Genomic DNA, 143,231 nt, shown 5'->3' with positions numbered 1-143,231 from the left:
GCTCATCTATGATGAAGTTGTTAGACAGATGAGCTATTAAAGCCACAACAGTCAGCCCGTCCGCCCTTCCAGCACGAATAATTTACTAACATTTTTTCCTTTTCCCCTACTCCTCTGACGCGACTCAACAGACAGATTTGAAACTTGGCAGGACGATTCATGACGTCAATGTGCAAAAACGAACGGGGTTCTTTTTAAAATTTCCATGCATGTGGTGAGAAATTAGCTAGCTAATTAAAAAATGTAATCTATGTTGGTACAGTCACGTGAAAAAGTAAGTACACCCCATGTAAAGTTTTGACTTTTTCAACATATTTCAACATACTCTATTTGATCTTCATTTCAACAATATTGATAGACAAAGGTGATATAATATAACAAATATAATGAAACATTTACATTTTGTAGTCCATTGTATAATTTAAATAAACATAAATGCAAATTTCGCATGTGGAAAAAGTAAGTACACCCCTACATTTATCACTACTTTAAATACCTAAAATTAGAATCAGTTGCACCAGCTCAGGTGCAAATGATTAGAACATTGTTAGAGAGGATCTTGGAGGAACCTGTCTTATTTAAACCTCAGACATTTAGTTTGGTTTGATCTTTGTTGTTGAAGTGTGTGGCGTCACCATGCCTAGATCAAAAGCGCTCTCCGAGGCCTTCAGAAAGAAGGTTATAGTTGCCTACGCGTCTGGGAAGGGATTTAAAAAGATCTCCAAACAATTTGAAATCAATCATTCTACTGTCCGGAAGATCATCTACAAGTGGAGAAGATTCCAAAAAACTGCCCAACTTGTTCAGGCCAGGCCACCCCAGCAAGTTCAGCCCGAGAGCAGACCGCAAGATGCTGAAAGAAGTCTCTAAGAACCCCAGAATGTCATCACGGGACCTACAGGTAGCTCTTGCCACTGTTGATGTCAAAGTGCACGAGTCTACCATTAGAAAGAGGCTGCACAAATTTGATCTACATGGGAGGTGTGCCAGGAGGAAACCTTTGCTGTCCAGAAAGAACATCAGGGCAAGACTAAAGTTTGTCAATGAACACCTAGGCAAAGACCAGCACTTCTGGACCAGCACAGATGAGTCAAAGGTAGGGCTATTTGGCCACAGTACCAGAAGACATGTTTGGCGAAAACCAAAGACAGCATTTGACCACAAGAACCTGATACCAACTGTAAAGCACGGTGGTGGAAATATTATGGTTTGGGGCAGCTTTGCTGCATTAGGGCCTGGGCAGCTCACCATCATAGAATCCACTATGAATTCTTCATTGTACCAGAGGGTGCTTGAGGATAATGTGAGGACATCTGTCAGAAAGTTGAAGCTCAACCGAAGGTGGACCTTGCAACATGACAATGACCCTAAACATACCAGTACATCCACCAAGGAATGGCTGAAAAGAAAGAAATGGAGGGTTCTGGAATGGCCAAGTCAAAGCCCAGATCTAAATCCCATCGAGATGTTGTGGGGGGATTTGAAACGAGCTGTGCATGCAAGAAACCCCTCAAACATCACACAGCTGAAAGAATTCTGCATTGAGGAGTGGTAAAAATTTCTCCCAGTCGATGTCATAGACTGGTAGACAGTTATAAGAAACGCCTACTTGAGGTTGTTTCTGCCAGAGGGGGCAATACCACCTATTAGAGCCAAGGGTGTACTTACTTTTTCCACATGCGAAATTTGCATTTATGTTTATTTAAATTACTAGGACGTGCCCGTACGTGGGTGCCCGTTCCTTGCCAAAAAAAAAAAAAAAAAAAAATTTGTGTAGGGGTGTGTGTGTGTAAACATCCTAGGGCGTGCCCGTACGTGGGTGCAAAAAAACATGCGTGCAAACAACAACAAAAAAAAACTTTGAAACCACGTGGCAGTAACGACCACAGAACCCCCCCCTCTATTTACATGAATGGTTTGGTCCATTCGCAACGACCACAGAACCCCCCCCTCTATTTACATGCAATGGTTTGGTCCATTCGCAACGCCAAAGCGAACGGCGAACGGCTAAATCGCCATAGCTCGGTAAGTACTTGTCCGATTAATTTCAAACCTTGAAAAGGCACATCCTCGGGTCCCCAGCAATATACCTGGCAAGTTTAAAGTATATCGGACCCGTGGTTGTCGAGAAACAGCGGTCACAGACAAACACACAGACACACAGACACACAGACACACAGACATTACTGGAATTATAGATAGATACAATGGACTACAAAATGTAAATGTTTCATGATATTTGTTATATTATATCACCTTTATCTATCAATATTGTTGAAATGAAGATCAAATAGCTGTATGTTGAAAAAGTCAAAAATTACATGGGGTGGGTGTACTTACGTTTTCAGGTGACTGTATGTCCATCACATATCGCGAGATTTCGTCATCTCACAAGATGTTTCCTCGTTGCGAGAGATGTTTGCGAGAGAATTAAATTTGATGTTGATCGTAATTTAAATTAACCTCTTAATGTCAGTAACACACTCTTGCTTTGAAGAACAGGAAACAAAGGTGGAGGGGAGGACAGAGAGCTGGGGTGAGGAGTGGAGGGGGTGGCAGAAAAGGGACAGAAGGGGAAAACTGAAAATCAACTTTATCACCGAACGACGCCAACTACGACCGCCCTCCATCAGGAGACGAGCGTTGGTCCCAATTGGGACTATTCATTTGATTTCTACTGTCACAAGTTAAAGTTAGTGCCAGTGCGGTCCCAGAGGTCTAATTGACTTTCTCCAAGGAATAATGTGCCTGAGCCCCAATGGTCGAAATATCTTCTCCCTGTGAACCAATCAAAAGGAAGAGTTAGGTGTGATACAAGCCAGGTTGCAATTATGAACATTAATTTTCCTTATACAAGTTTAAACTCGCACGATGGACGCTCAGCTGAGAAAACAAACAAAGCCAGCACGTTTTTTTGGTTTTTTATTTAATATGAAGTCGAGCTCAGAGGAGGAAGAACATAGAATGGATCAGGACTTGTAGTGGGGCCCCATGGTCGAACTATTCACAACAATTGTGCATTTTGTGATAAAAGCCCCAAGTTTGGCACAGAGATAGTGTAATATATTAATGAACAAATCTGGATATTGGGGCATCGCAAATTTGGCCTCTGACAGCTGTGGCAACCATCTTACAAAATGGCTGCCTAGTGGTAGCACAGACCAGCCTGGTGTAAACCAAGAAAGACGATGGTGTGCTCCAGCATGATCCAATGTGGCCGAGACTTGCTACAAGCTTGTGTCCTGAAAATGCAAGGAGAGTTGTTGTTGTTGTTGTAGTTGTTGTTGTATAGCCCCGGACAGTTCTCTCGAACAAGCTCGCGGCATGGAGATACCCGATTGATCTCGCAGGAGCAACCCAGAGATCCCCCACCTCCAAGATGGTGTACTGCCGCCTTCCTAAAGTCAGGGACACAACAGAGTGGCGAGAGAAAGAGGACGACAGAGGGAGAGAGAGAGAAAGAGAGAGAGAGAGATAGACAGATTGATTTTGACCGTGACCATGCTGTCCTCACAAATCTGGGCAGCAGGGAAGAATGGGGAAGATTTGGTCACCGACTGGCGTTGGGGTGTACAACCACCCTGAAGAGGCATCACCGATAGTTGTTGTTAGGAGGCTTGTGTGAAACGCTGCAAGTGCAGAAAGGCCGCATTTGAATGCACAGCCGTGTGTGTGTGTGTGTGTGTGTGTGTGTGTGTGTGTGTGTGTGTGTGTGTGTGTGTGTGTGTGTGTGTGTGTGTGTGTGTGTGTGTGTGTGTGTGTTCACAGAATTGACACCCTGGCCTCCAGTGACGCATGATTAGAACCATATGACTGTGACAATGGTGAGGCCTGAGGGACTGAACAGAGTTCATTGCGATATCTGATGATGACTGCACTCGATATTCAATGCCATAGTGACATTGTTGGACATGTGTGACTGATATAACAAATATTTTCAAGGACTTTCTATACCAATCATGCCACAGCAAAAAAAAAAATCTGGCAGATGAACATGATGGCTACAGCTCAACCGATCAATACAGCGACTTAGAATTTCCGCTCATGATTTGGGCCTACATTGAAACATGGGTTAATAGAAATGCAAGTCAAATAGTTTCATTTTTCTTTGCTTTGATCATTTTCATACACCTCATTTGATTATGCTCTTCATAGTAATCAGGACAGGTCAGCTGACCGACTTGCTGGTCTTATTAGTATGTCGTATTAATAAAACAAAGTTGCTTAATCACAGAAAATGACATTTTTGCACCACTGTCACCAAAATATCAATTTAATAACCCCATATAGTGCAATGGCTGATTAGGAATGAAAAACTAGAAAGCATCTGAAAATGTAAAGCCCGTCCGCGTCTGTTTGTATTCAGAGGTCTTCTTCTTCTTCCATCTACTAAAAATAACGAAAACAGTTTAAATTTAAAAAAATACAAAACGAAAATTGATTTTATGCAGCCTTGACCTTTGACCTTTAAATCTTAAAAAAATAATCAGCTTCTAGCTTTTGATTGGTGAACCAATTCTGTGACTCAATATGCAAATTCTTAAAATTTCAGGTCAATTGGACGAAAATTGACGATTTTATGCAACCTTAACCTTTGACCTTTTGATATTAAAAACACAATCGACTCCTACCTTTTGATTAGTGAACCAATTCAGTGACCCAATATGCAAATTATATAACTTTCAGGTCAATTGGGTGAAAATTGGTGATTTTTCGCAACCTTGACCTTTGACCTTTTGATATAAAAAAAATCATCTCGCTTTTGATTGGTGAACCAATTCAGTGACCCAATATACAAATTCTTAAAATTTCAGGTGATTGAAAATTGACGATTTTATGTGACGCTTGACCTTTGACCTTTTGTCCTTTTGACAAAAGTATTAATTTGACTTCTCCGTATTATCATAATAAAGCTTTGGTGATAGTTTGATGCCAAAACTCAAATCGTAAATTGAAATTTCAGGTCTATTGGATGAAAATGGATGATTTTATGAGAAGCTGACCTTTGACCTTTTGACAAAATTATTAATTTGCCTTTTCTGTATTATCACAATAAAGCTTTGGTGACAATTTGAAGACAATAGCTCAAATGTTAAAAAGTTATGGCCTGGACAGACACACAGAAAGACAGACAGACTGGTGAACAGACAGACAGACAGAAGTGATTACAAAACTCTGTCTCCTGCTGTGCACGAAACAGGCGAATTATAATCTCCTAGGATCTGTCATTGTCCAACTACTCCACTGAAACAATCTACTATTTCTGAACAAGAAAAAGAGCAATCAGAGATTGCAAACCCTCGCTAGGATGTATTTTCAGTGGTTTTTAAGCCTTTTGTGTTAAAACAAATATGGCGGCCGAACCACGTGATTGTTGCCATCGGCATTATTTTTTTTCTCCACTAATTTATTCCTAGATCATGCTCAACAAATTTCATCTTGATCAGATGAAGTTTTATACTTGTCGAATTATGACATCACAATGGAGGCACCTATGACATCATAAACATATTTTATTCCCCATGGAGAGTTCTTTACAATGAGCCATGTCTCAATTTTTTCTATTCAGCACTTTCGGAGATATAGAGGTGCAAAGTTTTTCGGTTTTTCCAAGATGGCGGCCGAACCACGTGACCGATGACATCATCATTATTTTCTTTCTCCACCAATTTATGCCTACATGACGCTCAAGAAATTTCATCTTGATAGGATGAAGTTTTGTACTTGTCGAATTATGACGTCATAATGGAGGCACCTATGACATCATTCACACATTCTATTCCCCATGGAGAGTTCTTTACAATGAGCTATGTCTCAATTTTTTCTATTCAGCGCTTTCGGAGATACAGAGGTGCAATTTTTTTGTTTTTTTCCAAGATGGCGGCCAAACCACGTGACCTATGACGTCATAATTATTTTAAAATCCACAGGTTGAGTTGCACCAATGGTGAAAATTTCCTGCCGATCGCACCAACGGTTGCAGAGAAAATCATATTTATTCTGTGCGGACAAACAAACAAACAGACAAACAAACAGACAGACAAACGGACTCAAATGAAATACCCTCTCCTCAGGTGAGGGTAATACAGCACTTCCTCATTGTTGCCGTAATCGCTTGACAGCCATTTTGTAAGATGGCTGCCAGAGTCGTCAGGGGCCAAATCTGCAATGCCCCAATATCCAGATTTGATCCGTGTATATTAGTCTATCTCTGCCAAATGTTGTGCTTTTATCACAAAATGCACAATGGGTTCGCTATGGCGCCCCGCTATTAACGGAACAAAAGGAACATGAGAAAGATAGGGGGCAACACACCAATAGGGTGGAGGGACAAAGTAGAGGGAGACTTCGAGAAATATGGGATGTAAGAAAGAATGGGGACTGGAGGAGAACACAAGGGGTGGACGACATTGATATATAAAAGCAAACATTCAGGAAGGAAAAACTGTAAACTTGGGGAAAGACGTGGGCATGGAGAGGGTCAATGAGGGTAGAAAAGATCATGGGTTTGGATTGGGGACGATCTGAGATTGTGGTGAACAGCTACCTGGGGGACGGATGACGGAAACAGCAGAGGGTGCAACACCAGAAAGGAGGATGCTGAAGACAGTGAGACCACCGACCTGTCTGCGATGTGAAAGTTATAGGCTACCGGTACTATACCTTGTGGATCAGCAGGAGTCCAGCAAGTAAAAGTCTCGTGAAAAATTGTTACAAGTAAAGTTTCTTCCTGACTTTTCCATTTTCTTGACAAGGTCCATCACCACCCTTTCCACTTTGTTTTACTTCACCTCACCTGGCCCACCTCGTCTACAGTATGCACTTCCATCTTGTACACATAACTGTTATCACGGTCACATGTAGCTCAGATTTTGAATCCATACCTGCCGGGCTGAATTGGTTTATAGCAGCAAATTCAGTTCTGGACTTAGAAAATACTAAGCTGCTCATTAATGGTCAAGCACCCTCCAAGAATATATGTGTCCTTGAAGAAGCTATTCTACATCTCAAAGCAACCCGTGTCGGGGACACCTCTTCCTTCGTGGTTGTACCCCCAACGCAAGTCGGGGGCCAAATCTTCCCCATTCTGCCCGGATTCGTCAGGGCAGCACGGCCAATCGGTCCCTATGGACCAGCCCTTTCCCTGTTGTCTCTCTCTCTGTCATGGCCCCAACTTCGTGAAGGCGAAGGTACACCATGCTAGATATGGGGGATCTCTGAGTCACTTCCGGACATCAATCAGCTGTCTCCATGCCACTGGCTTGTTCAAAAGAGTTTTCCTCACACCTAGCTCGGCTTCACGCTGTTGAAACCAAAGTTTTCAGAATCATTGGAATCTCCCGTGATGAAGCTAACTCCAAGGGCCTTTCACTCACTCACCGCAGGCAGGTTGGTGGTCTTTCTGTCTTCTACCGACTCTTCTCCGGCCTAGCCCCCCCTGCTCTGTCTGTGCTCTGTCCCCCAAATATTTCTACAGGTCGCACAAGATCTGCCAGCAACCCTCTTATGGTTAAACTGCCAAAATCAAGACTCTCTGCTCACCTTCACTCCTTCATTCCTCTTTTCTCCCTCACTCTCTTCAATCCCACTCCTCCCTCCAGGTCTTGTAAACAGCTATTCACCACCATCTCTTATCTTCCCCCATACAAAACCTTGATCTTTTCTACCCCCGTTAATGCACCCCAGATCCGCTTTTCTGAAATACAGACTTCTTTCCTGGAAGTCCCAGCAATGTCCATGTGTCTTTTTACCTCTCTCACCCCCCCCCCTTCCCATGCCTCCTCCCCCCCCAAGCCCTCTCCCTCCCACAGATCTCCCAATGTCCCTGCTCCCCATCTTGTTCTCGGCTCCTGCTCCCTTTGTCATGTTTTTGTTGGGTTTTTTTCGTGTCAGTTTGTCTTTTTGTGATCAATGTTAGCTCTTACAAGAGCCTCAATCTTGTATACAAAAAAAGAAAAGAAAAAAAAGGAACTGTCTGGGGCTATACAACAACAACACCATCGACCCTTATTGGATGAAATTTGTCTTGTGACCTTTGTTGTCATCTCGTAGCAGCAGTATCATCCAAGCGAAGGACCTTCTGGATATTTTGAAGACATTTCGGACTCGTAATCTTGGTGAAAAGTGGTCAAACGTCTTCACGACTACAACTGAACAATTTCCTCATTCTTTGACCTGCACACCTTCTGGGCTTATCAATATCCTGACGAATGTCTTCAATTGCGTCCATCATGCCAAGTTCACTCCCATGCTTCTGATAGACATTATATCTTTCTTTGTTTGTAAATCCTTTGGCAGACATATCCAGAAGAACAGCAGATAATGATGAAGGGATGGAACTGCACTCTCCATTGACGAAGTGCGTTGGCGCAAGGTTCTGCCGGAAAATGGTGAACCCTCTTATGGTCTTTTTTTTTTTTTTTAAATTCCAACTTCTTTCCTGGAAGTCCTTGCAGTGTTCATGTTTTATACCTCTCCCACCTCCCCCAAAGCCCTCCCCCTCCCACATTTCTCCCGTTGTCCCTGCTCTCAAATGTTGTGTTTGTGTCCTTCCCCCTCTCCTCTCTCCCCTCTCTCCCTCTCTTGTCTGCCGCTCCCCTTATTTTTTTGTGTTTTGTGTGCCGGTTTGACTTTTTGTGTGATTAATGTTAGCTCTTTCACGAGCCTCGATCTTGTATACAACAAAACAAAAAAAAACTGCTTTGCCCTTCCTTGTGTGCCTGATGGTGATACAGATAACCAGACTTCCTGTTTGTTCTTCGAGATATACGTTTTCCCACCATTATCACTAGGGCAATCAGTTCATTGAACACTGCCATAATCTTCAATATGATCAATTCAGCATTTTCAGTGAACCCTTCAAAGGGCAAGGAAACAGTTTCTAACAGTAAAAAGGAAATGGCAAGCAGATGGAAGGACAGACAAAGGAAGAGTAGAACAGCTTTGAAATAAAAAATAAGATTTGTAAGTTGATGATAAACGACTGAGCAGAAGCCAGATTATGGTTTCACAGATGAGAGAAAAGGCCAACAAAGGATTGGAGGTGACGGATCAGTTGGCTTTAGGTCACTAAAGGGTCACCAACATGGAGTCGCTTGTACTCCTTATACCGACATTTTTCCATCCTGCTTTCCATGATAGTAAAGCGCGGCGTTACGCGCGCTGCTTGTGAGCAAGGAGGAAGCGGACAAGCGGTAACATATAAACGTCTTTATTGTAAGAGCACACTGTAACACTGAACTGCTCCGGGCTGGTCGCCCGGTGTATATCATGAGGCCACGCCTACCCCTCGGGCGTGGCCACCGCCCACTTGGTGCGTGGAATGATGTCACCACGCCAGTGGGCTTTTGTGTCCGCCACACGCGCCCCCCCAGAATTCCCGCGCACCTGGAGGGCCAGTTTGCGGGGCAGACGAATGACCCGGCCGAAGCGCCCCCTGGCGATCGGCGGCGTCCGGGGTGCAGGGATGCCAGGTGGGATGCCCCTGGCTGCCCCTGGGATGGGTGCAGGACCGGGGGGCGGCGTGGCGGCGGGGCTGGGCGGTGCCGGGGGTCCGCCCGCAGGAGGGCGGCCCCGACGTGGGGGTCGGGCCACTGGCGGTGGATGGTCCACATCGAGGTGGGCCGGCTTGAGGCGGTCTACCGAAACGCGGTCAGGAGTACCGCCGATGTCCAGGGTGAAGTGCTTCGCCCCGGTCTCCAGCACGCGGAAAGGCCCGTCGTACGGGGGCCGCAGTGGTGTCCGATGGGCATCGTGGCGGACGAAGACGTACTCCGCCGTGCGAAGCTCCGGGGCGACGTGCGTCGGTGGGTGCCCGTGGCATGCCGTTGGCACCGGGGCGAACCTCTGGGCGGTCTCTTGCAGAGCGGAGCGCTGCTGTGCCGCGGACCATGGTGCCGTGGAGTCGGGGAGGAACTCGCCCGGCACCCGCAGCGGTTGCCCGAAGACCAACTCCGCCGCGGATGCGCGCAGGTCCTCCTTGGGCGCCGTCCGGAGGCCCAGCAGGACCCAGGGGAGCCTGTCGACCCAGCCGCCGTCGCGGAGGGTGGCCCGGAGCGCGGCCTTCAATGAGCGGTGAAATCGCTCACACAGGCCGTTAGCCTGGGGGTGGTAGGCCGTGGTTCGGTGCAGCCGGACCCCGAGCCCCTGCGCAACCGCCCCCCAGAGCTCCGAGGTGAACTGGGGGCCGCGGTCGGATGAGATGTCTGAGGGGGCGCCGAACCGGGCGACCCAGGTGGCGATGAAAGCCTGCGCGACATCGGCCGCCGTTGTCGACGCCAAGGGCACGGCCTCCGGCCACCGGGTGGTGCGGTCCACCATGGTGAGGACGTAGGTGAAACCCCGCGAGGGGGGCAGAGGTCCCACCAGGTCCATGTGGACGTGGTCAAACCGGCGTTCCGGCACCGTGAACGGGGCCAACGGGGCCTGGGTGTGCCGGTGCACCTTGGCGCGCTGGCACGCGAGGCACGTCCTGGCCCAGCCGCGGACGGCCTTCCGGAGGCCATGCCAGACGAACTTGTCGGCGATCAGCCTTTGGGAGGCCCTCGCGCCCGGGTGGGACAGGCCGTGGATGGCGTCAAACACCTGGCGCTGCCAGCCCGCGGGCACGATGGGGCGAGGACGCCCGAGGGAGACGTCGCACAAGAGGGCCGCGCCCGCGCCGTCGAACTGCACCTCGGTGACGCGGAGGCCCGTGACGGCGGTCCGCAAGGCCTGGACGTCGGGGTCAGCGGCCTGGTCCGCTGCCATCCGGGCATAGTCGATGCCGAGGTGGACTGCGTGGGCGACGGCCCGGGAAAGGCAATCCGCCACCGGGTTGTCCTTCCCCGCGACGTGCTGGATGTCCGTCGTGTACTCGGACACGGCCGAGAGGTGACGCTGCTGCCGGGCCGACCACGGCTCGGTGACCTTGCCCATCGCAAAGATCAGCGGCTTGTGGTCGACGAAGGCAGTGAACGCCCGGCCCTCGAGCAGATGGCGGAAGTGCCTGACCGCCAAGTGAAGTCCGAGCAACTCGCGGTCGAAGGTACTGTAACGGCGTTCGGGCGGGCGAAGCTGCCGGCTAAAGAACGCCAGCGGTTGCCAAGCTCCATGCACCCATTGCTCGTGCACCGCGCCCACCGCGTAGTCCGAGGCATCGGTGGTGAGGGCGATCGGTGCATCGGGCGCCGGGTGCGCGAGCATGGTGGCGTTAGCCAAGGCGAGCTTCGCGCCCGTGAACGCCGTGTCCATCTGCTCGGTCCAGGTAACGTCGCCTTTGCCCGGCTTACCTCGGAGAGCTTCGTGCAGGGGGCGCAGGAGCTGGGCGATATGGGGCAGGAACCGATGGTAAAAGTTCACCATGCCCAGGAACTCCTGCAGCCCTCTGATCGTGCGGGGGCGCGGAAACCCCTTCACCGCCTCCACCTTGGCCGACAGGGGGACGGCTCCGTGCCTGGTGACACGGTGCCCCAGAAAATCGATTGTGGCGGCACCGAACCGGCACTTTGCGGGGTTCACAATCAGGCCATGCTGGCCCAGGCGTTCGAAGAGCGTGCGGAGGTGGCGTAGGTGCTCTTCGCGGGACGCGCTGGCGACGAGGATATCGTCCAGGTAGACGTAGACAAAATCCAAGTCGCGCAGGACGCTGTCCATCAGTCGCTGGAACGCCTGAGCCGCATTCTTCAGACCGAAGGGCATGCGCAGGAACTCGAAGAGTCCGAATGGCGTGATGACCGCCGTCTTCGGGACGTCCTCCGGCTTGACGGGGACCTGATGGTAGCCGCGTATGAGGTCCACCTTCGAGAAGAAGGACCTGCCCGCCAAACGGACGAAAAGTCCTGAATGTGGGGGACGGGGTAGCGGTCGGGAGTCGTGGCGTCATTGAGACGGCGATAGTCCCCGCACGGTCGCCATCCCCCGCCGGGCTTCGGCACGATGTGCAGCGGCGACGCCCAAGCGCTCTCTGAGCGCCGAACGATGCCGAGTCGCTCCAGGGTAGCGAACGCCGCTTTTGCCACCGCCAGCTTCGTCGGCTCGAGGCGGCGTGCCCGGGCGTAGACCGGTGGCCCGACGGTGGGGATGTGATGGGCCACCCCGTGCTTGACGGCCCCCGCCGAGAAGGTGGGCCGCGTGAGGGCCGGGAAGCCGGCGAGGAGGCGGGTGAATGCGTCCGCTGCCGGAAGCGTACAGACCAACGTGGCCGGAACCGAATCGTTCGGCAAGCCGCTTGGCAAGCCGCTCGTTGAGCTGGGCAACGCACAAGCGAGCGAGCTGAACGTCTCGGCCTGGACAAGCCGTCTGCGCTTGACGTCGACCAGGAGCCCATTAGCGCACAGGAAGTCCGCGCCAAGCAGTGCCATGGGCACGTCGGCGGTGACGAACGTCCATCGGAAAACCTGCCCTCCAAACCGCAGAGAGAGGCAGCGTTTTCCGTACGTACGGATGGGCGTCCCGTTCGCGGCAAGCAGCGCGGGGCCCCCACCCGCGGCGTGCTTGTCTGACGTGCCGGCGGGAATGACACTCACCTGCGCTCCCGTGTCGCACAGGTAACGGCGCCCGGAGAAGGTGTCCGTTATGAACAGCAGGCTGCTCGAACGGCCGGCGCTCATCGCCACTATTGAGCGCCGGCCCGGGCGTTTCCCGACCCGTTGAAGGAGCACGGCGGATGACACCGCCGAGCTTCGTGGCCGAACTTGGCGTGGAACCAGCACCAGGTGGTGGAGCTGGAGGAGCGCGGCTGGCTCCGCCAGGCCGGTGGAGTTGGCGGGTTTCCCCGCGGTGGCGGTTTTCGCCGCGGCGGTGGGCGGGGCGTGGCGGCGTTCACGAGGTGCGTATCAGCATGCTGCTGAACATCAGCGTGCTGTAGAAGCTGATGCTGTGGAACATGCTGCTGAACATCAGCGTCGAGGGCCGTGACGGCCACGCCGACGCTCGCCCGCGTGTCCGAAGCGGCGAAGTACCTGTCCGCCTCGGCTACCAATGCTCGGGGTTCCGTTAGCTCGGTCCCGGCCAACGCGAGGCGAACCTGCGCTGGAAGTTGGCGCCGGAAAAGCGCCCGGAATAGCGAACCGGGGGCTTCGTCGCCCAACAGTGACAGCATATGGTCCATTCGGACCGACGGGCGCGTCTCACCGAGCTCGGGGAGATCCAGGAGGCGGTCGGCCCGTGCGTCGTCCATGAGGCCGAACGTGGCTAGGAGTAGCCGCTTGAGTGCCTCGTACTTGTGGCCATCCGGTGGGTGGTGAAGGACGGACACAACTCGAGCGGCCGTGCCGGGCCCGAGGGAGGCGACGACATGGCAGTAGCGCAGGTCGTCGTTGGTGAGGCGCCGAAGCTGAAATTGGGCTTCGGCTTGAACGAACCAGACTTCGGCCTGGGCCTCCCAAAATTCGGGAAGTTTAATCGCCATTGCCTTGTCGTTGGCCATTGCAATGGCGTCGTGTTCGGAAGGATCGCTACGGCAGATCCAACGTCGAGGGTCACCAGTAAAGCGCGGCGTTACGCGCGCTGCTTGTGAGCAAGGAGGAAGCGGACAAGCGGTAACATATAAACGTCTTTATTGTAAGAGCACACTGTAACACTGAACTGCTCCGGGCTGGTCGCCCGGTGTATATCATGAGGCCACGCCTACCCCTCGGGCGTGGCCACCGCCCACTTGGTGCGTGGAATGATGTCACCACGCCAGTGGGCTTTTGTGTCCGCCACAATAGTCTACTTGCCAAGCCTATAGAGCCCTCTTGTGAACCCGGAAATGTTGAGTACCCCAACGTTTTAAGTTAGAAATGTACAGTATGGGTCCCCAGCACTTAGAAACTGCCAGATGCTAACTTGCATATGTTGGGCAATTAGCAAAATTAGCATTAATAGCATTAACCCTATCAAACATAGGCCTGGGACACTGAAATTTCTCTTTCACTCTATTGCTCCGTTTGAATGCTTCGTGTGAGCAAACTATTTGAAGGATCTGTATGAAATTTGGACATAATACACTTAGACAGATATGCTTTCCGTGAGTGTTCTTATAAAAATTTAGTCCTGCTACTGCCAAGGATGACCTTTACGCTGGAAGCCATGTGTGCCGCCACTGATGGTGCAGCTGCAGTGAGTGGAGACATGTTTGGGGAGCAGACATGGATCAAGCAAGGGAAGGGAGTAGGAGGCATGAAGGGCATCTCCACCAACCCTGAGCAGGTCGCCGTGTGGATCCAATCTTTCGGCATCTGCTCCTATCTCTCCAAGTCATTGGATGAGATTTACGACGATGCTGAAGCACCGGATAAGACAATGAACCCCAACAGACACAAAGAAGAGGGTAAAGGATGGCGGGAATTGGACGCGGAGGACCGGGCTAAAATCCTGAGAGTGCTACAGGAAAACTCCCATCCACTCACCATAGAGACCGCGACCCTCCACCATATCATAAATGGCCAGGTGGCAGATGAAAAGGTGAATGTGCAAGATGCATTGAAGATCGGACAGGACATGAGCACACTGTTCTCTTCATCACTTCCTGAGAGATTTCATGCGCCCATCTCAAATAAGGTGGTGACAATGACATTCACCAAAAAAAGAGTGAAGGTCAATGCGAAGATCATATGTGACCTTGAGGCGTTGTTTGCTCGGCTGCTGGTGGTGGGGAGCAAGAGAAGAATGGAGCTCTCTGCCCTCTTTGACTACGAGCTCGGCCCGGTCCCTGCATCCATCATCGATGAGTATGGATGCCTCAGGAAGGGTAACAAGTCTGTGATCGTCCAGCGTCTTGGAATCCTTGCCCCCAATCCCCACCCACCACATGTTGTACTCGTTGATGCATCGCAGCTCATCTACCACGTGGTGTGGCCATCGTCAGGCACTGTGGCTGACCTCGCAGCCAGCATGGGGCGCCGGCTTAATCGCTACATCACCGAAACATTTGTCATCTTTGACCAGTATGAGCAAGTCTCTGCCAAAGACCACGAGAGGCAGAGAAGAGCTGGGGAGAGCTCAACAGAGTACCGACTCTCACTGACAACCCCTCTACCTAGCCGCAACAAAGTGATGAAGAACAAGACAAACAAACGGAGACTGGGTGAGCTCCTGTGCACACACAGCATAGGAGATCACATCAAGATGGTCAGCAAAGCAGACAGTATTGTCACTCATGACGAGGCTGACGTCTCCCTCATCTCATACATGTTGGATGCAGCCAGTCGCGGAGCTGAAACTGTCCGCATTCTCAGCGACGACACTGATGTTTTCGTACTCGTGGTCTATTGGTGCTGGAAGGTGGGTATCACATGTAACCTGCAGATGGAGAGATGGGATGGCACTATTCTCAACATCAATTCGACAGTAGAGAATCTCGGTGAGCAGTGTCGCTCCATCCTGGCTATGCATACTCTCTCTGGATGTGACACCACCTCCTATCCCGCGGGGAAAGGGAAGGTGTCCGCACTCAAGGCCATGAGAGTAGTACCTGGTGACCTGCTTCACTTCATCGGGGAGGAGGGAGCTACTGATTTACAGATTACAGAGGCAGAGAGTGGTTTCTTCCTGGCTCTGTACAACGAGAGGGAGTCGGCATCTCTGAACGTCGCCAGATATGACATCTACCGAAAGCACAAAACCCCCCCAGCACTGAAGACACTGCCTCCTACAGAGCGCAACGCTCTCCTCCATGGACGGCGTGCCCATCTACAGGTGCTGCTTTGGAAAGCAGCAGACTGCCCTGACCCACCAGCTGTGGACATAACAGAGTTTGGATGGAATAAGAAGGAAGGCGAGAAGGGAGAGGAAGTCATCATGCCCATCCTGGATGCAAGCCCCGTTGCTCCTCCTGCCGTGTTGGAAATGATCAGCTGTAGCTGCAAAGCTGGGTTAAAGCCCTGTTTAACAGCAAAGTGCAGCTGCATAGCTGCAGGCATGGCCTGTACCAGCTACTGCTTCTGCAAAGGCTCTGATAGTACATGTTGCAACACACTCACAGCAAGGAGAGCAATATGACAAGAATGTAGAGTCAGGAGAAGAAGATGAAGACGATGAGGATGAGTTTGATGATGAGGATATGCTTTATAACAGTGCAGAGTAGTAGAAGTGCAAGACGCTCTTTCTTGATGGAAGTTTTATGTTGTGTAACTAGTGCACATATTTTTCAGCTCTGATAATTTAGTGTATACTTGTGTTTTAATTTTGAGGATATTATTTACCCATAGTCATATTATTCTAGTTTGGTATGGTACTTGCCTTTGTTACCTCTAATACCTGTGAATAAAAGTGGAGCAATAGAGCGAAATAGAAATCTCAGTGTCCCAGGCCTATGTTTGATAGGGTTAATGCTATTAATGCTAATGTTGCTAATTGCCCAACATATGCAAGTTAGCATCCGGCAGTTTCTAAGTGCTGGGGACCCATACTGTACATTTCTAACTTAAAACTTTGGGGTACTCAACATTTCCGGGTTCACATTGCTGGCAAGTAGACTATGAATCCATATCTGTCGAAAAGCCAAAGCTTCACGCTCACACCAGGACTAACATTCACGTTCTTTGGTAATTTTCTTTTCTTCTTATTATTACCTACGCCAGAGAAGGTAGACGGGAGTTTTGTTTTCACCCGTGTCTGTTTGTCTGTCTGTGAGCAGAATATCTCAAAAGTTGTGCACGGATTCGGACAAAATTTGGTGGACAAGCTGTGTGTGTGACAAGGAAGAATTGATTCGATTTTGGTGAAGATCTGAATTCTATAATTTTAAAGTGATTTTTCACTGTTGAGTGATTGATCGGGCTAAAAACAACATCGTAGCACGATATCTCAAAAAGTTGTGGACAGATTCGGTCGAAACTTGGTGGACAGGTTCAATGTGTGACAGGGATGAATCGATTAGATTTTGGTGAAGATCCGAATCTGGATATACATATATATATGTTGTCCTGTCAGCACGGCGGTTAACACCGCTGGATGACGAATAGTCGCAACGGTCCTTAACTCCGAGGCGCGTAGCCTTTGTTGATCCAATTTTGTCCTCCAACTTTTCCCCCATTCGAACAGCCTAGGTTTTACCCTCTTATATTTTCAATGCCATTTTTTCCCGTTTTAAGTCAAATTCAAAACTTGTAAGTTTATTTTATTTTTATTTTTTTCAATTTTTAAATTTTTTAAGTCAAAATTTAAAAACAACTCTGTCTTCTACCGACTCCTCTCTGGCCTTGCACCCCCACCTCTCTCTGTGCTCTGTCCCCCAAATATTCCTACAGGTCGCACAAGATCTGCCAGCAACCCTCTTATGGTTAAACTGCCAAAATCAAGACTCTCTGCTCACCTTCACTCTTTCATTCCTCTTTTCTCCCACCTCTGGAACAAACTCCCTCACTCTCTTCAATCCCTCTCCTCCCTCCAGCTCTTTAAAACAGCTGTTCACCACCATCTCTTATCTTCCCCCATCCAAAACCTTGATCTCTTCTACCCCCGCTAATTCACCCCAGATACACTTTTCTGAAATACCGACTTCTTTCCTGGAAGTCCGAGCTGTGTCCATGTGGTTTTTACCTCTCCCACACCCCACCCCCCTTCCCACGCCTCCTCCCCCCAAGCGCCCTCCCTCCCACAGATCTCCCGATGTCCCTGCTCTCAAATGTTGTTGTACTTGTGTGCTTCCCCCCTCTCCCCATCTTGTCTCCCACTCCCTTTATTTCGTCTTATGTGTCCGTTTTTTTTTTTTTTTTTGTCATTAATGTTAGCTCTTGCACGAGCCTTGATCTTGTATACAAAAAAAATAAATAATAATTCCAAAGCCAAATCTTTCTCCATTTTCCCAAATTGAGTCTCAAATTTTGTCTCGAATTCTCCCAGTCTGTCCTTCATTTGGCATTCCATTCTTCCCTCTATTCTATCAATTCGTTCCCTCTTTAATTTCGTTCATTTGATCAGTGATATATTTTTCCCTCAATTTTTCCCTCCATTCCATCTATTTTGTTCCCTCTTTAAGTTTGTTCATTTGATCAGTGATGTCTTTAATTTTCCTTCAATTTTTTTCTCCAATCGATCATTCATTCCCTCAATTTTTCCCTCCATTCCATCTATTTTGTTTTCCATCCCATTAATTTGTCCATTCAATTCATTCGCTTGGGTATTCATTTGTTCTTTCATATCCCTCATTTCATTCCTTTGTTCATTCCTATTAGCCTTCATTCATTCATTCATACCATTAATAATTGATACAAGACCTGGTTAGACATCGCACCTGTTCCATGCGTCTCGTTTTCAGCTATTGTGGAGAAGGGGGTCATGACACTCAGGACGGGGGAGGCTCCAATCCTATCATAAAAATCTCCCCCCGACTCGCTTCCTTCTACCTCGGTCTCTTATAGCCGCTCCACTATTTCGTGCACTACACGTCTGTCATTACGTCTTTAAATTTGAGTGGTGTCGCAAAATTTGCAAAAAATGTCGCAAAAAAGAAGAAGAAAAGAGTCCAAAGCTGAGTGCAATTTCCACTCTGCGGGTGTCGCACTTGCACCCGAAAATTAACCGAGTGTCTCCCAGGGTTCCGAACAACAACCCCAACAACTCGTTTAATGGGAGGTTGTTGTTATTGTTGTTGTTGTAACGAGGGTTTTATGGCGGCCTTGTTGTAGTTGTAAAAAAAAAAACGTAGGGAAAAGCCACAGGAGGCAATCACAAACTGGGGGAAAACTAACCTTAATCCCTATCTAGTTAACACATCTTCACCCCCCCCCCCCACCCCCCCGTGTGAAGGACACATAAACAATGTTAAGCTCCAGTTTCCCTACTTAATACATCAAGACGTCACGTACGTGTCTATGGGCCATGCTACACCAATACAATCCTACCTTCACTATGGTATTCCATCCTTTACCCCCCCACGAACGTTGCCTTAATGAACACTCAGCCATGCAAAGCCTCCATTAAACAACAATAACCGTCACCTGCATGCCGACAGAACCCAGAACATAGCCGATCTGACTAAGCCCCGCCTCCAAAAGAGCAAGCCGGCAGGCCACGCCCCCAAAGTTCGTCATTGGTCAAGAGGACATGGGGTGATGCAACAGAGCTCAGCGATTGGTTGGGGTGACATCAGAGCAAGGAGCTTCGAGAAGGAGCAGAGAGAAATGGACGTTGGTGGAGGAGCTGCTTTCTCTTTTGTGTGTGCGCCTGGGAGGAACGCTGTTGCTGAGTCGGCCGGGTTTTGAGGGGGTTTCAGACTCCGCTGGGCTCTTGGTGAGCTGGGGGCCACGTTGTGCTTGCTAGCTAGGAATTGAGAGGAGGACGTTTCTGGCTGCCACTTCACGGCTCGGTGCGCTCGCGTGATTGACCGGCGCCATTTTGGGGCGCTTCGATGCGCGGTCCTTTCGTCGACCGACCTCACCAGTTTCAACAGTCGCCAAGCTCCTCAAAGTCCTCGTTGAGGCCAAAGCTGAGTACAGGCGTGACGAGGACTCGGCTGTGGTGCTTCTGGGAGGCGAGGAGGTCGCGAGTGAGGAAAATGGGGGCTGTCTTCACTGCTTGCCCCATGGCTCTGGGTATCTTTGCTTTCGTCGGTCGGGGGGGAATCTTGTCTCTTCAGAGGCGTGGGACGCTCTGGGCTTCGCCACCACCGCTGGCCTTACAAAAAGACCATTTGGGACCAGATAAATGCACTTTAAAAAAAAGAACATTTAAAAAAAATCTTTCCCCTTGTCCGTATTTGAGTCTGCATGTGAGGTACCTCAGTTAGAATTTTAGTTTTTACTTCAACTTTTATTTTGACACTTTCGTATTACATTTATTTTCATTAAATCATTATTGTTGAATTTCCTTGTCGTGTCTGTTCGTTGTGGGTTCCGGATTAAACCCGTGTGCTTTCATCAGGCAAGCGCTTCGCATCCTTCACCTCGTGTGTGACAAAATAACCGCCATTTTTGGGGCAGCCGCCTCGGGAGTAAAGACCGTCCGGGTATTCATCCAAGGCTGGTCTTCAATATCTACGGATAGTACAACTGGTGTCAGGAGCGGTATTCGAACCCTGTGGGACACTGGGTGTCCGGTGTACGAGTACGACACCCGTGGAGCACAGATGGCACTCAGCGATTGGAATCAAATTTTTTAACGATTGTTTCTCCCATCGAGGGGGAGGTGATCGTAGTACCGAGGTGTCTAAATTGATAGTAAATTGGTGTCAGGAGGACGCACGGCGTCGGAAAAATTAAAAGAAATATACTTTTTTTTTCTGAGGTAAATAGAAGCGTGCGTGGGGAAACATCGCTGAACAAACAAAATGGTGGAGCGGCTAGAAGGAAGCGAAGTAGAAGGAAGCGAGTCGCGGGTAGATTTCTTTTGAGGATAGGGTAGGAACTTGCCCCGTCCCTAGTGTTCGAACCACTTCCCCTGTAATGGCGGAGTCGGAGATGCAGGGAACAGGTGCAATGACTCTCCAGGCCATGCTAAAGCAATTGATGGAACAAATGAATGCTCAGAATGAGCGTGGTGAACGAATGGAGGGTAATATGAGGGAAATTAATGAACAACTGAATGAACAAATGAATGAAATGAGGGGAATGAATGAACAAAGGAAGTAAATGAGGGAAATAAAAGGGGGAATGAATGAACAAAGGAATGAAATGAGGGAAAAGAATGAACGATGGGAGGGAAAAAATAAAAGATCACTGATTAAATGAACGAAACTAAGGAGGGAGTAACACAGGAGCTGGGGGTACGAATTGATAGAATAGAGGAAAGAATGGAACACCAAATTAAGGACAGACTGGGAGAATTTGAGACGAAATTGGAGACTCAATTTGGGGAAATGGAGAAAGGCATGGCATTGGATTTTGAACTAAGTGGCCTTCAATGCTGAGTGCTGACCATAGACCTCCTCAGCTCACCTCAATGGGCTGGTACTCCCACTTCAGACTTCCCCTGTATGCAATGCCATCTCCTACAAAGATGGGCCTCAAGCTCTCATCACGGACACCAAGGTGACCTCTTTTTGTCCTCTTCTAATAATGCCTCTTTTGCTCTTTTTATCTCTGCTCCTCCGCAGTTACTTCAGGTTGCACACATTCTTCCAGTAACCTTTTCCTTGATAACCTTCCAAAATCCACCCTTGTTGCTCACGTGCACTCCTTTATTTCCATCTTCTCTTGCCTGTGGAATCACCTCCCCGAGTTGGTCCAATCCCACTATACCTTTCAGGGTTTCAAATGGTATATCACCACCACCTTTTTTTGTCTCCCACCCCTTTGACAATGTCGTTTCTTGAACTCCGTCTGACCAATTATTTTGAGGACATTAAATCGAGCTCCCTCCGATCGATCGACCATCCGACCGACTGAGCAATTGTACTTTTGTGTACGCGATAGTTCAAAAACAATTCGAAAATCAACATTTAGATTTCATATTGCAGATATCTATCTATTCCTCATGATAGTATCTCAACAAGATTAGATCTCGGCAGTGTTTTGTCTGAATTATGTTGCCATGGTAACCATCTCGCTAAACTTGGCTTGTGTACCTGATATTTTAAAAACCGTTGAATATTCAGCTTTCATATTAAACAGATCTATTCCACATACCACCCAAAAGGCGGGGATCTAGAGTATCAGCTCCTTGTTTCATCTTCCATCACTTCCCAAGTTATATTGTTAATCCTACCCGTAGTCATCACTTTTACATCCAGGTTTCACGATACTTTTAAATCCTCTGTCACCTTGCTCTTACAAGCCAGGATATTGAGTACATTGACATGGTGAGTTGCAATGGGTGAAGGTGTCCAGAAATATGTCACCAACCAATAAATTAATAATTTGCCATTTTTAGATGGCTTTATTTTTTTATAATTACAAACTAAATGCCATACTCCTGTGGTCCTACTTTCTTGCACATCAAACATAAGACTTCTATTTATAAACACTCAGATACAATTTAACAAATTTGAAAATACAAAGTACAAACAATTATCGATTGTGAGCGTACAATGTTCATTTAATATTCCCTGCTGCTTATCCATGCGTGACAATTAAAAATAAGTTTTCAAGTGATCAAAAACAGCCAAATGAAATAAAGTTTTACCCAATTTTATTGATCTGATTGGCAGTTTCATTTTGAGCTGTCAGTTTGAATTCCTAACAGAGAACACCTAATTTGACTATAAGAAAAAAGTGTTGATGAGGCTGTGTAATTCTAGTGCTTTATACGCTACTCTCCTTTTCCAAATCGCCATTAGATTCCCGCAGCATGCCCTCACCACTGCCCAATGCATTGCTGGACGGGACGTTATTTAACACCTGTACCCCATCCGGTTCTGGTCCAGAGAGAAGGTTCCTGATCATCCCTCCATCCGTTCCATTGTCTGCCAGTACCACGGCCGACGCTTGCATTTGATCCTCCTGTCCATTTTGCATCACCACCTGTTCAGCCTCAGACTTCTGCCGACGATGAACAAATGTAGCCATGATGAAGTAAAAGATGAGGCCAAAAAACCTCAGAGAGGATGTGAGTGAAAGCAAAGTTACCCTGGAAATAGAAAGTAATTGAGGTTGGGGTGAGACATACATAAAAAGGTGTGCAAAAAAAAATCAAATTAATCAGACGATTAACAGGTACAGTCACGTGAAAAAGTAAGTACACTCCATGTAAAGTTTTGACTTTTTCAACATATTTCAACATAAAACTATTTGATCTTCATTTCAACAATATTGATAGATAAAGATGATATAATATAACAAATATCATGAAACATTTACATTTTGTAGTCCATTGTATAATTTAAATAAACATAAATGCAAATTTCGCATGTGGAAAAAGTAAGTACACCCTTGGCTCGAATAGGTGGTATTGCCCCCATTTGGCAGAAACAACCTCAAGTAGGCGTTTCTTATAACTGTCTACCAGTCTCTGACATCGACTGGGAGAAATTTTTGCCCATTCCTCCATGCAGAATTCTTTCAGCTGTGCGATGTCTGAGGGGTTTCTTGCATGCACAGCTCGTTTCAAATCCCCCCACAATATCCCGATAGCATTTAGATCCGGGCTTTGACTTGGCCATTCCAGAACCCTCCATTTCTTTCTTTTCAGCCATTCCTTGGTGGATTTACTGGTATGTTTAGGGTCATTGTCATGTTGCAAGGTCCACCTTCGGTTGAGCTTCAACTTTCCGACAGATGGCCTCACATTATCCTCAAGCACCCTCTGGTACCATGAAGAATTCATCGTGGATTATATGATGGTGAGCTGCCCAGGCCCTGATGCAGCAAAGCTGCCCCAAACCATAATATTTCCACCACCATGCTTTACAGTTGGTATCAGGTTCTTGTGGTCAAATGCTGTCTTTGGTTTTCGCCAAACATGTCTTCTGGTACTTTGGCCAAATAGCTCTACCTTTGACTCATCTGTCCAGAGCACATTGTTCCAGAAGTGCTGGTCTTTGCCTAGGTGTTCATTGGCAAACTTTAGTCTTGCCCTGATGTTCTTTCTGGACAGCAAAGGTTTCCTCCTGGCACACCTCCCATGTAGATCAAATTTGTGCAGCCTCTTTCTAATGGCAGACTCGTGCACTTTGACATCAACAGTGGCAAGAGCTACCTGTAGGTCCCGTGATGACATTCTGGGGTTCTTAGAGACTTCTTTCAGCATCTTGCGGTCTGCTCTCGGGCTGAACCTGCTGGGGTGGCCTGGCCTGAACAAGTTGGCAGTTGTTTGGAATCTTCTCCACTTGTAGATGATCTTCCAGACAGTCGAATGAGTGATTTCAAATTGTTTGGAGATCTTTTTAAATCCCTTCTCAGACTCGTAGGCATCTCCAACCTTCTTTCTGAAGGCCACAGAGAGCTCTTTTGATCTAGGCATGGTGACGCCACACACTTCAACAACAAAGAGCAAACCAAACTAAATGTCTGGGGTTTAAATAAGACAGGTTCGTCAAGATCCTCTCTAATGATGTTCTAATCATTTTCACCTGAGCTGGTGCACCTGATTCTAATTTTAGGTATTTGAAGTAGTGATAAATGTAGGGGTGTACTTACTTTTTTCACATGCGAAACTTGCATTTATGTTTATTTAAATTATACAATGAACTACAAAATGTAAATGTTTCATGATATTTGTTATATTATATCACCTTAACCTTTCAATATTGTTGAAATGAAGATCAAATAGCTGTATGTTGAAATATGTTGAAAAAGTCAAAACTTTACATGGGGTGTACTTACTTTTTCACGTGACTGTATTTATGAATCCAGAACATAATTTCATACCTTTGATGGAAACCTCTGATAAAGATAATCGTCGAGCAGCCAATGTGGCTTTTCCAACACACATAGCTAACCAAAAATTTAGGTCTACACATTTATTTATTTTTAATGATTTTTACCTCTGCCACCAATGGTGGAAGTGGTGGAATGGTGGAAAACCAATGGTGGAAGTTTTCACCCCTGTCTGTTTGTTTGTTTGTGAACAAGGTATCTCAAAAAGTTGTGAACGGATTCGGATTAAATTTTGTGGAGAGGTTGGATGTGCGATACAGACCAATTGATTAGATTTTGGTGAAAATCCGGATCTGAATCCGGACACTAGAATTTTTACGGCATAGCCCATAGGCGAATGCTGTCCGTATGCCCCCACAACCGTTCACCAATCAGAGCTGAAGATCTGGTCACATGACAGGGGGATGCGTTTAGTAACTATTACAGTTGCATATTTTACTAAAAGGAAATATAATAACCTTCTGTGGAATGTTTTGTGGTCCCAGCAGGTGTTGTAAGGTAGGTATGAGGTTTCAGAAATTCCTCAATAAAATTATTTTGGGATCAGAATCCTGAGTATTAATGCAACGGTGGACGAGGGTGGACATGTAGTCAAATCTTCCACCTAGACGGTCACCAATTTAACGACAGATGGTCCTCGGAAGTCGTACAACATCAGCCAAGAAAGCCGAACATATCTTTTCTTCGGTTTCCAACGTAAAGAAACTCCAACGAGATCCGTCACCTACAGTAGTTCCCCCATTCGTAAAGGATGATTCTTAAAGGTCAAGTTCCCCCATTCGTAAAGGTCAAGTATGAACCCCAGGGGAATGCACCGCAAATTTTACCCTCCGAGCAAGGTTTGTTGCCAATTTCTAATCACCATGGGGTTTGACTCACTCTGTGGTTATGATCTCCCAAATCCGAACCGTGCACCAGGCCGACTCGCCAATGGTGAGAAAACAGGGTTTATTACAAGGAATAGGGGTGAGAAAGACAAGGAAGCAACACACTGAGGGTTATTTATAAAGTTATGAACCCCCACACACACATGAGACTGTGACAGCTTAAAGTGGTACCTAAACCATTCACACTGCAGACAGTAGGACAGGGTTAGAGGTCACAAGACTGAAAAACCTGGTCCAACACAATTAATGTGTGGGGTAGCGACGTCTGGCCGTTATGAGAGAGAGAGAGAGAGAGAGAGAGAGAGAGAGAGAGAGAGATAGAGATAGAGATAGAGATAGAGATAGAGATAGAGATATATAGAGATATATATAGAGATATATATAGAGATAGAGATAGAGAGATATAGAGATATATACGTATAGAGATATATAATGGTCTTATAATTCAGTCGTTGGAATTCAGTCGCTACAACCCCCATCGTGTGACGCTTTGTCCTCCTGTCAAGTTGGGTTGAAATTGGTATTGGATAAATATTAGGGGTCAAAAAGACAGAGAGCCAGACATCAAATTGCATATTCCAGTATGATTGCCTGAATTGTTTTCAATTCATTGAGACATAATTATTTATTGTATAGCATTTATTACTTCAAGGATATTTTCTGTTTGGAGTTGGAAAGGGAAGTCCACCTTTCTTACCTTCTAGTAAATTATGAGATAGTCTTGAAATAGAAGGGTGGATTTATAATGTTCTAATTTCCAACACCTCCTCTAGTGTCTAGTTCAACACCCCCCTCTTTAGCCTGGTGTTGGCTTAGCGGTTAGGGTGCCGGCTTGGGATCCTAGGATCCTGGGTTCGCAATCCTGATTGATCGCTGAATTAATGCCAGGGGGGTTGGCTCAGCCTGTCATCCTTCTGAGGTCGGCAAATTGAGTACCAATGCACTGGTGTGTCGCAAGAGGCGACTAACAGGATTAGCAGTAGGAAGGGCATCCGGCTGTAAAACATTGCTTCAAAAAGGGGACCATGGTGCCCGAAAAAGGGCAACCCCTGCTCTGCAGGGGAAAATGGCCTCTGAAGGTGGTTTTTTTCTGCATGTTTAATATACATAAAAGACCAGTTATGAGGAAGTGACTAATTCCACTTTTGAAACTTCCTTATAATTGTTCCCTTCAGGCCCTCTGTTGTTCATACCTGAACTTGTCCACATTGTAAAGGCGACAAGCACCTTGATCCGAGCAGGCCTTTTCCGACCAACGTATGCACGTCTTGTCAAGTGCAGCACCAAAATACATGGGAGCCGGGATTCCACCTACGGGCAAGATTAGTCAGCAAACCATTTTTTTTCATTTGAATATCAAAGTATGAAAAGAAGTTCATAGACTCTGCAAGTTGCTTCCTCATTGCCACGTCTCCATTAGAATGCAGGTACACCGCGATGCCCAATCCCTCATCGGGGCGTTCAGGAGCAACTGTTAATAACTTGGCTGATTTTTCAGGGGAGTATCGAGAGTGCGGTCATTTGCAAAATAATTTCCAAACATGAACAAGGAGTATTCATTATATACAGTACATAACACGGCTGTACGCTGACGACTCATCATTACATTCCTCTGCATCTTTCACATCCGTTCCACATTCTCTTACTCGATCTATGTCTCGTTTCGTCACAACTAACTCTACAAATTCGGATTTTGACAGGATTTCTCAGAAGGGCAAATGTAATTAAGTTAAGGTTGTTAATTAAGTTAATTAAGTTAATTTAATTAAATTAAGTTAATTTAATTAACTAATTTAATTTAAGTTTTAATTAACTAATTTAATTTAATTTAACTAAATTTAAGTTTAATTTAATTAACTAATTTAATTTAATTAACTAATTAAGTTAAATTAAATTAACTACTTAACTGTAAATTTAAGTTAACTTAATTAACCATGTTAATTAAGTTAATTTTAATTAATTAGGTTAATTAAAAATAATTTCCAAACATGAACAAGGAGTATTCATTATATACAGTACACAACACGGCTGTACGCTGACGACTCATCATTACATTCCTCTGCATCTTTCACATCCGTTCCACATTCTCTTACTCGATCTATGTCTCGTTTCGTCACAACTAACTCTACAAATTCGGATTTCGACAGGATTTCTCAGAAGCGCAAATGTAATTAAGTTAAGGTTGTTAATTAAGTTAATTAAGTTAATTTAATTAAATTAAGTTAATTTAATTAACTAATTTAATTTAAGTTTTAATTAACTAATTTAATTTAATTTAACTAAATTTAAGTTTAATTTAATTAACTAATTTAATTTAATTAACTAATTAAGTTAAATTAAATTAACTACTTAACTGTAAATTTAAGTTAACTTAATTAACCATGTTAATTAAGTTAATTTTAATTAATTAAGTTAATTAAAAATAATTTCCAAACATGAACAAGGAGTATTCATTATATACAGTACACAACACGGCTGTACGCTGACGACTCATCATTACATTCCTCTGCATCTTTCACATCCGTTCCACATTCTCTTACTCGATCTACGTCTCGTTTCGTCACAACTAACTCTACAAATTCGGATTTCGACAGGATTTCTCAGAAGGGCAAATGTAATTAAGTTAAGGTTAAAACTCCTCTCAACTCCCCCAATCTCCTTTGAAAGCTCCACAATTACATCATGGGATTCAATAAACTTACTAGGTATTACCCTAACATCAAATTTATCCTAGAATTCACACATTCCAAAAATAGCTGCGTCTGTCTCTAATAAACTGGGAGTCCTGTTCAGATGTCGAAGATTCTTCCCCTTTGAACAGTTGATCAGATTACATAAAGGATTAATTCGTCCTTGTATAGAGTACATCTCTCAGATCTAGGGAGGTTCTAACTCTACTTTTTTTTTTTGTATACAAGATCGAGGCTCATGTAAGAGGTAACATTGATCACAAAAAAAACAAACTGACACATAAAACATAAGATAAAGGGAGCGGGAGACAAGATGAGGAGAGAGAGGGAAGCACACAAGTACAACATTTGAGAGCAGGGACATCGGGAGATCTGTGGGAGGGAGAGGGCTTGGGGGGGATGAGGCACGGGAAGGGGGGCGGGGGGTGGGAGAGGTATAAAACACATGGACACTGCTAGGACTTCCAGGAAAGAAGTCAGAATTTCAAAAAAGTGGATCTGGGGTGAATTAACGGGGGTAGAAATGATCAAGGTTTTGGATTGGGGAAGATAAGAGATGGTGGTGAACAGCTGTTTTAAAGGATTTGTAGAGTCGAGTCTAAAGCAATCCGACATATCAACTCTCCCAATCTGACCTCAAAACTCAACCCGCGTGAATTATGCCGCAATGTTGGCTCTCTCTCCCTTTTCTATAGATATTGGTTCGGTTTCAGCCATTGGACCACAAAATACTTGGCAAGCGACTACGTCACATGATCATTGTGTGGACGTTGGCAACTCGAGGGTGGGCTGTTTTATTTGTTTCCTTCCCTTCACTGCTAAGCTCTGGATTTGTTTACCTTCTCATGTCCTTCACAACAGTTAGTTATATCCTGTCTCATTTCAAGAGGCAGGTTTTCCAGTTCCTCAAAAATTCTTAGATTCTTTTTTTCCTTTTCTTCACTTCTCTAACTCTTCAGTTCTTTTGTTGTTTCATTTAAGACCTGGCCTCGATGAGGACTATACAGTCAGTGATTGGAACCTTTAACATAAAAAAATAATTAAATAGTTACGCACAAACACCTCATGGATTACATTTTCATTGCCATTTTTATTCAGAGCCCTTTTTTTGACCCCACCCATCCGCCAAGTTTGAATATGGAGGACATTAAAATGAGCTCCGTTTGATTGGTCGACCAACCGACCAATCACCGACCGATCATCAATGGGGTCTTACCATTCAACACAGTATATGGAAATTGAATCTGAATCTGAGGTCACAGAATCGTCAGACGATATTTTGGGTTGTAATTATAACCAACAGGACAAAGTTTTACTTTTAAAGCAAAGAAATTCCAGCAACATTCTCCTCCAATGAAGCCGAGTCTATGGGCCTATCACTTTGCCAGCACAGACAGGTTGGTGGTCTCTGTTTGCGACCATCTCCTTTCTGGTCTTTCATCCTCTGCTATCTCCGTGCTTTGTCCTCCCCTCCCCACCCCACCCCACCCCACCCCACCCCACCCTCCCAGGTCTTTGCAAGGCACATGTCATCCACCAGCAAACCTCTCCTGGTGAAACTCCCAAAAATCCATAATCACTGCTCACATCCACTCATTCGTTCCTCATTCGAAACAACTTCCACAGCCTCTTGAATCCCATTCTTCCCACCAGGTCTTCAAGGCAGTTGTTCACCACCAATCTGAGATCATCCTCCATCCAAAACCATGATCCTTTCTAATCCCATTAAACCACTTTCCCTCCCCTCTCCCAAATTTCCAGTTTTTCCTTCTTGAGAGTTTGCTTCTGTATCCATCTTATCCACCCCCTGCATCCTCCCCTATTCTTCATTCCAACACGCATCCCTTGTGTGTCTGTCTCGGCCTACTTTGGCCTGAGGCAGAGAGTGGGAATTTCCCCACTCTCTGCTGGTCCTTTGTTCTGTTGCTTCCAGATCCTCTTCCATAAACCTTTACTTTACATACAAAAAAAAACTAAATTCATGAAAAGAATGAGGACAGGTGTCTTACCAAGTGTTCGTGCCATTACGATGTACATGCCCAATGCGAAGGACTTCAGGTCTTTCGGGATACCTCTGCTCTCCACAATAACACAAATAATAATAATAACAAAATTATTAATCAATTCATCTACTATATAAGAGAGATGTCTGTCTGTGTGTGTGTCTGTCTGTATCGCCATTTTTCTCAGAGATGGATAAACGGATCTTCGTCAAACTTTCAGAGGTTCATCAGTGTGTGCCTGGGAGTGTTTTTTTTAGGAAAAAACCCAAAACAATTTGAAAAAAAGAAGAAGTTTTTTTGGAGTAAAAAAAAAAAAAATCGCTCGATAGTGCTGAAGCCTTTTAAAATTAATGACAGTTATATACAAGTACACATTCGCATAAATAAATACAAAACAATCACCAGACATTTGAACACAAATAAATCAAACAATTCTGGAATTGTACGAAGTTGGTAATACGGCTTCTTCTTCTTCTTGATCGGCATCACACTTAACTCAGAAATGTGATGAATGCCACATTCACCCACCAGCATATATATGAACCCCCTTCCTCTCCTGCCTCCCTCCCCTCCCCTTCCCCCTCTCCTGCCTCCCCCCTCCCCTTCCCCCTCTCGTGCCTCCCCCCCTCCCCTTCCCCCTCTCCCCCCACTTCCCCCCCTCCACCTCCCCCCTCCCTTACCTCCTCACTTCCCCTTTCCCGCCTCTCCCCCCTGTCCTCCCCTTCCCCCTCCTCCCCTTCCCCCCTCTCCACTCCCCTTCGCCCCCTTCCTTCCCCTTCTCCTCCTTCCTCCCCCCCCCTCCCCCTCCTGCCCTCCCCCCTCGTGGCTTTTTAAGTACTCAGTAAGGGTTTTCCTGATCATCACTGTTACTCCGACTATCATTGGTACAATTGCAGTTTTCTTCAATTTTCAAGTCCTCTTGAGCTCATTTTTCAGATCCTGGTATTTGGTCATTTTCCTGGTTTCTGCAGCATTTTATCCAAAGTCCATTGGGAACCGAAACCTCAATCAACAATGCCATCTTTTCCTTTTTGTGTTTGAGCGCTACGTCCTGACGCACTGCTTTGTTTGCAATGTCCACACTTGATGTCATGTCTCATCTTGTTATGCATGAGCACCATGTGTTTATTTTCAAGGATCAGATTTGGTTTGTGTTTCCATGATTGTTCTGGAACCAGAATGTTGAAATATTTACACATGTGCCGGTGGATTACTCTACAGTCGCTGTCATGTCTTTCTGTGTACAACTGTTCTGACATGACGTTTTTGTACATCCCGAAAGGAGGAGACTGGTACTTTCTGTTTCTACTCCACAAAACCTGCATTTGTCCGATTTGTCCGATTTGGCTCAATCCCACCATTTTCTTTCCATCAGTGTCGTGTCCCTGAGCCTGGTGTTGGCTTAGCGGTTAGGGTGCAGGCTTGGGATCCTAGGATCCTGGGTTCGAATCCCGGTCGATCACTGAATTAACGCCAGGGGGGTTGACTCAGCCCGCTATCCTTCCGGGGTCGGCAAATTGAGTACCAGTTCACTGGTAATTCCCTGTGTGTCTCAAGAGGTGACTAACAGGGTTGGCGGCAGGAAGGGCATCCGGCCATAAAACATTGCTTCAAAAAGGGGACCACGGTGCCTGAAAAAGGCGAACCCCTGCTCTGTGGGGAAAAATGGCCTCTAAAGGTGGTTCATTGTAGTGTCCCTGGTCTTGGGCATTGATGATGACTCGTTCTCCGTCCCAATTTGTCCTCGTCTTAGCCATTCCAATGAGCCTTCCTTGTCGATCCATGTTCTGCCAAGCTCTCTTTTTAATCTTCCTGCTCTTTCGTCATTCTCCCATTTGTACATCTATTGATATTTCTTTTTGTAGTTTTCCTTTTTGTCCCTCGTCGCACTGCGGAGCGAAAGGGGAACGATGGTTTTCCCCTCCGTCCGTGTGTGCGTCCGTCCGTGCGTGCATGCGTCCGTGCGGGCGTGCGTGCGTGCGTGCTTAAGTGAAGGACCGAATGCTAATTTGGTGTGTGGGTGCAACCCACGTCAAAATCCAAGATGGCCACCGCCATGTATGTCTGACGCCATGTATATGTGAACCTTGTGAGCGGATTTTTCTTGAAAAATAAGCGAAGTACCAACTTCTAATCTGGTGTGTGGGTGTATCTCTGCATAAGGAAGAACGCTATTGAAAATTGGGTCGCCACGTTAAAATCCAAGATGGCCGCCGCCATGTATGTGAACATTGTGTGCAGAATATCTTGAAAAATAAGCGAAGTACCAACTTCTAATCCGGTGTGTGGGTGTATCGGGGCATAAGGAAGAAGGCTGTTGAAAATTGGGTCGCCACGTCAAAATCCAAGATGGCCACCGCCATGTATGTCTGAACCTTGTGAGCGGAATATCTTGAAGAATAAGCGAAGTACCAACTTCTAATCTGGTGTGTGGGTGTATCTCGGCATAAGGAAGAACGCTATTGAAAATTTGGTCGCCACGTCAAAATCCAAGATGGCCGCCGCTATGTATGTCCGAACTTTGTGAGCGGAATATCTTGGAAACATAAGCGAAGTACCAACTTCTAATCTGGTGTGTGCGTGTATCTAGGCATAAGGAAGAACGCCATTGAAAATTGGAGCACCACATCAAAATGCAAGATGGCCGCCACCATATATATGTCTGAACCTTGTGAGCGAAATATCTTGAAAAATAAACGAACTACTAACGTCTAATCTGGTGTGCGGGTGTATCTACGCATAAGGAAGAACGCTATTGAAAATTGGGTCGATGGCCGCCATGCGTCTTGAAACATTCCAAGATGGCCGCCATGCGTCTTCCACTTTGTCAACTCGCATCACTTCACCGACGGGGGACCTAGGCGTAACGCTTGTTCTTCTTTGCGATCATTGGGCCTCTATGTGTTTGTTTCGTTTTCCTCTGTAGTATCCTGCACTTGCACCTGTTTTTGGAAGTTTGTTGCTGAATGTATTTAGGATACCTTTTCTGATTTGTTGTTTTCTTGCTCGTGCACAAATCTCATTTGATGATCATGTTCTCATCAGTGTGTGTGTGGTGTGTGTGTGTGTGTGTGTGTGTGTGTGTGTGTGTGTGTCAGCTCCATTACGAGCCATAGCCCATGTATAACCCCCCTCCAAACCCCGCCAAAAACCATGAATGTTCGTTGACTTACCTACCAGCAATATTGATTCCGACAACCACTCCACTCTTTTCCTTCAGTGTGATGAGTATACAATGCAACTTCTAGAACCTCCTCCAACATCCTGACTACCCACTCCCAATTTTCAAACATTGTATAGAAATTTGTATAGAAATTGCAGTTGCAAATTTGTAAATTGTATAGAAATTGTGAGGCAGTTGCAGGAGAAGTACATGGAGAAGAGGAAGAAGTTGTTTCTTGGGTTTGCTGATCTGGAGAAAGCATTCGATAGGGTTCCACGCAAAGTATTGACATGGGCATTGAGGAAGTTAGGAGTGGAGGAATGGTTGATCAGAGTAGTGATGGCAATGTACAAAAGAGCACGCACAGCTGTAAGGACGAAGGACGGGAACAGTGGTGAGTTTGAGGTGAAGGTGGGAGTGCATCAGGGGTCGGTACTAAGTCCACTACTATTTGTAGCTGTGATGGAGGTGCTGGCTCAGAACGTAAAGGAGGGTTTACCATGGGAGTTGTTGTATGCAGATGATCTGGTGTTGATTGCGGAAAGTATGGATGGACTGAAGGAAAAGATGAACAAGTGGAAGGAATGTATGGAGACAAAAGGTCTGAAGGTGAATATTGGAAAGACGAAGGTGATGGCAAGTGGTAAAGCATGTGGTGAGGTGGAAAGAACTGGGAAGTGGCCCTGTGCTGTGTGTAGGAAGGGTGTCGGAGTGAACTCCATTCAATGTACAATGTGCGCTGAGTGGGTTCATCAAAAATGTAGTGGTCTGAGAGGGTTATTAACCAGTGTGGCAGCTACATTCAAATGTAAGGTGTGCACAGAGGGAGCTGCAGATGGAGGAAATGTTGAGTTGGATCTTGGAGACGGCGTGAAGCTGGAAGGTGTGAAAACATTTTGCTACCTCGGAGACATGCTGAATGGAGAAGGTGGATCAGACTCGGCAACGGTTGCTGGAGTGAGATGTGCATGGAAGAAATTTCGGGAACTGAGTGGCGTGCTGATGAGGAGGGGAGTGTTGTTGAAGCTGAAGGGAAAGGTGTATGCTGCATATGTGAGAAGTGTTATGATTTATGGGAGCAAGACATGGGTAATGAACGTAGAGCAGCAACGAAGGTTGGAAAGGGTGGAAATGCGAATGGTTCGGTGGATGTGCGGAGTATCGTTGAGAGAGAGGAAGACGAATGATGAATTGCGAAAAATGATGGGAATAGAGCCTGTGATTGATGCTGTGAAGAGGAACAGGTTGAGATGGTTTGGTCATGTGTTGAGGAAGGATGAAAGTGACTGGTTGAGAAGAGTGATGGAAATGAATGTAGAAGGAAGTAGAGGACGGAGAAGACCGAGAAAGACTTGACTAAAGATGGTGGAAGAAGAAATGCGGGCAAGGGGGTTAACAAGGAGAGATGCAGAAAATAGGGCAAAATGGAGAAGATTGTCATGGGGACCGCAAGGCTAACCCCCGCTCTAGTAGGGAAAATGGCCTTTAAAATGCATGTTGTTGTTGTTGTTGTATAGAAATGTCTCCACGGTTGTTTTATGAGATGATTATAAAACAAACTTGTTTTTTAGCACAGTGGTGCGTACCTAATGAAGATTAGGTAACTTGCAGTGTAGCCGAGGCAGCTTATGAATGGAGCAAGAACTTCCAGACAGATGTATAATATGAAAGAAGCGGAGCAGTCCTGACGTGGGCAATGCCCCAGCATTGCACTAGAATTACCCAGCATGCTCTCTGCCACACACTGGCAATCTAAGAAAATCTGCACACACACACACACACACACACACACACACGCACATGTTTTTGATAAATGTCGTCCTCACAAAAAATTATATTCCCTTACTGAAAAGAAACAGATATTCCAAAAGCATTACATTGACATGTAAAGGGTCACATGTTGTAAGTGATACGAGTTCTTCAACGACCTAAACCTAACTTTATCCTTTTGCAAACTTCAAAATAGTGGTTATATAGTGATTTGTAAGCAACGTATGAATTGTCATCTGCCTCGATCAACAGTTGGTCTCCGTTATTTAGAGGTTTCGACCCCTTTAGTTGAGGACCTCTCCAGCCTGTGTGATGGATCTACATCTGTATATCTGTGACCTCAGCTGTGCCAAGTCAAGCACGCAATACAACACACACACACACACACACACACACACACACACACACACACACACACACACACACACACACACACACACACACACACACACACACACACACACCCCGTTGGTGGCGGTTAGAAGGAGGTGGGATATTGTGCCGCTTCCCTCTCACCTGGGAAGGAAAGGACCGAGGGCCACATAAAATAAATCAGTTTCGAAGGCAGTGAAGACCGAGGCGAAAACGGCAGCTTTGATGGGACGAGATGTGCACGAGGCTCCCAGTATCATGATGTTTGGTGATGCGTTTGTGACACGGCTTTGCCCTGCAGTTTGGTGCGACTTGTTGACCCCATTCTGCTGGGATACGAGGCCTGAGCTTTTGCAAATCCCGTCTTGCAAAGTTCCACGTGTTGAGGACGACAGAGACTGAGTTTTGTGGGATCGAGGACCACCCCGAATACAATGACTTTGATGTGCGTGAGAACCGAGCCGGGGGCATCAGCTTTGATGGGGCAAGTTAACCACCGCTCACGTGGCACTGATCGACATGCATTTAGGACGCGGTCTGGTGCCCTGGCCTTGCCTTTCGGCATGTTCGGTTTTGCCAATTCTGTCCCATCAAGGAGTTGTGAGACTGGGGAAGGATGGGACCAAGAGGGAAGAGAACGAGTCTGGGCCTACCCAGGTTTACATCAGAGGCCAAACAGGAGGTCGTGTAGATCTATATTGTTGCCATTTCGGGGATGGAGGGTGGGGGCATGCGGAACATGGATAAGGAGACAGCTTGGTCCATGAGTCGTGGTAACTTGCTGTGATGAAGCTGGTTGCTTCAGTACTGAGGAGGGCTCCGTTGGGTGCAGCATTGATAAGGAGACAGCTTGGTCCATGAGTCGTGGTAACTTGCTGCGGTGAAGCTGGTTGCCTCAGTACCGGGGATGACTCCGTTGGGTGCAGCATGGATAAGGAGACAGCTTGTTCATAAGTCGTGTTTCTTTGCTGTAATAATAATTGCCAGTAATAAAACGAATAATGTGATCCCCCCGACCACTCCGGTATATATTGTTGCGGTTTTGCAATAAAGGCAAACCCCCTATAGTTAATTGCACGACAACATGTAGCCTGCAGTAGTTAGTTATTTCTTATTAAATGTAAAGATGAGCTCTCCTCCCAATGTTTAGTAATCCACACCAATATGCGTTGAGTTAGGCAGGATTTCAAACCCCCGTGTGGTTGAGGGAAGACGTTTTCATGTGCAGAAAGGCATGGTTAAAAGAACAGGCCATGTAACCAGCGGGCGACCAATCAGGTTGAGCCTACGTCACCAGCGAGCGACCAATGAGGGGTCGTGGACACGTCACCGGCAGGTGACCAATGGTGGGTTGTAAAACCTCCCCGAATGAAAGAGGGAAGGAGGAATGAAACCTTCCTAGAGGGAGGCAGGGCTGAATGACCGCACGTGACCAACCTCGGCCAATGGGAGGCCATAGAACCTACTAGAAGAACTTCCACCCGATAAAGGTCCGTGCCCATCGTCATTCGAGCTCTCTTGGCATTCATCTTGAAGCTGGCTGTCCGACATGCTGGTTCATCTTTCCTGCGCTGCAATTCTTCCGAGCTGGGTCGTTGTTCGTGCGGACCTTCAAGTTGCGTGTCCTGAATGGCCGTGAGCTGCGCACGGGAACTGACAGACCAAGTCATCGTCTGCACGTTTCCCGGTACAAGAATAACCGGTGTGCTTCATTCCCTGTGTGTGTGTGAAGGCGCCTGTTGGGATTAGGTGAGGTAAGGATTGTTAAGACTGCCTCTCGTCTCTTTTTCTGTGCCTTGTAAATAAAAGGCTGTACATTGTGTTCTTTTCAAACCTGTTTGTAACGTCTTTTCCTTCATTGGCCGAGCATCATCCGAAACCGAATTTGACTAGTCAATAAGGCCCATCAATCACGGAAGATAACGCCGCGACCCACATCGTGCGATCCGCTCGGCACACCATAAGGTGTGGGAACGAGAGGGTTCAACACCCGGACTTTCTGGCGGTGCGTCTCAAAGGTAATTGGGTTTAGTGACCAGCAACCCTTCGGCGTGTGGCTGGGAGACTGGCGATTGAAGCTGCTTCGCAACCTGTCGACCACGAGTTTAGTGGTGGCCTGTGGACTCGGAGTCTGAGGGGGAAACTGGGTCATAAACCCCCCCTTAGTATGTCGACAGACCCCGGATCCGCAACAATATATATATGTTTCTTTGCTTCAGTACCTTCAACTATATATATTATTTAATTATTTTATGTGATTAGAATAACGGTAACCCCCAAATATCACCCGGCACTGCCAGCCGTGAATACAAACTCGCGCAAAGAGCTTATCCTGGGGTGTTCCATAACAAACAGATTGCTATCGCTTACCAAGCCAGCCGTCCGTTATCAACCATTTCAATGGAATGTTTGCTTGAGTGCTTGAGCCACGAGGTGAGTGCTCTACAAGCTGCATGGTAATGGAACACAACCCTAACTTGGGCAAAGGCAAATGTAAAAAAAAAAAACAATTACCATCGATTTTCCCTCTCCGGTCTTCTTCTGGCATCCCCCCAAACAGGGAGACAGGTAAGTGTGGCCATCTTGCCCACACACTGGATCCCACGCCTGGGAATCGCACGCACAGTCGGCATTGCAGCTTGATATCATGCCGTTCGAAGAATTGCCGAGTGTTCTGATGTAGATGTCAAGCAAAATGAGAGATGATCAACAAAGATCTGCTTGAAGCTACATTTTTGTACAAATAAATACATAATTCATAGAATTACTACTGATGGTCACATTCACACAGATATAAAATGATAAAGACAGGAACAAGTCAGGAGACGACGATGGTTCACGAGCGATCGGTATTCAATGACAAAGGACGGACTATAACCGAAACAGGCCCGGACAGGCCAGGCCTAGAAATGTCAAAACGAAGGTTACTGACCTTGAAATGAGATAGAAAAATAATGTATAATCAGTTATGAGACTAGTTAGCTACACAATACCGAAAATTCGGTTCGATTCCGACAACTTTGAAAATTTGACCTTTGTGACCTTCAAAGGTCAAAGGTCGAAGATTCTGAAATTTGTTGGAAAACTTGTATTTCATGATGTATGTGATAATATAAGATCATGTACGACATTTCACCCTATCAGGAAGCGAACAATGTAATAAAACCATCAGAAATCGACTTTTCTAAATTTCGTGACCTTGTGACCTTGACGTGGAAATGAAAAATCGAGCTCCCTGGGGCTAGACACATGACATTGGCCTAACCAAATACCGAAACCCCTGTCAAATTCCACCAACTCCCTCGGAGAAGATGTAGCCTGACCTCGATTACCCTCTAAAAAGACATCTTTTTCGGGCGTCGCTCCGCCCACTCTAGGCAGGACACAACTAGATCATGATATCAACCTCCCACCCAAGTTTCATCAAGATCGGATAATATCATCGGGTAGTTATGCTGCGGACAGACAGACAGACACACAGACAGACACACACCCATGACGAATATAGTGGTCACTCTGTTTGATAACTCGTGAACCAACAACCTATTTGAGTAGCGTATTTCCTGTGCCACTACAGCCTACATCCTCTACTCTTCCCTTTATAAGTCCAAACCAACCTTCTGCCCTACCTTGACTACAATACTCCTCCACTCCCCTCTGTCCAGAGCCAACTCGATCCACCCTCCATCCACCCACACCTTACTGATATCCCTTTACACACAATACTCCCATCTCAACTGTGGTCCACCTCTTTTCCTCCTACCTTGTTCCCTCTCTCTTCCAAGTGTCCAGCCCATCTCAGCCCGGAATTTCACAAATCTCTCTGTCAAGTTGTGTCCCTGTTTTTCGACAGGGTTGGCAGAATAGCCTAGCTCTGTGTAGGCTCGTCTCTAAACTGTCTAGACTTGGCTCAAGTCTAGGCCTAGCTATCAACTGTCATCCTGATGTTTCACATGCATGGCGGGACATATCAATGTGCGTGCCCTCCTTTGGATGGAAATTCTACATGGAGTCCCATATGCCAACACTAGTTGGTAGACAGTGAAGATCCCATGGCCTCTATCCCAAGGAAATGCTTTGGCAGAAACGATGCTCTGTACTTTATTTTAGGGTTAGGGTTAGGGTTCATGGCGCACAAGAGTGTTCTTCAACCTGTCCAGCACAAGAGCAGAACATATAGGTGCAAGAGTACCACCAGAATCCAGGAAATCAAATTCACATGAGAGAAAAACAACATCTTGCATTTTTATAAACAAGTCTGGGCTCGTGGAGGTACAGCGGTACAGCGGGGTTGATAGACTGACTTAAGGTCTAAATTGGGGGACAGACAGACAAAATGAAAAATCACTGATAGAGCGACACTTGGCAAAAGAGAACAAAGCAGAATGGCACTCAGTAGCGCATCCTTTTGACCTCACAAATAATTGGTAGTTGAATTCAGTTAGCTGATATGAAAATCCAATTCAAATTTCAAGTCAATCGGATGAAAATTGAGGATTTTAGAAAATTTAAATTGTTGTTGACCTTTGACCCATGTTGCTCTTTTGGCCAATGGTGATCTCAAAAATAGTCGTTGGTTGAATTCAGTTTGCTGATACGTAAATCCCATTTAAATTTCAAGTGAATCGGATGAAAATTGAGGATTATAGAAATTCGAAATTGTTGTTGACCTTTGGCCGATGTTGACCCTTTGGCCTATGCTGATCTCAAAAATAGTTGGTGGTTGAATTGAGTTAGCTGATATGTAAATCCCATTCAAATTTCAAGTGAGAATCGGATGAATATTAAGGATTTTAGAAATTTGAAATTATTGTTGACCTTTGGCCTATGTTGACCTTTTGGCCTATGCTGATCTGAAAATAGTTGGTGGTTGAATTAATTTAGTCGATATGTAAATCCTATTCAAATTTCAAGTCAATCGGATGAAAATTGAGGATTGTAGAAGTTTTTTTAAAAAGTGGTTGACCTTTGGCCTGTTGACCTTTTGACCTCAAAAATATATACGATTTTGTCGGACCACGAACTCTACCATTTGGTGAAGTTTCGTGAAGATCGGTTTAAAATTGTGACCTGCAGGCAAGTATAAGTGAGCGGGCAGACAAACAAACACACACAAACACACAAATCGGAGTGATCAACATACTTGCAAAAAAATGTTTGTTTTTTTTGGCCAAGTAATGAAAGCATGGACAGATCACAAATGATTCCTTGAATGGAGAAAGGGAGTTAAGAAAAAACATTTTGAAAAAGTTGCCCTTTAACCACAACCCCAGTGTCCTAACCGCAGGGGTCACAATTATATTTGAATTTTATGAAGTTCATTGTTTCCTTGCTCACCCATTGTAGGCCGTGGTTAGGCCAGGGACCCGGATGTTTTCACAGAAAATGAAGAACTGACACAAGTCGAGCAGCCAGCCGATCAGGCATGTGATGAAGAGTAATCTTGCACAAGCAGGAAGAGAGAGTTTAAGGCATTTCACCAGTAGTCCACCGAGGAATATGCCCAGCGCTATGGCAGGTATACTCGTAGCACCTGTGGATGAAACAAGTACGGTTCAGCGTTGGGGAGAACAGCAATGTCAGGATTGACAAATATCTGGAAAGACAAAGACGTGACAAAAACTAAGAGGAGGTCGGTGAATGTTCTGATATTCCCATTATGGATGTGAGTCATGGACAGTGAAGAAGAAAGAAATGATGAAGATTGACACTTTTGAAATGTGGTTTCGGAGACTAATGTTAAAAATCCCATGGAATTCAAGAAGAAGAAACATCAGTTGGTTAAATAAATTGGATCACCATGTACATTAGAAGCGTTGATGCTCAGACAGAAACCGTCATACTTTGGACACATCAAGCGTGCAGAAAACGAATCGTTTGGAGAAATCAGCCATGCTGGGAATTGTTGTTGTTGTTTTAGGATATCCCCATACAGTTCTCTCGAACTGTATGGGGATATCCTAAAAGCGACCCCACATGGAGCGACCCAGAGATCCCCCACATGTAGGATGGTGTACCCCCACCTTCACAAAGTCAGGGCCACGGCAGAGTTAGAGAGTTAGAGAGTTAGAGAGTTAGAGAGTTAGTTAGAGAGAGAGAGAGAGAGAGAGAGAGAGAGAGAGAGAGAGAGAGAGAGAGAGAGAGTGAGAAAGAGAGAGAAAGAGAGAAAGAGAGAGAGAGAGCGAGAGAGAGAGAGAGAGAGAGAGAGAAAGAGAGAGAGTGAGAAAGAGAGAGAGAGAGAGAGAGAGAGACAGAGAGACAAGAGGGAAAGGGCCGGTCCATGGGGACCAATCGGCACTCCGACAGTGACCACGCCGCCCTGACAAATCCGGCCAGAAGGGAAGAATGGGGAAGATTTGGCCACCGACTTGCATTGGGAGGTACAGCCACCAAGAAGAGGCGTCCCCGATAGGTGTGCTGGGAATGGTTGAGTGAAGAGGAAGAAGCAGAACTAGTGTGGTGGATTTCGGTTGAATCCCAGTGTCGGGGATTTCATACATTTGGCTCTGTTGCCGGTGCAGCCCTTGAGCATTCTGGGAATTGAACAGAGCTCGCAGAAACGACCCCTCACCTGTAATAACATGGCCTGTTGTTGCAGGTTTTCAGGCTCCGACCTTGGGCAAAAGCTGCGTGGACGAGAAGGTAGCTTTTCCCTTTACTAAACAGCCCCAATTGTTATGCTTTCCATCTCGTCTTTGAAGTTTCCTTTCATTATTTCCTGTGCAGTATAAAACCCTGGCCTGATGTGCTTTGATTGAGAAGCTGGTCCGTTCCTGGCTTATACGGCAGCTCTCCCATGTACATGTGTATCCCCTGGTACCTTTAATAAATTATCCTGTAACTGTATGAGTTTGGTCAAATTATCATCCCTGGGAGGGTGCTGGGGGGTAAATCCCTGACACTAGTATGTGCTGGATGTATGGGGTAAAGGAAGCAATCAAGGTGTCTGCTAGAGCTTCAGGAAGCAATGCAGGATTTGGATGTTTGGAAAAATCTGATCAGGAATGTCACCGGAAGTCGGACATGACTTGACGGAACGAGGTAACTAGATATAAGATCTGTTTGCTACGATCCCTTTGCTTATCCGACATATTACATTCTCTTCAATCAGCTAATATCTGCAGCATATGCTTCCCTGTTACAAAACTTTGTCAGCATCTGTCTTCCTGTGATAGATTCAGTAACCTGGGCACTATTTGCTCGTCAGCTGTCCAATATATTTGGCCATTTTTGCCCACTGCTGGTGGGTATTGTGTGGAGTTAGTTTCTTTGTTGGTTTTGAAATAGGTCGGCTTGTTTTGCGTCCCGTTTTAGCCTGTCTTCTGATGATGCGGGGAACCCAGCCTCAAAACCCAAATCCTATATATGTTTGTACATTGCCTACTAATATCCTGGTGATGTAAAATGTAAAAAACAATGTTGCTTTGCAGTTTTAATTTGATCATCATGTCTGAGTTGCACCATTTTTGGTGCCGTTTGCTTATGTCAGGCCACAGCCATTTTCATTGTATCATCTGGGGCACAGGAAGTGACGGCACCTCCCCAAAGCTCAGTGGCTGCAGTGTTTGTCTCGCCTAACAGCCCTATGATGTGTCCCATGTATTAGTGTGTGTGTGTGTGTGTGTGTGTGTGTGTGTGTGCGTGACAGCTCCAGTACTAGCCTTAGAACTTGTAAAACAAGAAGAATTCGTTTTTGAAGCATAGAAAGTCCTTCCCAAATTTAAAATTTTTCAAATAACCATAACTGTAGAATAGACTCCCAAAGATGCTCGACATGTCTGAAATTACAAGTAATTCTTGATCAGTGGTTTTTATTGACTTTTGCTGAAAAAGATGGATTCCCTTTAAAGCTGATTGTTTGAAGCTTACTGATGTCACCCACAAACTCAACTGTTGACCTCCATTGACAAATGGCAAATCAAAGCGAGATATAATCAGGGACATTTGGCAATTCAGCCAACAATAAAAAATAAAAAAAACTTTAAAAAAAAAATGTTTACGCTCACCAAATTGAAGCTCCACTCATTGATAGAGAAATTAACTTATGACAGAATGCTTCTTCTTCTTCTTCTTCTTCTTTTGTATGCAGGACATAGGCTGCGAGTAGCATCGTAATTGGCTGAGGGTGCACCTACGCCGCTCATGCAACGCCATCTGCTGGTTCGGGCAGGAATTTGAATTTGTTCAGGGTGCCGGCGATAGTTCGCCTACTCTTCGGGAAGGACACCGCGGTTATTTAACGTCCACCAACTAATGCTGGTAAACAATATGGCACACATATCGACGAACCACCCTGCCTGCGAGACACCAAGATGACTGTTTGTACCTGGGCCGAGACTCAAACCCAGGCAGGACACCTCAGAGGTGAGTATGTGTACCTGTGTGAGTACAAGGCTATTTTATTCAACAAGGTTACTTTTTAGTTCATAGAGTGTCACATTATTGAGAAACATCCCACCCCCCACCCCCTTCCCATGCCTCCTCCCCCCAAGCCCTCTCCCTCCTACAGATCTCCCGATGTCCTTGTTCTCTGCTGTTGTACTTGTGTGCTTCCCTCTCTCTCTCCATCTTGTCTCCCGCTCCCTTTATTGTATGTTTTGTGTGGCGGTTTATTTTTTTGTGTGATTGGTGTTAGCTATTACACGAGCCTCGACCCTGTATACAAAAATAAAAAAAAATAAAAAATACCCAAAAGGAAGTTTGCCTTCGAAGCACTCTCCCCAAACTGCTGCTCGACGAACTTTGCTCGGAAGGTGTAGGAACCAACGTTGCCGTTAACCATGAACACGGTTCCCGTCAGCATTGCCACGTACACAGGGTTGGTGAACAGTGTGCGCAGAGATTGCAGGAATTCTGTGCAATACGGCAAAGAGCACACACAAAATAATGGTATGAATGTGGGCAAGAGAAAACTAGAAAATATAATTTGATGCAAATATGTCGATGGATATGCCTCGACCCACATTAGATGCTTTCATCTCAATTAAATGTCAGGCGAAAAATTAAAGGTCATATGAGAGATGAAGCACAAGAGAGAAAAGAGAGAAAAGTACATAAGAGACAACATCAAGATACTTGTAACTTGAGTTATGGTCAGAAAAATGATTCACAAAGTGCGCACAAGACCATTGTCGTTTGAGTGACCAAAAATGAATCGGTTAATCTTTGTGTTGCTCAGAATTCTTTTCAGAGTTTCAGAGTTGTTCATCAGAAAAATTTTTGTAGGCTTCCCCAGATCTGTGCCTCGACACAATCCTGTCTCTGAGCTCTGCAGACAGTTCCTTCGACCTAATGGCTTGGTTTTTGCTCTGATATGCATTGTCAGCTGTGAGACCTTATATAGACAGGTGTGTGCCTTTCCAAATCATGTCCAATCAATTGAATTTACCACAGGTGGACTCAAATCAAGGTGTAGAATCATCTCAAAGATGATCAAGAGAAATGGGAGGCACCTGAGCTAAATTTCAAGTGGCATAGCAAAGGGTCTGAATACTTATGTCAATGTGATATTTCAGTTTTTTCTTTTTAATAAATTTGCAAAACTTTCTAAAATCCTGTTTTCTCTTTGTCATTATGGGGTATTGAGTGTGGATTGATGAGGGAAAAAATGAATTTAAACGATTTCAGCATAAGGCTGCAACATAACAAAATGTGAAAATAGTGAAGGGGTCTGAATACTTCCTGAATGCACTGTACATCTCCAAGATATTGTTGAGGACGGATGGACGGATCGATGGCGAGACCAAAGCCATAATCCCCTGTTTCGGACCAAGTCCAACGGGGGCTAATAACTATGCACATGAAAGAATGACACTTATTCATGAGAGTGAACACATACATATAACTAGATTTTATTCATAGAATACTTAACCTGCGCAGTCAACTTGGTGCGAGCCAATTCTTGTTTTTGAACGTTTTTTTTTTCTTTGATCCAATATGGTTGCCAGATCACGTGAGCGATGACATCATGAATTTATATTCTCTAATATAATTGTTGCATATATCATGCTAAATAAATTTAAAACTGATCAGACTAAGCGTTGGCCCTGTCGAATTATGACGTCATAATTTTGGCACCAATGAGTCATCATTAACAACACTTATTCCCCATATGGAGTTCTTTACAATGAGCCATGTTTCAATTTTTTCCATAGAGCGGTTTTGGAGATAGAGGAGCAACTTTTTGGGGGGTTTCCAAGATGGCGATGTAACACATGACTTATGACGTCATGATTATCATTAAAATATTCTACAGGAGGAGGTGCTCCTATGGTGTAAATTTCGTGTCAATCGGACCAGGAATTGCAGAGAAAAAAATATTCATAATGATCAAATCAAGCGTTGTACTTATCGAATTATGAAGTCATCGGTACCTTCATTATGACATCATCATAAACATATCTTATTCCGCAAGGGGAGTACTTGGCAATGAGCCATGTTTCAATTTTTTCCATGGAGCAGTTTCGGAGATACAGCGGTGCAACGTTTTTCGATTTTTCCAAGATGGCACCTGCACCGCATGACCTATGACATCATAATTATCATGAAAAAAATTCCACAGGAGGAGCCGCTCATATTCTGAAAATTTAGTGTTCATAAGATTAACAGTTGCAGAGGAATTATTTTTCCATACGGATCAGATCAAGCGTTGTACTTGTCGAATTATGACGTCATAATGAAGGCACGGATGACTTCATCATCAACATGTCTTATTCCCCATTGGAAGTACTTAACAATGAGCCATGTTTCAATTTTTTCCATTGAGCGGTTTGGGAGATAGAGGTGTGACGTCCATATCACGTGACCTATGACGTCATAATTATGAATAAAAAAAATTATACATGAGGACGTGCTCCTATGGCAAAATTTCGTGTCAAAGGGACCAACGTTTGCAGAGAAAATGAATTTTAAGAAATGCAGACACGTACACACGTCAGCCACACGTACGCAACCGAATGACCAACCCTGCTTATCGCTTCGCGAGCGCAGGGTAACGAACAATGCACACACATGGAGAAAGAATAACAATTTAAACACAGAACAAGAAGAGCATCACGATGAACCTTTGGCAAGGTCAGAAAGGTTTCGGCTCATTGGTTCAGTTTCGTCCTCCATGTTCTTCATGTTGGTCTCCACATGATCATCCATCTTTGTGGATTCTTCAACCTCACCAGAGATGGAGCGTGGGAAGAACCAGAAGGGAAGAGCAAGTAGGAGAGAGGTGACGCCAGTAATCAGGAAACCCAACCACCAGGCACCAACCCAACGGTTATCTTTTGGTGTAATGGTCACATCATCTGTCAAGGGGGAGTAAAAGCACAATAAAACGGGGGTGTTCGAGAAGAGAACGTTGCAGAAACTCAATAATCCTAGGTTTTGCAACTTGTCTATCAATATCTTGCTAATATTATATTCATTGTTGGGTGTTATGGCCTATCTACATCTTCTTTTTCATGGTGCGGAGAGGGAGACCACAGAATTAGAAAATATGATTTTATTAGCACCAGCGGTCATAGTGTTGCGGTTTTAGAACCCACACTTGTAAATATGACATCACTTGTAAATATGACATTAAAGGTTAAAGGTAGCACCACTAGTTAGTCCACAAGCAACACGTAGGCCACCATAGGAACTCAGTTATTTCATTAGTATGTGTTTTAGATAAGGTCGTGTTTCCAATAGTTGAATCTGCGTTGCGTCGATCAAATAAGAGTAGGCCCCGTTCCGTCCATTTTGCGACCCCCCTCTCCAAGCGACGCCATTACGCGCCCCTACAGTCGGTGCCGCATGACCCCTCCCAATTCTGTTACGCGCCTTTGTTAGCGCTCGCTCAATGCCGCCATAAGACACGTGGTAAGGCCCGGAAAAAGGAGGCGGAGCGCCAAGAAGAAGGTGTGGCATGTCAACCAGTCATCAAAGGCGTGGCTGGTAAGCCTTCACCAGCCAACCAGGGCTGAGGTAACATCGCTGGCAGGCGTGGCTTTGCGTTACGGATCTCAAACGTCGGCCTTCTCCCCTTACCAAGAGGGGGTTAATCCCCTTGTCTGTGACTGACCGACGTGATCCTGAAGTTACCCCGTTCCTTCCGATCGGTATTAGTTAGGGTTGCTGGTCAATTTGGTCCTGTTACCTAATTACCAACACCGACCGTGAAGCAAGGAGATAACCTCCTACCCGAGCCGCAGTGTTAGTGGATACGCCGAGCGAAGCGAGCCGCGACTCGGGCCGTTAACAATGACTCTAAACCCGGTTCTAGCGGTTGCGATCGTGCCACATTTACCCAATGGAAGAAAAGACGGATGCGATCGGATGGAGAGGAAACCAGGAAAGAACAAGGTAATTTATTCACAAATATACAGAAAGAAAGAGGAAACGAAAGGGATGTACAAGAGAGGAAGCGGAAGAAGCAGCACACAGGGCAGTCTTAACAACAGTCTTAACTTATTACCCCAGGACAAACATACACACTAACACGGGGATTGTAGCTGGTGGATGGTCAGGTAGAGGGTCCGGTGATGGGGTCCAGGCTGCAGGTGAGGCTCCAGTCCAGCGGCGAAACCCGGCAGGCAGCTCCGCGTATCTTGGAACGTGACCGGACCTTATACATAGTGGGGGGGGAAGCTGGTGTCCTTTGTACGTGATATTTGCACGTTCGCGCTACACGCCCCCTCTCCCAAGTTCTCTTGCCAGCGCCAGCGAGTCAGTCCTCTCCCAAATGTGCGCTCCGTATCAGTCTTTTGAAGCAACCAGCGCTCCCGACAAGTAGTCCCTTTGCAATGCACTCTCCCGACCAAGTCCTTTTGCAATGCACTCTCCCGACCAAGTCCGTCAAAGGGCTTTGCGTTCGCGCTTATATAACGTGCCACGCGATCACTCCGCGCTCCACAAAGCCACGCCTGCCAGCGATGTTACCTCAGCCCTGGTTGGCTGGTGAGGGCTTACCGGCCACGCCTCTGACGGCTGGTTGACAGGCCACACCTTCTTCTTGGCGCTCCGCCCATTTTTTCCTCGGGCCTAACCGCATGGCTTATGGCATCGTTTGAGCGAGCTATGAGGCACCGACTGTAGGGGCGCGTAATGGCGTCGCAAGGAGAGGGAGGTCGCAAAATGGACGGAATTGGGACCTACTCTTATTTAATTGATGCAACGCAGATTCAACTTTTGGAAACACGGCCTTATCTAAAACACATAATAATGAAATAACTGGTGGCCTACGTGTTGCTTGTGGCCTATCTAGGGGTGCTACCTTTAACCTTTAATGATGAGAATTTATATACAAGAGTTATTTACAAGTGAGGGTTATAAAACCACAACAATATTCATTGTTGGGTGTTATGGCCTATCTACATCTTTCTTTTCATGGTGCGGAGAGGGAGCATTTTCATATGGTTTCCGCTTTGTTTTGGATTTGAGCTCCCACCCGTGCATCTGGATACGAAATTGCTCCCGATCCAGATGTAAACACAATCATGGGTTCAGCATTCACAGTTTCGCTATTTACTGCATGTGGAAGCATTCACCGATTCGACTATTTTTTCTTTTTTCTTTTTTCTTTTTTTGTATACTGAATCGAGGCTCGTGAAAGAGCTCGATAATAGCTAAATACAATTATGATGTTGAGTTTTCACCCGAACGACGCCGCTTTTCTCCATCCTAAGGTGAGTGGGAGGTTTCATAAATTTCTAAATTCAATTGTGATTTTGACTTTGTACCCGTACGGAGTGTTACATATCCGCCATTGTTCGCCGGTAGATTAGACTGTATTGATTATCACGTTAGAATGGCATTTACATTTGCTTACCTCACGAGTGTTTGTAACATTGTATTTTGTTATATAAATGGTATCTTACTATAATTCACCAAATGTCTGTCTGTCTGTTCCCAGGTACTGCAAAAACGGCTGAACCGATCGCAACGAAATTTTGGGTGCGTAATCCTGGGACCCCTTGGAGTAAAATAGGCTATATTGTTTTTCCAATTTTTTTTCCAATTTCCAAATTTTCCAGTTTTTCCAAACATGATGGAATAATATTTACCGATATGAACAGTGATGTGGCTTTTATTGAAATTCTACAAATACTGTTTAGATTTTGATGATTTGCGTGTGATTTGATTTAACGGATGTATATATGAATCGTTTAAAATAAAAAAGCCTTCAATTTCTGATATTTTGCCTTTTCATTTGGACCTCCCAATTGAAGCCCCGCCCATAGGGTGGTTATCATTGCTATTGGTATTAATTTGTGATGAGAATGATGCTGTTTGGAATGAAAATCTAGAGACATTGAGTTTGGAAGAATCGGAAAATGACGTGAAGGTTTCCACCTGTGACATTTGCGGATTCGTCATTTGCAGTTCCGCCATTGAACTCGTATAGAAACATTACCCACATTTATTGGTGCATAGTTTGGCATTCGCCATTATATATGTATATATATATATATATATATATATATATATATATATATATATATATATATATATATATATATATATATATACATATATATACATATATATATACATATATATATATATATATATATATATATATATATATATATATATATATATATATATATATGTCCACAGAGATTCGCATGTGAGAGACGTGGGTGGGTCTTTGTTTTTCATTTGTAGGTTGACTGCTCCACGCATGCAGGTGGTACATACTTGGGAGCCTTGATGGTACGTGTTTCTGTCTACGCTGTCGCTGATGATTCACCAATAAGCGATAAAACTGGTCCGGCGACTGAGGGTGTGTGTAGCATTTGGTTTCTCTTGTGTGTACTGTGTGTAAATGTCATTACAGCTGTGGAGGGACTCTGGGAGAGTTTGAAACAGCAAAGGGCTTACCTTGGGTAGCCTTTCATGGTTAAAAACCACCTTTAGAGGCCATTTTTGGTTGCATGGTTGGTTGGTTTTCATGGTTGCTTTATGTTAAATCTCTTTGACTGGAAGAGAATGCGAGGAGTCGATTTATCTTTATTTATTTAATCCTAGCCACCTGGGGTAATTGATTAGGTGAGAGCTGATTGGTTATTCCCTCCATTCACATGAGAGATGTGAGTGGTTCCTTGTTTTTCATATATACACATATACAGTGTATGTATATATATATATATATATATATGTGTGTCAATGAAATTGAAGACTTACTCTGTGATACAAATCCGATGTCTACAAAGAGTTTGGTAGTGAAGGAACCCAAGAGGAAACCGAAGATTGGTCCAATGATGGAGATGGTGAAAACGTAACCTGAGCATAAATAGATGATAGAAATGGTTATGTACAACTATAAACAGTATATAACATCAACATTTTGTCAGCTATAGGATATAATAACCCTGTTACAAATAATAATGGTGAACAGTTTTTTTTAGATGTGATCAACCAAAGGAAGCATACGCGCACCTGCAAACAAAGTCCTAAAAGCTTCTCACATGCAAGCTCTCGTTTATATTCAAGCTTCCATGCTCAGGCCATCTTGCAGAGAGTTAAACTACAGCATCACTAGGTTAGAGTCTAGTAGGGCTCGACATTGTGTATGTTACAGTCAGGAGTGGGGATCGGACCCTCCACCAAGTTTCACTTTGTTACACTCGTGTCAGGAGTTTGGCATTGGAAGTCTGTAGGATTGGAATCCAACACCAGTGGGACTTCATTTCAGTATTTTGGGACTTCTGCAGCCCCAAAACAGGTATATACAAAATCTGCACCATTGGTGTTTCTACTCACAGGTGAATACTCGTTCAAACCTGTGCACGTGATTGCTCTGAATTTATTTGCACTGGTAAAATGGAGGGCATTGCATCAGTGGCACATCACCAAATTCCCAATTCCTGCTCCCCTCACATACTTGTGTTGATATACAAGGAAAAATCGTAATAAACTCACCCACATACAGCGCACTGTTTTCAGGTCGAGAAAAGTCATCCAAGTACGAGAGACCCAATGGTACGATTGGGGTCTCTCCAATTCCTCGCAGAATGTTCCCAAGTAAAACTAGGAGCCACATCTTGGAGCGAACCTCATGTTGGCAGTTAAATAGGTCTGCACGCCATGGATGGAGGAACATTGAGACACATCAGTGTTTGGAGTGCATCATGAGAGTTACACTTTTAAAATGGTACGTGCTACTTCCTTACGTGAGGAAATTACACACACACACACACACACACACACACACACACACACACACACACACACACACACACACACACACACACACACACACACACACACACACACACACACACACACACACACACTTTCAATTCTGATCCCAGTCCGAGTTAAAAGTCGTTGTAGGATTTGAAACAACCCAAAAAGTATTCAGTTTTCCCCCTTAATGGTTTCCATACCATCTTTGTGGGATGTGTTGGGCAGTAGTTCTCTGTTCCTTTCACATAAAGTACTGCTTGCGTTGTCCACACTAAGTGCGATTGATTGGTACGAGTACCTACACAACACAACAAAGTACAATATGGGTAGATGGGAATAAATGGACACGTTCAAACAACTTGTATTTTGTTATTTGTATAAATTATATCATTTTATCCGAATAATTACATTATTAGGCACTCAGGCCTTAATGGCCTAGAAAACACCATTATCAGCAGCTGTTGTATCCAAAATCTACTTCATATAGACTCCTCACATAATAAGATGGATCTGATTCTAATGAAGCTCCGAGATGTACCTTTAGAATTAGATTAACTACGTTTCACCCTTGGGCGCAGTGATTGGGCATCGGAGGCCCACAAGGTTTTTTTGTTGTTGCAAAAACTATGCTGTACAATTTTTTTGGGCAATGAGCCTTATTTTCACCGACTTTCATGTTGTTACACAAAATTCAGTGACATTAAAAAAAAAATCATTCAGGCGAGTGGGAAAATCTTCATTCTTCACTTATAACCCGAAAATCTGACACGAATGCAGGCCTGGGGCCTTCGAGGCCCCGCATAAATGTTGTTGTACTACTATGTTATAGCATTATTTTCTTGATATGAGCCTCATTATATGCTCCTATAACTTGGTTACGAATAATTCAGTGACAAAAATATGAAAATTAAAAAACTTTACACGAATACATTCGTGGGGCCTCCGAGGCCAAATAGCTGCATAGGTGTAGGATTTTTGACAGTTGTGGACATATACATTCTAAATAAAAGGATCAGCGAATCATATTTTTTGAGCAAATACTCCTCCATGAGCCTCAACTTTTTAGAGAAAAAAAAGTTGAAAAACCAAGAACAAAAAAACTTTTTTGCAAAAAAAAAAAAGGATTCATTACTTGTATGGGATTCTTACAACTAATAGGATCAATGATTCATATTTTCTGAGCAAATACACATCCATGAACATCAACTTGGATTGAAAAAGGATATGAAAGAAAAAAATATATGAAAAAACAAACAAAAAAACATACACGAATACATCCGTTGGGCCTCCGAGGACAAATGGCTGCGTTTATGTAGGATTTTTGATGCCTGCATCTAAGGGTTAAAGGACATTCAAGATGTCTACCCCTGTCAAAAATTATGCCAGTTTTGGCCCACACTGACAAGCAGGCACAGAAATGTCACCCTATCCTGTCCTGCACAAAAGGATGCAATAGATCGTTGTCAGAGACTCATCTTTTATCTAATTATCTGATGGCTGACCGTCAGTTTGGCTTCTGTCCAGGTTATTCCACCTCGGGGCTGCTGCTTCTACTACGTCAGCAATGGATGAATGTCCTGGATCTCAACCAAGAGGTCAGGGCCATATCATCGACATATCGCAAACTTTTAATTCTGTCTGGCAGCCCACACTGATTTCCAAACTGTCTGCTAATGTTATTCATTGTTCCCTCGTCGAGTGGCCATCAGATGTGTGTTTGCTTCTGGCACCAATCCTGTTCTTGATATGGTGGTGGTTCGTGTGCAGCTTGTGGCTGCTTGGCTGCATCATCTTCTGGGGGTGCAGCAATGTCCCCCATCACCAGTAAGCTGGTATTCATTATTCTGTCTACAGAAGAATGACAGGCTGAGTCAACCCACCTGCTGTTAATTCAACGCCATGACAGGGGCTCAAACTCAAGACCTAAACATCTCAAAGCAAGCCTTGTTCTTCATATAGTTCATGACATTACCTCATCATGGGAAATCCACTGCATCACTTTGGAGATGACTCTACACTGTGTCAGATAGTTCCAAATACAATGCCCTTAGAAAGTATTCACACCCCTTGATTGAGCTCAGATGCATCCAAATTTCCTTTGATCATCCTTGAGATGAGATGTCTGTACAACTTGATTGGAGTCCACCTGTGGCCAATTCAACAGATTGGACATGATTTAGAAAGAAACTCACCTTTCTATTCAAGGCCCCACAGACAAAAATATGTCAAATGTCACACACATGTCACATGTAAATGAAATGTCAAATGCCACATTCAATTGTCAAAATATGTCTATTTCTATTAACAAAAAAATAATAGAAAGTTCAAATCCAATTCTTGTGAATTGTGCAATGTCCTCATCACACTCAACATGCGCTGTCTCGCCTGGGTTTGAATCCCGATCCAGCTATAAACTCTCATCCTGGTGTTTCACAGGCTGGGTGATTCATCAATGTGTGTGCCGTCCCTGGGATGGAGGTTAACCTGGTATCACTTACTCTTAAATGCAGTTATCACTTACTGCACTTTCCGTGGCATATTTTAGAACGATTTGTACAACTATCATTTTCAACCTCAGATATTGTTATGGTAAGATTAATTAATTATTATGGCATTGCAATGGGAAATTAAATCCCATTATTCTTAACCCATTATTCACCATATATATGTATGCAACCTAGGATAATTGAGGTAATCATTAATAATTAATTAATTCATCATAATTAATTAAATAATTCGATATTTTAATATCATTAAAAATAATTGACAATCTGTGAAATTCTTAACCAGTCCTTAATACTACCTGTCCATGAGGAAGTGAGGCAGAGGGATCAGCAATGTCCCGATGGACATGATGGTGGCTCCGATGGCAATAACCCGGGGTCGATGGAATTTTGCGCCAATGTAGCTCACAAAGGCCATTACCAAAAGATTACCTCGAGGAGTAGGATGAGGAAGAGGAAAGGGGAAAAACAAACACAAAATAATTTTGCATCATGAAACAGTTCAGAATCGATGTCCAAATACAGGAAACATTTTCAGCTTTGATTCAGACAAAAGTGTTCACCCGAGGCTGAGAAAGTGTTGATATTGTGAGAGGTTCCCAAGTATTTAAAATCATGCTTCTACATAGAACAACCATTATTACTTGGTACAAATCATGCTTTTTGTTAGACCTATCTTCCTCATGGAACCATATCAGAGCAACGAAGATGAGTCGTGAATGATCCTACAGCTGAGAACCAATTCTGAAGAGGTCTCCACTATGTTGCAGGGTGCTGTCAGTGCATAGAAAGAAATAATTCGAGTTGGAATGTAGGTAGCATAAAGTTAAAAGGGATATAAATAAATGAATAATTCAAGTTGAATGTGGGTAGCAGAAAGTTAAAATGTATATAAATAAATAAATAATTCAAGTTGGAATGTAGGTAGTGGAGATGGTAAAGTGTGGCTAAATAAATAAATAATTGGAAGTGGAAATGGTAAGTGCATATAAATAAATAAATAACTAACTGGTAGTGGAGATGGTAAAGTGTAGATAAGTAAATAAATAATTGGAAGTGTAAATGGTAAAGTGCAGATAAACAAATAAATAAATGGAAGTGGAAATGGTAAATTGTAGATAAACAAATAAATAATTGGTAGTGGAGATGGTAAAGTGTAGATAAGTAAATAAATAACTGGTAGTGGAGATGGTAAAGTGTAGATAAGTAAATAAATAATTGGAAGTGGAAATGGTAAATTGTAGATAAATAAATAAATAATTGGTAGTGGAGATGACTGTTTCCGAAAGCTTTACAATCCTGTACTATTCTCTCCTATAAATGTGCCGAATAATGTGAATATGATAGAAATACATTCAGTCGTTTTTGAGTAGAGGCGGATGGACGGAAGGACGGACAGACGGGTCGATGGAACCCAAATACAATCTGAGGCTGGTTGGGCCTTAAAAAGCTGTCTGCTCATCTGTACATCCTCTGTACTTCTGCTATTGACCCAATATTCGCTTTTCCAGGCAGACACAGTCTCATATTAATTAATGATCATTTCTACCTCCTGTAGGTTGTTCAATGTGGGTGTGCGGGTAACAAAGAACACACCAATTTCAAAGCTGCCATCAACAATGCCCACAACGGCGCTCGGCAAGTCAAAGCGACGTTCAATGGACGTGATGGTGCTCTTCATGTAGCTACCGGCAAATGACTTCCCAAAGAACAACAGTGACAACATCACCAGAAATACCTGGAACGACAGGCAGAGGAAATAGGTGAGAAACCTCTCGTGTAACGATAATATCAATATTCCGTGCCATGTGCTTCTCCAAGTCATAACCTACTTCCCATGAAGGATGTTGCAGCATTGAAATAGGCTTTAAAGTAATTGTGGTAAACAGGCCTGTGGTAGCATGAACACTGTATGGGGTAAGGGGTCCAAGTATTCATTTATTTAATTTAAGAGGAAGTGACCACAATGATCTTCTTCAATGAGCAATGTTGAGCTGGATTCAAATAAAATAAACAGTCTCGACGTTTTACTCTTCCCCAAACAAATGCGCGTCCACCATGTAAATACGCAGATCAGAACACGTCACTAAACCGCGACTAAGATCTCGACCCCACAAAGGGGGTTCTCAATACGAGGTATGACCGATACTCATACTGATACAACTCTCATTTTATTTAATTTGATTAATGATTTGTCATGGATTGTTTATGTAAATGTAAAGTCCGAAACTGGGCAGGAACTGGATCGAAACTGGACGGGGCAGGCCCCTAAGACTCCCGCCAAAATGCCGGGCCAGGTTTTTATTTATTTATTTCAATCAGTGGCATCCGACAATTCAACTGAAAGTAAGGTCCTTACAAATTGCCACCACCTGTCGTGGTGAAGGGAAATCCAAGATGGCTGCCCCCATGAAGATAAAGATGGTGCCACGTGGCTGTGGCCCTGACACCCTCCTCCCCCAATTGCTACACTGTGACGCTCCAGGAAATGCCCCCTGTGCTGCTCAAGCAGTACCAAGTTTTTAATACGTGCTTGAGAATCATCTGATGAGCGGGTTGTGATTGGAACCACTTGAAATAAAGAGGTATGCACTTGCCTCTGGCCTCGTTTCTTGTTACTCGTATTGTCGGTGAATACCGTAGTTGGCAACAAGGATGGCCAACAATAGAGTCGGTATTCTCGGTAAAGCGTCCGCATTCAGTGGCGATAATTTTGAGCTTTTCGCTAAACAATTAGAGATCTATTTCATCAAAGATGGCGGCATGGACAAATCATTCACAAAGAATGCCATTCTTCTTTCTTCGCTGTCAGAGGACAACTATCGACGTTTGTGTGACCTGGTCACCCCCAACAAGTAGAAAGACGACGTTTTGACATTACAATCTTTTATCCAGAACATAATGGAACATAAGCCTGAAAAATCACCGCAACTAGGGAGGTAGAATTCAATAATTTGACGAGGAACTCAGAAGAAGTAGCTGATTTCATGGCAAGACGGAAGCCTCCGTCTACTTCCTGCAAATTCACACCAGATGAGTATCAAGCCAGGCTCAATGATATATTTATTATTGCCAGTCTACAAAAACAGGAGATGGTTTCTGCGATACTTTGCATCAAGTTTGAGGACATTTTTGATTCGGCAAAGCAGTTGAAACTGCATTGGCTGTCGGACAGTCCCTCAAAAATGTGCGGGCCATCACCGGTCAGTCCATGGAAATCGACACGGGAATTAACAAGGTATTTGGTTCACCTCAGACTCCGAAAACAACCTTCGCTAAGAAACAACATGCTAGGGAATACCACGGAGTGCAGCCACAACACTTCCAGTCAGGTGATGAGGTGCCTGCTCAGGCCTGTGGGGGGTGCGGAGGTCGACACTTCCATCGTGCTTGTTCCCATAAGGATGGTGTGTGTTTGAATTGTTGGAAGGTGGGAAATCTGAAATGCGTCTGTCGAGCGACATCACCCACCATACGTCATGAATGACGACCGAGGTCAAGACGTTCAACCAATGTTGGGTCTTTATTCAGTTGGAACTCCAAAACCTCAACCTAAACAGTAAATGTGGAGGTTTACAATACTCCTATCAAATTCCAAGTCATCACTGGTGCAGCTGTCTCTATCACAAGCAAATAGACCGCTCATAAGGTCAACGGTCTGAACCTGGTCAGTTTGGACCTCACACTGTTTACTTACACCAGCGAGAAAATAAAGCCAATTGGGGTCGCTGATTGTCTTCCTGTTCTTCCCCCTTCCCATTTTAAATACACATTATTGAACTCACTGGGTCTCCCTAAAGTATTCAGACCAATACGATCACTCAGTCACACAGCCGGGTTTGTTTTGGATCATTTTAGAGAATATTCTGGTTTTATGTGCTTAACTCTAGTTGATAAAGTTCACCACCTTGCCGGTGAAAGCACCACTCAGAACTCCATTTGGTCTAGATCCAATCATCCCAGCAAGGAGAGGTGCCAGGCGCACTGCACGAATGGATGTGCACGTTCCAAATTGGGCTCGGTATAGGAGCGAATAGGCCCTTTATCCGGCCTGAATCGTTTCGGCTGTTTAGCCAACGTGACCGCCTTAACATTGGTTTGTCAGGATTTGAATCAGGAAACTGGTCCAAATCTGGCAACTGTAACAACATAGTCATCGATGAGCATTGAAATACAGCATTAACGTTGATCTTCAAAACACATTTCAAAATAATGGTTTATAGGAATTTCTCCAAAAAAAACAAGTCATTTGCAATAAACATTCGATTAGACAAATCAGAACAGTTTTTGGGGTTGTGTCTTTTAAATGCAAAGGACGTTTGGCGAAGAGGGGGCAAGTAGGAAGTGGCAGGGGGAGTGAATCATGGTTGTCCATATCAAGTAGCATTTTGTGTTTGGTGCTGACAGCAACTTTTTCCCATATTTTTTAGATGTGGGACAAGCATCTCCGAACACGCAGGCATGACAACTGGTGTCTCGGACTGAGATTTAAGAACCCGATTTAAAAAAACATTCAACACCAACTGGTGTCAGCAGCTTGAGATTGGCCAGATAGCCCTGGGTATTTTTTTTATTTTAGATTTTTTGGTTGCGGGAGAACATAGAGAGAGAGAGAGACTTGTATGGATAAGGGACATGGGGAAAAAGAAGGAGAACAAGGGGAGGACACAGGCGATAAACAGGGTGGATAGAGCCGCAAACTCCCACTCGAGGAAATGTAAGGGGAAACTGAAAACCCCGAGAGAGGTGGAATTGGGAAGAGTTTCATGAGGGTGGAAAAGATCATGGTTGAAGGACTATTAAGTTAGCGATCATGTTTTCTATTCACACACATATGGACGTACAGGCGAATACACGAGACGAGATAAACACAGCCACTGAGCTTGGGGGAAGTGACGTCACTTCCCAAAGCACTATGGGTACTGGCAACGTCACAACAATGGTGCCGCCTTTCTCACTACACTCAGTAGGGCATTTCATAAGGGATTTCCTCTTCCCCATTGATGCTAACAGATTGTCCAAGCTCTATATCCTTTAAAATGAAGCAGCAGGTACCATTTTTAAAGTATTTGGTATGCCGCGGTTCAAACCACCAACTAGGCCTCCCACGCTCAAGAGCGGACGCTCTAACTCGAACCATTACACCACTCACTAAATCTGGTACAAATGATTAATTGAGTATTATTAGTATATCATCGTTGAATCAAGTTCTTACCTTGAGTTTAGCAAAGCATGGTTGCTTGCTCTTGAGTGAAGCTTCTTTCTTCATGTTGAAACAATCCGTCTCGCTGGAAAAGAATAAAAAATACAAATGTACACAAGGTGAAGGCGATACCAGAGAGAACAGAGTAACGAAGCCTACACACAGTCTTGGGATTTTCTCTTGTACTTTGTGAGACTTTCTTCTCGATTACAGACTCCTATAATTAACAGCAAACATGAAGTTAATCGGCGTTATTGAAGGATAAAAATTCCAGCGTAGTCGCCTGATCCAGCATTATTTGCTGTTCTTGTCTGCGTAGTGGCTTTTGTTTTCCAAAGAATGCCTCCCGGGTCATTAATCATCTACACCCTGTTTGTTGACCCCACATGCTGATATAGATACCCATCGTTTCGCAGAGATGTCAACAAATCACTTGTACCAAGTCTCAATTATTTGAGGGCAAGTCTTAATTATTTGAGGGCAAGTCTCAATTATTTGAGGGCAAGTCTCAATTCTTTGAGGGCAAGTCTCAATTATTTGAGGGCAAGTCTCAATTCATTGAGGGCAAGTCTCAATTCTTTGAGGGCAAGTCTCAATTCTTTGAGGGCAAGTCTCAATTCTTTGAGGGCAAGTCTCAATTATTTGAGGGCAAGTCTCAATTCTTTGAAGCCAAGTCAAGTCTCAATTCTTTGAGTGCAAGTCTCAAACAAGGTCTCAATTATTTGAGGGTAAGTCTCAATTATTTGAGGGCAAGTCTCAATTATTTGAGGGTAAGTCTCAATTATTTGAGGGTAAGTCTCAATTATTTGAGGGCAAGTCTCAATTATTTGAGGGCAAGTCTCAATTATTTGAGGGCAAGTCTCAATTATTTGAGGGCAAGTCTCAATTATTTGAGGGCAAGTCTCAATTATTTGAGGGCAAGTCTCAATTATTTGAGGGCAAGTCTCAATTCTTGAGGGCAAGTCTCAATTCTTTGAGGGCAAGTCTCAATTCTTTGAAGCCAAGTCAAGTCTCAATTCTTTGAGTGCAAGTCTCAAACAAGGTCTCAATTATTTGAGGGCAAGTCTCAATTATTTGAGGGCAAGTCTCAATTATTTGAGGGCAAGTCTCAATTATTTGAGGGCAAGTCTCAATTCTTGAGGGCAAGTCTCAATTCTTTGAGGGCAAGTCTAAATTCTTTGAGGGCAAATCTCAATTCTTTGAAGCCAAGTCAAGTCTCAATTCTTTGAGTGCAAGTCTCAAACAAGGTCTCAATTATTTGAGGGCAAGTCTCAATTATTTGAGGGCAAGTCTCAATTATTTGAGAAAGTCTAAATTATTTGAGGGCAAGTCTCAATTATTTGAGGGCAAGTCTCAATTATTTGAGGGCAAGTCTCAATTATTTGAGGGCAAGTCTCAATTCTTGAGGGCAAGTCTCAATTCTTTGAGGGCAAGTCTCAATTCTTTGAGGGCAAGTCTCAATTCTTTGAGGGCAAGTCTCAATTCTTTGAGGGCAAGTCTCAATTCTTTGAGGGCAAGTCTCAATTCTTTGAGGGCAAGTCTCAATTCTTTGAGGGCAAGTCTCAATTCTTTGAGGGCAAGTCTCAATTCTTTGAGGCCAAGTCTCAATTCTTTGAGGGCAAGTCTCAATTCTTTCAGGGCAAGTCTCAATTATTTGAGGGCAAGTCTCAATTCTTGAGGGCAAGTCTCAATTCTTTGAGGGCAAGTCTCAATTCTTTGAGGGCAAGTCTCAATTCTTTGAGGGCAAGTCTCAATTCTTTGAGGGCAAGTCTCAATTCTTTGAGGCCAAGTCTCAATTATTTGAGGGCAAGTCTCAATTCTTTCAGGGCAAGTCTCAATTATTTGAGGGCAAGTCTCAAATATTTGAGTGCAAGTCTCAATTCCTTGAGGTCAAGTCTCAATTCTTTGAAGCCAAGTCAAGTCTCAAGTCTTTCAGGCCAAGTCTCATTCCTCTGAGGGCAAGTCTAAATTATTTGAGGGCAAGTCTCAATTCTTTGAAGCCAATTCAAGTCTCAATTCTTTGAGTGCATGTCTCAAACAAGGTATCAATTCTTTGAGGGCAAGTCTCAATTCTTTGAGGGCAAGTCTCAATTCTTTGAGGGTAAGTCTCAATTCTTTGAGGGCAAGTCTAAATTCTTTCAGGGCAAGTCTCAATTATTTGAGGGCAAGTCTCAATTATTTGAGGGCAAGTCTCAATTCTTTGAGGGCAAGTCTAAATTCTTTGAGGGCAAGTCTCAATTCTTTGAGGGCAAGTCTCAATTATTTGAGGACAAGTCTCAATTATTTGAGGACAAGTCTCAATTATTTGAGGACAAGTCTCAATTCTTTGAAGCCAAGTCAAGTCTCAATTCTTTGAGGGAAAGTCTATAGGTCTCGCTGGAAAAGAATCAGTCGAAGACATCAGTTGTCATGCCTACGTGTTCTCAATCTTTGAGTGCAAGTCTCAAGTAAGGTCTCAATTCTCTGAGGGCATCTCAATTCTTTGAGGGCAAGACTAAATTATTTGAGGGCAAGTCTCAATTCTTTGAAGCCAGGTCAAGTCTCAATTCTTTGAAGCCAAGTCAAGTCTCAATTCTTTGAGTGCAAGTCTCAAGTAAGGTCTCAATTCTTTGAGTGCAAGTCTCAAGTAAGGTCTCAATTCTTTGAGGGCAAGTCTCAATTATTTGAGGGCAAGTCTCAATTATTTGAGGGCAAGACTAAATTCTTTGAGGGCAAGTCTCAATTATTTGAGGGCAAGACTCAATTCTTTGAGGGCAAGTCTAAATTCTTTGAGTGCAAGTCTCAATTCCTTGAGGTCAAGTCTCAATTCTTTGAAGCCAAGTCAAGTCTCAAGTCTTTCAGGCCAAGTCTCATTCCTCTGAGGGCAAGTCTAAATTATTTGAGGGCAAGTCTAAATTCTTTGAAGCCAATTCAAGTCTCAATTCTTTGAGTGCATGTCTCAAACAAGGTATCAATTCTTTGAGGGCGAGTCTCAATTCTTTGAGGGTAAGTCTCAATTCTTTCAGGGCAAGTCTCAATTCTTTCAGGGCAAGTCTCAATTCTTTCAGGGCAAGTCTCAATTATTTGAGGGCAAGTCTCAATTATTTGAGGGCAAGTCTCAATTATTTGAGGGCAAGTCTCAATTATTTGAGGGCAAGTCTCAATTCTTTGAGGGCAAGTCTCAATTCTTTGAGGACAAGTCTCAATTATTTGAGGACAAGTCTCAATTCTTTGAGGACAAGTCTCAATTATTTGAGGGCAAGTCTCAATTCTTTGAAGCCAAGTCAAGTCTCAATTCTTTGAGGGAAAGTCTACACGTCTCGCTGGAAAAGAATCAGTCCGAGACATCAGTTGTCATGCCTACGTGTTCTCAATCTTTGAGTGCAAGTCTCAAGTGAGGTCTCAATTCTCTGAGGGCGTCTCAATTCTTTGAGGGCAAGTCTAAATTATTTGAGGGCAAGTCTCAATTCTTTGAAGCCAAGTCAAGTCTCAATTCTTTGAAGCCAAGTCAAGTCTCAATTCTTTGAGTGCAAGTCTCAAGTAAGGTCTCAATTCTTTGAGGGCAAGTCTCAATTATTTGAGGGCAAGTCTCAATTATTTGAGGGCAAGACTCAATTCTTTGAGGGCAAGTCTCAATTCTTTGAGGGCAAGTCTCAATTCTTTGAGGGCAAGTCTCAATTATTTGAGGGCAAGTCTCAATTCTTTGAGGGCAAGTTTCAATTCTTTGAGGGCAAGTCTCAATTCTTTGAGGGCAAGTCTCAAGTAAGGTCTCAATTCTTTGAGGGCAAGTCTCAATTCTTTGAGGGCCAGTCTCAATTCTTTGAGGGCAAGTCTCAAGAAAAGTCTCAATTCTTTGAGGGCAAGTCTCAAGAAAAGTCTCAATTATTTGAGGGCAAGTCTCAAGTAAAGTCTCAATTCTTTGATGGCAAGTCTCAAGTAAAGTATCAAGTCACCGTAGTATTACTTCAACTTGTGTCAAGTCCCACATTTACCTGTAAACCTTAGTTGGAGTACAAGCTATGAAGGAATTAAGACACAGAACTTCATTTATTGCAATGTATGTTCTGAAAAGCTGTTGAACTGAAGTTTCTATTTGTCAATTTCATACAGTGAACATATTTTGCTTTGTTCCCAACAAAAATGTTAAATTCCCTTCATATACTACTTGACCAAACGTATGCAGACACCCATTCTTATTAGTGGATTTGGCTATTTCAGCCACACCCATTGCTGACAGGTATATATAATCAAACACAGCCATGCAATCTCCATAGACAAACATTGGCAGTAGAATGGGCCGTACTGAAGAGCTCAGTGACTTTCAACGTGGCACCTTCATCAGATGCCACCTTTCCAACAAGTCAGTTCGTCAAATTTCTGCCCTGCTCGAGCTGCCCCGGTCAACTGTAAGTACTGTTATTGTGAAGTGGAAACGTCTAGGAGCAACAACAGCTCAGCCGCAAATTGGTAGGCCACACAAGCTCACAGAACGGGACCGCCGAGTGCTGAAGCATGTAAAAATCGTCAGTGCTCGGTTGCAACACTCACTGCCAAGCTCCAAACTGCCTCTGGAAGCAACATCAGTACAAGAACTGGTCATCGGGAGCTTCATAAAATGGGTTTCCATGGCTGAGCAGCCGCACTCAAGACTAAGAACACCATGCGCAATGCCAAGCGTCGGCTGGAGTGATGTAAAGTGGACCAACTCCATATTAATGCCCATGATTTTGGAATGAGATGTGTGATGTTCGGGTGTCCACATACTTTTGGTCATGTAGTGTATATAAATATATATATATATATATATATATATATATATATATATATATATATACACAGTCATGGCCAAAAATATTGGCACCCTTGCCCTTTTTTGAAATAATGCACCATTTCTTCCAGAAAATTGTTGAAATAAAAAAATATTTTGGGATCCACATATGTATTTCTTTGGTTTGCAGTGGAACAAAACAAAAAAAGCTGAAAAATAACTAAATCGTAGCTTATTCCACTCAGAAATCCTAAAATGGCCTGGACAATATTATTGGCACCTTTTGGAAGTTGTTAGAAATAATTAATTTCAAGCAGGTGATTCTCCTTTACTCTGGAATTGAACTCACCTGTGGTGAGTTGCAAGTGCCTGCAATATAAAAATCACTCATTCAACCAGTTTGAATAGAGAAAAGGAGTCATTCTGCTGTTTTGTGTCACTGTGTGCACCAAAATGAGCATGGAGAAAAGAAAGAAAACCAGAGAATTGTCTGAGGAGGTCAGACACAAGATTTCAGCCAAGTATGGACAATCTCAAGGCTACAAGTCCATCTCCAGAGACCTTGATGTTCCTGTGTCCACCGTACGCAATGTTATCAGGAAGTTTAAGGTCAATGGCACTGCAGCCAACCTCCCAGGACGTGGCCGCAAGAGAAACCTTGATCGAAGATTGCAGCGAAGGATTCTTCGAATAGTGGAGAAAGCACCTCGATCAATTGCCAAACAGATTCAAGACCTTCAGACACAAGGTATGACAGCTTCAACTTGTACCATCTGTCGCCAACTCAATGAAAGGGGGTTCTATGGTAGTTGACCCAGGAGGATCCCACTGCTGAGAAAGCCCTACTGGAGTTTGTCAAAACACACCTGAACAAGCTAAAAACCCTTCTGGGAGAATGTCCTGTGGACAGATGAGACCAAATTAGAGCTTCTTGGTAAAGCACATCATCTCTATGTTTACAGAAAACAAAATGAAGCCTTAAAAGAAAAGAACACCTTCCCTACATTCAAACTTGGAGGGGGTTCAGCGATGTTTTGGGGTTGCTGTGCTGCCTCTGGCACTGAGTGTCTTGAATGTGCGCATGACAACATTAAATCAGGAGCTAACCAAGGCATTTTGGAGCACAATGTTCAACCCAGTGTCAGAATGCTGGGTCTCCGTCAAAGGTCATGGGTCTTGCAGCAGGACAATGACCCCAAACTCACATCAAAAAGCACCCAGGAATGGTTCAAGACAAAACGCTGGACTGTTCTGAAATGGCCAGCAATGAGTCCAGACCTAAATCCCATTGAACCCCTGTGGGGAGATCTGAAAACAGCAGTTGGGAGAAGGCACCCTTCAAATCTGGGAGAACTGGAGCAGTTTGCACAAGAAGAGTGGGCCAAAAAACTGAGGCAACTGGGTCGATAACGAATAGCTAGTAGGTTGTAGACAGCAACAGCCCAGGGTAGTACTACCGTCCTGACTTAGGAACGTTAAACTGATGCCCGGAACCATCTTACACTCTCCGTGTCAGGATTGCTGGTCTTACTTTCTGTCTCACTCAAACTTTCCAGGCTAGCTTCAATCTCTCTTTCTCACAAACAAACACCATACACTTTTCATCATACACTTTTCTTCTCTTTTATTTAAGGCCTGGCCTCGATGAGGGCTCTATAGTCCGTGCCTGGAACCTCCAACATAAAAATAAAAAAATAAAAAAAGATTAGAAGTTGGTACTTCGCTTATTTTTCAAGATATTCCGCTCACAAGGTTTTTTTTTTTTTGGTTTTTTTTTTTTTTTGTATACAAGATCGAGGCTCGTGAAAGAGCGAACATTAATCACACAGAAAGACAAACAGACACACAAAACAAATAACATCGGGAGCGGTAGACAAGATGGGGAGAGAGGGGGAAGGACACAAACACAACATTTGAGAGCAGGGACCGAGAGACATGGAGACATCGAGAGAACTGTGGGAGGGAGAGGGCTTTGGGGGGAAGGCATGGGAAGGGGGGGGGGGGGGGGGTGGGAGAGGTATAAAACATATGGACACTGCCAAGACTTCCAGGAAAGAAGTTGGAATTTCAAACAAGGTGGATCTGGGGTGAATTAGTGGGGGTAGAAAAGATCAAGGTTTTGGATGGGGGAAGATAAGAGATGGTGGTGAACAGCTGTTTTGAAGACCTGGAGGGAGGAGTGTGATTGAAGTGAGTGTGGGAGTTTGTTCCAGAGGCGGGAGAAAAGAGGAATGAAAGAGTGAAGGTGAGCAGTGAAGGTTCAGACATACATGGCGGCGGCCATCTTGGATTTTGACGTGGCGACCCAATTTTCAATAGCGTTCTTCCTTGTGCCTAGATACACCCAAACACCAGATTAGAAGTTGGTACTTTGCTTATTTTCCAAGATATTTCACTCACAAGGTTGAGACATATATATGGTGGCGGCCATCTTGGAGTTTGACGTGGCGACCCAATTTACAATAGCGGTCTTCCTTATGCCGAGATACACCGACACACCAAATTAGAAGTTGGTACTTCGCTTATTTTTCAAGATATTCATCTCACAAGGTTCAGACATCCATGGCGGCGGCCATCTTGGAATTTGACGTGGCGACCCAATTTTAAACAGCCTTCTTGCTTGTGCCTCGATACACCCACACACCAGATTAGAAGTTGGTACTTCGCTTATTTTTCAAGATATTTCGCTCACAAGGTTCAGACATATATATGGTGGCTGCCATCTTGGATTTTGACGTGGCGACCCAATTTTCAATGGCGTTCTTCCTTATGTCGAGATACACCCACACACCAAATTAGAAGTTGGTACTTCGCTTATTTTTCAAGATATTCATCTCACAAGGTTCAGACATCCATGGCGGCGGCCATATTGGATTTTGACGTGGCGACCCAATTTTCAATAGCGTTCTTCCTTATGCCGAGATACACCCACACACCAGATTAGAAGTTGGTACTTCACTTATTTTTCAAGATATTCATCTCACAAGTTTCAGACATACATGGCATCAGACAGACATGGCGGCGGCCATCTTGGATTTTGACGTGGGTTGCACCCGCACACCAAATTCGAATGCGGTCCTTCGCTTATGCACGCATGCACGCACGCAACCACGCACGCCCGCACGCACGGACGGATGGACGGACGGACACACGGACGGAGGGGAAAGCCATAGTCCCCCTTTCGCTCCGCTGTGCGACGGGGGACAAAAAGAAAGAACTGCCAGTCGAGAGGTGTAGGAAGCTTATTCATGGTTATAGGAAGCGCTTGACTGAAGTTATTTTGGCCAACGTCTGTGCTACCAATATGAAATCGAGGGTGTCAATAATTTTGTCAAAGCCATTTCTCTTTATTTTCTGATTTAAAAGGATATATTAAGTTCTGAATCAAAAACAAAGGTTCTGTAATATTAACAGTGAAATAAAGAATTGTGGAGGCCAAATACTTTTGTCAATTTCAGCTTCTTTTTAGAGAAAATTGTGAGTTATTTGAAAAAGGTGCCAGGGTGCCAATATTTTTGGCCATGACTGTATGTTTGTACATATTTGAACATATTGTGATTGACCTCGCTGCTCTCAAATAACTCTGAGAATGCAAGATATCTAGAAAAAGACCACAGACGCCATCTACAGCACTCAAACCTGATTGGATATTTGCGCCCAGGGTCAGTTTACCGTACCTGTGAGAGGACTGAAGCAGATAAGGAACCGTACCGGCGGCTCCACAACGGATGTTATTTGGCTGAGCGAACAAACATTTCAAGCTGCACCCTATCATCTATCAGAGGCTGATCAACTCTGGGTCAATGGCTCGCAGGCATGTTGTGTCGTGATCAAAGCACGACAGGACAAGCCAAGACATTTTCAACCTTGTATTGGCAATGGCAGGCATGCAAGTATTTACAGGCAAGTATTTTCAACAGGTATAACATTCCCACCTGTCCCTTAAGTGAACAATCCCGTCCTCGGATACCTTAAAACAATGACTTGGCATCTTTATACTGATGGATCCAGACACCTAAAGAAATGAGAGAAAGTGTGGGTTGAGAAGAAGTACGAAGTACCTGGGGTTGTGGTGACCCAGTCACACCTGAGTTTCTGCCCTTTGGTCTGGTCCGATGGTCCTGGGAATCACTTCCTCACACTCCCTCCTCCACTCCGCTTATTCTCCCTCAAAACCCCTGATGGTGCGGGTGACTGCACGCAAAGGCGCTCCATTTGAGCTCCTCCAGGCACCTCCAGGTATGTGATGGGAGAATGGTGGCTGGCAGTGAGTCGAGGAGCCGCAATATGGCCGGGCAATGAGGTGAGGCAACCGGGTCGAAGCGAGTATGTGTGAGGTGAAGAGATGTGTGTGCGTACGGAGGACATTTGAATTATTTTCTTTAATTGGTGGACGATAGATTAGACCCTTTCCTCGTTCTTATTCTTGCTGTCCCGACGGGATTAGGAATGAAAGGAGGACCAAGTTGATGAAGTGAATGTGATGAGGTGCAGAAGCCAAAATGTATTAGTGAACATAAGATTGAGTGAATGGTGCGAAGAGGATGTGTATGAAGAGGAGGAAGCACACACCCTGTGGAGAGAATTCCCACTCAGGTTAGAGTTAGGTAGATAGAGGGAGTTCAGGTGTTTCAGAAAGGGTTGCCATTCCGGTGTTGGTGCTGGTGGAACTAAAGTTTAATTTTGAGGGTGCAAGAGTTATTTGATGGACTGGGATGTGGCTCTGAGTGTTGGTATTTGTAGAAGGTAGCCAGCCAGTTTTGACAATTTATTTTTTGCCATATGCCACCTGCTGAGCCAGTCTGTCTGCTGGCCATGCTGTTTACCTGCTGTGTTTTTGCTCTTGGGCCATTAAGGCTGAATACCTTTGTTTCATGGCTACATGGGCCAAATAGCATTTACTTGTTGGACCAAAGGAGCCATTTGCATTCATATAGGGCCACATGAGCCAGAGACTCACCTGTTTGAGAGGCCACATGGACCCTTTTTGAGAACTCCATTTGTGGAGAGGCCAATTGGGCCAGGGGAGCACCGGTTGCTTAAAGGCCCTGCGGGTCACCGAAGACACTTGTTGTTCCACGACCCAGGGCCCTGATAGACAGTGTTGGATATGGGATGGATACATAAGCTACATGAGGAGTCAACTATTGAGACATTCAGTCTAGCGAAATTCTTGGCCTCATCATCAGCCACAGCCTCTACTGGGAACAACTATCGGGGACACCTCTTTGTGGTGGTTGTATCCCCCTAATGCAAGTCAGGGGGCAAATCTTGCCCATTCTTCCCTGCTGCCCGGATTTGTCAGGGCAGCGAGATCACAGTCAGAGTGCCAATCAGTCCCCATTGACCGGCCCTTTCCATCTTGTGTTGTCTTTTCCCTTTCCATCTTTATTTCTCTGTTTCTCTCTCTCTCTAACACAAACTCTGTTGTGGCCCTGACTTTGTGAAGGATGTGGGGAATCTCTGAGTCTCACCAACGTGGATGTGGGGGATCTCTGGGTCGCTCCTGCGAGATCGATCGGCTGTCTCCGTGCCACTAGTTTGTTCAAGAGAACTGTCCAGGGCTATACAACAACAACAACCTCTCCTGGGTCGAACCGAAAGGACCGAATTTACAAAAGGCGTTTAGAGAGCGTCTTGCTAACTCACGCTTAACCCTTAAGCGGTGACAAAAACATTGTTGTACGCACACAGCCAAATGCACGTCAAGATAGCAATTTACTAATGGAGATAAACTGCCGATTATAATCGCTTAACCTCACTTTTCACTTCACGAATGAATGATAATCATTCATTCATGAAGCGAAAAGTGAGGTTAAGTGATTTGTCGCATATGTATGTGTCTGCATTTTTAAAATTTCTTTTCTCAGGAACCATTTGTGAAGGATGTGGGGGATCTCTGAGTCTCACCAACGTGGATGTGGATCCCAAGTCTCACCAACGTGGATGTGGATGATGTGGATTGTTGCGGATCTCAGCGCCGGCCTTTCCCCTTACCAAGGGGGGATTAGTCCCCTTGTCTTTTACTAGCCGACGGGACCCGGGACCTATGACGTCCTTCCCGGAATTGACATAAAAGTTTCACCATAATATGGGTCTACTCATGTAGAAGGTTTTAGTGATATTTATGACATCATAGGACACATGGTAGGGGCTGCCATCTTGTTTAAATTCATTTTCTCATCAACTGTTGGTCAGATTTTCACCATAGTATGCATCTACTCGTGTAGAAATTGTGATTATTATGACATCATAGGTCATGTGGTTTGGGCACCATCTTGGAAAAACCGAAAACCGGGACCTCTCCATGTCTGAAACCACTTCATGGAAAAAAATTTGAAACATTAGTCAGGTTCACTATGTTTTTTCGTTCAAAATTTTGGTAGATTAGCAAAACTATACATTTTTGGAATATTCAGAGCATGAGGAATCCAAAAATTAATGTTTACATTTGCGTAGACACCTTTGCGAAAATGACACTCAGGACAGTGATGAAGATCTGTAAAAGCATATTCCTGAACGGTATAGACCTCGTAGATCCTGTGTATAGGACTTATAGTTCAATCTGATACTACCTATAACTTCCTATAACAACCTATAACTTCAAAGGACTTGCAATATCATGTATTATGTAATACAGTTATATCACAAATATAAAGACAATGGTTTTCAATTACCTTTGTTTGTTGCTTTTCTATAATCCTGAGCACTATTTTGAGGCCTTTATTGGATTCCTTGACCCAGAAAACATAGGATTAGCATATTTAATTAAGTCTCTCGGTTGACTGGAAGCCGAGATCGCGCAAAATATGTATTTTATGGCGGCCATTTTCAAAATCCAAAATGGCAGCCATGCAGGTGCCTGTGCAAATGCCAACATTGCTTTTCAGATTCTCCATGCTCTGAAGATTCCAAAAATGTACAGGTTTGCTAATCCCAAAATTTTGAACGAAATTATATTTGTTAACATAGTGAACCTGACTACATGGCTCATTGTAAATAGTCCGTGGGCTGAGTAGGGTTTACATGCACCCCCCTCACAACTTAACTTCCCGGGTATGTCCATGTACCCCCCACCCCAGGGGTTAGGAAAAACCATGTTAACAGAAAAAAAACTCATTCCCAAGGTACCTCCCACGCATATTTTGATGTTACCCCCCCTGTGTCAGTGATTTCCGAAAATTAGGGGTAGGCGAAATTCAAATGGCCATAACTTTTTACCTAGTCATCCTATGGTTGCATATGACCCCTCAAAATGTTTGTCCTGGGACACTCTTTACAATGATATGTGTTATATGCAAATGAGGTCACTAATGAGGTCACCAGAGGTCAAACTATGAGGGAATGAGTTTTTTTTCTGTTAACATGGTTTTTCCTAACCCCTAGGGTGGGGGGTACATGGACATACCCGGGAAGTTAAGTTGTGGGGGGGGGGGGGGGGGGGGGGTGCATGTAAACCCTACTTAGCCCACGGACTAAAAGAACTCCGCATAGAGAATAAGTGTTAACGATGATGTCCTTCTTCGTTAGGTGTCCTTCGAAATAGCACAGCCATTTGAGCCTTCATTATGACGTCATAATTGCACAAGTAAAATGCTTAGTGCAATCAGTTTGAAATTTATTGAGCGTGATCTACGTAACAATTATATTGCAGAACGTAAATGTATGACGTCATCAGTCACGTGATCTGGCAGCCATATTGGGAAAAGAAAACCTTTTTTTTAAACCAGAAGAAAAGCCTAAAGGCTCGCAACAAGAGGACTGCGCTGGGTAAGTATTTGATGAATACCAACGAGTTCGTTTGTGCGTTCCAACGATGCAACATGTCGGGAAGGAAAAGAAGGGACAATTTTTCATTTGAGCAATGAACGAATGGAGCACATAAAATCCTTCTGTTACAGCTTTCCTTTCATCTGGAGGATCCACAATTAATGTATAAAGTGTATTTTCTCAGCACAAATGGCTGGAGTGACACACTCAATCACTTTGCAACATGTTACCTGTGAAACACCGGCCATATCTCCAACAATTGAAATGATGCATTCTTTTTTGTATACAAGATCGAGGCTCGTTTAAGAGCTAGAAGATCTAAAGATTTTGATATCGATTTTTCCAGATTTTTCGATATTTATGATTTTCTAGATCTAGAGCATTTGCATAGAATCAAAGTGCCACGGACAATTGTTGAAGGGGATTCAGCACATTGCTCCTCATCTTAGGTTGATCCACGTCATATTGCAGATTCAGCAGGCAACAAAATGATTCCTTCGAGAGATCCATCCCTCCTTCCCCTCATACATCCCTCCTTCCACTCATCCATCCATTCCTCCAACCATTGATCACTGAAAAGACAATCTGTGAATGTGTACAATCTTGTAATCCTAAGTCTTAATGATCTTGGGGGGGGGGGGGGGGGGGGGGTCTTCATGATATTGGGGGTCTTAAGGGTCTTGGGCATCTTAGGGGGTCTTGAGGATCTTTGGGCTCTTGGGAGTCTTTCAGTGTTTAAGGTTTTAGAGGCTCTTAGGGGTATATAGGGTCTCAAGGGGTCTAAAGGAATTGAGAGGTCTAAAAGGATGTAAATGTCTAACAGCGTCTAAAGGGTCTTCTAAGGTCTAAGGGGTCTTCACAGTCTAAAGGGTCAAGAGGTTTAAAAGGTGCATACAAATAGTACGTAATTAATAGATGTACGTGTAATCAGGGTGCAACTGACGTTTAAATAGTACGTAATTAATTGAACAATTACCGAGGCTTCATGGACGGATGGGAACATGTTTTTTGTTTATATACAGTACATATATATACAGACTTGGCATTTAATATGGAATTTTTTTTTTGTGGGGGTGAACTTACTTTTCAAGATGACTTAGAACCAAAAGTTCATTGGAATTATGTTGAAATTATTCTAGATTTTGTTAATGTGACCTTTAAAAGAAACAAAAACCACGTGACATTTCGAAACAAATAAATTGATCCTTGAAAGTGATGTCAACTGATATCGAACTCAATTCACGGACAGTACTGTGTTAAACTTCTGTGCGTTTTCCAGAAGTATCTCTTTATTTCGCACATTAGCCCAAATTTTTTTTAACAAAAACAAAAGTTAAATTACGACTGGGACTACGGACAGTAAAATTACAGTTCAGTACTTCGTGTAACCCCCACAAGCATTCAGGAGAGCACGTACACGTTGAGGCATGCTGTTCACGAGATTTGCCAAGGTTTGGACAGGAATCGCTTGCCATGCAGTGACAATAGTCTGCTGCAATTCACGCACAGAGGTCGGCTGCTGGTCCAAGTTGTCGATTTGACGCGTTAATTCTGCCCACAAGTTCTCTATCGGATTCATATCCGGGGACATGGCAGGCCACTCCATATGCTCCACACCACGGTCAGCAAGAAAGTGTTGGATCATGCGAGCACGATGAGGCCGTGCATTGTCATCTTGGAAGACAAAGTTTCCTCGAAAGGCTGCACGAGCAAATGGAAGCAATGTTTCTTCCAGAATGACCCTGTACTTGAACTGGTTCAGGTTTCCATTCAGAACAATCAGGTCAGTTTTGCCCCCTGCATGAAAAGCAGCCCAAACGGTCACCCCACCACCTCCAGCTTGGACTCTTGGCACTATACAATCTTCGTTGTGGGCTTCATGCACTTGTCTGCGCACTCGGACGCGGCCATCTTGACGATAGACCAGAAATCTAGACTCGTCACTGAAGGTCACGTGATTCCAGTGTCCTGGCTGCCATTGACGGTGCTCTCTGGCCCACTGCAATCGGCGCTGGCTGTGTTGTCTGGTCAGGCGTGGCTTTCTCAGGGGACGCCTGGCACAATAGCCTGCTTGAACCAGTCGTTGGTTGACTGGCCTTCTGGATACAGGCACATTTGTCAGTTGATGCCACTCAGCCCTACGCCGATTAGCTGACTTGGTACGGCCATTGCAGACTAACCGGTGCAGCTGGCGATCATCTCTCCTTGTGGTTCTGCGTGGACGTTTATGTCTTAATGTATTGGAGGTGTGATGAGGGGTGTCCCTACTAGTATTGGAGTAGGGACACCCCTCTGAGCATTTCGTTTCAGGATCTTTGACACCTGACCTTGAGTGATGCCATACTGCCGAGCAATAGCACGCTGTTTCATGCCAGAATTTCGTAAAGCCACCACTCCATGACAAACAGCATTGTCAAGTTGACGGACCATCTCCAGAGGAAGCGGCAATAACTTTTGTAGACGTGCAGCAGTTGTTTTCCACTAATACAGAACGCAACAACCCTTGTATACCCGATTGTGAAGCCATTCGTCAAATGTACCTGTCCTTACATTTTGTCACGCCACCTGTGATATAATCCTGTTATTGACTTCTTGCTGCGAAAGACATTCAGTGACATTGTTATTTCAACAAAGACATCACCGAAGGGTAAAGAAAAACTCACCAGATTGATATACTGAGTTCAGAAAATAAACCCAAGTCAAGAAAAAAAAAAAATTCCATATTAAATGCCAAGTCTGTGTGTGTGTATATATATATATATATATATATATATATATATATATATATATATATACACAGTGGAAGTACAGCTGTCCCCAACTCGCACCGCGAAGCAGATGAACCGACGGCAGCGGCCAGGAGCTCTCCACGTGTCGTTGGTGCGCACGGGATTATTATGGAGCGAATCGGTAGGGCAGGCTTTTGCGTCTACACTCGGGGCTCAGCTGCGTATAATAAGCGAATAGTTCGTACTGGTTCAATACACGCGAGCAATGCACTTCTCCCTTCTCAACTCCGTGTCCTTTTCCAACCAGTCCTCTTGATACCAGCGCTTGGCTCCCGTCCTCATCAAGTCCTTTGTAAGCGCCTCTCCCTTCTCCTCTCTCAACTTCAACACCACGCATCCCTTTCTCATCCGAGGTGGGGGAGCTCACGCCAAGGGTTTTATTGCCACGCCCTTGGAACCCTCTGGAACTCACCAGACGTTTCTTGCCATGCCCTATCAAGCCATGCCCACCGAGCTCTGGTTGGTTGTTGCCCTTACCGTCACCACCTTCTGACGTGCTGCTTGATGCGGCCACACCTCGACCCTCGCGCTCCTCCCCCTTTTCAGGCCTACCTCGTGGTTACCCGACTAGTTTCGAGCGAAACTAAGGGCAGCGAACGCTGCTGGCGGCCAAAGCGTAACAAACTTGAGGGATGCCAAATGGGGCGCGGGGTCGAGTATGCCCATGATGGAAATTGGAGGCTGGCCGCAAAATGAAAAGTACCTTAGCTTATTATTTCTTTACACAACGCAGATGTCACTAGGGAAATGGCCAACTCTTACACATACTATGACATAACTAATTCTAATGGGCCTACGTGTTGCTTGTGGACTAACTATGGGGGGCAAACCTTTAACCTTTAATGATGTTATATGTACAATTCTCAAAACCTTAACAATATATATATATATATACAGGGGCGCCGCCAGGGATTTTGGGCCCCATGAAAAGATATCACAATGGGCCCCCTCTGAAGCACGCACGCACATTTTTTCCCCAACATTTTTGCCAGGAGGTTGAAACAATGCTTGTATTTCTGCATACAGTATGGAATTCATTATTTGATGCAAGACTGACACCCACACAAGAAAGGTGCTAAAGGCCATCTTTTACAGTCTAAATGTAATTTTAATGGTAAGAATTACAACATACATTAACCTCTTCAATTAAAATAAATTAACATTATCATCTATAGAATGATATAACAAACAAAATAATAAAATCAGCAGCAGAGTATACATACAAGTATACATACCAAGTGTAGTGATCCAATATCCATAGCCATGCCATTTAGTTATCACTGGTCCTTGCTCAGCCTCACACACCAAGAGCCCAGCGCCGAGCCTTGTTGCTGGCAAAGTCACTGATAAAGTCTTTGAAGTCCAGCTTTCCAGCCAACTGACTTTCAATGGACAGCATGGCAAGACTGCAAAGCCTGTCCTGGGACATAGTGGACCTCAAATAGTTTTTTTTTAAAATCAGTTTTAGCTTACTGAAAGATCTCTCGCCACCAGCAACAGTCACAGGCAGTGTGCAAAATATACGTAAAGCAGTGCACACTTCTCCAAAAATGCTTTGCAGCTACATCTTACAAATTGCGTTCAGGAGATCAACAGGGGACAAGTTAGGGGGGAAAGTGGCAGCATATACTGTGTTCAGGTGTCTTATTTCATTTTGAAACTCAGGTGTAAGATCTCTGGAATACTTAATGATCAGTGGTTGGCACACAGAAGGGACTTTATCCTCACTAATCTGCGCAACTTTCAGAACAGCAGAAAATTCTTTGTACAATTTTTGCAGTGGTGTGGAACCTAGTGTCCAAGTCACTTATGATGTTGTCCATAGCTGTAAAAAAACACTGTGTTCCGAAACACCGTTGCTGCACTGTCCTGAGCTGTCTCCTCTTCAGAGGTCTCATCATGGAATCTCTTCCTTTTCCTCTGGCGGCTGCGTTCCTTGCTAAATTGAGGTTCAACATCCATTTGTGTAGCAATCAGTGTTGCCTCAGACAGGAGAGACTCCCATCTGTCTCTAAGAGCCAGCATCTCTTCCTTTAAGGCTCTGATATTGGCTGCCTCTGTGTCAAGTGAGATTTTTCCTGACTGGAGAATCACATTCCTGTCCTCAATGCATTGTAGTACTTTCAGCCAGACAGTGAGGAGGACAATATTGGTCGTGGAATTAACACCAGGGGGTTGACTCAGCCTGTCATCCTTCCGAGGTCGGCAAATTGAGTACCACTTCACTGGTAATTCCCTGTGTGTCGCAAGAGGCGACTAACAGGGTTGGCGGCAGGAAGGGCATCCGGCCATAAAACATTGCTTCAAAAAGGGGACCAAGGTGCCCGAAAAAAAGGCCAACCCCTGCTCTGCAGGGAAAAATGGCCTCTAAAGGTGGTTCAGTGAGGAGGACAATAGCGTTGAATGACATGAAGTAGTTCTTCAAACCACTAGCTTAAGATCTGGCCTCACTGGTGAGACTGCATGTCATGAGTATGCTATCAAGGGCCTTGACGACACAAGGTAGGTGTTTTGCTACAGGTTTAACAGCTTCAATCCTTGCACTCCAGCGTGTATCAGAGAGGCGATGCAAAGAGCAACCTGTTTTCTCTTTGTAGATGGCCCATCGCTCCGGGCTGGCACTGATAAGTGCGTAAAGGCGATTGAGGCAGCCAAAAAATGCTGATACATCTGGGCTTGACTCTGCAGCATGCACACCTACAAGATTTAAGGTGTGGGAGGCACAAGGTGAAAATGTAGCCAGATGATTTTTCTCTAATATTTGGGCTTGGACTCCCTCGACTTTCCCCGACATGTTTGCCCCATTATCATATCCCTGCCCTCTGCAATCTCCGATGTCTATCCCTTGGTCATGAAACATATTTTCAATCATCTCTGCTATCTCACTTCCTGTCTTTTTGTTAAAGTCCTTGAATTCAAGAAACTGTTCAGTGATCTCTCAGTCATATGTTTCTTTGTTATAATTCACATATCTTATAAGCACAACATTCTGTTCAGTATGGGAAATATCTGGTGTAGCATCACAGATGACTGAATAATAAATAGCATCCTCCCTTTCCTTTAGCATGTTTAGTTTATTGTTGTTATTATTGTTATATTGTTGTTAGTTTATTGTTGTATTGTTTATTATTGTCATGTTTAGTAAAGCATGTGGTGAGGTGGAAAGAACTGGGAAGTGGCCATGTGCTGTGTGCAGGAAGGGTGTCGGAGTGAACTCCATTCAATGTACAATGTGCGCTGAGTGGGTTCACCAAAAATGTAGTGGTCTGAGAGGGTCATTAACCAGTGTGGCAGCTACATTCAAATGTAAGGTGTGCACAGAGGGAGCTGCAGATGGAGGAAATGTTGAGTTGGATCTTGGAGACGGCGTGAAGCTGGAAGGTGTGAAAACATTTTGCTGCCTCGGAGACATGCTGAATGGAGAAGGTGGATCAGACTCGGCAACGGTTGCTAGAGTGAGATGTGCATGGAAGAAGTTTCGGGAACTGAGTGGCGTGCTGATGAGGAGGAGAGTGTCGTTGAAGCTGAAGGGAAAGGTGTATGCTGCATGTGTGAGAAGCGTTATGATTTATGGGAGCGAGACATGGGTCATGAATGTAGAGCAGCAACGAAGGCTGGAAAGGGTGGAAATGCGAATGGTTCGGTGGATGTGTGGAGTATCGTTGAGAGAGAGGAAGACAAATGATGAATTGCGAAAGATGATGGGAATAGAGCCTGTGATTGATGCTGTGAAGAGGAACAGGTTGAGATGGTTTGGTCATGTGTTGAGGAAGGATGAAAGTGACTGGTTGAGAAGAGTGATGTAAATGAATGTAGAAGGAAGTAGAGGACGGGGGAAGACCGAGAAAGACTTGGCTAAAGATGGTGGAAGAAGAAATGCGGGCAAGGGGGTTAAACAAGGGGAGATGCAGAAAATAGGGCAAAATGGAGAAGATTGTCATGGGGACCGCAAGGGTAACCCCCGCTCTAGCAGGGAAAATGGCCTTAAAATGCATGTTGTTGTTGTTGTTGTTGTTTGTATCTTCCATTTCCTTTAGAATTCTTTTCAAAACTCTTTTGCCACATAATTCAATGAACTCATTTTGAATGTCAGAGCTCAGATAATGTGTCAGCCTGGTTCCTTTTTTTTTGTGCCTGATTTTTTGTAAGTGCTCATTCAGCAGTGGATCGTAATGAGACAAGAGCTCTAGTGTGCGTAGGAAATTACCATTGTGGATGTCATCTAGGTCTTTGGTTTTACCCCTGAAAGGTAAATTCCTTGATGCCAAGTGCAGTGTTACATCTAGGATTCTCTGCAAGAGAGCTCTATTTTTCGCTGTTTTTGCTTGTATCTGCTTCTGCAACTGACAGTCAATGCCACTAACTGCCATTACAGATTGTTGCAAATTCTTCCACTTCAAGTAGCAGTCTCTGTGCGCCTTATTGCTCTCATGGCTTGGGAATTTATCATACATACGACGCCACTTCACATCGGACATTTTATATCCATGTTGACTGTTCAGTGCACTAAGGGAAGGTCTTTTTTGTTCATGGGAGAAAAGCACACATGGGATGCAATACAGTGCATTAGTACTTTTGCTATGAATTACCCAGTCTCTCTTCACCTTTTCTCTTCCATTGGCTGCCTTAGTATACTGCGAGGATTCTGGGAATGGCTTTCCCTCTGAATCCTGTGGCATTCCTTGGTCTTCATCTCTTGTGGCCAATTTCCGAACAATAGTCTCCCGGTCCATAGCAGTTATTTTTGCTGGCCACAAACCTGGATCATCTGATAGAAGATTCTCCTCCTCTCTTTCTGTGCACCTTCTCTCATTTGCTCCATCCTCATCATCTGCATTGGTACTGTTGTGGAAAACCAATCAGGTCCACACAACTTTAGTCCAACTTGTGGTTTAATTCCATTTAGATCATGACATCATCCTGTAATGCAGGAAATGCAATAAGTATACGATGTGGCATCACATGGGACCATTCATCTATCTATAATTCCAGCAATCTCTGTGTGTGTGTGTGTCTGTCTGTGTGTTTGTTTGTCTGTGACCGCTGTTTCTCGACAACCACGGGTCCGATATACTTTTAACTTGCCAGGTATATTGCTGGGGACCCGAGGATGTGCCTTTTCAAGGTTTCATATTAATCGGACAATTACTTACCGAGCGATGTCCAAAAAACGATTCAACCAATCAGAGAGCAGCGAACTAGCGCGTGTGCCGAACGTGGCGGACACACTCTGCCTCGGATGGCACATTTGAGAGCGTATTCATTTATTTCACGTTTGCAAACTATGTTGGCGCTATGTTGGCGTTAAACGATGTTTTAAAACTAATAAAAACGAATTTGCGATTCATTCGCTTTCCTGCGCGTTTGTGTACGCGATGGCGATTTCTTTACCAAACTCCGGAAGCCGTTCGCTTTGGACCGAACCATTTCATGTAAATAGAGGGGGGGGTTCTGTGGTCGTTGCGAATGGACCAAACCATTCATGTAAATAGAGGGGGGGGATTGTCACTGTACTCGCAAGCCGTTCGCCGTTCGCTTTGGCGTTGCGAATGGACCAAACCATTTCATGTAAATAGAGGGGGGGGATATAATTTTCGATAGATATATAGTACGGGCATATATATAGTACGGGCATGCCCTAGTAACATTCAATGCAAGCAAGCTGAATATTCTATGCTGGCGTACCGTTAGCGAGTCTACCAGATGTAACGTGTCACAGGAGAAGTTTCGGAGCACCGTCCGCAGCAGCGGGTCTTATAGTCACGCCCCTAGCGGTGTCAACGAGCAGCGAGCATCACCCCGGGTTCAGTACGAATACGATTTCACTACATTCTCCCCCCCGTCAGAATTATACGGCGGTGCGGCTAGAAGCGAGCGAGCGTCAGCACGAACAGGGTGCGGAACATCAGTCGACCCAACCGTATCGGGCCGGGCAGCGAATTTCTCTGCCAGCACGCGTCCGAAATTCCCCGGGTACGGCATCACGTATCCCTGTGTCCCCGGCGTCAGAGGCGCCATCAGGGTCGGGTGACGAAGGGGGTAACTCCAAGTCGTCGGGCCCAGGTAGACCCGGCGAGGGGAGAGTCGGTAGACTTTCGGCGATGAGAGCGTCGGGAGAGGCCATAGTCTCATAGATGGGTTCGGTCGGTCCGTCCGATTCCCTACTCAGGTCGGCGACCCCGCAAGGGGCAAGGTGACGGACGGAGACAGTAGTCTCACGGCCATCAGTCGTCATCACACGAGCATGCTCAGGATTAGCCTGGAGAATCTGCACTTTGTCCACTAGGGGGTCGTACTTGCTCGCGCGAACCGCCCGTTTAAGGTAGGCCGGCCCGGGCCCAGCGAGCCAACTGGGCAAAGACCGTATACACCCCGTGCTCCTGGGGTGGTGGAAAGGTCGCTCTTGGGGAGTTTGGTTGGTTGCCGTACACAGGAGAGCCCTGATCGAGTTCAACGCCGCAGGTAGCGACCAACCCATTTATCGAGGCCCCGGCCGAGGGTCCGGAGGTTGAGCATGACGGCCCTCCAGATAATCCCGTTGAAGCGTTCGATCTGCCCATTAGCCTGGGGTCTGTACGGCGTGGTGTAACTAGAAGCAATGTTATTTTGGAGCAGATAGCCGCGCACCTCCTGAGACAAGAAGACCGCACCCCGGTCGGTATGGACATAGGCCGGGTACCCGAACATTGAGAACAAGTTCTGTAAGCATCGCATCACTGTGGCAGCAGTCATGTCCGCGCACGTATAAGCAAAGGGGAATCGCGAGTACTCATCGACGATAGTGAGCAGATAGCGAGAGCCGCTCGACACCGGCAATGGGCCCTTGAAATCCATCGCCAAGCGTTCCCACGGTCGCGTAGCCTTAACCAGAGTCCCCATGGGAGGGTTATAGAAACGCGGTTTGATTTCCGCGCAGATAGCGCAGTCGCGACAGATACGGCGGATATCGTCAATCGAGTATGGGAGATTGCCACGCCGCACAAAATGAGCGAAACGCGTTACGCCGGGATGGCCCGCAGTGGCATGCAGCACACGTAGGCCCTCCAAAGAGGTGATACCCGCGCATGTAGCCGGTCGTGATAAGGCATCGGCGGCCCGGTTATCCTTCCCCGGGCGATATTTGATGGTGTAACAGAAGTCGGCGAGTTCGATACGCCAGCGAGTGATTTTCTCATTCTTAATGCGCTGGGCGTGTAAGGTGTCATACATGAACGCAACGCTTTGCTGGTCCGTGATGATTTGGAAGCACCGCCCGAGTAAGTACGGGCGCCATCGCCGAATAGACTCGACGATCGCATACGCTTCCTTTTCGACGGACGAGTGTCTCCGCTCAGCGGTGGTAAGAGTCCGTGAAAAGAAAGCCACGGGACGCCCCCCTTGGGAGAGGGTCGCCGCGATGGCCTGATCCGAGGCGTCACTTTCGAGGACGAAAGATCCGCTCTCGTCGATTGTCGCCACGGCGGCTCGGGCGATGTCGGCCTTAAGGCCTTCAAAGGCCGCCAATGCGGCCGGACTCAGTGGGAAGGTGTCGCAGGCCACGAGGGGGCGAAGTTTCGCGTTGAAATTTTGCACCCATTTGGAGTAATGGGCGAATAGCCCGAGGGCGCGCTTCAGGGACGCCCGATCACAGGGAGGGGCCATGTCGAGCAAAGGTCGCAGACGCTCCTTATCCGGAGCGACAGAGCCATGGGTCACGGTGTACCCCAGAAGATCTATCGTGCGTAGGGAGTATTGGCACTTATCCTCGTTCATAGTTAAGTGATACCTCTGCGCGACCTCAAGGAAGCGCTTCAGATTAGCATCATGGTGCCCTTGGTCATATCCACAAACCGTAAGATTATCGAGGTAGACGAAAACATCGGTTAAGTGCTCCCGCGCAATGAGGTCATCCAAGGCCCTCTGGAAACAAGCGACCCCGTTCGTTACCCCAAAAGGCAATCACGTAAATTGGTACAACCGCTGCCCCGACTCAAAAGCGGTATAGATACGATCCGCCCTAGAGATAGGGATCTGGTGGTACGCACTACGGAGATCGAGAGTGCTATAGACCGAATACTGGGACACGTTTTGCACCAGCGCGTCCATCCCCGGAAGGGGGTAGGCATCCAGCTGTGTAAAGCGGTTAATCGTTTGGGAATAGTCGATTACCATGCGTCTGCGGTGGGCCTCGCTGCGCACCACCAAGACCTGGGCGCGCCATGGCGACCTGCTAGGTTCTATGATGCCGTCGTTCAAGAGCTGAGCCGTTTCGTCCGCAATGAATTGCATGTCTGCGCGAGAGTAGCGCCGTGATTTCACCGCGACAGGGGTACAGTCGGAGGTTAGATTGGGGAACAGCGAAAGCGGCTGGATGTCCATTTTCGCTAGGGCGCACACCGCAAGCGCGTCGTCCGCCCCCACAACAAGCGTGTCAGGCCCACCAAACTCCATTACCAGACGTCCATGCAGCTTAAGAAAATCGTGTCCTAACAGAATATCAGCACATAAAGCGGGTAAAACCAAAAGGTGTACATCAGGAAAAACCCGTCCCTTTAGCACGAGTTTCAATCGGCATTCCCCCTTCGTGCTGAGTCGAAGCCCCTGGGAAGCCATGAAGATCCGTCTCGTAGACCTCCAGATCCGCCATCCATGCCTGAGCACAAGTCGCTGGTCGATAAAACTATCCGTAGACCCTGTATCCACCAAGGCCCGAACACAATGGCCTTCGACCATGAGGGGAATAAGGGCTTGAGCCAGGCCAGACGAGGCTGCTGGGAGTGGGACTGAACCCCCCCGAATGGGTCGGACAAGCCTCGCGGGTGGATCCTATGCCAGCAGCAGTTTTGCGGTTGTGGCCGGAGTATGCGTTGTCCATGGGGAATCCATTAATGCCATCAGAGGGCTTTCCCAAGCATTCTGGTGTTTCGCGATTCAAAATCTGACAATTCTGACGGGAAAAGGCCTCTGTAGTATTTGAAAACGCCTTTTGACACTTTTGGCAGGAAAAGGCCTCCGTAGTATTTGAAATCACCTTTTCCGGGGTGAGGGCCACCGTTAACTCGTGGACGACACGAGGAGAACATTCCACTGGGGCTTGGCGAGGCTTCAAAGCCCCTTGCGTGGCCCGGAGTTTGGTCAAGGACACGTACTTCGTGCCCGATTGACGATGAGACTGTGGTGGCTGTCCGGTGATGCCACCCAAGGACGTCTGAGTGCCCAGGGGCCCGCAGAGAGGGGCCCTCCCCTTCGAAGACGGGTAAGGCGCCGGGTTTCGGGCTCGGCTCGCAGGCTCCGCAATGAGCCCATTCAAGGTCGCCGCGACCGCGCGACCGCGACCGCGCAATTCAATGATCCGCGAGCCGCGTGCCGTTTTCCTGCACACTTTCGCGTAATGTCCCTTTTGCGAGCACAAATGGCATATAGCGTCTCGTGCCGGACACACGGGCCGGGCATGGCGTGGCCCCCCACAGAAAAAGCATGCGGCCCCGCGTAAGGCCTTGGGTCTGGCCGTACGCGGCAGCCGTCAGGACTGGGTCTTCCTCCGGAGCATCCCGGAGTTCCGCGAGCAGGTCCGCGTCCTCGGCGGTAGCACTCTCCGGCCGGGCGTGTAGTGTAGTGCCCGCCAAGAGGCGCGTGCGATCATAGGTGTTCGATTGCATCCGCGCTTCGGTGTATACTTTCCCTTGCTCGAGTGCCGTAGCGAAGGTCAGGTCGGTCTTCTCTAGGAGCTTGAGCCTTAGTTCCTGGGAGGAGACCCCTGCAATAAAGGCATCTAAAAGAAGATCATCCTGAGACTGCGCGGGAGTCCGTGGCTCCTTGATGCTGTCCAGCAAGAGCTGCCGGAGCTCCTGGGCGTAGTGGTCCATCGCCTCGTTGGGTTGCTGACGTCGCGTTAGCAGCAAATATCGTGCATACACCGGGCTTTTTCCCTTTATGTACAGCCGTTTGAGCTCCGCGATCGAGAGGTCATACGTCGCGAATTGAGCGATGGAATTGTACACCATGTAGTCGATTTTTGAATGAAGCGTTGCTAGCTTCGCGGCAGCCGTCGGCGCGGTCTCAGGCTCCTCGAAATGATTCTCCAATGTTCTGAGCCAGTGCTTCAGTTGCAAGCCACCATCCGGGGCTTGCGGGTCGGCGCAGAATACGGCAACCGCCAGCGTCTTGTTGCCAGCCATGTCGGTAGATATAAATGGAATTAAGTGTTGTGGAAAACCAATCAGGTCCACACAACTTTAGTCCAACTTGTGGTTTAATTCCATTTAGATCATGACATCATCCTGTAATGCAGGAAATGCAATAAGTATACGATGTGGCATCACATGGGACCATTCATAACATTCAATGCAAGCAAGCTGAATATTCTATGCTGGCGTACCGTTAGCGAGTCTACCAGATGTAACGTGTCACAGGAGAAGTCTCGGAGCACCGTCCGCAGCAGCGGGTCTTATAGTCACGCCCCTAGCGGTGTCAACGAGCAGCGAGCATCACCCCAGGTTCAGTACGAATACGATTTCACTACAGGTACTGCCAGCACTCTCCATCACCTCTTCTTCCACTTCCACACTCCTCCCTGACAAAACTGTATCACTTGAAGAGGGCCCTGGCTCTGTCGAGTGTACATGACGCATATGATAATATAGCCTATTCTATAATATAATACAATTTGTAATAACATCATAACCAAAATTTCAGTTCCTACCATTTTGTTGACTTAAATTAACTGTTGACAATAATGTCAACACATTGAACACAATGCTGCTCACCTTCTTCAGTTGGGAGTAGGGCTGGTTCATTATGGGGAGACAGGGCTGCTGAGCCTGTAGCTGCATCTGTTGGGCCTCACACCAGGCAGGGGCAGTGACAACTGATTTAGTATGAATAGCTTGCTAAAAGTTTGCCTGCATTGATTAAATGTTAGCTAAAAGAGGAGCAAACACTCAGAATTTTCTGTGAAGATATTAACTAGCTCTGCATTTTGCGCCTCTCTTAGCCGACATTGCTAGCTAGGGGAGCAAATTGTAACTTTAGCTAGCATATGGACTAGCTAAGCAAACAGGTTAATTTCCACCACTCACGGACTATACCCACCTTCCTTTGTGAAAAATTGGGTCACATACTGTTGTCCTTTCTTTTCTTTTTTGACACCCAGATTTGTTTTTTAGCTGAGACATGACGCTCCTGAACCGGCACTTCTCACGCTCAATTCACTGTCTGCTAGCAAGCCGTTCGCGTCTGGTTTGGGGGCAGGACCAAACCATTTCATGTAAATAGAAGGGGGGATTTGGCAATACAGAGGCTCTCCGGATGTTTACTTTTTGGCAAAAACAAGAAAAGAAAAAGACCCGTTAGTTTTATTGGTCTATTATTCTATTAAAGATGATAGGTTAATAATTTAATATTGAGAATTTTTACCTCATGTTCTAATAATTTTTAGGGCCCCTGTCAGTGCAGGGCCCTTGGAATCATCCGAACTTTTCCCCCCCTCACAGCGGCCCTGTTCGTGGGGGTAGAAAAGATCAAGGTTTTGGATGGGGGAAGATAAGACATGGTGGTGAACAGCTGTTTTAAAGACCTGGAGGGAGGAGTGGGATTGAAGGGAGTGGGGAAGTTTGTTCCAGAGGCAGGAGAAAAGAGGAATGAAAGAGTGAAGGTGAGCAGAGAATCTTGATTTTGGCAGTTTAACCATAAGAGGGTTGCTGGCAGATCTTGTGCGTCCTGTAGGAATATTTGGGGGACAGAGCACAGAGAGAGCTGGGGGAGCAAGGCTGGAGAGGAGTCTGTAGAAGACGGAAAGACCACCAACCTGCCTGCGGTGAGTGAGTGGAAGGCCCTCGGAGTTAGCTTCATGGCGGGAGATTCCAATGATTCTGAAAGCTTTGGTTTCAACAGCGTGAAACCGAGCTAGGTGTGAGGCAGGAGCACCGGCCCAGAGGGAAGGACAGTATTCCATTGAGCTGCGGATGAAAGCCTTGTATGTGGGGTGAGGAGCTCAGGTGTGCCAAGGAAGGACTTTGCACGATGGAGGATGCCCAGTCGGCGACTGGCTTTGGAGGCCAGCTTGGAAGAACTTGTATGGAGGACTGAAGGGAGAACTTATATGGAGAGCATGGTGATTGGGAATACGATAGGTCCGAAGATGTCTTTGACTTCGCATAGCAGCAAGCACAAACATGGCAGATGTAATATTGAAATTGAAGGCGGAGTCATTCTAAATGTCCAACCAATGGGTGGAGCTCAGACACCCGCCTCCTTTTCACATGGGACTACCCTCAACGAGGGTTCACCGTACACCCATTTTTCTCGGTATATATATATATATATATATATATATATATATATATATAGTGTTATGGTTTTGCAATAAAAGACACCCCATCTAGTTAATTACACGACAATATGTAGCCTGCAGTAGTCAGTTATTTCTTATTAAATGTAAAGATTAGCTCCCTTCCCATTGTGTAGTAATTAAAGCAGATATGCGTTGAGTTAGGCAGGATTCCAACCCCTCGTATGGTTGAACGAAGACATTGGTTCGTGGGCGGGGAGAAACAGTCCACGTGATCAACCGCGACAGTGGTAGGCGGGGAATGAAACCTTCCAAAAGGAGGCGGGAATGAAACCTTCCAAAAGGAGGCGGCGGGGAATGAAACCTTCCAGAAGGAGGTGGGGAGGGGGGGGGGGGGGGAATGACCGCACATGACCAACCTCAGCCAATGGGAGGTCGTGGAACATTCCAGAGGGAGGCAGGGCTGAGTGACCGCATGTGACTAAAAGCGACCAATGGGAGACCGTGGAATCTTCGGGAAGAGGGCACCACCCGATAAAGGTCCGTGCCTATCGCCCTTCGGGCTCTCTCTCTCTCTCTCTCTCTCCTCATTCGTCCTTCAAGCTGGCTGTCCTATGAGCTGGTTCGTCCGTGCTGCTCTTTTCCTTCGCCCTCCAAGCTGGTTCTTCATCCGTGCTGGGTCGTCCGCTGTGCTGGGTCATCCTCCGTGCGATCCTCTTTCGTGCTGTCTACCGGATCGATCCGTGCGCCACGCGCGGGACCTGCCAGACCCAAATCATCGTCGGCCTGTCCGCCGGTACGAGTCTAACTGGTGTGTGATTCATTCCCTGTGTGTGTGCGAGTATGCCAGGCGCTTATGTTGGGATTGGATAGGTAAGAATAATGTTAAGTCTGTTTCTCGTCCTTTTTTCTGTGCCATTGTAAATAAAAGACGTGTACATTTTGTTTCCGTTCGACCTGCTCGTGTGCGTCCTTTAAACCATTGACCCAGCATCGTTCGAAACCAAATCCGGTTGCTCAATTAGGCCCATATAACACGCAGGTTAAAGCCGCGACCCACACCGTGCGATCCGCTCGGCGCACTTGATTGGAATAAGGTGTGGGAATGCAAAGAGTTCAATTCCCGGTCTTCCCAGCCACGTGGTCTTGAAGGTATTCGGGTCGTGATCGATAACCCTTCGACTCGTGATTGGTGGATTGGCGATTGGAGTTGCTACGCAACCCGCTGGCCGTGAGTTTCGTCTCGCGGTCGACGGCCCGTGGACCCGGGGTCTGTGGGGAAACGGGGTCTTAACCCCACCATTAGTACATCGACAGACCCGGGATCCACAACAATATATATGTATGTATGTATGTATGTTACATATGGGAAATCGGATGAAAATTAACAATTTGTGACCTTGAACCTTTAATCTGGCGAGGAAACGTCACATATTGATATACATGGACTATATCCCACCAAAACGTGGACGTCACCTAGCGATAGAACTGCTGCCAATATAACCATTGCCTCATGGTTACTTCTTTCATTGCCCAAGACAGCATGGCTGAGGTGGAGATACTGCATCTGTATCCAAGTCAATCTTTTCAACTCGCATTTATCATGTCACTTCATGTTCTGATTTCAAAGACCTTCGCTATCCTAATCGGTTAAGCTGTAAAAAAAAGAAAAGAAGAAGAAAAAAGGGCAATCATTTACAGAAGCCCTAAACAACACATTTCCTTTCTTGATCATGAAAATTGAGAGATAACGATTCCTAGAGAGTTTATCATTTATGTTGACGACCTCCTTCCTTTCACAAAAATCTTCTTCAATCGTTTGACATTTTCAATCTGCGGCAAGACATTCTCTGTCCTTTGTGCAACAAAACAAGGTGTATTATACAACATTATTTAATTTCAGGGTCACCATATGTTGCAATGGTTGGAAGGACAACAAGTGGTTGTACAAGTTGTTGTATATAACAACCGAATAAAAAGGTTCTTTTCAAAAAGTCCAACAAAGAAATAAACAAGCCAGCACGAGTCGCTCATCGCTGCATGAAGTTCTTGTTGATCTCCGCGGACGTACGCTGGATGTTGTGCATGTTTCGTTTGACACGATCCTCGAGCGATGATGAAGTCGCACTTTCCAACTTCATCGCCCTAGGGGAAACAGGGTTAGTTAACACAGTGCAAAGCTTTTGTACTTAAAAAAAATAAAATAATTAGCCAGTTGGTTAGGCATGTCATATTTATTTATGGGGCAACAGGAGGTACAAATGGAAGTCAATTAACATTCATTCAGAAAGGATGGCTTTCTCTGTGATGTCATTCCCTGAACACATAGCATCGGAGTGATGGTTTGTATTCACATTGTATGCTTTTCAGGGATCAAAACAAGACTCGAAACCCTCCCCACCCGCCAACAATGCCCCCGCCCAAAAAAAAACAATCCTGAACTTTGAACCATCCTGCCAGTCATGTTGTTCCTCAGATGTGGTGATCAAAATGTAACACAGTATTCTCAATGAGGCCTCACGAAATTCCAATGCAGTGTTAACACCGCCTCGTTTGATTTATCATTTATCCCCCATACGAATACAACCTAAAACCCTATTTGCTTTACCAATAGCTGCACTGCGACATCTGCTTAACCCCCATGTCTATTACCACTCCCAGATCATATAAAGGGGCGCCAATTTGATTCATACAGCTGCATGAAGAAGTAAATGTATTTTAACCGATATATGTAGGGTTTTTTTTTTTTTTTTTTTTTTTTTTTTTTGTATCAACCGCGTGCCCCTTTATATGAACTTTTCCCGAGAATTACTTGGTTCTCCTAAGAACACAAGGGTAGTCCAGCATGCACACGAGATTTTTTGAATGTCCCTTGTTTTATATTGTTTGGCATTTTCTACAAGCTATGCTACAAGGCCCTTCTTTTCTATACTTTGCCACATGGCACATACCATATAAAGGGGCCTTTTCATGCCCCTCACATTTTCCTCAAGAATTCTCACTCAAATTTCAACATCACCATAATGTATATAAATACTATATTATCAAGTTGTGTAACACCTTGACTGCCAACACCTATAATATACATCACTCCCATTTGCCAAGCCAGGTATGCAGGTGCAAATACATTATTGTCAAATTTTACCCTTCTGTGAGCAAATCTAAATTCATTTCTTATCCATTGGTGCGGAAACCTCACGTTATGAGAAACCTCGGAGAAGGAAGTGGGACAAGACTTTCAATTCCAGATGCCAGGTATGATCTATCTGGTATGACTATTTTTTACATTGAATCGACATTCCAGTTGGTATGATGTCATTGCTAATGGTAGATCATGTGCTGAGTTACCATGTGTTGCTACTTGTCATTACCCTTAAAAATGGCACATATGAAATGCAGATGAAGAGGCAAAACTTCTCATGGAGACCGATAATGATGATCATGATTATTACATAAACCTATGTTCACCGAACTGCCAGCAGATCATTTGTTGTGTAATCCTGCACAGCAACATATTCTGTTTATAATACAATAGCGTAATATTTTCAACGACAATACTTGTCGAGGCAGAAGCTGGTGCACGCAGCACTATATGTATACTCATAGTCGGCAGTCAACGCGTTAAACTTTCTTTACGCAAGACAATTTGTAATACCGGCTACCACCAGGTGGCGCTATACGATACACATTTACATGGATTAAAATAGTATCTCCCCCCCACATTAAACCCCCTCCTCGAGATATACTACTCTGACAAAAACAATACATGATCTTGTCGACAAAAACTATATCATACATGGTCCATATCCCCAAAGTGTAAATCTTGTGCTGACCAATGAGGCTGGTTCATGGTACGGAAGTAAAAATGAACTATTATTTGGAATCTAAAATAAAATGAAATTCCAACACAAGGACTGTGATGCAGGACATTTAAAATCATGCAATTTAAACTCAACGTTTATCTTCGTAAGATAATAAAGAATACAATATTCTTCCTCTTTAAGCTTAAATTCCGAAGAGTTAAAATGGCAACTATTTCTGGGATCAAGACGCGCTTTGGGGATCACACTTCAATTACGTGCAGAATGTAATGTAATGCTATGTTCCTTGTCCATGTTTGTGATTTGCTTCCATGGTTTGGTTCCATGGTTTGTGAATGACCGTATGCCCTTCCCACTTGGAAGAGATTTGCTGTGATCCCACGAGAGCACGCCACGCAGCCTTGGCCTTACCAATAAAGCAGTGTACTACATCAGACTAAACGAATTTTAAACAGAATCAAAAAATGGATCTTTTTTCGATCATTCTCAATGGAATACTGTTCTCCCCTATGGGCTGGTGCTCCTGCCTCACACCTGGCTCGGCTTCACGCTGTTGAATCCAAAGCTTTCAGAATCATTGGAATCTCCCGCGATGAAGCTATCTCTGAGGGCCTTTCACTCACTCACCGCAGGCAGGTAGGTGGTCTTTCTGTCTTCTACCGACTCCTCTCCGGCCTTGCTCCCCCAGCTCTCTCTGTGCTCTGTCCCCCAAATATTCCTACAGGTCGCACAAGATCTGCCAGCCACCCTCTGATGGTTAAACTGCCGAAATCTCGGCTCTCTGCTCACCTTCACTCTTTCATTCCTCTTTTCTCCCGCCTCTGGAACAAACTCCCACACTCACTTCAATCACACTCCTCCCTCCAGGTCTTCAAAACAGCTGTTCACCACCATCTCTTATCTTCCCCCATCCAAAACCTTGATCTTTTCTACCCCCACTAATTCACCCCAGATCCACCTTGTTTGAAATTCCAACTTCTTTCCTGGAAGTCTTGGCAGTGTCCATATGTTTTATACCTCTCCCACCCCCCCCCCCCTTCCCATGCCTCCCCCCCAAAGCCCTCTCCCTCCCACAGTTCTCTCGATGTCTCCATGTCTCTCGGTCCCTGCTCTCAAATGTTGTGTTTGTGTCCTTCCCCCTCTCTCCCCATCTTCTCTACCGCTCCCGATGTTATTTGTTTTGTGTGTCTGTTTGTCTTTCTGTGTGATTAATGTTCGCTCTTTCACGAGCCTCGATCTTGTATACAAAAAAAAAAAAAAAAAAAAAAATCCATCGACCAAAAAAAATAAATTTCGCCCGAGAAAAACCGTGAATAGGCGAAGCACAAGGCCGCAAATGTAGAAGCAGGTCACATTTTATGAACCGAATACGCGGGGTCCGTGAATGTCAAATCCGTCGGGGTACCACAGTATTTAAAAAAAAAACATCTTACCGAAAGTATTTGCCATCATATTTGTCTGACTTTTCTTTCTGTGCCTCATTTTCATCTTCCTTTTTGTATTTGACGATGTTTTCCACTCGCTGTTTGTCTCTCCACTTGGCATTTGCCTCCATATCTTGCCGGAGCCGTTCCAGCTCCTCTGATGGGAGTTTCCTGCAGAAGATCAATACAAAATATCATCTCTACACGATGACGATGTCAACAGGAATAAGTAATCTTTTTCATCAATTTTTAGGCGAATGCTTTAATCCCGAATGCACTTATGTTTTTGGTATAGCCAAAAGGGAAAGATATGCATCAGGTGGCAGGGTTTGGTGGAGCGTTGTCCACGATGCTACCTCAAGAATATCGAAACTGCATTATAAGACCATGTTGCACCTGGTGTTGATTATCTGTGCAGATGCTATGGCGTGGATTCGTTAGCAGACAAGAGAAATTAATGAAGAATGTTTGTGTTGTATCTGTTAAATTCTGAGAATAAGAAAAGACGTTAAAAAAAAAAGTGCTGTGAGAATTCTGGAAACGACTAGGCCCGAGACTTTTTGTGAATTTGCAACTTCAAATGAGACATGATGCAAATGAAATGTTCCATAAATTATCCCGGTACAGCTGTCTAGCCTGTGTTCGAATTTCAGCCAAGCTACAAACTGTCATCATGGTGTCTCGCAAGCAGGTGCGTGTGCCGTCCTCCGGATGGATGTTAAACGGGTGGTATAAAAGGAAAATTATACCAGGCGAGTGTAAACTCCCACACGAGACCTCGGCTAGTGGCTCCTGAGGCCATGTGTCTGAGCCCATGTGTCTGAGCCCGAATTAAGCTTCCATTACTGACTTTAAAATGCTAAGTATCTTGTTGTAGCACAACACGATACAAAAAAATATTTAACATCTATCGTCTTCACTTCTATCCATAATGCATGAAAAAACTAGAACAATGAGACTGTCGCCAATATGCCTCCGCATAGTTCCACAATGGGTAGATGCCCTCATTCACTGTCCTAAAAATAAACAAGTTTGATTTAAATCCCTTCAGCTGTTCTCAAGTATCACATTTTCACCAGCCATGACAGGTTTCACATCGATCGGTGAAGCAGTTTCAGAAGAAGAAGCACCTTTAGAGGCCATTTTTCCCGGCCGAGCAGGGTTGGCCTTTTTCGGGCACTTTGGTCCCCTTTTTTGAAGCAATGTTTTATGGCCGGATGCCCTTCCTGCCGCCAACCCTGTTGGTCGCCTCTTGCAACACACAGGGAATTACCAGTGGACTGGTACTCAATTTGCCGACCTTGGAGGGATGACAGGCTGAGTCAACCCCCCTGGTGTTAATTCAGCGATTGACCAGGATTTGAACCCAGGATCCGAGGATCCCAAGCTGGCACCCTAACCGCTAAGCCAACACCAGGCTTGAAGCAGTTTCGGAGAAGGGATTTATTTAAATTTCGGCTTGCAAGCTAATATGGCTGCCATACCACGTGACATGTGGCCTTAAAACATGTGCACTCTGCATATGTATGTGTAGGGGATCACGTTTGTGAAGTTTCGTGTTGATCGGATAAGGTTTGTTTTTCTATCCAAGATGGCTGCCAAACCACGTGACCTACGACATAATAATTTTCAAAGTATATGCAACAATGCTGTTATATGATATTTGTAAAATTTTGCATCGATAGGGTGAGCGGTTTCAGAGTTATAATAATTTAATATTTTCCTTCAATCCAATATGGCTGCCACACCATGTCACCAAGCCTAGTCAATGACACACGTAAAGTTTCAAGTCAATCGATTTGGTGGTTTGGGAGAAGACGGACGGACAACCCGAAAACAATGCGTCCGGCGGCGGAGGCATAAAAATGTTCTACGTATAGGCCCATTATGTCATTACTTGAGAGAGGGCGTTTGAGGAAAACATTTGAGGGAAAAGTTCATTTAATCTGATATTTTAAATCCCGATTACATATTTAGGAGATCATGTTTGTTTGACTATCCTAATGAGGGCCGGGGCAGGTAGAAGGAGGCAGCCTCACAACATCTTACCGGCTCCACCCTGAAACGGGCCTCCTGTAGCCCTGGGAATTGCCTCTCACAGCCAGAGTCTGCTTTTCTCTGTACCTGATGGACAGCACAGAAAGCATCGACCACAAGGGCCGCGTAATCAACAAAACAACCAAAAATCTCAATGGCCTTCGAAGATCAAGCAAAATACAAGACCCCTAAGGGCAAGTGGACAGCGAGCGGACGTGTTCACAAATCAATGATCTCACCTTCCCAATGCCCCCGGATTGTGCTGTGACAGGGAATCCTCCTCCTTTACGAGACCGTCTCTTCGTGTGGGAGACCGAGGGCTGTGAGATCGATAGCGGTGCTCAGGAGGATCCTCAAGACAGCCTTGGCGCTAGTGAGGTAAAAAAAAAAAATTTTCTTCAAAATACCATCAAGACACTTGATGAATCTCAACGTTTAAACTGCCACGCAAACACAAATTATGACCAATAATCTTCTCTTACAAATCCAACGCTCAAAATGTTATTCCACAAACCTGAAATCTGTACACGCCGTGCCTCGTTTTGTGTTGTAAACGTTCAGGTTTCACCTCCAGAGATTGTCGCTGTTTGCTCCTAAAAAAACAATACAAACAAAAAAACGTTTCTTGCAGGTTTGAGCCTCATGAATAATGCAATATAGTATTGTATACGCACACGGACAAGTTGAGCCAGATATTTAGGACGTAGTATGCAAAGGACCGAATTGCACGGAATGATCTCAGTGTTTCTAGTCTTTTTCTCAGACGACGTTCCCACACTCAAAATGTCAGCCGCACCGTGGGGGTGTTTATCAGCTTTTCATTGATAAACTCCATTAACCTTCCCACCGGCATAAATTGACACTAGTTTTAATGAGGCTCGTATTCCAATGAACTATAGCTGACTTTTTTTGTATCCAGAGTCAAGGCTCATGGAAGAGCTCGTACACGTAACGAATCAGGATGCAACAGGGGGCACAGGACGAAAGGAACAACAGAGAGAAGAGGAGGGCACATCAACAGCAGAGCCAAAGGCCAAGATAGAGGGAGACGAACAAACAATGCATGTGGGGAGGAATGGGTGCAGGAGAGGTGGACAAGATGAATACAGAAGGAAACTTTCAGGAGGGAAAAATGGAAATTTGGAAGGAGAAAGGATTGAGGTTGGGGGGAGTTAACGAGAGTAGAAAACATCATGGCTTTGGATTGGGGACAATCTGAGATGGTGGTGAACAGCTGACTTGAAGACCTGAAAGGAAGAATGAGATTGAAGAGAATGTGGAAGTTGGTTCCACAGACGGGAAAAAATGAGTAATAAATGAGTGGGGGTGAACAGTGATCCTGGATTTAGGTAGTTTCACCAGAAGGGGGTTGATGATGAACCACGTGTGCCCTACAGTAACCTGGAAGGGACAAAGCACAGAAAGAGCAGAGGAGGGTACAAGCATAGTAAGGAGGTGGTAGAAGAACGAGAGACCACCAACCTGTCTACGATGGTGTAGTGATCGACCCAGAGACTCGGATTCATCGTGGGCGATTCAAATAATCTTGAAGGCCTTGGTTTCCACGATGTTAAGCTGAGCATGGTGTTAAGCAGAGGATCCAGCCCAGAGGGAGAGCGGTACTCCATCAAGCTGTGGATGAAAGTCTTGTAGGTGTTGAGGAGTTCAGGTGTACCAAGGAAGGACTTTGTACAAGGGATGATGCGCAGTTGGCGAGCTGGCTTTGGAGGGCAAATTTGAAATGTGGTTTGTCCAAGAAAGACCATGGTTTATAGTGAGACCCAGGAGATTGAATAACTGAACTTCCTCAAGAGAATTGTTAAGAAAGTACATTGGAGGGTTTGCCAGATGGTCCTTTCGGAGAGAAACGATGACGGTGTGACATTTGCCAGGATTGAAAGGCATATTTCATGCGTTTGATCAGCTTGTGATGTGGTCAAGGTCTGAAGTGGGAAGATGCTGCATCCTGTCTGTCTAAATGATGAGTGATGTCATGGCAGAGGATTGATTGATCAGCAAATAGATAAAGGGGATTATCCAGAGAATCAGGGAGATCATTGATGAACATCAGGAATAAGAGTGGGCCAAGAACACTGCCTTTTGCACTCCAGCCTGAACAGGGAGAGGAGATGAAAGGATTCCGTTGAGAGCCACACGGTGGCTACAAGAGTCGAGGAAGTCAGAAAGCCATGTGTGGAGTTGGCCTTGGATTACATGAGCAAACAGTTTGGAGAGCACGGCAGGATGCCAGACTGTATCGAAAGCACGAGATATGTCCAGAGAGATGGCCTTGATCTCATGTCTGATATTGATGGCCCCATCCATTTTTGGGTGAGTAGTTGCAGCATGTCCAGGGTAGAGTGACCTGGTCTGAAATGAAATTGGTGATCTGAGATGAGGTTGATGGATAAAATGAAGGATTTCATAATCAACTGCGATGATGGATTCTGTGACCTTGCTCATGATCGGAAGTAAGCCGATAGGTTTGTAGTTGAGGAGATCCGTTTTTGCACCTTTTCAAGTTATGCAAAAACATCATTAAACTTTTCTCAAGAACAGTCATTAAAGGAAGTATGTTGAAAAAATTTTGTCAAATTGAGACGGTATGAGACGGTGGCTGTCTACATATTATACACGGGGAGGGAGGGAACATGATGGATAGAAAAAATGGTGGGGGGAAGAATGCTTATATCTGGAAGGATGATCATTACCAAGGTCAGATAGAAAGGGAAGAGGAGAGCACGAGGAATGAGACATGGAAGGAATCTGGAAAGGAGGCGATTGCAAAATTGCACCACGTCTGTGTGTGGGCCAAAACGGTCTATGATGTCAGCGCAATGGAATCCTTTAATCAAGCGACACCAACTTTATCAAGATACGTAGATATGCAAACCCACCTGCCATTATTCACCCCAGGCTCGTCACAGCTGTGGTCACTGCTGGAATGATGCCTTTGCTTCTTTTTCTTCTTCTTCATTTTCTTCCTTTTCTTTTCTTCTTCCGCAAGATTCTTCTTCAGCTGAACATTACACAACCAGCAAAAGTAAATACAACGTATTAACTTAAAGAAACAAAAATAAAACAGGTGAATACGTCGGTGTTCGTCCTTGTGTGACAAGCACACAATAGTCACATCATCCCCGTAGGCGGGACGGGCATGATAGCAGCTTCTTAATAAAGATGTGGAGCCTCCCATATACTAGCTGCTGCGGCATCCACTATGTCATACAGTGAATATTATTACCCTGCACTCACGAAGCGAAAAGCGTAGTTAAGCGATCGGAACGTGTCTGCATTTTCAAAATTCATGTTCTCAGCTAGCGTTGATCCGATTGACACAAAATTTTGCACCATAAGAGTGCCTCCTCCAGGAGATTTTTTTAGTCATAATTATGACGTCATAGGTCACGTGTTATGGAGGCCATCTTTGAAAAAAGTTGCATCTCTATCTCTGAAACCGCTCAATGGAAAAAATTGAAACATGGCTCATTGTCAAGTACCCCCATGGGAAATAAGATATGTCAATGATGATGGCATCGGTGCCTTCATGATGACGTCGTAATTCGACAAGTAGAACGCTTCATCCGATCAGTATGAATTTTTTTTCTCTGCAATTGTTTGTATGATTGACTCGAAATTTTCACCATAGTAGCACCTCCTCCTGTAGAATTTTTGCGATAATTATGACATCATAGGTCACGTGGTATGGGCGCCATCTTGGAAAAACCTTGCACCTCGTCTGGAACGATGTGTTAGTTTGGCGCATGTGTTTGTTTGGCGGATGTGTTTGTTTGGCGGATGTGTTTGTATGGCGGATGTCTTAGTTTGGCGGATGTGTTAGTTTGGCGCATGTGTTAGTTTGGCGCATGTGTTAGTTTGGCGCATGTGTTAGTTTGGCGCATGTGTTAGTTTGGCGCATGTGTTAGTTTGGCGCATGTGTTAGTTTGGCGCAAGTGTTAGTTTGGCGCAAGTGTTAGTTTGGCGGATGTGTTAGTTTGGCGGATGTGTTAGTTTGGCGGATGTGTTAGTTTGGCGGATGTGTTAGTTTGGCGGATGTGTTAGTTTGGCGGATGTGTTAGTTTGGCGGATGTGTTAGTTTGGCGGATGTGTTAGTTTGGCGCATGTGTTTGTTTGGCAGATGTGTTTGTTTGGCGGATGTGTTTGTTTGGCGGATGTCTTAGTTTGGCGCATGTGTTAGTTTGGCACATGTGTTTGTTTGGCGGATGTCTTAGTTTGGCAGATGTGTTAGTTTGGCGCATGTGTTTGTTTGGCGGATGTCTTAGTTTGGCGCATGTTTTTGTGAGGCGGATTTCTTAGTTTGGCGGATGTCTTAGTTTGGCGCATGTGTTTGTTTGGCGGATGTGTTAGTTTGGCGGATGTGTTAGTTTGGCGGATGTGTTAGTTTGGCGGATGTGTTAGTTTGGCGGATGTCTTAGTTTGGCGCATGTGTTTGTTTGGCGGATTCCCTCGCGGTCCCCCTGTGCTGTCTTTCCCTCGCGGTCCCCCTGTGCTGTCGTTCCCTCACGGTCCCCCTGTGCTGTCTTTCCCTCGTGGTCCCCCTGTGCTGTCTTTCCCTCGTGGTCCCCCTGTGCTGTCATTCCCTCGCGGTCCCCCTGTGCTGTCTTTCCCTCGTGGTCCCCCTGTGCTGTCGTTCCCTCGCGGTCCCCCTGTGCTGTCTTTCCCTCGTGGTCCCCCTGTGCTGTCTTTCCCTCGTGGTCCCCCTGTACTGTCTTTCCCTCGTGGTCCCCCTGTGCTGTCTTTCCCTCGCGGTCCCCCTGTACTGTCTTTCCCTCATGGTCCCCCTGTGCTGTCTTTCCCTCGTGGTCCCCCTGTGCTGTCTTTCCCTCGTGGTCCCCCTGTGCTGTCTTTCCCTCGCGGTCCCCCTGTACTGTCTTTCCCTCGTGGTCCCCCTGTACTGTCTTTCCCACGTGGTCCCCCTGAGCTGTCTTTCCCTCGTGGTCCCCCTGTGCTGTCGTTCCCTCGCGGTTGTCAGCTCTTTCACGAGCCTCGATTCAGTATACAAAAAAAAAAAAACAAAAAAAAAAAACCTCTACATCTTGGAGGTTGTTGTTAGGGTTAGGTCCTCGGAACTATGGCTCGGAACTTCGACATACATACATATACATATATATATATATATATATATATATATATATATATATATATATATATATATATATACATACACATACATACATTCCATTGAGTGGTTTCAGAGATAGAAATGCAACTTTTTTCAAAGATGGCCTCCGTAACACGTGACCTATGACGTCATAATTATGACTAAAAAAATCTCCTGGAGGAGGCACTCTTATGGTGCAAAATTTTGTGTCAATCGGATCAACGCTAGCTGAGAACATGAATTTTGAAAATGCAGACACGTTCCGATCGCTTAACCACGCTTTTCGCTTCGTGAGTGCAGGGTAATAATATATGTCAAAGGTCAAGGTCAAACTGAAAACAAATACTATAACTTTTTTTTATCTTAATGTGATTTTTACCATTGAGTGATACGGCCAAAAACGATATACTGTATCGCATGATAGCTCAAAACGTGGTGGACGGATTATGACAAAACTTGGCGTACGAGCTGGGTAGGTGACATAAACAAGGAGATCACATTTTGATTCAGATCCGGATCCAGATCCGGGTTATGAGTCAGCTACACGTAAACCGTTCAGCCTGGCAGAAGTATGAGCTCTTCCGAGTGGCGTTCTAGTTTTGTATGCAGCACAATGAGTAGCATCATTTGTTTGGGGTGCAGCTGTGCCACTGATGCATTTACCCCTGCAGGTTAGGGCAGGTATTTGGAATTTGACCATGGTGCCTGCGATAGCCTGCTACTCTTTGTGAAGGACACTATGGGATATTTAATTTCCACCAACAAATGCCAGCACACGGACTCCAGTTTAACGTCCATCAGAGGGCTCACCCTACTTGTTAAACACCAAGTCAACCGTTTATAGCTCTGTCAATTAAGCTTCAAACCCAGGCTATACACCAATATCTTTAAATGCACGACAATGACCTGCTTACCATCTCCTTGATCTTCTTCATTTTGATGGGATTTTTCAGCATTTCTCTTTTTCTTTCTTCTTCTTTTTTCCTTCAGAGACAAAGAAAGTGCTTCATTGGATGTTCAGAGACATATCTATCATCTTTGAAGGGGGCAGGGGGCACATAATAGTAACAACAACCTTCAGCATTTTTCAAGTACTGCATCAGGTACACAAAGTGAAGAGCAAGCATTGCGTAAGTGGAACGGCACATGGCCAATTCTACTGGAAACCAATAAAATGCTGTTCCCCACTAATGAGGCCCATTCCATTTTTACGTCCATATTCCAAGTGCAAACAATCAAAAGGAGATAAAGGTCATTCTAGTTATTCTGGGGGCGGGCAGGGAATAAAACATCAAGGAAGTGATATCTCGTATTTTAAGCTAGTTTGAGGATGATTATTTTGGCAAGGCTTTACAAATCATTATGCCGAGACATATCCCATTACTAAGATTGTACCTCCAAAGGCCACTAGAAGGCGGTATAGTATACCAACTTCCTGCAATTGTCTCAGCAACTTGGACGAGGTAAGTTGGCACACGTGACTTCAATTCTACCTTGTCAATTTCCCCACTGCTCGAGTGTCACACAAAAACACGCAATTTGGTGTCCGATTGTTTTTTGACCGTGATACATTAGGTCGTTACTTATCCAATCTCAACCAAACTTGACAAGAGGAATAAGGGTCACATGATGGCGGTTGTAGCGATTTCATTTGCCCTCCTTCCCAAGTGGGTTTTCCGCTTTGGATGAAATCCATGTTAAGGTGTATATCCGTGTTAAGATAGATAAATCGTGCCATTTAACCAAGCCTGTTTCTAATAACAAAAATAACAAGAAAGACCCCCCCCCCCCCCCCCCTCCTAGGAGACATTTTAGACCCTGAATTTTCTTAATGCTGTAAACAAACTTAAATACATCACAGGAGATGAAGGTTGTGGTCAAGTTTCATCGAAATTGTGTGTGTGTAGTTTCAGATAAGAGAGTGAATACCTATTTTGGAGGGGGGAGGCAGAGTTGGGGAGAGGGATCAAACCTGGACCCACTTTGACCTCAGGTCAAATTGATTCAAATGTGCCCTTAGATCCCGATTTTTTTTAACGCTGGGAAAAACTTGAGTTGCAACATACCAAGTATCATTTTAGCCAAGTTTGATCACAATCCCATCAGCAGTTTTGGAGAAGACGTTTTAAGTGTTTACGGACTGACAGATTGACAGATGGACGACGCACCATCCCATGAGCTTCCCCCAACTACATTCCAGGTAAGCTAAAATTGGGGTGCCAATTGTACAAACAAACCCTACAACAACAATAAGCTTTACCCTATGCTATAATGGAAGGCTAAACAAATTGGGCAGGCTGCCACACAGTAAAAGGTAATAAGTGTTGAAACAATTATGTGTTCATAGTGAGCTCCATATGTGGGCAAGTAAGAATTAAAGACGAAGACGACAGATGGACAACAAACTCGAAAATCATTTCAGTACGTTTGCCTGTCTGCATGTGAGGGGCAATTTTACCAATGTTGCATTTTTGGAACGAGCACACGTCCCAACGCGAGCGAAGTCGATGGCGCACCATCACAAATCCCCATGCTTCCCACCTAAAGAAAAGTTGAAAGATGGCAAAAAATTCCATCAGGAATGACCCAATATCAAATATTGAGTGGAAAAAACCTTCTGTTTTGAGCCCTGTGACCCACATGAACTGAGTGTCAAATCAAAGGAAAATCGTTACATTTTTCAGGCATCTCTCAATGTGTAATGTTAAAAATGCCCCCCCCAGGGCCCCAGGATGCGGGGCCAAAAATGATACTGCTCTCGCCCCTTCTTGCTATGTGGACCATAACTACCAAGTTTGGAGCATTTCTGCACAACTATTTAGGACGAGATAGTGTGTCGGACGTTTGCAATATTCCGCCATATTTGTTTTCTAAAAGTGTGGGGATAAACATAGAGCAAACAAAACAATAACGCCGAAGTGTGAATAGTGCTGTGACGCGGCCACATTGGAGGTTTCGTCTTATTTTCATCGAACGTTTAAGATTAATGCAACGAGTGTTTAACAAATTACAATAGGAATGAAACTAGACAAAAGGTCAAAGGATTATAGTGCTATATTTTAGTTATGAGATTGCATGACGATAGAACAATGTTGGCTGTATACCAAAAAAAATACACTGCAACATCTATGCCTCTTCTGAGCTCGCTTCGAGATAACATCTATGTCATATATTAATCACTTCATTAAACTTCAGCAAAATGGAACCTACCTGATGAGGAATAGGGGATCCTCACGGATTTTGACGGCAATGTCTACAACTGTATTGGCCATCGGGTCACCGCACATGGCTTCAGAAAACAAAAGTTTCTCACAAGGCCCAGGCTCGTCAGCAGCTAGCTTTTCGTTGGCATAGCGGTCAATAGGCTTGCCAAGGAGGTAGGCCTCACGGTCCACCATGCTGCTGACACCACTATACATCCAGTCGAGCCTCTCTGACTTCTTCCTGCAATGATCACGATAAAGTGACGGGGTCATTTATTCATTTAACAAATTCAGATAGCAAGATTTGGGGAAAGCGGCACACAATGGCTTACATACCTTTACGCAAGAGGCCGAGTGGATAGTTAATTTATGTACACGAGTGAGTGCTAACATGTATGACTGACAAAGATATAATATCTTGACTGACAAAATACCAGAACAATAGTTTGTGGTCAAATCCTATTCCATTGGAAAGTGAACCCGAATGAAACAATTCATTGTGTCATGCAAGTATCCGTAACCCCCATGAACTCCCTCAAAACCGTCCATACTCCTTCCTAAATGGACATGTGGGAAGGAGTATGGACGGTTTTGAGGGAGTTCATGGGGGTTACGGATATGGTGTGAGAAATGGAGAAGGTGAAAGGATTTTGGAGTTTGCTGATGGAGCTGGTTTGTTGATTTGTAATACTCAGTTCCAGAAAGAGGATAATAAGCTTGTTACATACACGTCAGGTGGGTCGACGACAACCGTTGACTACCTGATGGTGCATAGGCGAGATAGGGGGTACCTCCGGGACACAAAAGTGATCCCGGGGGAGGAGGCTGTTTCACAGCACCACTTGGTTGTCTGCGACATAAGGGTGAAAGGTGCGAGGAGAGCTCGGCGGGTGAAGTACCAACCAAGAATGAAGGTGTGGAGGTTGAAAGAGGTGACAGTAAGGGAGGCATTAAAAGAGAGGCTGAGCATGGTGGAGGATGATGTGGTTGAGCTTGAAAGTGGTTGGATGTCAATGAAAGATAGTCTGTTGGGAGCCGTTGGTGAGGTATGTGGATGGACAAAAGGACCACCGAGGCACTCGCAAACATGGTGGTGGGCTGACGAAGATGGAAAGAAGATTGACGAGAAGAGGAAGAAGTTCAAAGAGTGGCAGAAGGCAAAGGGTACGGGAGCAGAAAAAGCAGAGCATGAAGTTATAAGGCAGCCAAGAGGGCTGCAAAGAAAGAGGTAGCAAAGGCGCAGGAGGCATGCAGGAAAATGTTCGGAGAACGCTTGGATTCGGAAGAGGATCAGATAGCGGTATTCAGGATTGCAAAGCAGATAGCGAAAGAGAGGTGTGATGTGATGGGGGTGAGTTGCTTGAAGGATGAAGTGGGACAAATCGTTGTGGACCCAGATGGAATTAAAGGAAGATATAAGAGATATATGGAAATGCTGTTGAATACAGAGAATGAATGGGACGGCAACATAGAGAGTAACCCAGTTTTAGGACCGGCAGAGAAGATAACCGAGAAGGAAGTTGAGGAAGCGATAAAAGCAATGAAGAGTAGAAAAGCGGGAGGGCCGCCGGGAGTTGTGGGAGATATGTTGAAGGCAGCAGGAAGTTAGGGTGTGAGAAGAATGACAGAGATCTGTAATCTGGTGGTGAAAGAAGACCGCATTCCAGTGGATTGGGAACTGAGTACCCTCGTCCCTCTATACCAGGGGAAAGGTGACCCTCTGGACTGTGGCTTGTATCGAGCGATAAAGTTATTGGAGCATGGAATGAAGGTATTGGAAAGGGTGTTGGAGAGGAGGATAAGAAAGAAAGTGAAGATTGACGAAATGCAGTTTGGATTTATGCCAGCAAGAGGAACGACAGACGTGCTTTTTATTGTGAGGCAGTTGCAGGAGAAGTACATGGAGAAGAGGAAGAAGTTGTTTCTTGGGTTTGTTAATCTGGAGAAAGCATTCGATAGGGTTCCACGCAAAGTAGTGACATGGGCATTGAGGAAGTTAGGAGTGGAGGAATGGTTGATCAGAGTCGTGATGGCAATGTACGAAAGAGCGTGCACAGCTGTAAGGATGAAGGACAGGAACAGTGGTGAGTTTGAGGTGAAGGTGGGAGTGCATCAGGGGTCGGTACTAAGTCCATTACTATTTGTAGCTGTGATGGAGGTGCTGGCTCGGAATGTAACGGAGGGTTTACCGTGGGAGTCGTTGTATGCAGATGATCTGGTGTTGATTGCAGAAAGTATGGATGGACTGAAGGAAAAGATGAACAAGTGGAAGGAATGTATGGAGACAAAAGGTCTGAAGGTGAATATCGGAAAGACGAAGGTGATGGCAAGTGGTAAAGCATGTGGTGAGGTGGAAAGAACTGGGAAGTGGCCATGTGCTGTGTGCAGGAAGGGTGTCGGAGTGAACTCCATTCAATGTACAATGTGCGCTGAGTGGGTTCATCAAAAATGTAGTGGTTTGAGAGGGTCATTAACCAGTGTGGCAGCTACATTCAAGTGTAAGGTGTGCAGAGAGGGAGCTGCAGGTGGAGGAAATGTTGAGTTGGATCTTGGAGATGTCGTGAAGCTGGAAGATGTGAAAACATTTTGCTACCTAGGAGACATGCTGAATGGAGAAGGTGGATCAGACTCGGCAATGGTTGCTGGAGTGAGATGTGCATGGAAGAAGTTTCGGGAACTGAGTGGCGTGCTGACGAGGAGGGGAGTGTCATTGAAGCTGAAGGGAAAGGTGTATGCTGCATGTGTGAGAAGTGTTTTGATTTATTGGAGCGAGACATGGGTAATGAACGTAGAGCAGCAACGAAGGCTGGAAAGGGTGGAAATGCGATGCAAATGGTTCGGTGGATGTGTGGAGTGTCGTTGACAGAGAGGAAGACAAATGATGAATTGCGAAATATGATGGGAATAGAGCCTGTGATGGATGCTGTGAAGAGAAACGGGTTGAGATGGTTTGGTCATGTGTTGAGGAAGGATGAAAGTGACTGGTTGAGAAGAGTGATGGAAATGAATGCAGAAGGAAGTAGAGGACGGGGAAGACCAAGAAAGACTTGGCTAAAGATGGTCGAAGAAGAAATGCGGGCAAGGGGGTTAACAAGGGGAGATGCAGAAAATAGGGCAAAATGGAGAAGATTGTCATGGGGCCCACAAGGCTAACCCCCACTCTAGCAGGGAAAATGGCCTTAAAATGCATGTTGTGTTGTTGTGTATGCAAGTATGGTACCTGTCAGTCCGGTGATGCAGACCTGCCATATTTCAACCCAGCAGTGCCACAAAGGCGATTTGTTTTCTCGTGTTCAAGAATATAATTCAAATTGAAATAAAATAAGGGTTTCAAAGACTGTAGAAAAAAAATTTCTGAGGTTTACCACCATTGATGCAGCATCTTTTACACTATGTTATTTAGCACGTTACATTAGTTATACGTGCCTGTTGTTTCTGTCCTTTATGACCGCTAAAAACAGAAATTTTCCTGTTGGAAATGATTGTACACCGCTCATTTCCTATTCCATTTCCAGGCACTGCATGACGTCATTGCCGGGCACCGAAGGGGGCCCGGTGATGACAGGCGCTGAAAGGGAGTGCTCAGTTTTCACTTCGGTTTCTTGTTTGTTTGTCCGGGCGATATCTCAGCCATCCTTTGAGATAGGAAGTTGAAACTTTGGCACAATAGTGAGCAAGTGCTTTGGCAAAACGTTATTTTTTGTTTTTTATTAATCAATTAATTGATTAATTATTTAATTATTATCGATTAATTAAGTACTTATGTATCTCCTTTCTCATCTGGGCAATATCTCAGGCACATTTTGAGTTAGAAAGCTGATATTTTGACACGACAATGACCATTGACCATGCTTTGGCTGCAAAGTATATTTTTGATTTATTGATGAATCAATTAATCGATTAATTATGTAACTATTCGATTAATGACTTATTTAATTAATTTTCAAAAAGTTACAGCTTCGGATGAAACACTGGTGGTTGAGGTATGCTATTAGCCAATTGATTAAGAAATTATTCTGCGATTACAATTTATTGATTTTAATTATGCAATTAATCAATCAATTATTGTACGCCTCTCCCTCCCAATACCGTCTCCAAGTGCTGCACGGCGGAGGCACCCCGGGAATGCTGCGCTGGAGGATGTTATTTATTTATTTGGCATGGGGGTGGTGTACTTTGAATGTAACTGTACTTGTTTTCAATTCGGTTTGACAGCCAGACAGGCAGACAGAGTAACAAATACCTTAGCTCATCCATGCACATGTGCATCCATGCACATGCACATTCGGAATGAGATTTTGTTCATTTTGCCAATTTCAGAGCCAAAGTACTGCTAAACTGCAGGTTTGTGGTCGATTCACATTCCAATTCGTGTTCTCCAGTGTTCAAAATATAAAATTTATTTGAAATTAAGTAGATGCTCGATCGTAAACCGACGTCTGTATGTAGACTGATAGACAAAGTGAGCAAATTTCTTAATCGCGCTTTTTGCTTCACGCGCGCAGGATAGTTACTTTGTCGATGATATTTGTTAAATCATTAAAGTAAAGTCAGCAGATACACAGCGATTAATTACAGTTTGGACACTGCAGCGATTTACCTGATTGTAGGAGTTGGTGAGGAGGGGAATTATGTGTTGGGGACGGGGAGGATGAGTCCAAGTGGGTCAGATGATATACTTGATCCAAGGGAGGGGAGTGTGGCGAGCTGAAAGCTTCGACATCGGCTTGTAGAGGCCTTGGAGCAGTCCACATTGTTTGATGCAATGCGGACAGCTTTTTCTTCTTTCATATGCAGCACATCAGATAGCTGGGGGTGCATTTGTAGTGCTGATGCAGTGTCCCCTGTAGGTTAGCACATGAATTTGTAATTTGTTCAGGGAGCCGGCGATAACGACGACTCCGCGAAGGACACCCAGTTTCTCGTCCATCCGAGGGATGGCAGTCCTGCGCACATATTTATTGATGCCCCGCCCGGCATGCAAAACGCCAAGATGAAAGTATATATCTGAGTCGAGATTCAAACCCAGGCTAGACAGCTCAGAGGTAAGTTTGCACACCTCTACGCTATCCTTGTAGCCTCTATGGGAACTGCTGCACGACGGTCTGATATTACTTTTGTGCCATCTATTACTACAAGATTTCTGAATTACGGTTCCCATTAAATGGTTATTAATCACTTATGTGGCTTCTGCAATAAGTACTGCTGAAGGCCCCCATGTCCGTGCTGGTCCTTGCCTCATGACTCCAGTATCCTCAGCGTGTCGCTGTATCTCCTCTCGCGCTCGCTCATCAGCCAATTCCTTCTGCAGCTCCTCAATCTTTTTCCTCTCTCCTTCATGTTTCTGCTCAACCTTCCACACCCGCTCGATGTTGCGCATTGTCTGCGGGTGCCAGCTTTTCTTCATGTTCTGCAGAAAAAGATGGGCACACAAGCACAGTCATGTACAAGTTATGCATTTGCATCTACAACTAGAACGGCATTCGGTAGAACACATACATCAAGCAGGCTGAACAGTTTACGTTTTATATCCCATTGATAGGCCGGATCTGCATCCCGGATCTTCACCAAAATCGAATCGATTCGTCCTTGTCACACCCAACCTGTCCACCAAGTTTCATCTGAATCCGTACATAACTTTTTGAGATATCGTGCTATATATCGTTGTTGGCTCTATCGCTAAATAGTGAAGAATCACTTTAAAAATTCTCGTATCTGGATCCAGATGTGGATCTTAACCAAAATTGAATCAATTCTTCCTTGTCCCACACCCAACCTGTCCACAAAATTGTCTGAATTTGTCCACAACGTTTTGAGATATTTTGCTCATAGACAAACAGACAGACAATGGTGGAAACATTACCTCCGTCGACCTTAAGTCGGGGAGGCAAAAAGTGAAACATTGTGCCAATTCCTTATTTGAAGAGTCTGAATGTCCCATGGCCTACGACCCCCTTTCTTTGTCCATAATTTGATGCTATATTATTCTACGTATAAGCATGTGCCTCCATTTTAGGGTCGTCACTCATGGATGGGGTCAAATTGAAAGCTCCGTTTCATTGACATCTCCTGCAAAGAAGCAGAGGTCCAGGACCTGTTCCTTCCTCATCACAAATAGGATCGTGGACTATTGTACACCGCTCCTTTCCTATGCCATCTCCAGGCATTGCAAATCGTCATTGCTGGGCACCGAAGGGGGCTCGGCAGTGACGCACGCTGAAAGAGAGTACTCAGTTTTCACTCTGGTTGTTTCCTTGTTTCCTTGTTTTCTTGTTTTCTTGTTTGTTTGTCCGGGCGATATCTCAGCCATCCTTTGAGCTAGGAAGCTGAAATTTTGGCACAATAGTGAGAAAGCGCTTTGTCAAAAACAGTATTTTTTTTTTTTGATTAATCAATAAATTGAGGAGTTATTTAATTATTAGCGATTAATTAAGTACTTATTTAATTAATCAAATTTCCTTTCTCTTCTGACCATTAACTCAGGCACCTTTTGAGTTAGGAAGCTGATATTTGGACATGCCAATGACCAGGTGATTTGGCTGCAAAGGATATTTTTGATTTATTAATTAATCAATTAATCGATTAATTATTTAATTATTCGATTAATGACAAAAAAATTTTTTTTTTAAAGTTACAGATTCTGATCAAATAGTGGTAGTTTATGTGTTCTCTGACCAAATTGATTAATAATTTAATTTTTTTATGATTATTATTTATTTATTTTCATTATTAATCATTTATTTATTTTCTTTCTCATTTGGCCAATATCTCAGGCACCTTTTGAGCTGGGAAGCTAATATTTGGACATGAGTGACCAAGTGATGTGGCTATCAAGGATATTTTTGATTTATTGATTAATCATTTCATCTATTAATTATTTATTGATTAATCGATTAATTATTTATTGAGTAATCAATTAATTATTTAATTTTTTATAAATGACTTATTTAATTAAATTTCTAAAAGATACATCTTCGGATGAAGCACTAGTGGTTTAGTTATGCGATTAGCCAATTGATTATGAAAATATTTTGTGATAATCTTTTATTGATTTTAATTATACAATTAATCAATCAATTAGTGTACACCTCTCCCTCCCAATGCAGCCTCAATGAGCTGCACTGCGGTATTGCCGGGCGCCGGAGGCGTCCCGGCAATGCCGCGCTGCAGCATATTTAATTATTTGGCATGGGGCGGTGTACTTTGAATGTATGTGTACTTGTTTTATATATTGTTTTTATTTATTTGTTTAAACACTTATTTTTATCTGCGAAATGTTGGTCTCCAAGAGCTTCATGTTGGTGTTGTTGGGGTTCTTGTTGGCGGTCGATTTTTGAAATGTGCACCCATTGGTCAGCCAGCTGTCAGACCACACCCACATCTGTCGCTTGACTCCACCCACAATAGCACCGAGACAAAATGATATGGCTGGCATCTTGGATTTCTGCTGGACCTAACACATTAGGCCTGCAGGCCGCTACTGATTATACACTGCCCAGGTCTGTTGCGTCAGATTTCCGTTGGCTTTGTTTGGGTCGAGTGTTATTCATCATGAGGGGCCCCCAAAAATCGAATATGTTGAATAATAGGAAGGTTTAATCAAGCCCATCAGAACGCATGGTAATCAAGCGTTACATTACGCAAATTACCAAAAAAAGCGTTACGTAATTTTCAACATTCCCATATTGGGGTTAAGCAATCTGTGACCATGTGACCATGTGACGAATCAGCTCGTTCTGATATAACCGTGGGGAGGGTGACATGGATAAGGTGTCAAGTTGATATTTCAATAGCGCATTAAATGTGTTTCCCAAACGTGCTGTTCATCTTTTAAGAGTGCTTTAAATGCGCATTTCCCAATCGACCCGATACCGGATTTTGTCGCAGGCTGCGGCCACAGTGTGGTCATTCTTGTTTAGTCTTGCTCTGCCCGACTGATCCTTCAACCCCAGTCACCCCGAGGCAAGCGTTCTCCGAGCAAACCCCTCCATGTGTTGACCCCAGAAAAATCCAGGCTTTCTGCTCACCTCCACCACTTGGAAGAATTATGGTGGCACACCGCTAGTCATCTGCCATCCATACCTGTGATGTTTCTACCCCACATGATGCAGTGGCACATCATCGGAACTCAGTCCTGTAAGTCTCCCCAGGTGCTCCAGGAGGCACACGTACTTCCAGCATCCCCATCCGGGTCAAGATCCCCAAAACCAGGTTTACTGCACACCTCAACTCTTTTCTTCAGTTTGTGTAACCACCTGTGCCCCTGTACCCTACCCCTGATCTTGTTTTACCCCTACCTAACCTGACCCTCTTGCAGGTTAGTCTGTTTCCTTTCAATTTCATCCTCTCTTGCGGTTTATACACAACGTTATTTGCTGTTACCCATCACCAGCTCTTCAAGTTCAATGAGCCTCAATCTCGGCTAATAATATATCTATTTAAACCTTGGGGGGGGGGGGGGGTGGGGGGGGGGGGGGTGATGTCCCAAAATGGATCCCAGTTTTCCCTCAACTTGGGATGTTTCTTACAATATACCTTTGATTCACGTTTCACTCAATGCAATCCAATGTAATGTAAAGTGTTTACATCGAACAACCGTACCAGGTCGCCACCCCCCATGATGACTGCTTGGGTCTTGGCCCTCCACCCCTAACTGATGAACGAGCAGAGGCCTTCCCGGTTCAAACAGCAGTCCTGGAGAATCCGCGGGTACGCACAGACTCGCCAATACCGAAGGAAGGACCGAGGATAGGATAGGGAAAAGCAAGATCAACGAATGAACAGATGAGCGCCTTCAAAAAGAACGACGAAAAACAACTTCCGGGTTTTCCAGGCGAGCAGAGACCAACCCAACCTCCCGTGACGTAAATTAAAATCTATCAAAACAGAGTTAAACTTCGGGAATACCCTTGGTTAGAAGTAAATCGATATGAATAACATTTGCGAACATTAAATAGCCAACAAGAATGAAGATGACTGATTAATATCGAGAATATCAGAGAATGTGTGTCAAAACAATAAAAACAACAACAACAATAACAAGCAAAACGTGCGTCGCTTCCGGGTTGGTGAACTTTCACCCGGAAGTTTTAAATATTTGGCACGAGACTTTGTAAGCGGTATTTTTCCCTTCTCTTTGTACTTTCTGCTATTCCGCGTTGTTTTCTGGTTTCATTTCGCTGTTACTTTAGTTTGAATTCAGCTCCTGTCTTTATAACAATGTTACCTTGAGTTCTGAAGCCACTTGGCGAGCGCTCTATGAACTTATTGTACCTATTGAGTATTAGTAATGGATCACATCCCTGGTCACAACAAGAACCATGTATTTACATGGTTACAGAACCCACCCCTCTCTTTCCCACCCCTCTCTTTCCAACCCCCTCTCTTTCTTTCCAACCCCCACTCTTTCTTTCCAACCGCCTCGCTTTCCAACCGCCTCCCTTTCCAACCGCCTCCCTTTCCAACCCCCTCCCTTTCCAACTCCCTCCCTTTCCAACCCCCTCCATTTCCAACCCCCACCCTTTCCAACCCCCTCTCTTTCCAACTCCCTCTCTTTCCAACTCCCTCTCTTTCCAACCCCCTCTCTTTCCAACCCCCTCTCTTTCCAACCCCCTCTCTTTCCAACCCCCTCTCTTTCCAACCCCCTCTCTTTCCAACCCCCTCTCTTTCCAACCCCCTCTCTTTCCAACCCCCTCTCTTTCCAACCCCCTCTCTTTCCAACCCCTCTCTTTCCAACCCCCTCTCTTTCCAACCTTCTCTCTTTCCAACCGCCTCTCTTTCCAACCTCCTCTCTTTCCAACCTCCTCTCTTTCCAACCTTCTCTTTCCAACCTCCTTTTTTCCAACCCCCTCTCTTCCCAACCTCCTCTCTTTCCAACCTCCTCTCTTTCCAACCCCCTCTTTCCAACCCCCTCTTTCCAACCTCCTCTCTTTCCAACCTTCTCTTTCCAACCTTCTCTTTCCAACCTCCTCTCTTTCCAACCCCCTCTTTCCAACCCCCTCTTTCCAACCTCCTCTCTTTCCAACCTTCTCTTTCCAACCTTCTCTTTCCAACCTCCTTTCTTTCCAACCCCCTCTCTTCCCAACCTCCTCTCTTCCCAACCTCCTCTCTTTCCAACCTCTCTCTTTCCAACCCCCTCTCTTTCCAACCCCCTCTCTTTCCAACCCCCTCTCTTTCCAACCCCCTCTCTTTCCAACCCCCTCTCTTTCCATCCTCCTCTCTTTCCAATCCCCTCTCTTTCCAACCCCCTCTCTTTCCAACCCCCTCTCTTTCCAACCCCCTCTCTTTCCAACCCCCTCTCTTTCCAACCACCTCTCTTTCCAACCCCCTCTTTCCAATCTCCTCTCTTTCCAACCTCCTCTCTTTCCAACCCCCTCTTTCCAACCTCCTCTCTTTCCAACCTCCTCTCTTTCCAACCTCCTCTTTCCAACCTCCTCTCTTTCCAACCTCCTCTCTTTCCAACCTCCTCTCTTTCCAACCTCCTCTCTTTCCAACCCCCTCTCTTTCCAACCCCCTCTCTTTCCAACCCCCTCTCTTTCCAACCCCTCTCTTTCTTTCCAACCCCCTCTTTCTTTCCAACCCCTCTTTCCAACTGCCTCTTTCCAACTGCCTCTTTCCAACCGCCTCTTTCCAACCGCCTCTTTCCAACCGCCTCTTTCCAACCGCCTCTTTCCAACCGCCTCTTTCCAACCGCCTCTTTCCAACCGCCTCTTTCCAACCGCCTCTTTCGAACCGCCTCTTTCGAACCGCCTCTTTCGAACCGCCTCTTTCCAACCGTCCTCTTTCCAACCGTCCTCTTTCCAACCGTCCTCTTTCCAACCGTCCTCTTTCCAACCGCCTCTTTCCAACCGCCTCTTTCCAACCGCCTCTTTCCAACCGCCTCTTTCCAACCGCCTCTTTCCAACCGCCTCTTTCCAACCGCCTCTTTCCAACCCCCTCTTTCCAACCCCCTCTTTCCAACCCCCTCTTTCCAACCCCCTCTTTCCAACCCCCTCTTTCCAACCCCCTCTTTCCAACCCCCTCTTTCCAACCCCCTCTTTCCAACCCCCTCTTTCCAACCGCCTCTTTTCAACCGCCTCTTTTCAACCGCCTTTCCAACCGCCTCTTTCCAACCGCCTCTTTCCAACCGCCTCTTTCCAACCGCCTCTTTCCAACCGCCTCTTTCCAACCGCCTCTTTCCAACCGCCTCTTTCCAACCGCCTCTTTCCAACCTCCTCTTTCCAACCGCCTCTTTCCAACCGCCTCTTTCCAACCGCCTCTTTCCAACCGCCTCTTTCCAACCGCCTCTTTCCAACCGCCTCTTTCCAACCGCCTCTTTCCAACCTTCTCTCTTTCCAACCCCTCTCTTTCCAACCCCCTCTTTCCAACCCCCTCTCTTTCCAACCTCCTCTCTTTCGAACCCTCTCTCTTTCCAACCCTCTCTCTTTCCAACCTCCTCTCTTTCCAACCGCCTCTCTTTCCAACCTCCTCTTTCCAACCCCCTCTCTTTCCAACCTCCTCTCTTTCCAACCTCCTCTCTTTCCAACCTCCTCTCTTTCCAACCCCCTCTTTCCAACCCCCTCTCTTTCCAACCTTCTCTCTTTCCAACCTCCTCTCTTTCCAACCTCCTCTCTTTCCAACCCCCTCTCTTTCCAACCCCTCTCTTTCCAACCCCTCTCTTTCCAACCCGCTCTCTTTCCAACCCGCTCTCTTTCCAACCCGCTCTCTTTCCAACCCCCTCTCTTTCCAACCTCCTCTCTTTCCAACCTCCTCTCTTTCCAACCCCTCTCTTTCCAACCCCCTCTCTTTCCAACCTTCTCTCTTTCCAACCTTCTCTCTTTCCAACCTTCTCTCTTTCCAACCTTCTCTCTTTCCAACCTTCTCTCTTTCCAACCTCCTCTCTTTCCAACCTCCTCTCTTTCCAACCTCCTCTCTTTCGAACCTTCTCTTTCCAACCTCCTCTCTTTCCAACCTCCTCTCTTTCCAACCTCCTCTCTTTCCAACCCCCTCTTTCCAACCCCCTCTCTTTCCAACCTCCTCTCTTTCCAACCTCCTCTCTTTCCAACCTTCTCTTTCCAACCTCCTTTCTTTCCAACCCCTCTCTTTCCAACCTCCTCTTTCCAACCCCCTCTCTTTCCAACCTCCTCTCTTTCCAACCCCCTCTCTTTCCAACCCCCTCTCTTTCCAACCTCCTCTCTTTCCATCCTCCTCTCTTTCCAACCCCCTCTCTTTCCAACCTCCTCTCTTTCCAACCCCCTCTCTTTCCAACCTCCTCTCTTTCCAACCTCCTCTCTTTCCAACCTCCTCTCTTTCCAACCTCCTCTCTTTCCAACCCCCTCTTTCCAACCTCCTCTCTTTCCAACCTCCTCTTTCCAACCTCCTCTCTTTCCAACCTCCTCTCTTTCCAACCTCCTCTTTCCAACCTCCTCTCTTTCCAACCTCCTCTCTTTCCAACCTCCTCTCTTTCCAACCTCCTCTCTTTCCAACCCCCTCTCTTTCCAACCCCCTCTCTTTCCAACCTCCTCTCTTTCCAACCTCCTCTCTTTCCAACCTCCTCTCTTTCCAACCGCCTCTCTTTCCAACCTCCTCTCTTTCCAACCTCCTCTCTTTCCAACCGCCTCTTTCCAACCTCCTCTCTTTCCAACCTCCTCTCTTTCCAACCTCCTCTCTTTCCAACCTCCTCTCTTTCCAACCTCCTCTCTTTCCAACCTCCTCTCTTTCCAACCTCCTCTCTTTCCAACCCCTCTCTTTCTTTCCAACCCCTCTTTCTTTCCCACCCCCTCTCTTTCCAACCCCCTCTCTTTCCAACCCCCTCTCTTTCCAACCGCCTCTTTCCAACCGCCTCTTTCCAACCGCCTCTTTCCAACCGCCTCTTTCCAACCGCCTCTTTCCAACCGCCTCTTTCCAACCGCCTCTTTCCAACCGCCTCTTTCCAACCGCCTCTTTCCAACCGCCTCTTTCCAACCGCCTCTTTCCAACCGCCTCTTTCCAACCGCCTCTTTCCAACCGCCTCTTTCCAACCGCCTCTTTCCAACCCCCTCTTTTCAACCGCCTCTTTCCAACCGCCTCTTTCCAACCGCCTCTTTCCAACCGCCTCTTTCCAACCGCCTCTTTCCAACCACCTCTTTCCAACCGCCTCTTTCCAACCGCCTCTTTCCAACCGCCTCTTTCCAACCTTCTCTCTTTCCAACTCCTCTCTTTCCAACTCCTCTCTTTCCAACCCCTCTCTTTCCAACTCCTCTCTTTCCCACCACTCTCTTTCCAACCCCCTCTCTTTCCAACCCCCTCTCTTTCCAACCCCCTCTCTTTCCAACCCCCTCTTTCCAACCCCCTCTTTCCAACCCCCTCTCTTTCCAACCCCCTCTCTTTCCAACCCCCTCTCTTTCCAACCCCCTCTCTTTCCAACCCCCTCTCTTTCCAACCCCCTCTCTTTCCAACCCCCTCTCTTTCCAACCCCCTCTCTTTCCAACCCCCTCTCTTTCCAACCCCCTCTTTCCAACCCCCTCTCTTTCCAACCCCCTCTCTTTCCAACCTCCTCTCTTTCCAACCCCCTCTTTCCAACCCCCTCTCTTTTCAACTTCCTCTCTTTTCAACTTCCTCTCTTTCCAACCTCCTCTCTTTCCAACCTCCTCTCTTTCCAACCTCCTCTCTTTCCAACCTCCTCTCTTTCCAACCTCCTCTCTTTCCAACCTCCTCTCTTTCCAACCTCCTGTCTTTCCAACCGCCTCTTTCCAACCGCCTCTTTCCAACCCCCTCTTTCCAACCCCCTCTTTCCAACCTCCTCTTTCCAACCTCCTCTTTCCAACCTCCTCTTTCCAACCTCCTCTTTCCAACATCCTCTTTCCAACCGCCTCTCTTTCCAACCTCCTCTCTTTCCAACCTCCTCTCTTTCCAACCTCCTCTCTTTCCAACCTCCTCTCTTTCCAACCCCCCTCTTTCCAACCTCCTCTCTTTCCAACCCCCTCTCTTTCCAACCCCCTCTCTTTCCAACCCTCTCTTTCCACCCTCTCTCTTTCCAACCCCCTCTCTTTCCAACCCCCTCTCTTTCCAACCACCTCTTTCCAACCCCCTCTTTCCAACCCCCTCTTTCCAACCCCCTCTTTCCAACCCCCTCTTTCCAACCCCCTCTTTCCAACCCCCTCTTTCCAACCTCCTCCTTCCAACCTCCTCCTTCCAACCTCCTCTTTCCAACGTCCTCTTTCCAACCTCCTCTTTCCAACCTCCTCTTTCCAACCTCCTCTCTTTCCAACCTCCTCTCTTTCCAACCTCCTCTCTTTCCAACCTCCTCTCTTTCCAACCTCCTCTCTTTCCAACCGCCTCTCTTTCCAACCGCCTCTTTCCAACCCCCTCTTTCCAACCCCCTCTTTCCAACCCCCTCTTTCCAACCCCCTCTTTCCAACCCCCTCTTTCCAACCCCCTCTTTCCAACCTCCTCTTTCCAACCGCCTCTTTCCAACCGCCTCTTTCCAACCGCCTCTTTCCAACCGCCTCTTTCCAACCGCCTCTTTCCAACCGCCTCTTTCCAACCACCTTTCCAACTGCCTCTTCCAACCGCCTCTTTCCAACCGCCTCTTTCCAACCGCCTCTTTCCAACCGCCTCTTTCCAACCGCCTCTTTCCAACCGCCTCTTTCCAACCGCCTCTTTCCAACCGCCTCTTTCCAACCGCCTCTTTCCAACCGCCTCTTTCCAACCGCCTCTTTCCAACCGCCTCTTTCCAACCTTCTCTCTTTCCAACTCCTCTCTTTCCAACCCCTCTCTTTCCAACTCCTCTCTTTCCAACCCCCCTCTTTCCAACCTCTCTTTCCAGCTCCTCTCTTTCCCACCACTCTCTTTCCAACCCCCTCTCTTTCCAACCCCCTCTCTTTCCAACCCCCTCTCTTTCCAACCCCCTCTTTCCAACCCCCTCTTTCCAACCCCCTCTCTTTCCAACCCCCTCTCTTTCCAACCCCCTCTTTCCAACCCCCTCTCTTTCCAACCCCCTCTCTTTCCAACCCCCTCTCTTTCCAACCCCCTCTTTCCAACCCCCTCTCTTTCCAACCCCGTCTCTTTTCAACTTCCTCTCTTTCCAACCTCCTCTCTTTCCAGCCTCCTCTTTCCAACCTCCTCTCTTTCCAACCTCCTCTTTCCAACCTCCTCTCTTTCCAACCTCCTCTCTTTCCAACCGCCTCTTTCCAACCGCCTCTCTTTCCAACCTCCTCTCTTTCCAACCTCCTCTCTTTCCAACCTCCTGTCTTTCCAACCACCTCTTTCCAACCCCCTCTTTCCAACCTCCTCTTTCCAACCTCCTCTTTCCAACCTCCTCTTTCCAACCTCCTCTTTCCAACCGCCTTTCCAACCGCCTCTTTCCAACCGCCTCTTTCCAACCTTCTCTGTTTCCAACCCCTCTTTCCAACTCCTCTCTTTCCAACCCCCCTCTTTCCAACCCCCTCTCTTTCCAACCCCCTCTCTTTCCAACCCTCTCTTTCCAACCCTCTCTCTTTCCAACCCCCTCTCTTTCCAACCCCCTCTCTTTCCAACCCCCTCTCTTTCCAACCCCCTCTCTTTCCAACCACCTCTTTCCAACCCCCTCTTTCCAACCCCCTCTTTCCAACCCCCTCTTTCCAACCGCCTCCTTCCAACCTCCTCTTTCCAACCTCCTCTTTCCAACCTCCTCTTTCCAACCGCCTCTCTTTCCAACCTCCTCTCTTTCCAACCTCCTCTCTTTCCAACCTCCTCTCTTTCCAACCTCCTCTCTTTCCAACCTCCTCTCTTTCCAACCTCCTCTCTTTCCAACCTCCTCTCTTTCCAACCGCCTCTTTCCAACCGCCTCTTTCCAACCGCCTCTTTCCAACCCCCTCTTTCCAACCCCCTCTTTCCAACCCCCTCTTTCCAACCCCCTCTTTCCAACTCCCTCTTTCCAACCGCGTCTTTCCAACCGCCTCTTTCCAACCGCCTCTTTCCAACCGCCTCTTTCCAACCGCCTCTTTCCAACCGCCTCTTTCCAACCGCCTCTTTCCAACCGCCTCTTTCCAACCGCCTCTTTCCAACCGCCTCTTTCCAACCGCCTCTTTCCAACCGCCTCTTTCCAACCGCCTCTTTCCAACCGCCTCTTTCCAACCGCCTCTTTCCAACCGCCTCTTTCCAACCTTCTCTCTTTCCAACCCCTCTCTTTCCAACCCCTCTTTCCAACCGCCTCTCTTTCCAGCCCCTCTCTTTCCCACCACTCTCTTTCCAACCCCCTCTCTTTCCAACCCCCTCTCTTTCCAACCCTCTCTCTTTCCAACCCCCTCTCTTTCCAACCTCCTCTCTTTCCAACCTCCTCTCTTCCCAACCTCCTCTCTTTCCAACCTCCTCTCTTTCCAACCCCCTCTCTTTCCAACCTCCTCTCTTTCCAACCTCCTCTCTTTCCAACCTCCTCTCTTTCCAACCCCCTCTTTCCAACCCCCTCTCTTTCCAACCTTTTCTCTTTCCAACCTCCTCTCTTTCCAACCCCCTCTCTTTCCAACCCCCTCTCTTTCCAACCCGCTCTCTTTCCAACCCGCTCTCTTTCCAACCCCTCTCTTTCCAACCTCCTCTCTTTCCAACCTCCTCTCTTTCCAACCCCCTCTCTTTCCAACACCCTCTTTCCAACCGCCTCTTTCCAACCTCCTCTTTCCAACCTCCTCTTTCCAACCTCCTCTCTTTCTAACCTCCTCTTTCCAACCTCATCTCTTTCCAACCTCCTCTCTTTCCAACCTCCTCTCTTTCCAACCTCCTCTCTTTCCAACCTCCTCTCTTTCCAACCTCCTCTCTTTCCAAACCCCCTCTTTACAACACCCTCTCTTTCCAACCTCCTCTCTTTCCAACCTCCCCTCTTTCCAACCTCCCCTCTTTCCAACCTCCCCTCTTTCCAACCTCTGCTCTTTCCAACCGCCTCTTTCCAACCTCCTCTTTCCAACTGCTCTCTTTCCAACCGCCTCTTTCCAACCCCCTCTTTCCAACCCCCTCTTTCCAACCTCCTCTTTCCAACCTCCTCTCTTTCCAACCCCTCTCTTTCCAACCTCCTCTCTTTCCAACCTCCTCTTTCCAACCACCTCTCTTTCCAAACCCCCCTCTTTCCAACCTCCTCTCTTTCCAACCTCCTCTTTCCAACCACCTCTCTTTCCAAACCCCCCTCTCTTTCCAACCCCCTCTCTTTCCAACCGCCTCTCTTTCCAACCTCCTCTCTTTCCAACCTCCTCTCTTTCCAACCTCCCCTCTTTCCAACCTCCCCTCTTTCCAACCCCCCTCTTTCCAACCACCTCTTTCCAACCTCCTCTCTTTCCAACCACCTCTTTCCAACCGCCTCTTTCCAACCTCCTCTTTCCAACTGCTCTCTTTCCAACCGCCTCTTTCCAACCCCCTCTTTCCAACCCCCTCTTTCCAACCCCCTCTTTCCAACCTCCTCTTTCCAACCTCCTCTCTTTCCAACCCCTCTCTTTCCAACCTCCTCTCTTTCCAACCTCCTCTTTCCAACCACCTCTCTTTCCAAACCCCCCTCTCTTTCCAACCCCCTCTCTTTCCAACCCCCTCTCTTTCCAACCTCCTCTCTTTCCAACCACCTCTCTTTCCAACCACCTCTCTTTCCAAACCCCCCTCTCTTTCCAATCCCCCCTCTCTTTCCAACCTCCTCTCTTTCCAACCTCCTCTCTTTCCAACTGCCTCTTTCCAACCCCCTCTCTTTCCAACCTCCCCTCTTTCCAACCTCCCCTCTTTCCAACCCCCCTCTTTCCAACCACCTCTTTCCAACCACCTCTTTCCAACCACCTCTTTCCAACCTCCTCTCTTTCCAACCACCTCTCTTTCCAACCTCCTCTCTTTCCAACCTCCTCTCTTTCCAACCACCTCTCTTTCCAACCTCCTCTCTTTCCAACCTCCTCTCTTTCCAACCACCTCTCTTTCCAACCTCCTCTCTTTCCAACCTCCTCTCTTTCCAACCTCCTCTCTTTCCAACCTCCTCTCTTTCCAACCTCCTCTCTTTCCAACCTCCTCTCTTTCCAACCTCCTCCTCTTTCCAACCTCCTCCTCTTTCCAACCTCCGCCTCTTTCCAACCTCCCCCTCTTTCCAACCTCCTCCTCTTTACAACCTCCTCCTCTTTCCAACCGCTTCCTCTTTCCAACCTCTTTCCAACCTCCTCTTTCCAATCCTCCTCTCTTTCCAACCGCCTCTTTCCAACCGCCTCTCTTTCTTTCCAACCCCCTCTCTTTCTTTCAAACCCCCTCTCTTTCTTTCCAACCCCCTCTCTTTCTTTCCAACCCCCTCTCTTTCTTTCCAACCCCCTGTCTTTCTTTCCAATCCCCTTTCTTTCTTTCCAACCCCCTCTCTTTCTTTCCAACCCCCTCTCTTTCTTTCCAACCCCCTCTCTTTCTTTCCAACCCCCTCTCTTTCTTTCCAACCCCCTCTCTTTCTTTCCAATCCCCTTTCTTTCTTTCCAACCCCCTCTCTTTCTTTCCAACCTCCTCTCTTTCTTTCCAATCCCCTTTCTTTCTTTCCAACCCCCTCTCTTTCTTTCCAACCCCCTCTCTTTCTTTCCAACCCCCTCTCTTTCTTTCCAACCCCCTCTCTTTCTTTCCAACCCCCTCTCTTTCTTTCCAACCCCCTCTCTTTCTTTCCAACCCCCTCTCTTTCTTTCCAACCCCTCTCTTTCTTTCCAACCCCCTCTCTTTCTTTCCAACCCCCTCTCTTTCTTTCCAGCCCCCTCTCTTTCTTTCCAACGCCCTCTCTTTCTTTCCAGCCCCCTCTCTTTCCTCCTCTCCTCCACATGTACACCTTATCCTTACTCCTACCTTTTCCCAGCCATTTAAAATAATAATTTGGTGCATCAAGCCAATGCAATGGTTGCCAACCTATGGTTTTCTTTGGCCATGCTCTTTCCATCCCTGGTAAGATGCTGAGCATCCCACAAGGAAGCGGCGTGTACCATTTTTCAAGTCTTGGGTATAACTCGCCCAAGGTTCGAATCATCGACCTCCCAGACTTGTTCTTCATGAAGTGCATCTCCTTTCCCAACTTTCGTTTTCTTTATCAATGTAACTTTTTCCCCCCAATTTACCCTTTTTGTAAATAAATGAGCGTGTACCCCCTTGGCCCTTTCCCCTTGAGACAAATTGAATGCCATAGTTTAATGTGGTACCCTTGACGGTATAGCCAGCGGAAGCCTTTCCTACCCTTTGACCACCTTTTTATTTAATGTGGTATATCCTTTGGAATTTTATATTTCCACCCCAGGTGATACCCCACTCATTGATGTTGAGACCCCTGGTGCGATCGACCCAATGAAGACCTGCGTCGATGTGGATCTGAATATCCAGACATCGGTTTCCACCGCTCGTGTTTGGTGAAAGTAAAATCGAGATCCCACGCACGTGACGGAACATGTGGGTCTTGAAGTCTTTCCGAGTCCCACGCGTGACTTCGAGGTGTTTTTCCACGGCGCCGGTACGCTCTCACGATTCTCTCCTCGCCCATCACCGACACCCTCAACAGGCGCAGTCTGGTGTCTCGGTGACGTCACTGTGGAAGCGGTATGTCGCTCAGCACGGGTCTCCAATCTGGAAGACTGCCACTTATGGATCATCGACACCTCATTGGTCATTATACAAAAGCTGTAGATGCCTTGGAGTTGGAAGTGGTACAAGGGGAGACGAATATGACTGCATAGATGAGAAAGATCTAGATAATGATGAGAAAGATGATGAGCTGGAAGAGTTACTTTCGTCTTATCGAACTTTGATCCCTCTTGGGGGGCATCGGGTCGTGATCGTCCAACCAGCGCTGCGAGGACCCGGAGGCTATCCAGCATCTAAGTGTAAGGGATTCCTTTTTGCATGGACATTTATTCTGCAGTTGCAGGAACGTAATCCTTGCTTCAGTGTATGCTTACCTGTCTGTCTTTGATCCTTCTCCCACACCTAGTGGAGCTCCTGTTGCAGGAGGCTGTGGCTTTGGCACAGACTCTGCCAGAATGGCATGTCTTGCACTGTTTGGCATTTCCAACCCGTATTCCCTCTTCAAAACGCATCTTCAGCCCTGGAAACCTCAAATTGCTAACGGGTAAGGAAAAACGTCACTTCCTTATAAATTGGGTCAAGCAGAACGCAAGAACGGTGTGCAGCTGGATAAGCAATGGTCGATTTATTTATTTGTTTATTTATTTATTTATTTGTGTATACAAGATCGAGGCTCGTGAAAGAGCTAACAATCACACAAAAAATCAAACAGACACATAAAACATATAATAAGGGGAGCGGTAGACAATATGGGGAGAGAGAGGAGGAAGGACACAAACACGACATTTGAGAGCACGGACATCGGGACATCTGTGGGAGGGAGAGGGCTTGTGGGGAGGAGGCACTGGAAAGGGGGGGGGGGGGGGGAGTATAAAACATATGGACACTGCTAGAACTTCCAGGAAAGAAGTCGGTATTTCAAAAAAGTGGATCTGGGGTGAAATTAGCGGGGGTAGAAAAGATCAAGGTTTTGGATGGGGGAAGATAAGAGATGGTGGTGAACAGCTGTTTTAAAGACCTGGAGGGAGGAGTGGGATTGAAGTGAGTGAGTGAGGGAGTTTGTTCCAGAGTCGGGAGAAAAGAGGAATGAAAGAGTGAAGGTGAGCAGAGAGTCTTGATATTGGCAGTTTGACCAGAAGAGGGTTGCAGGAAGATCTTGCGCGACCTGTAGGAATATTTGGGAGACAGAGCACAGAGAGAGCTGGGGGAGCAAGGCCGGAGAGGAGTCGGAAGAAGATAAAGTCCACCAACCTGCCTGCGGTGAGTGAGTGAAAGGCCCTCGGAGTTAGCTTCATCGCGGGAGATTGTGAATTAAACCACAGAATGTTGATCAATGGATGGTAACCGCCATGAGAAGCGAAGAGGAGCTGGCGTTTTGGCCCGTAACACTTCATCGGAGCAAGAGTATAGCAAAATACCTCTTTTGCTCTGATGAAGTGTCAATGCCCGAAACACCATCTTCGCCTTACTTCCCAAAGCGGTTATAATACGACGATCAATTGGCGTAATACATTGATTCCAAATCATTCTACCTGTCCAGCAACTCTGACCCGACACTAGGCTTCATCAGCCAGACTAGTTCTTTATTCTAATGTTGGGTTATTTTTGAGGACCCCTCCCTCCCCTTCTTTTTATTACTTGTGAAAATCGAAGATTTTTCAAGTATATTGGTTTGTCTTGTGCGTTATTCTGTCTGTCTGTTTGTCTGTATGTCAGTCGCCTAAAGGTCAATTTTCAACCAAACTTCACCAAATAGTAGAGTTGATCATAAGCAAGAAGTCTATTGTTTTTGGGGTCAAAAGGTCAATAGATCAACATAGGCCAAAGATTTGACAACTTAGTCAGATTTCTAAAATCCTCAATTTCTATCCAATTAACTTAAAGTTTGAAGAGGATTTGTATATCTGGTCACTGAATTCAATCCCCTACTATTGTTGAGTTCAACATAGGCCAAAAGGTCAACATAGGCCTGATTTCTAAAATCCTCAATTTTCATCTAATTGACTTGAAATTTGAAGATGATTTGCATACCAGGTCACTGAATTCAACCACCAATTATTTTTGAGGTCATCATCGGCCAACAACTTATTTTAGGGATTTAGCGAGTATCGTGCTATGCACGACATATTTCTTGTTTATTTATTTATCTTCCAGATCAAATCAAATCTCTACGAGCAGTTACAGCGGTGTTCTTAAATGTGGAGCGCTTGAGTCCTCTGCAGGAGGTTTGTTTTTACTTTTCACTTTTCACTTTACATGTACAATAATAGTGCTAGTGCAGCAGATAAACACAAAAATTGTGCATTTTATGAGAAAAGCATGAAATTTTTAACATAGTTAGTGCATACCATAAGGTTTATTTTCAGATGTGGAGGGAAGTCAGATTTGACCTCTGAGAACCGTGAGAGGTCAAATCCAAAATGGCCGCCAGTCCACCGAGTCTAATGTTCAAACGCGCTTAATTTTGGAACCAATTAGTGTAGAAAAACATTATAGGTGTCATTTCCAACTAAATTGGGGATGCCCAGAGGTGAATGATGCTTTCATTGAACTCCTAGGCATGCCAAGTGAGGTCAGTGAAGGCTCAATGTTACTGCTAGAGCGATTTGTGGTGCTGATGTACGATAGAACCAGTGAGAGCACGGAAGTGAATGATGCCAGGAAACAGCTCTTCACACAGAAGTGTAGAACTCTAGAGAACATTCCTCCAACCCAGGCAACACTCAAGCAGCACATCAAGCGCACTTGCTACCAGGCCAACTGTTGTAACCAGGCATTGGTCATGGATCCAGAGATGCCAGACCCACCTGATTGGGGCTGGACAAAGGACACAACTGGGTGGCAGCCTCTTTGGACCACTCTTCCTGAAGCATCAAAATCGTGCCATGAATTGATCGACTGTGGCTGCAAGAAAGGGTGCACTGGATGCTGCAAGTGTGCCAAAGCTGCATTCAAGTGCACTGCACTGTGCTTCTGTTCTGGAGACTGTTAGATTGAGATCATTACCAATTTTCATCATTGCACTTGATTTAATGTAAGCTTTGGTGGACATACTTGGTTAACTACAGTTATTTTTTCAGAGGTTATTGCATCATTCCTTGCAGTGTAAACACTTTTTTTTCATCATTTCTGGTCTTTGGGTGTTCTGTACCTATCCCTGTACCTGAAAAAATAAAGTTTTAAAAGTTCAAATGAACTTTTTCCAATAGCAGTTCCAACTGCAGTATCATAAAAAGAGATATTTAACGTAATTTGACCTTGACCGTGACCTAAATGCATGTCCTTGAGTTCTGACGATCTCAAAAGTATCACCAAATGAATGGGCATCCCCAATTTAGTTGGAAATGACACCTATAAGCGCGTTTGAACATTAGACCCGGTGGACTGGTGGCCATTTTGGATTTGACCTCTCACGGTACTCAGAGGTCAAATCTGACTTCCCTCCACATCTGAAAATAAACCTTATGGTATATACTAACTGTGCTAGAAATTTCATGCTTTTCTCAAAAAATGCACAATTTGTTAAAATATGAGAGCTTATCCGCTGTACTATGCCCCAGTCAGGTCTTTAGTGGGACATGGTCTCACACAGAACCAAGTACGTACAACGCAACACCGGGTACTTCTGCTCGTATTTTATATTAGCAAAGGTAGCCTGTTGTTGCCTTCATACCACCACTTCCCCTTACCTTCTCTCTTCCCATCCGCACACGTACATTCTCTTGAAAAATATTTATTTACCCCCTTTAACTGGCACAGGAGACTCAACTGCATACGTAATACCTCGTCGTTTACGTCACCTTGCCATGTTGCTCACAGCACTGCAGTGTTGTTAAAGGACGTGTGTGAATACCGTGGGGACGCACACAGGTTTCTCTCAAAATACCACCCGTCACTTCGCTGAATATGGAGAAGGAGGGATTTTTTTTTTTTGTTTTTTTTGTATTCAAGATCGATGCTCATGAAAGAGCTAACATTAATCACACAAAAAGTCAACCGACACATAAAACAAAATAAGGGGAGCGGAACACAATATGGGGAGAGAGGGGGAAGGACAAAAACACAACATTTGAGAGCAAGACACCGAGAGAAATGTGGGAGGGGGAGGGCTTGGGGGGAGGTGGTAGAGGTTTCAAACATATCAACACTGCAAGGACTTCCAGGAAAGAAGTTGGAATTTCAAAAAAAAAGTGTATCTGGGGTGAAAATTAGCGGGGGTAGAAAAGATCAAGGTTTTGGATGGGGGAAGATAAGAGATGGTGGTGAACAGCTGTTTTAAAGACCTGGAGGGAGGAGTGAGATTGAAGGGAGTGGGGGAGTTTGTTCCAGAGGCAGGAGAAAAGGGGAATGAAAGAGTGAAGGTGAGCAGAGAGCCTAGATTTTGGCAGTTTAACCATAAGAGGGTTGCTGGCAGATCTTGTGCGACCTCTAGGAATATGAGGGGGACAGAGCACAGAGAGAGCTGGGGGAGCAAGGCCAGAGAGGAGTCGGTAGAAGACAGAAAGACCACCAACCTGCCTGCGGTGAGTGAGTGAAAGGCCCTCGGAGTTAGCTTCATCGCAGGAGATTACAATGATTCTGAAACCTTTAGTTTTAACAGCGTGAAGCCGAGCTAGGTGTGATGCAGGAGCACCGGCCCAGAGGGGAGAACAGTATTCCATTTAGCTGCGGATGAAAGCCTTGTATGTGGTGAGGAGCTCAGGTGTGCCAAGGAAGGACTTCGCACGACGGAGGATGCCCAGCCGGTGACTGGCTTTGAAGGCCAGCTTGGAAATGTGGTTTTCCCAAGAAAGATCATGGCAGATAGTGAGACCCAAAAGCTTGAGCGACAGAACTTCTTGGAGAGGATTGTTGAGAAAGTATATGGGAGGGTTTTCCAGTCGGTCTTTTCGGAGAGACGTAGTAAGAGTGTGAGATTTTCAGGATTGAAAGACATGTTCCACTTGTTTGACGAGTCTGTGATTTTGTCCAGGTCTGCCGAGAGTGAGGAGACTGCTGATCTGAGGTATGGAGTGGCATAGGGTGGAGTCATCAGCAAAGCGATAGAGAGGATTTTCCAGAGAGTCAGAGAGATCATTGATGAAGACCAGAAATAGCACAGGACCCAGAACACTACCTTGGGGAACTCCAGCCAGAACAGGAAGGGGAGATGAGAGAAATCCATTCAGGGCCACACATTGCCTACGACCAGAGAGGAAGTCCGCAAGCCATGAGTGGAGATTTCCATGGATATCATAGGAGGAGAGTTTGGTGAGCAGAGCTGTGTGCCAGACCTTATCGAAGGCACGTGATATGTCAAGGGAGACAGCTCTGATTTCCTGTTTGGCATTGAGGACCTCCAGTAGTAAGGGCATTTTATGAGATATTTCACAAATCTGTTAACTAAATTGTTACCAAAAAATTTCTTCACCAATATGTTTGTAAAGGTGTGTAATAACATGTGTTAAAATGTTGAAGTTCAACTCCCGTGGGAAACCCAGAAAAAAAGCTGTTGAATTCGGGTACCGAAAAATTATTTTCGAGAATTTTTTTTTTTTTAAATCGGCCCTTAAGTAACTTATGAGGGGTCAAATAAGGGTTTTTCATGATTCTGAGTTGATTGTTAACATTTATATTTTCACTTTTACATTTACACACAAAGTAGCTTTTATTTCACATACATATATAATACTCAAGAGTTATTTCTCATTCACAATGTCAGAAGTTTCAACAGTCATTGTCTATGTCTTCTTCAGACTCAACAACATCATGACTGCAGTTTCTGCATGTAATGCCATTACAGACTCCACAGGCCGAGATGCACGTGACCCCATTCTTCTTGCAGCTGCACCGCCGGTTGCTGCAATCTCCATGACAATTACAGCTCGTGAACTGCAATAGCTCCTCAGGAGCCGTGGGGTCCAGTGTTGGAACTGGCTCATACCCATGCACACCTATTGTCCATCCATAGTCACTGGGGTTTAGAGACATGCTCTGTAGAAGGATCCAGTCCCGGGTCTGCAGGTAGGCACGGAGTGAATGTTGTGCAGCTGCACCCTCTGTTGGAGGTAGAGTCTCTGGTTTGATCACTCCTGCCGCTGCCCAGAGTGTGTCACCTGGAGTGAGGAGTGGCTGATCATGAGCCAGGGAGGAGGAAAGCTCAGCGAGGGGGAGAAACATGATCGCGTTCGTTCCTATCTGTTTCCTGTTCGTAAATGGAATAATCTTTACTTCAGTTCCTCTCAGGATCTTAGCTTTGTCGAGTGCCTTCAACTTCACCCGGGGGAAAGCTGCTGTTGTCTGTGGATCTGGCAAAGGTGGTGCCGGAGAGGTGACTTCGATCCAACCCATTGAGTGAAAGGGAGTGTTTCCGTGAATAGAGACAATGTTTAAATCTATACTGTCTCCAACAAACTGAGTGACTGCATTGTTTGTTTCCCCAACCTCCATAAAGACCACCTGATCATTACTTGACAATTCACTTTCACTGGCTGGCACTTTGGCTGTCATCACTGATTGATCCTCAAGCGCAGCATCAACCGCAACCTCATCATTGATCTGTTCATCGGTTTCCTCCACAATGGTGTCAAGAGTGCCAGAAGTATCTGGAACATCATCTCCACTCCTACTATTAAGGAAGCAGTATTTGTAGTTTTGTGTCTCCGTGTAAGACTCAGTGTATCCCAGCCGGTGGAACTTGTTGAGCATCCATTTTGACCCAAATCTATGACCCATTTGGTGTGGCAATACTCCAGACCGAGGTCGACAGGCCTTAATAAAATTCTGCCCCCAAACGGCAACTCTTTCGTCTGTCTTGACAATCGGTCTCAAGAACATCTGAAGGCTTGCAGGAACAAGTGTCAGCTGACTATCGATGTCAGTCATACTGTGTGTGGTGGGGTATGACTTTGGACCTAAATCAATCAAGGCAATATTATTGGATATGAACTTGAGTGCCGTCTTTATGATCTGAGTCTTCTCATCTCCATGGTCAAGATTAGCATGATGCGCTCGCAGAATATTGTCGGTGCCATCTTTGAGACAGAGTACATCTGCCCTTCTTTCCTGTGTTGTGAAATACAAGGTGTCTTCGTATTTCTCTAGAAGTTTTATCTTTAGCCAATGCTTTGAATAAGAAAGGCTCTTCTCTGGTGACTGATCAAACTCCTGCAGCTTTTCATGGACTTGGTCCATGTTCATTACCCCATGCTCTAATTCTGAGTCTAACCATTCGCAGAATTCAATAAAAATTGCCTCTCGCTCCTCATCAATACTCCTCTGTCCTCTCTTCCTTTTTCCTTCCTCATCAGTCTTGGACAAACTGTCACCTCTCGCAAACATAAGTTTGCATCGCAAATGGTACAGTGTTTCTTCTGCTACCAAGTCGTTGATCCCTTCCAGGCGTCCAGTGACTTCAGTGCCCCAGTCATCCCCGCGACTCCGTGCTGTCTTCAGCAAGCTTGCCTTCAGTGTATCTGCAGTCAAATTATCTGGCACTCTGTATTTCTTTCTAGCTTGTGCTGGATTATTTTTGTAGAGCTGGGCTGGTTGATTGCAAAGAATGCATACATCCTTATACAGGAGGTCAACTGACTGTGATCTTCTAGAACTGCAGCCAGTTGATGAACTGAACTCACAAGTAGTGCGTCTTCTCTTCAACTTTGATGACTCTTTCTCTGCCTTTGATGCTTGAGCTGACTTCTTGGTGGTTGCAACAAAGTTGTTGTACAGATCATTTTTACACTTCTGGTGGTACCTCAGTTTTCCTTCCTTTTGAGCCTCCTTCATACGTTCCACAACAGTAACATTTTCGACAGTTTCTGCTTGTTTCAATAAAGTTGAGTATCCCTTTGGAGTTGCCTGTATGAGCCTTTCAGCTGGTGTATCCGAGCGTGCACAGATGAAGCAATTGAGCACAGGTGGAGTAACGTCTTCATCCATATTGCTAGACTCCATGTCCTGCAAAGTAGAAAATGAGATATATTTAGAAATTATTTTTCCACAAAGGAGTGTCTGTGGTGAAATATAAATGTTAACAATCAACTCAGAATCATGAAAAACCCTTATTTGACCCCTCATAAGTTACTTAAGGGCCGATTAAAAAAAATAAAAATTCTCGAAAATAATTTTTCGGTACCCGAATTCAACAGCTTTTTTTCTGGGTTTCCCACGGGAGTTGACCTTCAACATTTTAACACATGTTATTACACACCTTTACAAACATATTGGTGAAGAAATTTTTTGGTAACAATTTAGTTAACAGATTTTCATATGTTTCCCTTACTACAGGGATCTTCTTCTTTTTAAGTTTTATCATGTTGTTCGAGACGCGAGGCTCTATATATGCCATGCGCCCAAACATAACAGCGGTGAACGGAAAAGCCTTTAGAACAGGTGTCCTCAACCATTTTTGATCTTGGGTGAGAACCAACATTCTTCAGCACCTCATGGGCCCCACAACCAAGGACATTTTAAACAAGTAAAAGCTGCATTTTGTGGACACCACCCTCTTTAAATGTTCTTGCATAAAAGTTTATCTATTTGCTCTCCATACCCGCCAACATTCTTCTCTCAGTCAATTAGGGTTGTTAATCATGAGTATTACATGCAATAACAACTGAATAAAATGTACTTTTAAAATTATTATTATTTAAATTTACCAAAACACCCAGTTTTCATTCATACACTCCTCTGGAGTGCCATTCGTATGCATGCAAGGTTTTGGACCGCTAGGTCTTATGGTTTTGGAATTATGGAAGGGAGACACACACACAAACACTGACATCTATTATTATAGATATTTTTCTGTGTATAAAAATGAAGCTCAGGTCAGAGCGAGTAGGAAATAGGATAAAAAGGCAATGTAGTTCCGGGGCTAGAGTTGGATAAAACGAGCAAGGGAATGAACTAACAACAAAAGACAGGAGACTTTCAATGGCTAGGATAATCTGCTTCATGGGTCAAAAGGCTTGGAAGCAGAGGGAATTACGAATGTCTGCAGCTGTAGAGGAACCTGGATAGGGTTGGAAACGGCAAAGGGCTTACCTTGTGCAGCTTTTCTTGGCAAATTTATGCAGCTTTCTTTGGCTAGAAGAGTACGGGAGTTAATTATATATATCCTATCCACTTTGGGATAATTGATTCGGTGAGCTGATTGGTTGAAAGAGGTGACAGTAAGGGAGGCATTAAAAGAGAGGCTGAGTCGGGTAGAGGATGATGTGGTTGGATGTCAATGAAAGATCGTCTGTTGGGAGCCGTTGGTGAGGTATGTGGATGGACAAAAGGACCACGAGGCACTCGGAAACATGGTGGTGGGATGATGAAGTTGGAAAGAGGATTGACGAGAAGAGGAAGAAATTCAAGGAGTGGCAGAAGGCGAAGGGTATGGGGGGCAGAAAAAGCAGAGCATGACAGTTATAAGGCAGCCAAGAAGGCTGCAAAGAAAGAGGTAGCAAAGGCGCAGGAGGCATGTAGGAAAATGTGCGGAGAACGCTTGGATTTGGAAGAGGGTCAGAGAGCGGTATTCAGGATTGCAAAGCAGATAGCGAAAGAGAGGTGTGATGTGATGGGGGTGAGTTGCTTGAAGGATGAAGTGGGACAAATCGTTGTGGACCCAGATGGAATTAAGGGAAGATGGAAGAGATATATGGAAATGCTGTTGAATACAGAGAATGAATGGGATGGCAACATAGAGAGTAACCCAGTTTTAGGACCGGTAGAGAAGATAACTGAGAGGGAAATTGAGGAAGCGATAAAAGCAATGAAGAGTAGAAAAGCGGGAGGGCCGACGGGAATTGTGGGAGATAAGTTGAAGGCAGCAGGAAGTTGGGGTGTGAAGAGAATGACAGAGATCTGTAATCTGGTGGTGAAAGAAGGCCGCATTCCAGTGGATTGGGAACTGAGTACCCTCGTCCCTCCATACAAGGGGAAAGGTGACCCTCTGGACTGTGGCGCGTGTCGAGCGATAAAGTTATTGGAGCATGGAATGAAGGTATTGGAAAGGGTGTTGGAGAGGAGGATAAGGAAGAAAGTGAAGATTGACGAAATGCAGTTTGGATTTTTGCAAGGAAGAGGAACGACAGACGCGCTTTTTATTGTAAGGCAGTTGCAGGAGAAGTACATGGAGAAGAGGAAGAAGTGGTTTCGTGGGTTTGTTGATCTGGAGAAAGCATTTGATAGGGTTCCACGCAAAGTCGTAACATGGGCATTGAGAAAGTTAGGAGTGGAGGAATGGTTGATCAGATTAGTGATGGCAATGTACGAAAGAGCACGCACAGCTGTAAGGACGAAGGGCGGGAACAATGGTGAGTTTGAGGTGAAGGTGGGAGTGCATCAGGGTTCGGTACTAAGTCCACTACTATTTGTAGCTGTGATGGAGGTGCTGGCTCAGAATGTAAAGGAGGGTTTACCGTGGGAGTTGTTGTATGCAGATGATCTGGTGTTGATTGCTGAAAGTATGGATGGACTGAAGGAAAAGATGAACAAGTGGAAGGAATGTATGGAGACAAAAGGTCTGAAGGTGAATATCGGAAAGACGAAGGTAATGGCAAGTGGTAAAGCATGTGGTGAGGTGGAAAGAACTGGGAAGTGGCCGTGTGCTGTGTGCAGGAAGGGTGTCGGAGTGAACTCCATTCAATGTACAATGTGCGCTGAGTAGGTTCATCAAAAATGTAGTGGTTTGAGAGGGTCATTAACCAGTGTGGCAGCTACATTCAAATGTAAGGTGTGCACAGAGGGAGCTGCAGATGGAGGAAATGTTGAGTTGGATCTTGGAGACGGCATGAAGCTGGAAGGTGTGAAAACATTTTGCTATCTCGGAGACGTGCTGAATGGAGAAGGTGGATCAGACTCTGCAACGGTTGCTAGAGTGAGATGTGCATGGAAGAAGTTTCGGGAACTGAGTGGCGTGCTGATGAGGAGGGGAGTGTCGTTGAAGCTGAAGGGAAAGGTGTATGCTGCATGTGTGAGAAGTGTTATGATTTATGGGAGCGAGACATGGGTCATGAATGTCGAGCAGCAACGAAGGCTGGAAAGGGTGGAAATGCGAATGGTTCGGTGGATTTGTGGAGTCTCGTTGAGAGAGAGGAAGAAAAATGATGAATTGCGAAAGATGATGGGAATAGAGCCTGTGATTGATGCTGTGAAGAGAAACAGGTTGAGATGGTTTGGTCATGTGTTGAGGAAGGATGAAAATGACTGGTTGACAAGAGTGACGGAAATGAATGTAGAACGAAGTAGAGGACGGGGAAGACCAAGAAAGACTTGGCTGAAGATGGTGGAAGAAGAAATGCAGGCAAGGGGGTTAACAAGGAGAGACGCAGAAAATAGGGGAAAATGGAGAAGATTGTCATGGGGACCGCAAGGCTAACCCCCGCTCTCGCAGGGAAAATGGCCTTGAAATACATGTTGTTGAGCTGATTCGTTGTTCCCTCCAATTACGGGTGAGAGGCACGATTGGATACATCTATATGTATATAAATGAGGGAGTCAGCTCAACATTATTTAAATGGACGGACAGGTTGATAACGGGGGCTAATGAACAATGATGAAAAAGCTCCAACTTGTGTTGTCCTTCCAAACATTATCCTTGCTGTGACATAAGATTACCATTTTGTGTGTTCTGTTCTGCAAAGTTGACTACAGTAAGATAAGTTGTTCACGCTTAGTTTTGCTAAATATAGAACACATTGTCGTGTAGACTAGTTGGAAGTTGTCAAAGGTATGTTATTTTCGTTCTTCCTCTTCTTTTTCTTGTTTTGCACATGTCAGACTGAGCTGGAGACTTTTTGGGGTTTACCAGTGTTGGATCGATACATGGTTGTTCTCGAGATCTTTCGGCAACATGCCCATACACGGGAGGCCAAACTGCAGATCTCCCTCGCTGAGATTCCGCTCCTCAGGTTTGCAAGTCAGTGTGGTACTGCAAGGTGTGTTCTGTCTTGCCCGGTAGTTGTTAAGAAATGTTTCAAGTTTGGGGAAATCGCTCACACCTGTTAAGGTGGATCTCATGGGCTTGAAGTGGTGTTGTCAAGCGAAATAGAAAGTAATGAAAAATACAATTTTAATTTGAACGATATATTATTACATTAGAAATTTGACCACGCTGTCACTGCTTCGGGTAGATTGGGCTCGTTAACTTTGATAGGCAGCTCATCGAGGAGAAGGAAATTCTGAATCCAAGTTCACCGCTGCCTTGCAGTTCAGATTTTTAACTCAACTGGACTATGTCCAGCTGAGTTTTTGTCGACACCCAGTGTCCGCTGTCCGTCGGCTGTCGTCTGTAAACAATTCGACGTCTACGCTCTAAAAGTCACAAATATTGATTAAATTTGATGAAACTTGTTATGCAGCATCTTTAAGACATAAACTAGTTTGGGATTGCATTTGGGCGTTGCACGCCCAAAAATGGGCGCGGCAGGGCGGCCATATTGAAAAATCAATTTTTGTCAATCTGGTACTTCCTAATGTAGCTAGAACGCTGAAACTTGGTGTGTAGACGGTATGTAACAAACCTCAACACATATAATAAATTCAAGTCTGAAATCTGAGAAAAGTAATTGTTTTACTTTTCATGCCTCACTTAAAACTCAATTTTTTCTAGTTTCCTGTTTAAACATGAGATACCTTCAACGTTACTGTACCTCTTTAGCACATATAAACTATATAGTTTGTGGTTCTATTATGCATATTCTAACCATATTGATATAGACCAGTTGAGTTGAGGTTCCCTGGAACCTCTAGTTTTTTTAAATGAAAGGCTAAGGGCTTAACAAATTAATGGCAGAAATCCTTTTTAAAGGAGGTGGCCTTTATATTCGGTAAGCAGTGAGCCAACCCTAGGCAAGGTTTACTTCATAATTTTAGCCTCCCGATCAGGGTTACGTGAAGTCATATGAGCAGGTGGTGGATGGCCATGCAGGCAGCTGGCACATATTGTCAATAATGGCAGCAAAGCCTTGATGCAGAGGTCTCTCTTATGGAGAACAATGGCTAGGTTTACCAATCTGATATAGACACTGCCAGAAAGATGGCAATGGCAAAGCACTTCCGTACATGCCAAGAAAACAATCATTAGCACTTTCCTCCACTCATACTGCAATAGCACTTGCCCTGTTTCCCTTGCATCGGGCCGGTGCCCCTGGCTGCCTCGCCCCTATGAGAGATGCCGACGAGACGCACAGAATTGGCTTTGCATTATTGTCTAATCTTAGTTAAAATTTTCCATCACATTTGTGCCAAATTATATATTTTTATTAGGCGAGATGGATTTTTCCATTGGCTTTTGGCAAATTTGGCGAGCTGCAGCAGAATGCCTGGTGTGTTTTCCGAGCACGAGGAAACTCAATGGACAACTGTTGCAGACCTTGATTGGTGTGGTATTCTGAATGCTTGACCGTTCGTACTGCACACTTGACACATTTAATGCTGTGCAAAAAGTCAAACACGGGATCTCTCGTTTCTTCTGCAGATCCAAATTGCACAAAGAATTGTCTGGGATGAAGCGGCAGGGTAGTGCATCACGCTACACCAGGGGCTCAGGTGAGTCTCTCTTTGTGGCACCAGCACATCTCCTCTATCGGTTAAAGCCTTACTCACACAGATCAAATGTGATGTTCCTAATCAATGCGCACGTTTTTTTTTACCAGGTGAGACGCAGACTGAGCTGCGTCGGCGTATCCTTGAGGAGAGAAAGCAGAGGATCGAGAAGAAACTCCTGTCGCTGCGGAAGAAACGCATTGTGATGAGGAAGCAACGACAGCGCCTCGAAATCCCACTTATCGCTGTTGTCGGCTACACCAATTCAGGTGTGAAATATCACTGCGAAATTGTTCTCTGCTCACCATTTTCACCTTGGCTTGTACTAGGTGTGGAGTCCATCAGGGCAAGGTCCAAAAGGTCAAAAGCTAGGTCCCAAGCGAGCGAGTCATATAACTAGGTCCATATAACTAACCACACAACTTTCCCTCAAGATTTTGAGGGATAAGGTGTTCTAAGAACTCTCCAGTTTGTATTTAATTTAATTTTCTTTTATGCCCAGGTAAGACCACTTTGATCAAATCCCTTACAAAGGACAAAAAGCTGGCACCCCGAGATGCATTGTTCGCCACACTGGATGTGACGGTACATGGTGCTCAGCTGCCTTGCCGCCTTCCCGTGCTCTTCATGGATACTGTGGGATTTCTGTCACAACTTCCTCACGGCCTTGTGGAGTCATTCACTGCCACATTACAGGACATCACCGTTGCGGTTAGTACATCATTGTAGGTTACCATGTTTTACATTTTGTTTGATTGTGCCTCACTGTATTACACTCTCTAATATGCCATCATTATATACCACCAGGGGCACTCCTGCCCAGAGTACCCTTCTCAGCCCACCTTCAGTGGGCAATGTGCTGCGGCATATTCTTCAAAATGCACTTTATATTTTTTGTCATTTTTGAAAGAAATTTTATTGATCACAACTTATCATACTCCATATCATAACATAAAGGAATATGATTTGTAATACCGGCGACCACCAAAGATGGCGCCATTGCACCATATACAATGCAGGATGTCACAGAATAATGTGGGCACATTTCCTCAAACACAATTTCGTATTTTAATAAAGAAAACGCATGTAATTTAGCAAAACGAAGGCTTACTTACCTGATTTATTATTGCAAATGTTCAATGCATACATAATACATTTCATTACATTATATTACATACATGTAGCCTGGTGTTTGCTTAGCGGTTAGGGTGCCGGCTTGGGATCCTGGGTTCAAATCCAGGTGGATCGCTGAATTAACGCCAGGAGGGTTGACTCAGCCTTTCATCCTTCCGAGGTCGGCAAATTGAGTACCAGTTCACTGGTAATTCCATGTGTGTTGCAAGAGGTGAGTAACAGGGTTGGCAGCAGGAAGGGCATCCGGCTGTAAAACATCGCTTCAAAAAGGGGACACGGTGCCCGAAAAAGGCCAATCCCTGCTCTGCAGGGAAAAATGGCCTCTAAAGGTGGTTCTTCATATTACATACATATATACACAGTGTAGCCATATACACATCTGCTCCATTATAGATGTGCATGATGTTGGAGAGCATGGGCAATCGGTTGCAACGAGTTCCTGTGATTGCGATTAAATACCAATACAAGGCCTGGCATGCCTTGACATCTATACTACGAGAGCCGTTTGTCTGTTTGTGTCTGTCTGTGTGTCACCATTTTTCTCAGATGGCTGAACGGATCTTCGTCAAACTTTCAGAGGTTCATCAGTGAGTGTCTGGCGGTGTTTTGGGCAAAAACAATTTTCGAAAAAGAAAGTTGGATTCTTTTGGATTTTAAAAAAAACAAACTCTATGGTGCCTGAGCCTCTGTAGCTATGTGAAAGGTAATATTAAATTTGTGTGTGTGTGTGTGTGTGTGCGTGTGCGTGTGCGTGTGCACACCGAACAATAGCGACAAACAAATATGGCTAATGAATCATGTGACCGATCTCATCATCAATTCTTTCTTTTTTTTGACAAATTTATCCTTTGACCACACTCAAATATCATACTGATCGGATCAGGCATTCTACTTTTCGATTTATGACGTCATAATGAAGACACCTATGACATCATCATTAACCTCTGTTATTCCCCATGGGGGGTACTTTACAATTGGTCACCTTTCAATTTTTTCCATGGAGCGGTTTCGGAGATTTTGAGGTGCAACGTTTTTCGGTTTTCCCAAGATGGCGCCCATAACACATGACCTATGACATCATAATTCTCATTTAAAATTATACAGGAGGAGGCATTTTCATGGTGAAACTAGAACGCCACTCAGTAGAGCGCATACTCCCGCCGTGGGTGGCCGCTGCTGAGCCCTATCTTCCAATGGTAAAAAATCCTTCAAAAAGTTCCTGGATCCGGAATAATATCCTGAGCTTCACCAAAAACTAATCAATTCTTCCTTATCCCAAGGGCAATCATCCCACCAACTTTCATCCAAATCCGTTCATAACTTTTCCAGATATCTTGTTCACAAACACACAAACATACGAACACACATACACACACACATACACACACACACACAGACGGACACGATCGAATGCATTACTCCCTGGCGGGAGTAATGATGAAAATTTTGTGTCAATCGGACCAACGGTTGCAGAGAAAACGAATTTTAAAGAGAATAAACCCACAAAATGCCAGCGTAAAGGACATACGTACACTGGACGGACAGACAAACGCTGCTCCAGATGGTGTTCCAGACGGCTACGCCATTAAAACACCCGTGGGGGACTGATGGTTATTTCCCCCACGGTTACTGAGAAATAACCTAAAGATGAGCAAAGTATTTGCAGCGCCTTCAGTATAATTTTAATAAGAGTTTTGTTGAAGACTGTTGAGGAATGCTACGCAACTCTGTTATAACCAATTATAATGTGTGCAAATGGGTGGTTTAGCAGTACGCTTGTGTACGCTGATTTTGGATGACTTCCCTCAGTTATAGTTGTACAACTTGGTGGGACAATGATCGAACGTTGTGTAAGTCACGGACGTTACATCGTTGTTGAAACTGAAATGCGCAACTCTGTTCCATTTCTTTGCTGCGACAACGATTTTGTTAAAAGAGGCGATTTGATTATTCATTTTGTGTGCAGCTTGTGGATGTTGTTTGTATCATTACTCAGAGCGCAGCTGTGCCACTGATGCAGGGCCCCCTGTAAGTTATGGCAGGAATTTGGAATTTGGCCATGGTGCCGGCGAGGGTTCTCCTACAATTCCGTGAAGGACACGGTTGGATCTTTAACGTCCACCAACTAATGCCGGCAGACGGGACAGCCTGTTTAACGTCCGTCCGTTGGACTACACACGTTGCTGAATCGCTCTGTCTACGAGACATCAGGATGACAGTTTGTAGCTGGGCCAAGATTCAAACCTAGGCTAGATGGCTCAGGTACTCACCTGAGCATACCTTTCGTGGTATACCATACGTGAGCATACCATACCTGAGCATACCTTTTGTGCATACCTTTCGGCCATCCTGCCAGCCCAAAAGAGGTGATAAAGTAATTTTATGACGTTTGGTGCATCATTGGGTTCACTTGGGTAATGATCATGGTCCTGTGACATCCAGCAAAAGGTATATTTGACTCCATGCTCTTATCGAGGTCATTCTTGGCCGGCAGCAATTAAATGCGCGTTGTACAAACTAGCAAGTTGCCCGTGCCCACACGGGATTCTAAATGGGGGATTAAGGCGTCAAAAATGCAAATGGCATCTTCTGTCATCGACCCGGCGAGCTCGGAGCAACATTGCACATTTATTTGCACAGCTGATGCAATTTATGCTCGACTGTTTGTTCGATATATGTAGCTTTTTGAGGCCCCGGGTCTGTAATAAAAAAAAACTATTGGTGTCAAAGCCAGTGACATCTCATCAGGTGTTGTGTTGTGTTCTTGCAAACTGAAAACTATTGAAATATAGACAACAATTGACTGTAATACAATGAGCCTGTCTTTCACCATGCGTTGTCTATATCTGGAGACTTTCTGTTCTCCATCATCCCTTCTCTGCTCGTGCACCTCTGACAGTTCATAAGTACATTTGTATTTTTTCTTTCCTTTTTTTGCTGTGGAACAGGATGTCATTCTGCACGTGAGAGACATGAGCCACCCTGACCGAAATGATCAGTGTGCCACGGTGAATCAAGTCCTCCAGCAACTTGGTTTACCACCAGCGCTGCTGCACTCTGTGATCGAGGTGCAGAACAAGATTGATCTCTTGCCAGGGTAAGCTGTTTTGTCCTCATTCACTGAACTTGCAGATGTGTTCTAGACTCGCTAGTTGGACACCCTCATGGCAAAACTTTAAAAAATACCTGCTGAAGTTCTAGATAGACAAACTGCAAGGAGCTCCTCTCCAAGTTTGGTCGTGTTGTTCGTCTTGCCCTGAAGGTGTTGCGAGACGACTGCAGTGTGTGCGTCCGTCCATCCACATCTATATATTTTCGCTTATTTTTGTTTTCTCTGCAACCGCCTGTCTGATCAATACAAAACTTTAAACATAGGAGGGCACCCCATGGAGAATATTTCATTGATAACTGATGTCATAGGTCACATGGTATGACAGCCATATTGGATTAAAGGGAAAAAATTGGGACATCTCCGAAACTGCTTAACGAAAAAAGTTGAAGCTTTGCATATGTCATCAACTCCCCGTGGGGTATATAGGGTGATGGCGATGTCATTGGTGAAGTGATATTCCAGCCATAATTGGTTGAATCAAAATCCTTGTCTGAAAAATCTGACACTTCATATATCTGCTATGCGTCCGCATGTGCGCAGCAGATTTTCGTTCCCGTGATAACTTGGAAACTACTGTACTTGGTAGAAGTATTATGATGCAAAGATGAACTGATTTGATTTTGCGTTAAAGTGAGATTGTAAAGGTTAAAGGTCATGTGACCTTTAATCGAAATTATTTTTGTTTCCATAATAATTTGTGACCCACAGAAGGGATTTCAACCAAACTTGGCACAAGTATTACACACTCATATGTGTAATACATAGATGAACTGACTAAATTTTGGGTTCATTGGGTCAAAGGTCATGTGCCATTTGGAAATAATTTTGCAGATCTTAACTTGAGTTGGAGGCAACTGATGTTTCTCCCTCTTCTACTTCTTTATTGTCTCTCTCTCTCTCTCTCCCTCTCACACTCTCTCACTCTCTCTCTCTCTCACTCTCACACTCTCACTCTCACACTCTCTCTCTCACTCTCATTCTCTCTCTCTCGCTCTCTCACTCTCACTCACTCGCTCTCTCTCTCTCACTCTCTCAGTCTCTCAGTCTCTCACTCTCACACTCTCACACTCTCACACTCTCACATTCTCTCACACTCTCTCTCACACTCTCTCTCTCTCACTCTCTCACTCTCTCTCTCTCTCTCACACTCTCTCACTCTCTCTCTCTCACACTCTCTCTCTCTCACACTCTCTCTCCCTCTCTCTCTCACACTCTCTCTCCCTCTCTCTCTCTCTCACACTCTCTCTCTCTCTCTCACACTCTCTCTCTCTCACACTCTCTCTCTCTCTCTCACACTCTCTCTCTCATACTCTCTCTCTCTCTCCTCTCTCTCTCTCTCACACACCCTCTCTCTCCCTTTAATTAATATCAAACGTAACGCTGGGTTGACATGTATTGTGGGCAGAGGCATATCCGTGCTGTATTGACGCATTCATGTCAAATTCTACTTTCTAGTCTGGTATTTTTTTCTAAAACGTGTATTTCAATAATTGGTGTGACCACGTTCTCATGCAAAACAGTAGATATCCGTTTTGGGAATACTTTCCTGCAATTGCTGGAGAAATTCCATCGGAAGCTTGTGTTCCATGCATTCTGCAATGATTTAAATAAGTAAATAAAAACACCTTTAGAGGCCATTTTTCCCCGCAAGCGGGGGTTGGCCTTTTTCGGGGACCGTGGTTGTTGTTGTTTTACGGTCCCCTTTTTGAAGCAATGTTTTACGGCCGGATGCCCTTCCTGCCGCCAACCCTGTTTGTCGCCTTTTTACGACACACAGGGAATTACCAGCGAACTGGTACTCAATTTGCCAACCTCGGAAGGATGACAGGCTGAGTCAACCCCCCTGGCGTTAATTCAGCGATCGACCGGGATTCGAACCCAGGATCCTAGGATCCTAAGCTGGCACCCTAGCCGCTAGCCCAACACCAGGGATTCTGCAATGATTCCCATAATTTAATTCATAATCCCAATTAAAATAAACTATGTTAAGTTCAGGACTTTGAGGTGGTCATTCCAGTAGTTTTAGAGTACCTGACACTCCTTTATTTTTTTTAGTTCTGAGTTCCTGACTCTGGTTGTAGCCATTGAAGAGTCACAAGGAAGGGCTTTCTCAACAGTGGGCCGAATGTTGGAGATGGCTCGAGAAAGTAAGATGGTTAATCAGTTGGACAGCCTCGGCATGGACGTGATCCAGGATACGGATGACTGGACTGATGGAGGAGCGCTGCCTCAGACATGAGAGTCTGACTTAGGACTTGTAGAGTGTAAGAAGCTGATGAGAGGTGAAGCGTTTGCAAGCTCTGAAGAGGAATATTTTGTGCTATTGAGGATGTGAAGGCTGCAGGAGGGATTTCCTGAGATTGTGACCGTGAGCATATTAATAGAGGACTGCTGGAGTTGAGAGCTGGACATGAGTAGGGGTGGCTTTGTTGATCTTTTTGGATAAAAGGAGGGTTTTTAGCCTTGGACTGATTAAAGGAGACAAAGTTGTTGGAGCATCAATGGAGGATGAGATTGAGGTTATGATTGATAGGGGCAACAGCTGAGACAATCGGCAGCAAGGGACTGGGAGGAGGAATACTGAGATTTAAATGTGACTATTCAAATATGGCATTGCTACCCTTCCAACTGCCAGCCGCGGTGCTGTGGGCACCTGGACTTTTATACATTTAACAAGCTTCGGATGAAATGACCAGACGAGTTGCAGACAGACACTCCACTTTGAATCCGACACCTGCCTGGATGCAAATGTAATTTCTTACTCGACATTGTTTTGCATGGGTTACAGGAAGCTCAAAAAAGGAAGACATCAATTGTTAGCATCATTTTTCATGTTCCTCCTCTCTTCGTTACCTGTGCGTTTGTCATGCTTGGTGCATGCTTGCATGTGTGGACTTGAATTAAAATGCCTTTTGTCCAATGATTTGTCATTCATCAGCTCCAAGCACGTTTAGGGTCTTCATTACCCTCAGACTCTCAACTTCCGTCACCCCGATTCTCAGTTTGCCTTTCCATATCCTACCCCTTTAAATAGGAAGATTGAGGCTTATGGAAAAGCTTCTTTTTCCTTTTTCTTTTTGCAGTATCTAAGGCTTGCAGTGCAGCTGCCACACACATCTCACACACGGACATACAGATGAATACATGACACAGCATGGGACCTTAGATGAGACAAACAGCCACTGAGCTTGGGAGAAGTGCCGTCACTTCCCGGGACAATCTGGGTACCGGTAATGTCACAACAATGGCTCCACATTTCTCACGCATTTCCTAAGAAGGAATTTCTTCTTCCTCCCCATGGATGCCAACCTATCGGGATTGTCCATGCTCTTATCTTTTTAAATGCTGGACGTCAAGCAAGGAGGCAGCACATACCGTTTTTAAAGTCTTTGGTATAATTCGGCCGAGATTTGAACCACCGACCTCCCAGACTCTGAGCGGACGCTCTAACCATTCCACCACAGTCTGGTGGACAATAAATGAGAGGTCATTGCACAATCAATGTCGCAGAGGACAATATATTTCGTAAAGGTATGCAAGGGACATGCAGAAGGGAATGAGTACCTCAGTAGACAGTTTGAGCCTGGTTTTGGCTTAGCGGTTAGGGTGCCGGCTTGGGATCCTAGGATCCTGGGTTCGAATCCCGGTCGATCGCTGAATTAACACCAGGGGGGTTGACTCAGCCTGTCATCCTTCCGAGGTCGGCAAATTGAGTACCAGCTTGCTGGGATGAATGATCACGGTGTGTACCCCGGTTTAGAATAGGTACACCGTATCCCTGCGCATCGTAAGAGCGTGACCAAGGGTTGGCGTCAGGAAGGGCATCCGGC

General features: G+C 45.4%; 4 protein-coding genes across 6 annotated transcripts in view; 1 reads left to right on the top strand and 3 right to left on the bottom strand.

The window, feature by feature from the left end:
* Positions 1 to 21,753: 21,753 nt before the first annotated feature.
* LOC137427701 (solute carrier organic anion transporter family member 1C1-like) lies at positions 21,754 to 59,308 on the bottom strand. Its single transcript, XM_078777876.1, has 15 exons — positions 59,161 to 59,308; positions 58,987 to 59,059; positions 55,368 to 55,509; positions 54,071 to 54,203; positions 51,468 to 51,565; positions 51,001 to 51,156; positions 50,263 to 50,361; positions 46,167 to 46,400; positions 43,792 to 43,956; positions 40,441 to 40,636; positions 37,618 to 37,777; positions 34,548 to 34,723; positions 29,805 to 29,869; positions 26,299 to 26,416; positions 21,754 to 22,470 (listed from the first exon to the last, which is right to left on the bottom strand). Exons 2-15 carry the CDS (start codon positions 59,038 to 59,040, stop codon positions 22,146 to 22,148), a joined length of 2,121 nt encoding a protein of 706 aa, XP_078634002.1. The 5' UTR covers positions 59,041 to 59,059; positions 59,161 to 59,308; the 3' UTR covers positions 21,754 to 22,145.
* Positions 59,309 to 83,536: 24,228 nt separating this feature from the next.
* On the bottom strand, positions 83,537 to 86,546 carry LOC144892244 (uncharacterized). Of its 2 annotated transcripts, XM_078777874.1 has the most exons (3): positions 85,351 to 86,546; positions 85,026 to 85,091; positions 83,537 to 84,868 (listed from the first exon to the last, which is right to left on the bottom strand). In XM_078777874.1, the coding sequence occupies exon 3, from the start codon at positions 84,435 to 84,437 to the stop codon at positions 83,604 to 83,606; it is 834 nt and encodes a 277-aa protein (XP_078634000.1). In that variant the 5' UTR covers positions 84,438 to 84,868; positions 85,026 to 85,091; positions 85,351 to 86,546; the 3' UTR covers positions 83,537 to 83,603. The 2 variants fall into 2 exon arrangements, with proteins under 2 accessions (XP_078634000.1, XP_078633999.1); XM_078777873.1 differs by having other exon boundaries at positions 83,537 to 84,539; positions 84,638 to 86,546.
* Positions 86,547 to 87,932: 1,386 nt separating this feature from the next.
* Positions 87,933 to 111,192, bottom strand: CWC25 (CWC25 spliceosome associated protein). The gene is made up of 10 exons (XM_068117374.2): positions 110,757 to 111,192; positions 107,393 to 107,565; positions 102,163 to 102,396; positions 99,867 to 99,936; positions 96,728 to 96,849; positions 94,345 to 94,423; positions 94,070 to 94,200; positions 93,843 to 93,917; positions 91,803 to 91,964; positions 87,933 to 88,693 (listed from the first exon to the last, which is right to left on the bottom strand). Exons 1-10 carry the CDS (start codon positions 110,772 to 110,774, stop codon positions 88,579 to 88,581), a joined length of 1,179 nt encoding a protein of 392 aa, XP_067973475.2. The 5' UTR covers positions 110,775 to 111,192; the 3' UTR covers positions 87,933 to 88,578.
* A 32-nt stretch (positions 111,193 to 111,224) lies between these two features.
* The window catches only part of LOC137427700 (putative GTP-binding protein 6), a 34,275-nt gene continuing 2,268 nt past the window's right edge, over positions 111,225 to 143,231 (top strand). The window contains exons 1-9 of one of the 2 annotated variants that reach the window (XM_068117375.2): positions 111,225 to 111,267; positions 121,360 to 121,939; positions 122,047 to 122,184; positions 123,795 to 123,865; positions 133,389 to 133,519; positions 135,088 to 135,158; positions 135,266 to 135,424; positions 135,658 to 135,866; positions 139,238 to 139,386. In XM_068117375.2, the coding sequence (XP_067973476.2) occupies positions 121,507 to 121,939; positions 122,047 to 122,184; positions 123,795 to 123,865; positions 133,389 to 133,519; positions 135,088 to 135,158; positions 135,266 to 135,424; positions 135,658 to 135,866; positions 139,238 to 139,386 (1,361 nt within the window). In that variant the 5' untranslated portion in view covers positions 111,225 to 111,267; positions 121,360 to 121,506. Of the gene's footprint in view, positions 111,268 to 121,359; positions 121,940 to 122,046; positions 122,185 to 123,794; positions 123,866 to 133,388; positions 133,520 to 135,087; positions 135,159 to 135,265; positions 135,425 to 135,657; positions 135,867 to 139,237; positions 139,387 to 143,231 lie in introns of those variants that run through there. The other variant, XM_068117376.2, reaches the window with a different exon arrangement.

The sequence above is a fragment of the Myxine glutinosa genome, chromosome 5, assembly GCF_964187855.1.
Source record: "Myxine glutinosa chromosome 5, kmMyxGlut1.1, whole genome shotgun sequence".
Classification (NCBI taxonomy): Eukaryota; Metazoa; Chordata; class Myxini; order Myxiniformes; family Myxinidae; genus Myxine; species Myxine glutinosa.
Note: the sequence above shows the minus strand (reverse complement) of the source record. Positions and strands in the feature narration are given on the sequence as shown.

Excerpts from the sequence above, each read along its gene's own strand:
- LOC137427701 (XM_078777876.1), bottom strand. The coding sequence starts at position 59,040 with ATGAAGAAAGAAGCTTCACTCAAGAGCAAGCAACCATGCTTTGCTAAA. Across the intron at positions 46,401-50,262 it reads CATCGGATTTGTATCACAGA|ATGATGTGACCATTACACCA; the intron begins GTAAGTCTTCAA and ends CCCCCTTGACAG. Across the intron at positions 26,417-29,804 it reads CGTAATGGCACGAACACTTG|GTGGAATCCCGGCTCCCATG; the intron begins GTAAGACACCTG and ends TCTTGCCCGTAG.
- LOC144892244 (XM_078777873.1), bottom strand. The coding sequence starts at position 84,437 with ATGGCTGGCAACAAGACGCTGGCGGTTGCCGTATTCTGCGCCGACCCG.
- CWC25 (XM_068117374.2), bottom strand. Across the intron at positions 94,424-96,727 it reads CCTGGGGTGAATAATGGCAG|GAGCAAACAGCGACAATCTC; the intron begins GTGGGTTTGCAT and ends TTGTTTTTTTAG. Across the intron at positions 94,201-94,344 it reads ACGGCGTGTACAGATTTCAG|CGCCAAGGCTGTCTTGAGGA; the intron begins GTTTGTGGAATA and ends TTACCTCACTAG.